The following is a 141487-nucleotide window of genomic DNA, read 5'->3' as shown; positions in this document are numbered from 1 at the left end:
AACAGTGTGTGCATGGGACCTGCTTGCAGGGACATGAGGCTGGGTGCAGTGCAAAGAGTTTGGACCTAGGGTACAAGGGACTGACTCTCACCTTATAACATCTCTGAGGGCCTTGGCTGGGTAGCTCAATTGGTTAGAGCATTGTCCAGACACCCCAAGGTAGCACGTTTGATTCCCAGTCAGGGCACATACAAAGAATCAATCAATGAATACATAAATAAGTGGAACAATAATTGTCTCTCTCTCTCAAATCAATCAATAAATTAGAAAAAAACACATCTCTGAGGACTACTCAAACATGCCAGGAAAGAAAGCTGCTTCTACTGAACCTCTAAGACCTTAGGCCTGGCTGAGGAAACCCACGGCCTCTGGCCCCAGGCTCATTGGTCAGCCCCAGCTGTTGAGGTAAAGGTTTCCAGGCAGCCTCTGCCACCCACCTTCACCAATATGAATCACAGAGTTTCAGACCATGAGAGCTGTGGGACGACGTCTACCAGACTCCCACCCATCACACAGATGGGGCTAGTGACATCCAAAGAGGGGAAGGGATCTTCATCTGCAAGTCAGGTGGCAAGAACTTGATCTTCTAAACTCTCTTTGCCTTGGCTTCTCCTTGGGAGACCTTAAACTGAATTGTAATCACTGCAGAGGAAACTACCACATACACTGGAGCCTTTAGCTGAGCTGGCCAATACCATCTTCAGACTGGTTATCTTTTACTTTATAAAAATGATGCATTCCAGTCAAGATGACTTCAAATAAATCTTTTGAATGAAATCTATGCTGTTCTCTTCAGAACTGTACTTCTACAATTTTAAGGTACAGAAGTTTCTAATAGAATAAATCCTTGAGCCAGTCACAAAACAGGTTTAGTAGGGGAAAGTGTAGATAGAATCTCTAAGTTCAGCTCTGCTTCTGAGATTCTCCCAGCCTCAGATTCTACATCTGTAAAATGGGAATAATTAAATCAACCTCACAGAGTCATGTAGAGTACCTGGTACTCAATAGCTGATCAATGAAGTGTATTGTAAATGATGATGATGATGATGATGATGATGATGATGATGATGTATTGGTTAATGATGAGAATGATGATGATGGAAGTGATGCTGGCCTGAAGACAGTCGGACATAGTATGGACATCGTGTGGTCCTAGAAAGAACATGCTGGGGAGCTTTGGGGCGCCGGGGGGATGTGTCTGATTTTGAAGATTAGGAAAGAGATTTATTTTGAGATGCATCTTTCATTCATTTGTTCACTCACTCACTTATCCATTCATCCATCAAATATTTGTTAAGTGCTGACTCTGCCAGACTCCACTTAGGGATGGCAATTCTGGGCTTTGGGAGAGTATTCTAAGAGGAGGGACCAGAATAAGCTGGCTGAGGAGAAGGAAAGGTTTTGACTGGCAGCAGGAGAAAGAGCTGAAGTTGAAACCGAAAGTTTACAGGGAAAGATGGCCGGCTCTCCTTCGGTACCTGTCTCCCAGCAGTGCACTGATCTGGGGCTGAAGGGAAGCCCAGGGCGGTGTGCTGAGCTGAGCTGGGAGAGGGACGGTTGGGGGGAGACAGTGGCAGGAGAGCAAGGTGGCCATTCAGTTCAGGGGTCAGCGGGGAAAGACGGGTCTGAACTGTGGTTTAGACAGAGTGGCTGGCAACATGCACCAGGAGAACCGGAAGGACAGGTCAAGGCCCAGGGCCCAGCTTCTCTTGCCCACATGTCACCCTGGTCCTGTATGCTATTCTGTTTCCTCAGACTACAAGCGCTCTGACTTCAGGTCTTGTCCACGTTTGTCACAGGACTAGATATGCAGAGCTCAGAGAGAAGCATGCCTGGCCACCGGAAGCCAGAGCCTCATGGACAGTGCTTTGCAGGCTGCAGTTCTGAATGCGTGTGTGTGTGGGGGGGGGGACTGCTTTGGGGAAGGGGGCTGAGAGATGGCTGAGCCAACTTGGCAGCTCTCATTTCTGTCATTTAATGCCATCATCTCCCTGCCATTCTCCCTCTTAAAGTGTCAGATGTCTGCTGCTAGCAAGACAAGAAAATGGCTTTAAAGGAGAGGAAAATCGCTTCCCTCCTGGGCAGGAGAGGGGCGAAGGGAGGAGGTGTCAGCAATCACAACTCTGACAGACGATGGGAAGGGGCCTTCAGAGAATAGAGGAGATGCTGCTTTCAGCTCAGCCGTTCCCCCTGAAGAAGGTGGGCACTTCCCTGGGGTCTCCACTTGGAGACTCAAAGACACAGCTGGAAGGACAGCAGCAAGACCAAGGCAGGGCTCTCAGTGAGGTATGGGGCCACAGGTTGCCCTGGCATGTGGCCAGCTCTCTGGGAAAGTAGATGTGGCCTGGAACCACAAGGACCCTTAAAACCACCCTCCCCTCTTTGTAGATGGGAAAAAGAGGCCCAGGAGGAAAGGACTTAGCCTAGACCTCTTTACTAGTAGCTCTCAGCTCATGAGGAAAGAGGCCCTGGCTGGGTAGATCAGTTGATTAGAGCATCATCGTCCCAATACACCAAGGTTGCAGATTTGATCCCCCTCCCTCTTAAAGTGTCAGAATCAACCAAGTAATGCATAAATAGGTGGAACAACAAATCTGTCTCTCTCTCCCCCCCCCCCCCCCGCCTCTCCAAAATCAATCAATTGGAAAAATAAAATAAAAATAAAGAGGAGGAGAAAGGGAGCTGAAAGGGGGGTTGTTGAGGAGAGGAGCCAACTTCAGCCATATTTAATTCAAGGCCAGGGGCAGACTTCTGGGTTCCAGATGCAAATGACAGGCTCAAGGCCACCTCCTCCAGGACGCTGTCTCTGCACTGATACTTGTCCCTTCCAAAGTACCCTGTTCTGTCTGTTATCAGGTATTTCAACTAGTGAATCTATTTGGTGTAGAACTTTATCGAAAGTTCACAAGTTCTTCAACTTGCGTCATTTTTAAAAACCAGAACCGCCGGTGGTAATGGAATGGGGGATGGGATGAGAGTGGAGCAGGGGGGCTGAGGACATGGGGATTAGGAATGCAATGATCCAAAATGAGTAGGAAGCAGGAGGCAGGGTTCAGTGTGAGTTTCAGTGACTGGCTTAGAACCTGAATCAATTACTTTGCTTTTGAGCCATGGCCCACAGGTTACATAGGCCTAAATGGCCACACCAATGCTGGTCACAGCATTCTCTAAATCCTGGCGATTCCACTGGTACAATCAATTCATCCGAGCTAACATTATATGGACAGTGAACACCTACCCATCTCCAGTCTCCAAGTTTCCGTGTGTGTGTGTGTGTGTGTGTGTGTGTGTGTGTTGGGAGGTCATCCCAGACCCACGGAGGGTACTGGGCATGCAGGGAGGAGCTGAAGGGGGAAGCTTACCCTGCAAAGGAGGGAATCAGCATCAGCTCCAGGTTTGCTGCCAGCTGCACAGGGGGCAGAGCGCCCCCAGATTAATCCAGTTCCCTGACGCTGCCTCCTTCACCTCTTGGCAGGTTTTAAACACGTGGCTGACCCACCCCAGCACCCCGAGGCTCTCCTTCCCAGAAGGAGGGTGGCCTGTCCCTGAGGACTCTTTTAAGAGTGAATGAGGCAGCCTGGGAAATTGGGCCACAATAACCTTGGGCAGAGCTGCAGGGTCCCAGGGCCACATTCCTCCTGGCACCTCACTCGCCTCTCTAAGATATCCTGAAAGTTTAAGGACAACCTCCCACAAGCAGAGCTGCTTCAAAGGGAATCCTTGTGCTGGAAATTCGCAGTGATGGAATTTCTGGAAACATGGACTTAAAATTCCTTGCTTTAACTCTGGGGTTTGCATCTTGGAGGCTCTTTCACTGGGCGGAGCTCCCTCCCACTCAGAGAGGAGCAGGAGGAGGGGGAGGAGGGGGAGGAGGGGGAGAAAGGAGTGTGGTGAGCTCCTCCCCCATTCCCTCTGGCATTTACCACTTCCAAACAATCACACTTTTGTTTCACTGAAATGATTATGTTCCCCAGGAGCCTTTTAAATGGCGCTTTCAAGGGTCTTTTTTATTCTTTCCATTTAAAACGCCCTTTTTCCCCCTGGAGGGGGTGTGTGGAGAAAAAGAGAAGAAAAGCTTATAAAGCAATCACCGAACGCTGAGCACCGGACTCTAAGCCTGTGGATTCCAAACGTGGCTCTGGCACCAACAGGCTGGGGACTTTCCCGACGGAGAGGTGGAGGAGAACGGAGCCGTCAGTGGCTTGCCTAGCGTCCCTCTGCCCTGTCCCTACACCTCCGTGTCTGAGGCTCTCTCCCTTTGTTCCCTCATCCCCCACTCCCTCTTCCACCCTTCTCTCAGATTCTCTCTTGCCCCAATTCTGGCTGGAGCCCCGGGTCTGCACTCTCCCAGTCCCAGGCATCCTGCTTCCTTGGGGCCAACCCATTCCAGGTCGCCCTCCTCACCCTTCTCACCTGGGCTTTTAAATTCATTATGCCTTTCCTTGTTTCCTATTGCATACACAATTTCTATTGCCCTGGAGACTAGACTGGTGCAAGCAGGGAAAGGCATATAATGTGGATTTCGTTAACTCGACTTCCCAGTTCACTCCGGTGGTGGTGGGGAGCTGGGCACCTCCTTGCTCAGGCCCCTTCACCTCAGTGCCTGACCTTTTTTGTGGGTATTTGCTTCCAGTTTTGTGTCGCATCCTCTTCTGCAGCTCCCCTCCTCTCCTGTGGAGGGGATGCCCAGCCCATGTCCCAGGTAGAGGGAGGGAGGGTAAAAGGCTGCAGAAGGCGGTGCTCGGACTGCTACCAGCAAAGTGGTGAGAGGTGGGACAGGTTAGACAAGGTCTGCTAGCCCCCTCCCAGGCTGATGCACCACCAGTCTCTCTGCTTTGGGGCCCCAGTGTACACCCCCCCCTCCCCTTTCGCTGTGCTTCATCAAACGCAGCAGAGACTATGAATGGGTCAGCACCTCCTTGCCAATGAGGCAGTTTTATGGGCTTTAGAAAAACACTCCAATTGTTCCCTCAATTACTGAGCAGATTGAATATATTAATCTCTCTCCTAACTGAATGAAAATGTCGGCTGCCGCCCCTCCCCCAGCCACCAGTGCCCCTCTGGTAGCACGTGCGGGAGCAACTCCCAGCTCCTCCCTCCTCCTTCCCTCCCTCCCCCCTCCGCCCCCCCTTTCCCTCACCCCAACCCTCTTGGCCTCCAGCCCAGGCAGGTTAGCCTGGGTCCAGACGGCATGCTTTTGCTGTGCAAAACAACACATACACACACACACACACACACACACACACACACACACACACACACTGACACACACCACAGCGGGTGGACAGCTGCTTTACATTTTTCTATCAATTTTCATTGATTTTTCTCCTTTGCTGCTATTTGGAAGAGCCCTTTCTTTGAGTAAACTCAATCATGGGGGCAAAGGGGGGCAGGAGTGGTACTGTGGGTGGCTCCCCCTTCTGCTCCTGTGACAACTGCCTGCAGCTTGAACACACTCTGCCCCAGGCAGCTGAGCCTTGTTAAAAGCTACCTGAGGCTTCTCTTTGAAGCTCGATTTTCTTTTATTTCAGGGGAACAAAGGCACTGTCACCCACTCAGGAAGGGGTGCAGACCTGTCATCATGGAGGAGGGCTGAGGCTGGCTGGAGAGGCAGGGCCCGCTAGCGAGGGACAAGGCCAGCCCCCTCAGGAAGAGAAAAGCCATCCGTAAATGCATCACAATGACCCTGCAGGCCTCCTGCTGTCCCCCTCTTCCTCCTCGGAGGCACTGAAAGGCTTTCTGCCCCCTCGGGCCTCTGAAGGAGACCTCAGACTGAGTCCCTAGGCATAGTGGATAAGACCTGAATATATGTACGTGTGGGGTCCCCTAGTTCTGTCCTTGCCCAAGCCTATTCTTTCACCCCATCCTGCCTGATTTCCAATCTACATATATGCCTTTGGAGTCATTTTAGGGTCTGTGCCTGGTGGAGGATAGGAGAGCTTTGGGGTCTAGCCAGCTTACAAGGAGAGGCAGGTGCATTGAAGTCAGGTAGATCTGGGTTCAGATCAGTCTCTGGCACTTAGTAGCTGTGTGATCTGGTGCAGGTTAGGTAACGTTCCTCAGCCTCCATTTCCCACTGTTGGGCGGGGGGTGGGGAGGGGGCGTCCCCGTGTCCTCTATTGCCAGGAGGGTGAGATGAGCCCCTTTAGAGTAGCCCTGCCCTTCAGGAGATGTTTCATAATGCTTGCCACTCTAGTAATGAGTTGGGATGTCTACACTGGGCAAAGCAGATGGGTCTGTGCTTCAGTTTCTGCATCTAGAAAATATGTTGGTCCTTATTGCTTAGCTGGCCTCTCAGGGCCCATTGTCTCTGGTGCTGGGGGTGGGAGGCAGTTTGGGGGGCTCGGGAAGACTGGCCCAGCCTGGATGCTAGTCTGGGAAGAGGCTCTGTTAGCAGATTGTTATAACTGAGCACACAGATGGCCCTGCTGCTCCTCCTGGGCTGCCTTCCCCACCCTACTCAGGATTCTCAGAGGCCCTGTGAGTGTGGATGTGTGATGTGTGTGGTGAGGGAGATGGGGAAGAGGGGGATGCCTGTATCTGCCGTCCTCCTAGCCAGCCAGGCCCAGCACCAAAGAGCACCTGATGGACTCCAAGGGAATGAAAGGAGGGAGAAGAGGCAGAAAGGTCCAGTTTTCATAGCCTTTTAGGTCATCTCCCTCTCTTCTTCCTCATTTATAACCCTGGAAGGCAGATGTAGCCCAACAGACACTCCAAAACATAGATGCGCAGACACACAGGATGCAAACGTGTTGTTATACACATACTCACCACATCCTGCACATGCGAGAGCACCCATCACAAAGATAGACTCACTGATGGATACACATGGGGCATACACCCTCCCACAAACAGGTCCCCACTCCTTAGGACCATCCTGGCCTCCTGGCTTCATTCCTGTATAAACCCCCAAGTGCAGCTTCTACTAGAAGAGGCTTTGGGGACTTGGCATGTGTGATATATGAGGTGAAATTAAAACCCAAGCAAAATCTATCTTTAATCATTGATCTTTAATAAAACTCTAAGAGCAGATGGAATAGGCAGCAGGGAAGGAAGGCTGACAGTGCCCAGCACCCGCCCTGGCCCTAATGCAGGGTTGGCCTGTTAGAAGTCAGCTCAAACACCCAATCCTGGATCCTGGACTGCTTCTGCAGAGTGCCTGGGCTCAGGACAGATGGAGGATAAGTGGGGGTATCCCTCCATCTGGATCAGACATCCTGTCCTGGGGTCCCAAGGTCCATCCTCCATCAGCTCAGGGTGGTCATCCATCCATCCATCCATCCATCCACTCTCTCAGCACTAAACCAGGTAGCTGTATCTCCCAGCATTTATGAGGCTGCCAGGTTGGGTTGGGAGAGGAAGTAGGAGGAGTTAGAAGACAATTACTTTTCAAGCTGACTATGAGGGCTGGGGAGACAAGATAGGCTGGGTGGTCATCAAGGACTCAGTTGGCTGTAGAAAAAAAAACCAAAAATAAACCCAGTTCAAAAGATCCTGGTTTAGGATAAACCAAGATGGCTGCATAGGTAAACACCTGAAATTGCTGCCTCACACAACCACTTCAAAAATACAACTAAAAGACAAAACGGACATCATCCAGAACCACAGGAAGGCTGGCTGAGTGGAAATTCTACAACTAGAAGGAAAGAGAAAAGCACACTGAGACTCAGAGGAGGTGCGGAAGTAAAGTGCAGAGGTACGGAGGCGCAGGGGAAAGGGCTGGCAACTGAGGACACGGTTGTCTTTTTCAATCGGGAGGGAGACTCAAGTCCCGACTACTCTGAACTCCAGTTCCAGGCGAGTCTCTGGGGACCTAGACTCATATGGGGAGAAACTGGACTGTCTGGCATCGGGCAGAACTCGAGGGCGGCTTTCTCTCAGAGGTGCTTGCAGCGATTACCATGGGGCACTGAGACCCGGAGCCTCTTAGGGTAGGACTGAGGATCAACCATAGCTGTTTGCTCCGCCCTATTGACTCCCTGAGACCCCGCCCCACCCAAGCTGTGTGCAGAGGCTTTTGCATATGAATGGCCTGGCCCTTTGCAATCTAAAATTACCTAACAAATTGCAGCTGGGTCAGACAGACCCAGAACATCCAAAAGAAGACCCAAGGCCCCACAGCAGCTTGCACTGCTTCACAGCTGGGCCTCATCTGGGCACCTCTGAACCCCAAACAAAGAAGAGGAATCTGCAGATCTCTCCGTAGCTCCTGCTGGGTAGCCTCAGGCAGAGGCTAAATTAGCACCTCCTTAGAGATCCAAGAGCCAGTGTACCCAGTGGTCAGAGTGGGACCATCCAGATTACAACTCCTCAGATCCATAAGGGACACACTCAGGGGGCAAACTCAGTGAGCATCAAAAGCCCCACTGAAGCAAGTCTTGCCCCAGAAGGGTGTCTCCAGCACAGATGTTCTCCCACCGTAGACACAGCTGATTCTCACAGCTAATTGGCCTGGAGGTCAATTCCTCCCAGTGATACCAACAACAATCAAGGCTTAACTACAACAAGACTGTGCACAAAGCCCACAAAGGGGGTGCACCAAGAGTGTTCACCTCAGGTAATTGGGAAGGCTGAGCCACTGGGCCCTATAGGACACCTAGCACAGAAAGCCACTCTATTGACACAGGGAAGCAGCCAAAATGTGGACACAAAGAAACAGGTCACAAATGACAGAAATGGAGGAAAGCAAACTATTGGATATAGAGTTCAAAACCACAGTTATAAGGTTTTTCAAGAATTTTCTAGAAACTGCAGATAAATTCAGTGAGACCCTTGATAAATCCAGTGAGACCCTTGAGGATATGAAAAAGGACCAACTAGAAATTAAGCACACACTGACTAAAATAAAGAATAATATACAGAGATCCAACAGCAGATGAGAGGATCCCAAGAATCAAGTGAAAGATTTGAAATACGAAGAAGCAAAAAACACCCAACCAGAAAAGCAAAAAGAAAAAAGAATCCAAAAATATGAAGCTAGTGTAAGGAGCCTCTGGGACAGCTTCAAGCGTACCAACATCCGAATTATAGGGGTGCCAGAAGAAGAGAGAGAGCAAGATATTGAAAACCTATTTGAAGAAATAATGACAGAAAACTTCCCCTACCTGGTGAAAGAAATAGACTTATAAGTCCAGGAAGCGCAGAGAACCCCAAACAAAAGGAATCCAAAGAGGACCACACCAAGACCCATCATAATTAAAATGCCAAGAGCAAAAGACAAAGTGAGAATCTTAAAAGCTGCAAGAGAAAAACAATTAGTTACCTACAAGGGAGTACTCATAGGATTATCAGCTGATTCCTGAACAGAAACTATGCAGGCCAGAAGGGAGTGGCAAGAAATATTCAAAGTGATGAATAGCAAGAACCTACAACCTAGATTACTTTACCCAGCAAAGCTATCATTCAGAATTGAAGGTCAGATAAAGAGCTTCACAGATAAGAAAAAGCTAAAGGAGTTCATCACCACCAAACCAGTATTATATGAAATGCTGAAAGGTATCCTTTAAGAAGAGGAAGAAGAAAAAGGTAAAGATAAAAAATTATGAACAACAAATACATATCTATCAACAAGTGAATCTAAAAATCAAGTGAATAAATAATCTGATGAACAGAATAAACTGGTGATTATAATAGAATCAGGGGCATAGAAAGGGAGTGGACTGACAATTCTCGGGGGGAAGGGGTGGGGGGTGCGGGAAGAGACTGGACAAAAATCATGCACCTATGGATGAGAACAGTGGGGCGGGGGGTAAGGGCAGAGGGTGGGGTGGGAACTGGGTGAAAGGGGTGCTATGGGGGGGGAAAGAGGAACAACTGTAATAATCTGAACAATAAAGATTTAATAATAAAAAATAAAAATAAAAAAAGGCCCTGGTTTAGGGTACCATTTCACAGTTGCATACAAGCTGTATGACTTGGAGCAAATCGCTTACCGCCCTGGGCCTCAAGTTCCTGTCTGTATAATGTGCAGAGAGTGTCTGCTGACAAGCAGGTTGAGAGGCTCAGCTAAGCAAGAGGCTGGGAATTGCTCAGTTCATTAAAACCCACCTCACATTTGTCAGGGGACATCTGATCCCTGCCTCAAAGAATCAGTAGGGTTCCAGAAGAGAGGTTTTCAGGTGGAGAGGACAGTGTGACAATGGTATGGAAGCAAGAATTGGGAGATGTGTGAGGGGACAGCATCAGGGAGAAAGAATGACATGTAGAGAGACCGTCTGTGGGATGGAGAGTTGCAGGGGATGCCAAGGGGATGGAGAGTAGGTGCCAGCTCCGCAGCTCTGAGCCCTCTACCATCCCCTATTTGCCCAAACTGCTCTGAGCCAGGCTGGCAAGGGGAAACCTGCAGAGCCCATTGGAGCATCATATGGCTTTTGGCAGGTGGGTGGTTAGGGAAGCCTGGCTGATGTCCATTTTCTGAAGCAGGAAATAAGCCCCTAGAGGAGGTGAACAGCTTCCCCTTGAATCAATCGCAAAGCCAGGCTGGAATTGAGGTCTCCATCATATATTGTGTGTTTTTTCCGATGAGGTTAGTCAGCACAGGTGTAATCGCTTGCAGCAGTCTTTCCCAGGGAGATTCGTGTTTTAATGGCTTTCTGGGCAATGAGACAGGATTGAGGGAAGCAGTTGGGGAAACAGATTTCTGCCTCATGGCCCCATATTACACCAAGTCCAGCCAAGACAGGTCACTCAATGTTAAGCCAACACTAACAACGAGTGCTCATTGTCCTGGGGTTTGGAAGCAGGACTGAGGATGGAGTTTGGGCTGTCAATGGCTCAGACTTCCCAGGCAACCCCGGTGGCCCACTGGAGTTGGCTGATGACACTGAGAAAAAAAAGTTGCATAAATAGTCCCAGAATTAAGCCCTAGCCCACCCTGAGGAGTAAGAGTCAGTTACAGCCAAGAAGGTTCAGTAAATAAACGTGGATTCAGATCCCTGCGCTGGCTCATGCCAAGTGTTTTTGTTGTTGTTGTTTTAAAGAAATCTCATTTCATTTCTTTTTTAAAAAATTTTTCATTTTTATTGATTTCAGAGAGGAAGAGAGAGAGATAGAAACATCAATGATGAGAGGGAATTGGCTGTCTCCTGCACGTTGGACCGAGCCCGCAACCCAGGCATGTGCCCTTGACCAGACTCAAACCTGGGACCCTTCGGTCCGCAGGCCAACACTCTATCCACTGAGCCAAACTGGTTAGGGCCATATCAGGTGTTCTTGAGCAAGTCACTTCTCTTCTCTGGCCCTCTGTTTTCTCCTCTAGAAGATAAGGATAATGATGTCTACTTTGCAGCATGGTTGTGAGGATTAAATAACATGCTAGACCAGTGGTCGGCAAACTCATTAGTCAACAAAGCCAAATATCAACAGTACAACAATTGAAATTTCTTTTGAGAGCCAAATTTTTTAAACTTAAACTATATAGGTAGGCACATTCACTTTAAATTCAACTTTAAATTCACGGTTTTCGTCTTCCGTTTTTCTTTGCTTCTTCTTTGTAGCCATGTCAAACAGGGCACCTAAAAAAATGTTTCATTTTATAATAATAAAGCCACCAACACAAAAGAATTACAATTCTTAAATTGATGACAAAAATACCTGTAGGATTTGCAGCTGGTTGGAAAAATACAGGTAACTTTATGCTTCGAGTAGGTACTTTTGTCACCCGCGCGTGATTTGCGGACGCGACTAGCACTGACCACTGCACAATGAGACTGCTGACTGACTGGCTCACTCAACTCGGGCATGAATCGTGAGCGCCTCCCCCGCACTGCATATCCCGCTCCAGCCTGCGCCGGTCTCTGGTCGCCCGACCGACCGACACCCCCCACTTCTTCTAACGCCACTTCTTCAAAATAGACTCGCCCAGGCCGAAAATCAACTTCTGCGCATGGGCCACGAAGTTTCAATCGCACTGTACGTGCGTGCCCGCACGTGGTATTTTGTGGAAGAGCCACACTCAAGGGGCCAAAGAGCCACATGTGGCTCGCGAGCTGCAGTTTGCCGACCACTGTGCTAGACTGACTGTAGTTCAGGAGCCCTGACTTTCAGAATACAGCCAGCCTGGAGGAGGAATAGGACACACATCCACGCCCATACTTAACTCTGCAGGGGGGGTGTATTGATTTCTGCACAAGAAGTGTTTGTTAAGCCCAGACTCTGCCAGGCCTGGCCTCAGAGTTCTCAGGCAGACTGACAGCACAGTGAGACCATTGCAGTCATTGGATGTAGGAGGGGAAGCAACTGGGCCTGCCCTGGGTGAAAGGGTGACACTCCTGCTCTGTCACCTCCTGGATCAGGAATTTAACCTCACTGTGCCTCCTTTCTTCATCTATAAAATGGGGATGGTGACAAGACCGCCCTGATAGGATTATTGAATTGAATGTGTAGTACATTTAAAGACTATACTAACGCTCACAAAATGTTAGCTATGGTCATTATGCCGGATGGATAGCAGTTTGTCAGATAGACAAGGTTTGGAAGCCTGCATTCTAGGCAGACGTAACAGCTTAGGCAAAGGCCCAGAGGCTTGAGAGAGTGTAGTATTCAGGGGAGGTAAAGGGCGGTGAGTATGGAGACAGCTGGGGGGTCGGCCATGGGGCATACCTGGGAGAGAGAGGGCTGAGCCTGCCCGCAACACTCACCCCAGCAGGAAGCCTGACTCTTGAATCACAGATGGGGAGGGGGGCCAGGAGAGCTGAGGTCCTCGGGGTGGGCATGGAGGGAGGGGTGGATATTATTTTAATCTTCCTCTGAAAGCATAATTGCTTTTTGTCAGCAGGTGTTCTGGGAGCCACCTTCCCAAGAGATTGCTTTTCAGGCTCCTCTCCTCCAGGAGACAGTCAGGACCAGGCCAGCTCAGTGTTGCATTAATATGCTGCAAATGCGATTTCATGGCCTCAAATAAGATTAGGGCCAGGGGCTCTGCTCTCTCTCTGATAGAGACAAGGACAGGCAGTGTGGGCGAGGGGTTTAGCTGAGCAAGGAGTCTGAGGGAGGGGATGGGGATCTAGCCTGAATGAGCAGTTTCCTGTAACTGGAGCTCCTGGGACCTGCTGGCTCCTTCCAGCTGCACAGCCAGCCCTGAGGCCCTGTCTGGGGGGTGGGGTACTCTGGGCTGTCTCCCCCTCCCCTGAACTCCCCACCAGAGCCCTCAGTAAAGGAGAGGGCTGAGATGATAAAGGCCGGCTCTGCAGCCGGATGGCCTGGGTCCAAAGCTTGACTCCTCTGCTCCTGGTCGTGCCTTTCCTTTCTCATTTGTAAAATGGGGACTACAATAGTACCTACCTCATATGTGATTGTGAACTGCGTTAACATGTAAAATGCATATGGCAGTACCTGGCACATAACAAGTGCTTGATCATTGATAGCTGCTATCAGGTAGTGCACACACCAACTAGTGATGCTTTAGAAGTGGGGAGAAGACTCTGGAGGAGGGAAGGTTATTCAGGGAGCAGGCATCACTGTCCCTGGCTGAAGTGGGACATCTGGGGAGCTAGCAAGGAGAAAGGCATCTGATGGGAGTATCATACCTCACTCACTCAATGAGCACCGACATGGCACAGACTCTGTGCCAGTCAACAGCCCTCCCTGGAAGAGACAGACAAACTTTTCTCTCCCACAAAAGTCAGTGATTAGTCATGAGCCATGGTTAGGGGAAGTGCAGGGGCTGGACCCGATGCCCCTGGGTGGGGTGGGACAGTGGGAGAAGGTTTCAGGGGAGATTTGTCATTTGCTCCAGTTGTGTCTTGAAGAAACAATATGGGTTAATCAGCCTGGCAGAGAAAGAACGGTCCAGGCAGATGGAACATATGTGAAGGCCAGAGGCCAGAGCCATCCAAGGGACCACAGGCATGGAGCATGGCTGGTGAGTGGGTGTGAGGCAGGGATTGGCTGCGAAAAGGCTGCAGGGACTGTGTGAGCAGATCATGACGCCTACAGGAGTCTCCTGAAAGCAGGGGGTCTATCATCGTGTTTACTGAGGCTGGGGAGTGACATGGTCAGATTTTGTGGGTTTGAATAGTGGAGGTGAGGGAACTGGTTGAGCCTACTGTCCACCCAAACCTCTCTGCCCTGAGTGGAGGAAGAGTGCTGCTTCTACCGCCACCACTGTCCCCCACGGAGGAAAGAGGAGGTGGGTTTCATTACTTACCCTTTTAGCCAGTCCCTTGTTAATGTTATCAATTTTGCAAAAAAAAAAACTCTCAAAAGTCATATTGTATCTTTAGCAAAGTGATTCCTGACATAACAATGGGACCTGGGCTGCTGCAAACAAGAACTCTGGTTACCTAATGCTGAGAGGACTCCTCCAACATGAATGTACCTGCCGAGCAAATAAATGGGCATGCTGTTAGCCAAAAAGGAGAAGATTGTGTCCATTAATAGTCACCCCAAGTTTCCCATAGCAAGGCTGGGCCATAGGGGCTCCAGAGTGGCATAAAGGAGGGGAGCTCATTTCAGTGCCGCCTGCCTCGTGTCAAGTACCTATTCTCTCACTTGATCCCCATGCCCCTGCCAGGTAGGATTAGCCCTGCTGCTTTGCAGATGAGGAATTGAGGCCCAAGGGGTCAAGGGACTTGCCCAGATACTCTCTGAGAGGCCTGGCAGAGTGAGGGTTAAAGCCCAGCCTGGCAGATTTCAAGGGGTCATACATTTTTGTTAACATAGTGGTGCTGTGCCAGACTGATCATTCCCAGGGAACCACAAGAACTAGGTGCAGGCACATGGTCAGGACTATCAAGTACAAATGACAAAACATAAAGGCACATGCATGTAGCCCAGGACCTGATCAGATTACCTCTGCACAATAAGGGACCAAAGGAGGGGCAGAGGGGCAGTCCCCCACCCTCAAGTGCCTCCAGGACCTCGCCTTGTCCAGTCAGCCTGCAGGCAGCTTGCATCCAAGGGGCTTAGTGCAACTGGAAGCAAGCTCCCATTCTGGAATCTCAGTCATAGCTCCAGGGCACCGTTACTCCACCAAACAACTCACCACCCATTTGTTCAGAATAGAATGACTTCTAGACACCCTGGCTTCTGCCCTGGCTTAAAGGGGCCTAGCCCAGTAGTGCCAGCTGCACCTCCAGGTGCTCCACTTCCCTCTCCATTGACACTAGTGTCTGAGGGCTGCACTGTCACAGAGCCTCATTCAAAAGGCCAGGGGTCTTCATCTCTGCACTTGACCTTTTCCATGTTGCCCCAGTTTCAGGAGTGAAGAAGGAGAGATGTGACCCCTTCCCCTGGAATTAAAGAAAAAGGCAGGTAGCTTTGGTGGTGGTGATCACAGGCTCTGGAGCCAGGAGACCTGGATTCAAATCCCAACTCTGCTGCTTCAAAGCTTGGGCAAGTCCCTTCATAAGAAACAACTGTAACTCCTGGGGAGCAGGAAGGTGAGAATTAAATGAGACTCCAGGTAAAACTGTGGGTGCAGAGCTTGGCACATGGTAAGTGATCACTGAGTGCTAGTGAGGTGTGAAGGTGCTGGTAGCAATGATGATGGTGGTCTACCAGGACATCAAGTGACATCTCAGGCCGCAGAGAGTGGCTCATGCAGCAGGTGCAGCAGTCAGGGGCCTGGTAGGAAAAGGGAGGCATTCCAATTTGGTCGTTTGAAGGAAGCTTAATAGAGGGAAGCTTTGCAAAGCTGACTGTGTGCATGAGGTTTAGGAAAAACAAGAGGAAGACTGCAGTACCCTGGGGGCTATGAGAGAAACCTTCATTACCCCTAAGCATGGATAGGCATGAGGAGAAACAGTGACCACAAGCTGAGGGGGCGCTGCATGGAGAGTGCTGCCTGCCAGGCAGGCTAGCCTTGGGTCATAGATGGACCAGCCAACCTTAAGAACCAGCTAGAAGGGAGCCTCCTAGATCCCTGTGTGCCCTCCCTTAAACCCAGCCCAACCAGAACCCACTGATGTCAGCCTCCAGGGGCCCAGAGCAGGGTGGAAAAGAGGGAGAATGGTCTGATATAGTACAAATGGGAGACACCCAGCCCCAGGTGAGAGGAGAGGAGACCGCTGTAATTTGCAGTCACACTCACTGCTTTCCAATTTGAACTCACTCAGGGGAAGCAGACAGGCAGTCCTTGGCTGCTGTTTTGGCGTGGAAGGGACTCAGGACAGGAAGGAAGACAGGTGGGAGGGGCAGAACCACAATGATAGGGTGCCCCCCAGAGCCCCAAGGAGAGCTCTGTCAACAGTGACTCCAGCTCAAACTCAGACTAGCCTTAAGGAGTAGGGTATGAACTGGGGGGGCCCAGTGAGAACCATAATTGAAGCAAAGACAAAGCCAGCTCCCCAGATCTCTCTAGAAACTTCCAGGTGGAGCCTCGTAGCTGATGTGAGGTCAAAACAGCTCCAAAGGTCCTGACCAAGCAGACTGTGTACTCACTGTGGTCATCCGATTTGGGACTTTCCTGGAGTCTGCCATCCTTTAGCTCACAAGTGATACCTGCTGTATACACTGGGGCTGAGGGGAAATGGCATTGGGAGCATAGAGGCCCCCCAAGACAACTGCCTCAGACAACTGTCAAAAATCAGGAGAGGGGCAAGGACTTGGCCAGGTCCCGCCCCCTGCCTCAGGCTTGTCACTTATTCGGAATGAGCTCAGTGGCATAGGACAGGCTGGTGCCACCATGGAAGAAGAGGATTGCCCAGTGCAGGAGATAAGCGGGTCAGGAAGGCTTCTGGATGAGGTGTCTGGAGCTGGATCCTAAGGACAAATGGGATGTAGGTAGGAAAGAAGACACTCATGGCAAGGCAGCTAAGTGGAGAAAGGTGTGGCTGTGGGAATGAGCCTGGAAGCCCGAACAGAGTGGGTCTAGAGAAGAGGCAGAGAGGAGCTGGCATACCTGGTGTGGCTGAGCTGGGTGAAGATGTACAGACGGACTCTGCAGATGTTGTTTGGCCCATTTCTGCTGAGGAGAACCTGCCAAGTCCAAGGTTGCTTAGCAGGACAAAGCAAGCATTTTTGGAGCACTCAGCTGAATGTCAGTGCTAAGTGCTTTGCCTACCTTTTCTCATTCAGTCCTCAGAGCAGCACTCATTTCCCAACTGTATGCCGTGGTCGGCAAACTGCGACTCGCGAGCCACTTGTGGCTCTTTGGCCCCTTGAGTGTGGCTCTTCCTAAGCCTTAGGAGTACCCTAATTAAGTAATAACAATGTACCTACCTATATAGTTTAAGTTTAAAAAATTTGGCTCTCAAAAGAAATTTTAATCGTTGTACTGTTGATATTTGGCTCTGTTGACTAATGAGTTTGCCGACCGCTGGAAGGGAACCAAAGCTCAGAGAGGGTTAGTATTTTGAACCAAGACCACACAGCTGTGAACTGCCATTTGCTACAGAATCACACTGTTTCCTACCTCGTTCATCCCTTCCCTTTCCCAGTTCGGCTGCTCAAAAGAAATGGAGAGAAAGTAATGGGGAAGGGTGTGTGTGTGTGTGTGTGTGTGTGTGTGTGTGTGTGTGTGTGTGTAAGAGTGGGGGAGGGAGGGATAATGGGGGGCAGTGTCATTGTTATAGGGCACGGGACAGGACTAAGGGAAAAGAGTTTGTGGGCTCTGGGAGACACATTTCCCTGTAACTTGCTTCGTGCAATGAGGCCAAAGGGCTGCCTCCCCAGAAGCCAGGCCCCACAGGTCTGCCCAGCCCAGCGCAAAGCCAGAGAGGAGCAGGACCCCTCCTTCCCAAGAGCCAGCCTCAGATCCAGGCAGCTTGCTGCACTCCCCTCAGCTGTGGGCTGCATAATGGCTGTGTTTAACCCCTGGCCCCACCAAATGATGTGGCTCCAAGTGCTTTCTCCTGAGGGAGGGGCTGGAGGAGAGGCAGGGTTACCTATTAGCTGCCAGACCAATCATTCTCTGCTTCCCCTCAACACTGGAATCTCCCTGTCATCAAAGCTTGGGGCCGGCCCCTGGGCAGGGGAGCAGAAGTATCCTCTGGACTTTTGGGCAGCAGGCTCATTTCCCTTGTTTGGGGGAGGCGGAGCTCCACTCCTGGGGAAGGAGAATGAGGCAGGTAGAGTAGCTGGGTTCCCAGTATTGTTGAGCGGGAAAGCCACACTCAGCCCCCAGACTGCCAGCCCTCTCACTGGTGAGGAGGAAGCAATTCCAGGGGAAGGTTATTATAGCACAGGAGTGAGTGTCCTAGGGAGGGGTCCATGGTCCAGAAAGCTGGGCAGCCAGTGAGTGAGGCGGTAGGAAGGCCCCCTTCCCATGACTGCTGAGTGTGCAGGGCTCACTGGTGCTCTGGAGCCAGACGGCCTGGAACCAGCCCCTGCATTATCTTCTTAGGCAGGAAGGCCACGCTGGGGGCTGCAATAGCAGAAATCTCAGATGCTAGGTAGGGCAGCTGGGTGAGAGCCCAGAACCCAAGGGTGGCCCTAGGGAAGCTGCTTAGGTGCTGGGAGAGCGGCGTGGCATGGCAGGAGCCACAGTGAGGCAGGAAAGATGGCCAGGGAACAGAACTTAAGGTGTGGTAGCATAGCCCTGAGAGCCAGTGCCTTCTTAAAGTATGCTCCCTAAGTGCCCTGCTGCCTGTCCTGGTCCTGCTGCACTGGCCCTGAGCTGGGCATGAATGGCTCCTGCAGGCGCTGGGGCAGCACAGGTCCCCACCTGCTGCTGCAGCCTTCAACACTGAAAGGAAGGGGGCCCGCTAGGAAGACTGGCGAAGGACCCACGGAGACCTCTTTGTGCATGCTGGATTGTGACAGTATTGCCCAGGAGCCAGGGGCATCACCCTTTGCAGGCCTGGAAGGAGGAAAACTGGGAGTGAGCCTCCCAGCTTCTATCCCCAAATGTCTGGGTGACTTCAGCAGGTCCTTCTGTTCTAACAAAGGTGAGGCCTCAGTTTTTTTTGTCTCTAAATTGGGAAGAACCACTTCCTCCCTGCCTGTCTCGCTGGGGTAGAGGGGTAGAGGCAGAAGCTGGAGGCCTCCTCCCTCTGGCTGCCAGGGTGGGCCTACTCTTGGTCTCCAAACCAAAGAAGATAGGAAGAACCTTCAACGTGAGTCTAAAACAGCTGACAGAAGGAGGAGGCAGGCGACAGGGATCTCCCAGATACCTCTCAATCTCACCCAGTACCCACAAATCTCACTGTTGCCAGCCCAGGATTCTGGATCATCTTTTGAGGTCCAGTTTAGACCTCACCCCCATGGGACAGACCCCACCCACCCACTCCAGGCCAAAGGCCAGTCATCCTCATTCTGCCATCCCACCACACAGAAAAGCATGTGGTAGTGCCAAAGATAAAAAGGGTTATCTTTGTAATAATTTCTTACGGAGCTCAGAATTGGATAAGTCATAAACCTTGGTCCATATCCTAGATCCACTGCTGACCCATACATGGTCCTCTTTATAATTTATTTTCAATAATATAATGAACAGCCATTAACTGACCACCCAATCTAAGAGACATGACAACAACAGATCTACTTATTCCCAATTCTCTCCCCTGCTTTCCCACCCACACTCCAAGTGGAAACCATTCTCTTGAACTTTGTGTTTTTTATTATTACTAGTAAACAAATGAAAAGCTATGGACACCCAAAGAGGCAGGATGGCTGCAGATTTCTTAAAAGAAATAGCTGTTTCACCAACCAAGTTGCAAGTTCCTTGGGGGCAGCTTCTCCTCTCCTGCAGTGTGACCAGCCGGGGCTGGGCACTCAGGGTGGTTGGTGAATGTGGACTGAGGTCTGCTTGGGGTATCCACGCCAGGAAGACTGGATCCCAGAGAGCAGGCAGGACACAGCTCCAGGATTAGGGAAAAGGGCTCTTGATTCCACCACTGTACCTGGACTTCTGTGTGACTTCCGCCTTGCCCTATGACATCACACAGCGTTGCCCAGGTGACCAAGCTGTGTGGAAAAGCTTTCTGCTTTCCCAGGTCTGAGCAGACAGAGGGCCACCCCTGGCTTTATCTTCCTGGGGGTGCCAGGAGCCAGTTACCCAGCTGTTGACCCCTGGCCAGCTGGCCATGCCCCAGACTCCCCACAGCATCTCCACTCACACTATGTCTGGCTGCTGAGGAAGCTCCATACTCCTGTCCCCACCACCTTGACTCCCTCTTTCCTTTCCCCATTGAGGTCTCAGGACCAATATATAGCACCCTAAGACCACACTGATGCTCCACACTGTTCACCACCCGAAAGACTCTTAAGGTGCCAGAGAGGACTGATGCCTGATCCCCCACCACCAGATCCTGGTCGCTGAGATTGTTAAACAAGACCAAACACTGCTGCCCCCAAGAGGATGGACCTGGAAAAGGAGAAGGTGAGGCCTGGGGGCATGGGCCATGCACCACATGAATTCATCTTCTCTTCCAAGTCCCTTGTGTGTTTTTTCCCAAATCATAACAGATACTTTCCTTCTCTGCCTCAGTCTTCGCAGCTGTGAAATGGGGAATGAGGTGATCTCAGTGGCTCTTCCAGATTAGGTGTCCTATACTCGGGCCAGGTGGATCTGAAAGGTGGCGTGCTCAGTGTTATCAAGCCCTACTACACTTACCTGGTGATTTCTGCCTGTCTCCCCATGACCCAGAGTGAGATGTAGCTTGAACTGCCTGTCTCACCCTCCACAATCTGGAAAGGAGTTTCTGCCTTCTCGTTGCTGGGGTCACAGAGGCTCAGGGAGCCCAAGGAGATGGCTCACCATCACCCTTCAAGCTCTGTCAGGGGTTTCCCAGGCTGCTCCCCTTTCAGTGCTCATGCCCCACTACCACACCCTCCCAGCCCTGGCCCAGCCCCTGCCCCAGGTCACAGGGACTCCAATTCCTGGAAAGAAGGAATTTTTGTCTATTTCTGTCACTGCTCTATCCCCAGTACTCAGAATAGTGCCTTATACATTGTAGGTGCTTAATAAATAGCTGTGAGAGAGCAGCACGACCCTGCCTAGACTAGAATCTCAGTGAGAAGAACGGCAAATAGTTCCATGTCAGGGCTCCCCTACCTTCTGCTAACTGGTAAGGTTAAGCCCATGCCTTTGACGTGTCACTTACCAACAGGGTTGACAGAAAGAACTAAGGCCAAGGCACACAGGTATTTGCTAACTTGGAAACATCCTCTTCACAGCTACACTCTTAGGTCAAATGAACCAAATAGCTAGGAGTGCCCAGGCCCCAATGTGGTTTATACTCTACTAGAGGCCCAGTGCACCAATTCGTGCACAAGTGGGGTCTGGCCAGGCCTATCAGGAGGAGGAGATGGTGGGAAGTTGGCCTGCCCTGACTGGGGCCTGATCAGGGTTGGGCTGGCTGGGGGGAGGGGCTGTGAGCCGATCAGGGTTGGGGAGCTGATCAGAGGCCAGCAGCCTGGGGGAGAGGCCATGGGTGGTTGGCCAGCCAGCCCTGCCCCTGATGGAAGTGGGGGGGGGGACAATCAGGGGCGGGGCAGGCTGGGGGGAGGAGCTTCAGGTGGTTGGCCAGCCCCACCCCCTATTGGGGTGAGGGGGTGATCAGGGGCAGGGCTGTCCAATCAGGGGCGGGGCCAGCCAGGGGGGATGGGCCACAGGGGGGGGATTGGCTGTGGAGGGGTTGGCTGGCTGGCCCCGGCCCCAATTGGGCCAGTTCGCTGGCCACAGTGGGCATCATAGCAACTGGTCTTTATGGTGTTCTGGTCGCTGGTTTTTTATATATATAGACTAGAGGCCTGGTGCACAAAATTCACACATGGGTAGGACTTCTTGGCCTGGCTAGCACTCAGGGCTGATCAGGGCCTTTGGCTGCCAGCTAAGGCCTTCCTTTGTTCTGCGCCACCCCCTGGTGTTCAACACACATCATAGCAAGCAATCGGTGTCCTGGTTGAACTCCCATGGGGACAATTTGCATATTAGGCTTTATATATGTAGGTTACCCTTGACTTCAATGTCTGTGGTTCCTGGTGCCCTGTACCCACAGCTGGCTCCTCTCTTTGACCACACCCTCCCCTTTAAGCCTCCTTCTGGTAAGTCACACACTAGGCACCAGGCACCAGGCACCAGGCACCAGGCTGGCCTGACCTGGGGTCCCTGAGCTGCCAACTGGTTCCTGAAGCTCATTGCCACCTGCCCACCTGAGCTGAATGAGGGAGGAAGGGGAGATTCAGGAAATGTGGGTGGAAGGAAGAATGCCCTGAGGAAGAGCTGGATTTAGGAAACAGAATCCCCTGTAAGGATGTTCATAATGCATATATAATATTACATATTCATATTTCTTCTTTGGTGAATCCTCCACTCAAGGCAGAGATGCTTATAGGTTTCAGAGTTCTTTGTGTATTAGGGATATTCATACATTTATATAAATTGCAAGTATTTTCTCCTGTTTGTCCTTTCTTTGTATTATGGTGAAATTTGGACCATTGTAGAAGTTGGTATAATTTTTTTTTTTAGTTACCGAATCTATTAATCCTTCTCTTTATTTCTGACTTTTGTGTCATCTTTTAAAAAGGCTCTCCTGCTCCAAACACCACAGCTTCTTGCTAGTGCCAATGAGTACTGGTTACTGGGGTTATGAGCCTGAAGGTGTATGGGTACATTGTGGCCCAGTGAGAGCAGGTTATAGGAAGGCTGGCAGCGCAGAGCAGGGACAGCAGAGAGTGCAGGCGGACAGACCCCGTTCCCATTCCAGCTCTGCCCCTGAGCTCCGCTGTGCGCCTTGGTGCAAGTGCAAGAGCTTTCTGTCCCAAGGCCCGGTGCCTGCTTCCTCAACTATGAAAGAGCCTTCGTGGCCACTATGACTCCCAGGCGAGTTTAGAGGCTGCAACTAGAAGGAACATGAGGAACCACTTTCAACTCAAAGCCCTTGTGATACAACTGGAGAAACTGAGGCTCCTGGAGTCTAATAATTTGTCCAAATTACTGATCAGAGGCAGTCAGACCTCATGTCTCCCAGGCCAGCGATCCCTCCTCTGGCCCCTGGCTTTCAGATGCAGGGCCCTTCTGGAGGTGTAACTGAGCTTCCTGCCGCCCAGATTGCTGGGGCAGAGGGGTGGCAGCGGGCAGGATCTGGAGGAACAGAGGGATCTGTCTCCTCATCAGGGCCAATTTAAGCCCCAGCCCTGGAAGCTAAAGTAACCAGCCATGAATTCCTTCACTGATGGTGCAGCCTTCCTACTCCCACCCTTGTCTCCTCCCCACAGCACATACATCCCCAATAGGCAGCCCCTGGTCCCTCGGGACACTTGCAGGCCGATCCTGGCTTACTAGGTATTGGCATTAGAACCTTCTGAGCTAGCTGCATGCCAGGCCCTGATAGAGGAGCTGAGAGGGCTGCTTTGTATGCTGACCAAGACCCTATCTGCACCCCAGCCATGTTGGGGGGCTAACCAATGGAGAGTAAGCTAATGGCAGTACCCAGCTCTGCCATCAGCCTATAGGAAGTATATTCAGGAAGTGAACTCCCTCCCCAGGGTTCATTCATCTCACACCCATGATGGGTCTGTGGGACCTGAGACTGAGAGAGAGTTCATCATTACCCAGTTTACTTTGCTCCCTGACACGTAACTCAGCACGTGCACTTTCTTTTCCCTGATCATTTCTTCAGTGTATGCCAGGGAGGATGGGGGTAGAGAGAGGACATTGGTCCTGAAGCAGGGAAGGCAGAAAGGTTGGCCCACCAGCACCCTTCGTGGCCTCCCACCTGGCCTCAGGGCTCCCTGGCCCTGGGCTCAGACTGCCCAGTGGGCATGTGCCCGCAGGCCTCAGCACCAGGCACCACCTGGTAGTTGGCCTCATGCCCAGAGTGAAGCACAAGCAGTTCTCTCCCAAACCCCTGCAAGCTTTACTTCCCCACAGCAGAGGCAGAGGAAGGAGAGGACAGGGAGGGGGCACAACTTAAGGTCTGGTCTGCAAAATGCCTGGCTGGGCTCTGGGGTTGCCAGGTAGTCAGTGAGAGCTCTTAGGCAACTGCCATTCAGCTGGGCCCTCATTTCTGGGGCTATGGGGAACTTTTGACAGGCCCTGTACCCCCACAGCAACAAGGGTGCTGGGACCACCGTCATAGGCTGCTCTTAGGAATCTGGGAGTGGGAGAGATATTAGTTGGCTCTCCTGACCTCATTGCAGGAACCTTAGGCTAATTACTGGGAAGACTGCATTACAAGCCATTCCAGATTTACCCATTGACCAGGTGGGAAAATTAAGGCTCAGAGAGGTGGTGCAGAGAGCTGGGGGCAGAGCCAAGCTAAAATGTAGGTCTCTGGACCCCCAAGCTAGTATATTGCTTCTACACCACCAAACCAGAACAGCAAACCTGCTGGGGAGTGTGTGTGTGTGGGGGGGGGGGAGGAGCTATGGGGTAGCAGTGAGGGTGGAACCTTGGATAGGCAGCATCTCAGACTATGGTGGCTCTGTGGCTGTTCCCACTCCTCTCCCCTCCATGCGGCAGGGGTCCCTTCTGCTGACCTCCCTCCCTCTCTTCCAATCCTGGCCTGGAAGAGGAATAGTGGGGAGGAGGAGAGGTAGCTCAACAACCCTTCAGACAGTGATGGGGCCTGCTGGGGCCTGAGGTGGGAGTTGCCTCAGTCAGAAGAAGGGGCGAGATCTCTTGGTAGGGCTGGCACTTCGGGGGCTGGGGATGGGATTCTCACCTCCTAATTAGGCATCGTGTTAGGCCAGGATCCAGCCTGTACCAGGAAGGCCTTTTGGATAAGTAAGTCAGACCTGCAGGAAGTAGGGGAGCAAGCCAAAGGGATGGGCATATAGGGAAGAGCATGCCTGGGAGGGACGGCCAGGGAAAAGGCGGTGAGGCAGGAGTCACCTGGGTGTGTGCGAGAGACCTCCAGGAGGCTAGTGTGGCCAAGGGCCTCGGGATGCGGTGAGGTCAGTTTCCCCTGCCCGAGCCCCCAGGTCCTTACAGTACTGTGAGGCCCCGAGTGAAGTGAGGAGCTGCTGCAGGATTTGAGCAGAGGAGTGATGTGGTCGGTTCGAAATCTGTAAAGATTTATTCTGGCTGCTCTGTGAGGTGGGCAGGGCAGAAGACAGTCAGAGGGGAACAAGAAAGCTATTAAGAATCAAATACAGAAATCCATTGCTTTGGGCCTCAGTGCTGGAAGTGCAGACCGTGAGAAGGGGTCCGATTCTAGACATAGCTTGAAGGTAGGGCTGGCAGGACATGCTGACAGATTGGAGTACCTCAGGGCTCATGTATGTGGTCACCCCACACCACCGTTGTGAGAACTGAATGCAGTAACAGCTCTTCCTGTTCCCTAGTCTAGAGGCTTCCAGAAACCAGGAGTCACTGCACCTGGGACCCCAGGCTCAGGGTGGAAACAGTGTGTGGGCACTTGGGCCATCACATAGGAAGCCGGGTGGGTTCCAGGCAGACTGGTTCCAGCCCTCATTGTCAAGTTGGGGAAAATGGCTCTCAGAAATGACTGATTTGGGGTTTAAACCCAGCTCTCCTGACACGTATCAGGACAGAGCCAGAGTACCCACCCTGCCGGGGCTGCTACAGCACAAAGCCCACCCAGGACCAGACCCTCAGCCTCCCCTCTATGTAATAGATCATTGTTCTCAATGGTCTCCACAGACCCCCCCCCCTTTCTGAAGACTCCCCCACCTTACCAGGCTGCCCAGAAATGCAGGCTTTGATAAGCTGAGTTTTCCAGATAAGAGGGTCAGCTCCCAGTGGCCCCCTAGTGCCCCATCTCCAACCTGAAGAGGTCCACTGTTCCTCTCTCCCAGACAGAAGGCCCCTCACATCAGCTGGTGCCAATCAATAAGCAAGAGAGAGGAAGGGTGGGGTGGCCTCCTGCCAGGTTAATCTGGGTCAACTGTGTCAATGTCAGTTCCAGGCACTGGGAGAGCGTCAGTGGTTCAGTGCAGGGAGAGGACCCAGATACCCAAGTCACATCAGCCCCATGTCCACACCCTCTCCACCCCAGTGTTTCACTTGATTCTTAAATGCTCTCTTATTTACCCATAAATGCCCGGCTCTGCCACATCCTGTGACTCCCTGAAGCCTCCAGAGACACACTGAGCCTGCCCTGGGTCTCAGAATGCTCTGCCCCCTCCCACTCAGCTGCCTCAGCTCCACTGTTCTGCTTTCCCTCTTGTCCTCCCTGCTTCACCCACACGTATTCCCCAACCCTTTAAGGCCGCTTCTTCCAGCTGCCTTCCCTGACTGCCCCAATCTGTGGCTTTTGTCTCCTCTCAGCAGCTCTCAGCACCATGATCATTTGGGCCATGAATCCACAAACTATTGAGTTATTGAACCCTTGCATATGAGTTGCTTGGGGCAACCAGTCCAGGAGGCCACAGGAGGGTAGGCACCTCTCTCCTCCTTCCTGGTCCACGGGGTTCTCTGGGCTAAGATAGACCAGGCATCTGGGACAGACAAATCATTCATCTTCATTAAGGCATTGGGTGGCTCCATGGATAAGCTTTGTAAACTGTACAGTGCAGTGCACAGGGGGACCTGAGGTGGACTGGGTGGGGTTATAGGAGAGACAGAAGAAGGTCAACTGCTAGGACCTCAAAAGCAGGAGGAGTATGACAGGCAGGTACCTGCAGAAGTCAGGGCTTAGAGGTGGGACTGGACTTGAAAGGTGGGGTGGCCTCTCTCATTCTGCAAGAAATGATGGATCCAGGACCTGGGGAGAGGCAGGAGGGAAACTGGGAGAGATGTGGGCTGTGGGGCAGAGGTAGGGAGAAAATGGGGTCAAAGACGACTGCCCCTTTGGGAGCCATAGTTACAGACTGGATAGGAGAGTGATAGAGGGAAATGGCTACTTGGAGAGGAGATATGAAAGGACAAGAGTACCAGGAGGCAGTAAGAAGAGGCCACTCAGCCCTGGCTCTCTCCACAGGTCGCCGAGGGCCCAGAAGACTTCCCAAACACCACCCAGACTGTGGAATCTGTCACCAGCCACCTGTCTCCTTCTAATAAGGAGACTATCACGGTCACTCTCCATGGGGCCACCAACCTCCCTGCCTGCAAAGATGGCTCTGAGCCGTGGCCCTACGTAGTAGTGTAAGTAGCTGCTGAGAGTGGGTCGGGGCCTGGTGTCCACTGGAGCAGAAACCAGAGTGTGGTTATTTAGAATATGAGCACCCAAAGGTTTGGGGCTTGGACTGTGATACCCAGAGGGAACGCCAAGTGTGCATCACACAGGGGCTGGGTGACTCTGCAAATGTGAGGCCTGGCATCTTCCTGCTGCATGGAAGGTGCTTGCCAGGGCTAGGGAAGAAAGAGCAGGCCACTCCTTGATCCCATAATTCACTGGGCTGGGCTTGGACACCACCTGACCTAAGGGGCAAGGCCCCTGGATGCAGAGCCCTGGGCTAGGCTCAGGGAGGGGTGAGGGTGGTCAAAGGAAGGAGAAGTCCCGAGCCTTACCTCTCCCAGACTCTCGCTGCCCCATCCTACCATCCTCCTCCTTGGCCCTCCTACTCTCTGGTCATTTCAATCACGGGGACTTCTCTAGTTCTTGTCGTTTAATGCACTGCCATATCCCCTCCAGCTAGCTGCAGTCAGGGTACACACTTCTCATAGCTTGATATCCGAGCGAGGCCTGCCATGCCATGTCCGCTGCCAAGCTCATGGACCTCACTTCTCTCAGAATGGCATCAAAGGGCTACAGAGTCTCCATCCAGCCAACCTTCCATATGGATGTTGGACATCTGCTCAATCTTAATTATAAAGCACTCTGCCTGCTTCCCCCGCCCCCGCCCCCATGTTTGCCATCCCTTAGCCCAGCGGTTCTCAGGGGTCGCCTAAGACCATCCTGCATATCAGATATTTACATTACGATTCACAGCAGTAGCAACATTACAGTTATGAAGTAGCAACAAAAATAATTTTATGGTTGGGTCACAACATGAGGAACTGTATTTAAAGGGCCAGAAGGTTGAGAACCACTGCCTTAGCTCCTTCTGTAGAAACTAAGAGCCACCGGGGCCTCCTGCTATACCTCCCTCCACCTCCCCTCCTCCACCAGTAACAGCATCATTCAGTGCCTGCCTATTGGCTTTTCTGCACATTTTCTTTTGGAGAGTGCCTGCCCAGCCTTCTCCCCAACACCTGCTGAGATCCCACCTTCAAAGCCTCGCTCAAGATGGCTCCTCAACTCTGGCAGCTGCCAAAGTAGAGCTCTCCCTTCTCTGGAGGCCACAGCAGTATCAAACCAGTCAGATGCACTTTATGTAAAAAAGTGCTGCTCCTCTGTTTCCCAAACTAGGGTTCCCCAGGACAGGGAACATTTCTCTGACAATGCACCTAGCATAAGCCTGAGCACAGACTTAAGAGGCCAAAGAGCAACTAAAGCAAACACCAGGCCACTATAACAACAACTACTGCACCCCATAGAGTGAAAGAAGGCATGACGGTGGGCTGGAGACCAACAGGTGAAACACTTGCTTGTCTCAAAAGCCCCATCCCCACCTGCCAGCTCCCAGGCCCTCTCCTCCCCCAGCTCCACTTCTGTGGAGAGGAAGGACAGGTGGCAGAGAGAGGGCTTGGCGGGGAGCTTTCGAGCTTTCGGTCTCTGCTCAGCTATTTCCATAAACCAATTATCGCCCATCATCTAGGGAGATTGAGGCCCTGCCTATCACCAATCCAGCCCGGCGGCAGGGGGCGGGGGGGGGGGGGGGAGGGGGCGGGGGGGGAAGGGGGCGGGGGGGGAGGGGGGAAGCTGGGCGGCCGCTGCTCCTCCACAGGCATCACGACCTGCGCCTTCACCCGGTTGCCATGGGAACGCTCAGTTGGAGCTGTGCTGGGCTGGAGCTCGGGTGGGGGGTGTGGGGGCGGGAGGAGCGCCTCGCTGCACCCTTCAGCACCCAGGGAGGGGGCAGGGAGCAGCGTTCCAGGCCTCCTGGCGGCTAGGCTACGCCTGCCCAAGGTGCTAATGAGATGCAAATGAAGCAAAGGGAGGGCTTCGGAGAAGGAAGGCCCAGCTGGTGGGACATGAAAAGGGCTTCAGTTCGAGCCCCCAGCTCCAGAAGCCCTAAGCCCTGAAAAGAACATGGTATCCCCGTATGTCTGATTCCAAACAATACAACGCATACCTGCAATGAGCATTACTTAGTCCACTAGTGTTTTTATTTTTCTCATGATGAGTATTTTGATGCTTAAAATATATATTACATATATTTTATATATTGACTAATAGTAAATACTATATTAATATATATTAAACATAATTTCATATTCTTTCAAAATATTTTTTCTTATCTTTCTGTTGCCTGTGTTTTCTGCTGCCTTCAGCTTGGTCTTCTGGCTTAGTTTCCGCTCTCTGCCATCCCACCTGTCTCATCTCAGATTGGAGGTGGGACACGGGATTCCTGTGTCTGCCAGTTCTGCCCTCCGCTCTGGGTTTGCTGCATCCCAGCAGGCAGGCCCATGGTGATAGGGGGTGGAGTTGGGAAGCACAGGGCCCAAGCTACTCATTCATTAGCCCACTAAACGAGAGTTGGTGAGGGTTCAGGTCCTAAGAAGGAACCTCCCTAGTTTGGCATGTGGCCTCTTTACCACTATGCAGGCTCCAGCCTTGAGCCATCCTATCTAATAAAGAGGTAATATGCAAATTGACCATCACACTCTCACACAAGTTGGCCGCCCCCATGTGGTCACAAGATGGCCACCACAAGATGGCTGGCAGGGGAGGGCAGTTGTCAGGGACTAGGCCAGCAGGGGAGGGCAGTTGTCAGGGTCTAGGCCCGCAGGGGAGGGCAGTTGGGGGGGACCAGGCCTGCAGGGGAGGGCAGTTGGGAGAGACCAGGCCTGCAAGGGAAGGCAGATGGGGGGAACCAGGCCTGCAGGGGAGGGCAGTTGGAGGGGACCAGACCTGCAGGGGAGGGCAGTTGGGGGTGACCAGGCCTGCAGGGGAGGGCAGTTGGGGGTGACCAGGCCTGCAGGGGAGGGCAGTTGGAGGGGACCAGACCTGCAGGGGAGGGCAGTTGGGGGTGACCAGGCCTGCAGGGGAGGGCAGTTGGGGGGACCAGGCCAGCAGGAGAGGGGAATTGGGGGGGGACCAGGCCTGCAGGGGAGGATAGTTAGGGGCAACCAGGCCAGCAGGGGAGGGGAGTGGGGGGGGGTACCAGGCCTGCAAGGGAGGGCAATTTGGGGTGACCAGGCTGGCAGGGGAGGGCAGTTGGGGGCAATTGGGCCTGCAGGGGAGCAGTTAGGCATTGATCAGGCTGGCAGGGGAGTGGTTAGGGGGTGATCAATCTGGCAGGCAAAAGCGGTTAGGGGCAATCAGGCAGGCAGGCAGGCAAGTGGTTGAGAGCCAGCAGTCCTGGATTGTGAGAGGGATGTCCAACTGCCTGTTTAGGCTGGGATCGGGCCTAAACTGCAGTCAGACATCCCCCAAGGGGTCCCAGATTGGAGAGGGTGCAGGCTGGGCTGAGGGACACTCCCCCCCACCCCCCAGTGCATGAATTTCATGCACCAGGCCTCTAGTCCTATATAATAAAAGCCTAATATGCAAATTGTCCCCTCGCCACTCGCTATGACATGCGCTGATCACCAGGGGGCGGTGCAGAACATGACGGGCATCCACAACGCAGTGCTGGCAGTGGATGGCAGTGGAGGAGCTGCCAGCCCCAATGGGCCCCCAAGAGCAGGACTGTGGCAGGATGGTGGAGCAGGTGAGCAGGCGGCACCAAGCTAAGGCGAGTGCAAGTGGGGGCCCCAATTGCCCTGCCAATCACCCTGCAGATGGTGACCAGTGGGGGGGGAGCCACCCAGCTCCCAGGCACTGAGGGAGCCAGGTGGCCCCCCTCCCACCCCGATTGATTACCCCGCAGGTGGGATGGTGGAGCAGGTGAGGGGGCAGCGCCAGGCCATGGTGGGGTGCCAGGCAGGGCTGCAGGGCTGTGAGGCTGGGGGCACAAGCTGGGGCTGCAAGCCTGGGGGCACAAGCTGGGGTCCGATCCCCACAGCCACCCCGAGGGACCCTACCCATGCACGAATTTGTGCACCAGGCCTCTAGTCTAGTAATAAGATGCATCTTCCAGGCCAATAGGTCCACTTGGCTCATCTTGAGGTTCTGCCTCTTTCCATCTGAGCCATTGGCCTGCTTCCAATCTGACCCTACTTCTCCACTGAAACAGCTTTCTCTAAAGTCACCAGTGACCGTCATGCCTAACCCTATATCCAACAGTCATCTTATCTTTTGTGATCTCTCTGGGGCATTAGCCCCTCATGACCACTAATTCTACTTGAAGCCCTTTATTTTCCTGGTTTCCAAAATGCCCCCTCTCATATTTTCCTCTCTGTGCACCACCCCTTTATCTCTTCTTCCTGGCACTAAATGTTGACCTGCCCCAGGGTTCAACCCTCACTTGCTCTTCTTTCTCTATACTCTCCACATGATCTCATCCTCACCCTGGTATCAAATCACATTCTCTCACCCCATCCAATCCATCACCCAGCGGTGTCATTTCTCTCCTACCTTGACTTTGCTGCTTCTCTCCATCAGCTCCACCACCTTAGGCTGCTAGATTATTCTTCTGCTCTTGGTACTTGCCCCTCTTCAAACCCCCTTCAAAGGCAGGTTGCTATTGGATACCATGGGACCACACGACTGAAGGAACTCATTCTTCGAACCCTCCAATGACTTCTCATTGCTCCCAGAATAAAGAGGATTCTAGGCCCAGCATGCATGTGTCTTTGCTGGCCCCTTAATATGACCTCCCCCCCCCCCCCCCCGCCCACACACACACACACACTCTCTACTCCAGCCACTCCAGACATCTCTCTGTTCTCTGAGCAGACACTGTTTCCTCCCACTCCAGGCCTTTGCATACTCCCTCCCTCAGAACATTCTTCCTTTCCCTCTTCCCCTCATTGGATCTCAGCTTAGTCGTCATCTCCTCAAGAAAGCCCTCCCAAACTTCCCAGGCCAGGCTAAATCCTCCCCACTTATTATAGTTTCGTGTTTTGTGTGCTTTTATGTGATTATTGGCTTACTCTTCCTCAGTGCCTCCCACATTGTGCCCCACTAGTTCCATAAGCAACCACCAGGTCTGTTTTGTTCACCATCCAATCCCTACTATTCAACACAGTATCTGGAACATAGGAAGCTGTCAACAAATATTGAATGAATGAGTAAGCAAGTGAATGAGTGAATCTGGCCCCATTTCTAGCTTTCTCTGTGACTTTGGGAAGTTATTTCACCTCTCAGTCCTGTATACCTCACCTGGGAGCCTGCTTCAAAGGAATGTGGAGATGGCAGAGCCAAATGGGGAGATGCTGATGGTAAAGAGTGACGCGGAGGTGAGGGGTATCCTGGGGGTGAGGGGTATCCTGGGGGTGAGGGGTATTCTGGGGGTGAGGGGTATCCTGGAGGGGAGGGGTATCCTGGGGGTGAGGGGTATCCTGGAGGGGAGGGGTATCCTGGGGGTGAGGGGTATCCTGGGGGTGAGGGGTATCCTGGAGGGGAGGGGTATCCTGGAGGGGAGGGGTATCCTGGGGGTGAGGGGTATCCTGGAGGGGAGGGGTATCCTGGAGGTGAGGGGTATCCTGGAGGGGAGGGGTATCCTGGAGGTGAGGGGTATCCTGGAGGGGAGGGGTATCCTGGAGGTGAGGGGTATCCTGGAGGGGAGGGGTATCCTGGAGGTGAGGGGTATCCTGGAGGGGAGGGGTATCCTGGAGGGGAGGGGTATCCTGGAGGTGAGGGGTATCCTGGAGGGGAGGGGTATCCTGGAGGGGAGGGGTATCCTGGAGGTGAGGGGTATCCTTGGAAGCATCACCGGGGCATGTAAGACCTAGCAGAAAAAAGCCTCAGGGCAAAGAAGAAAAATCAGAAAGGGATCAGGAAAACCCAGAGTCTGGCCCACTGCCCCTGACTCCATGTGAAACTCAGGCTAGTCCCTGCTCTGAGTTTCAATCTTGCCATGGTCAGGATGTGAGGGCTGGCCTCCATGCTGCTTCAGGCTGTGCTCTGGCCTGGGAAAGAGCCTTAGTTTCTTGGGAATAGGAGTCACAACTCTACTATCCAAGACAAATTCCACACCCGGGTCTGCTGGGTCAGTGCTCAGGCCTGGGGTCTCCCTTAACTGGTCTGGGCCTGGCCCAAGCTCCTGGTTCCTGAGCATTGCCGAGAACCTGCCTCCCATCCTGGCACAGAGAGACCTGCCAGTCAGAACACAGCAGGGGCCAGGAAGGCAGTGACCTTGACAGGTGGGGTGCCTAGGAGGTCAGGGTGTGGGAAAGGGGCCAGCCTCTGGGATTCTGACCATTGGCCGAAGGTTGGATGGCTGAGTTGACAGTTGGTAGCTACTTCTCTGACTGCCAACTGCCCAGAGCAAATGAGCAGGGACAGAGCCAGTACTGAGATGAGAAGAGCTGCTCCCTCTGTCACATGGGGCATGCTTGGCAACTGCCCGGGTGGGAGGGGCAGGGCACAGATCAGGGCCAGTTAGTCATACTCAAAGGATCATTGGTTTTCGTGGATGAGCCTGAGAGCCCTGACCCTGGTCCCAGACTGAGACTGACCTTGATCACACCCTGGTGACTAACTGAAGAAGGTGTTGAGTGTAGAACAATTGCCTAAGGTCCTGGTAAGAGAGGAAGGAGGAAGGTTAAAAAGGGTTATATTTATCTAGTGCAGCCGTGGGCAAACTACGGCCTGCGGGCCGGATTCGGCCCATTTGAAGTGAATAAAACTATTGAAAAAAAAGACCGTACCCTTTTATGTAATGATGTTTACTTTGAATTTATATTAGTTCACACAAACACTCCATCCATGCTTTTGTTCCGGCCCTCCCTCCAGTCCAGTTTAAGAACCCATTGTGGCCCTCGAGTCAAAAAGTTTGCCCACCCCTGATCTAGTGCCTACGATATACCTGGCAAACATGCTCAGTGTGTCTGTGTGTGTTTTGCATCATTTAATTATTGCTTAGTCCTGTGAGCTAGGTGAAATACTATCTCCTTTACAGATGAGGTTACTAAGGCTCAGAGCATTTCTGTGACTTGCCCAAAGTCACAGAACTAGTAGGTAACCAAGCCAGGATCCAGGATTCCAGGATCCAAAAGTTCTTTCCACCTCATCCCTGCCTTGATCCTTATGCAGCAGTTGCCCACTTAGAAGGGGACTGTTGCATCAGGGTCCTAAGCCAGATTTCCAGAGAAATCTGAGAACGGCCCCCCCCCCCCCCCCCCGCAGGATCTGGATTGCTCACACTTTCCCCTGTCTGGCCATGGGCCTTAGCCAAAGGGCCTCAGAGGACAGGGATTTGGGTGGAGTGGATGGAGGCCTGGCATGATTCACAGACTTATCTCAGCAGCCAGAGAGTTGGGCTCAGCAAAAGAAATTAATCATTATTCATCATGACAGTGGCAGTGATCATGGCTGCACTCACTCAGAGCCTGGTTCTCCACACGCTGGCTCTAATGCCATAGCCCTGGGAGGCAGGTTGCCTTGGCTCCATGTGATAGCCAAGGAGGCCAAGGCCCCAGGCAATGAATGGACTTGAGGCCACATGGCTGCCAGTGGGAGTGGAGCACATGAAGATGACCATCTAGCCACTGGCCACTTGCTCTGGCAGAGTCCCAGGCTCTTTCCCTCTCCCAGCAGGATGCCTGTCGGAAGAAGCACATGGCGAAGGAGAAGGCCCAGCACAGGGCCTGGGAATCTGGGGTCTTATTCCCCCTTCAGGTTCCCGAGCTGGCAGTGGGTCTGACTTTCCCGTAATGTCAGTCCCTCTACACTCAGAGCTTCAGAATTTTTGTTCAGTGAGAACATTCCTGTATCCCAGAACTATAAACACAGCTGGCATCAGTGGTTAAGGAAAGGTTGGCCTGCGACACCCCCAGCCAGACTGAAGCCATAAGAATTCTTTCCAGTTCTCCCCCTATCATCACTGCCCAAGCCCCTGAGATCTTCTCATGCCAGAAACACTCACTCAGACCCAAAAGGCATGAGCTCTCCCTGGGAAGTGCCAGGATCCTGAAGGAGCAGTCCAAGAGAGCAGTGCTTACCAAGAGAAGTAAGTACTTGTGGGGAGATCTCAGGCAGGGAGGCAGGCCAGGGGGCCTTCCTGGTGTCCTCATGGCATTCTGCCCAGGCTGTTTCTGAGCATGGACATAGCTGCTGGCAGGGCTCCTCCTGACTCCCAGGACACCATGAGTAGCCAGGAGGCTTGATCCTCCCTCCAGGCTTTGTCTGGCTTCTCTCTGCCCTTGTCTGGCCCCATAGGCTTCAAGGTCAGATGTTAGATGGTCCAGCATCTATTGAAAAGTGAGGAAGGTCACTGGGCAGGAATTTGGTGTTTGGGCTCCAATATAGTTCCTCCTGCTTGTGCTCTCCCCATTTCTGTCATCTGTGGTCCTTACACACACAGAGGAATGGTGCCTGGGAAGGCAAAGTCAGTGCCTTCAGGGCTCCAGTCAGCCAGGTGTGTGATGCAATAGAGAGTGGAAGCAACTGTGGCGAACTGGAGAGCACACAGGTTATTTCGAAAAGCAGCCCGAGTCACCCCCGCTGATTTCTGCCTTGGAAGAATGCAGGCAGCTCTCTCAAATTTAAAAGATAAACCTGAAACCCAGGTGGCTGTGTAAAACTGGCCAGTTTTTACGTGCAGACCACTTGCTTCAGCTCAGTTAGGATCTCTAGGCCTCTCCTCATCACCGCCTCCTCCCACTCAGACGCAACCTCCACATCCAGCTTCGCTGCTCCCTCTTCTCTCAGGGGCCAGTGACTTCTCCATAGCTATGTGTCCTCTATATGTGTCTGAGAGGCACCCCTTCTTTTCCTTTGAGCAGCTTCCCAAGAACTCAAAACCTACAAAGACCAACTGCATTAGGGTCTGGGGGAGGGGCAGGCATGGAGTGTGAGTGTTGTTGATGGGCTATTGTCTGGTGAATTGGGAGACCAGACACTCCCTGCCTCCATCTCCACTCCTGCTTTGAGGAGCCTCTGGCCACATCTTCTTGCCCAGCAATCCCAGGGGAGCTTGGCCAAAGCTAGAGAGCACTACACCTGCGCATGGAGAGAAGGGGGCTGGAGAGAGAGAGAACAGGTCAGAGAGGACCACAAGCTTTGCTTTTCTCTCTGACTACCTCACCCCTTGCTCCCAACCCACAGACCTGGATCAGCCAGCCAGCCCCTCCCCAGGCCCTAGACCTTCCCATGAGCCAGCTCATGCCCCCTCCTCTTCATCTATTCAAGCCCTGCCTCTTCCAGGAAACATTCCCTTCCAGGTCCAGCAGATGAAGAGTCAGAAACACAAGAATCCAGCCTTAGCCCACCCTGCTTAGATGACCGTTCCTGCCCAGGACAACTCTCACATCCTGCCCCTATTGGGTTAAGGAGCAGGGATTGGTTTTTTTCTGTGCCTTCCAGGGATCGAGGTAGGCCTGTGGCCTGGGAGTCTGGCTGCTTCTTGGCCTGGAGGATAGAGGAGGCTGGCCTTCCTGACTCAGAGGCCAGCATGAAGGGTATAGGTAGAGGGGAATTACCCTGCCTTCTTAGGGCAGAATGAGGCCTAATCATGACATACAGGTCATGGCTTGGAGCAATCTTTTTTAAAAATCTTTTTATTGATCTTTTTAGAAACAGGGGACAGGAGAGAGAGAGAGAGAGAGAGAGAGAGAGAGAGAGAGACATTGATGTGTAAGAGAAACATCTATCAGTTGCCTCATACCCTGACAGGGGATTGAACCTGCAACCCCAGGCATGTGCCCTGACCATGAATCAAACTAGTGACCTTGTGGTGCACAGTATGATGCTCAATCAACTGAGCCACCCAACCAGGGCTGGAGCAATATTAATCTGAACCTGAATCCCCACCTCCAAGTTCCCCAGGTGAGCAAGCAACAGGGCTATGGTGGACTAGGTCAAAAGGTCACAAGACCTCTCATTTTACCACCATCCATCTAAAGGCTCTGCCTGGCATGCATCCTTCTCAGTCTGCCTAACTATCTCCTTCCCTAGGAGCATCCTTCTGGTCTTTCAAGAATCAGGGGTCTGCCCAGCCAGGAACCCAGCAGCCAGAACAGACCCAAGCTTGGTGTCTGGGATTGGCAGTTAGGAAAAGCCAGGTGGCCTGCATCCTGGGTTTCCAAAACCCTTCCCGGGAAGAGGCCAGACTTTGACAGTTGTTCATGCTCTGAGGCTTTGAGGCGTGTGGAAGACCAAGAGGACAGGCTGGGCAGGTGCTGGAAGTAACCTTAGAGACCTGGGAGGCAGCTCGAGGGCTGGCAGATGGGGATAGGGTCAGAGATCTGGTACATTGTGGCACACAAACCTCTCTGGGGCAGCGTGTGTGTGTGTGTGTGTGTGTGTGTGTGTGTGTGTGTGTGTGTGTAGGCAGGGACAGTGGCACACAGGTTCCATCCTTGAGGTGTGTGCCTTGGAGGGTGGTCAGAGGTCAGTGGAGAGTGAGGGTGGCTCCGGAGCCTGTGCACCATCTATCATTGTCCTGTACTTTTCCACCGCTGACCTCTGCTCACAGCAGCAGCTCCTGGGAGCCAGACCACACATTTGCCTTAGTTATGACCTCACAGAAGTACAGCAAAGTCCTTCGTCTTCCCTCCCACTGACAGCTGGGCTTGGGCCTGGCCCCCACAGGGCCACCTGGCTAGAGTTTGTCAGACACATACATACCCCTCCAGCACCCAGCCAGGTGCGGGGGCTTACATTTCCCAGCAGCTTGGGACCCAGGACTGCTGCACTGTGCCTCTGAACCCTCCCCACCATGGCTGGGTTAAGTGAGCGCCAGGACAGTGGCACGGCCAACAGCAGCTCCCCCAGGCCCAGCTAGAGGCCAGGCCAGAGCTCTAGGGACAGAGAGGGAGGGCATCATCTTGCAGATGCTGTGTGGAAGCAGGTGCTGGAGAGGCAGGCCCCTGGGCTCTGAGACTGAACTGGAGACCTAGTTCCCTCAGGGGCCTGAAGGTCCTAGAACTTGGCCTTCCATGTGCCCAGCTGTAGGCACAGAATAGGGGCTGGGAGCAGGGAATGAGTTGGTCCCCTTCTCTACTTCTGTGTGGAATCAGCGGCCCCTCTAGCTCTTCAGTTTCTAGAATAACATCAAGACCTGGAGGAGTCAGCTGTGCCAGGAAAAGCCATTATCCTGACAGCCTCCCTCCACTTGCTAAAAGCTCTCTCCTTCCCCTGGGGCCTCACCCCTCCAGAGTTATTTCATCTCCACTCACCTAGCCCTGACCCACCTCTCTGGTGTGTGTCTGAGGGAAGGGAGGAGAGCCGCTTGCTTAACTCTTTCTATACCTGAGTGAAGTCAGCACCAAAGTCAGCTCCCTTGGCCTTGCTCACGGTCCTTCCTGTCTTTCCACCTGGTGTTCCTCCTGCCAGACACACAGGAGCTAATGTAGAGAAGGGAAGGGGGACAAGAGGCCAAAGCTAACAGGAGGGTGAAAGACAGGCTGACAATATGGTCATGAGTTCCAACCTGAATCTGTCACTGCACTGCTTGTGACTTAAGGCCTTCACTCACCCTTGGTTCTGTCTTCTTAGTACACTGGGAGGCCCCAGGGGATACAAAAAAGCTGTGCATGGTGCAGGAGCTTTGAGGCTTTGAGTAGTGTTTAGGGTGTAGAAGGGCTGACTTCCTGGGATACCCCCTCCCTTAGTGCTTCCACGGAAGAGTGGAGGCGAGCATCCTGCAGGCAATTCACAGAGCAGGCGGACAAGAGTGGGTAAGAGGCTGCTTTGAGTCCGAGGCCTCTGACTTTGAGGACAGCTGTCGGGGGGAGAGAAGCGGAGCACAGAGTGGCAGCAGGAGGGTTATGGCTGCACCCTTCAGTCAGCAGAGGCCATAGAGCCTCTGCTCTGCCTGAGGGAGGTGCCGGGGGTGGGGCAGGCTGAGCTTCAGGGCCTCCAGCCGTGATGCCTTCTCTTCTCAAGCCCGACAGCCCCCTTGGCAGGGTGAGCCCTGAGTCTGAGGAAGGCTCCAGGTCTCTGGGAGACCCAGCCCTGCTCCCCTCAGCCCTCCATCAGCGCTCCCTCACTCCCCTCCATGTGGCCCTCAGTCAGGTCCCCGTTGAGAAACACCTAGGTTGTTTAGACGGCAAATGAGGGACCATCAGGCCCTGGGCCTTCTGTGTACAGGAGCGTCACACTTTCTCCCCAGCCCTTCCAAGTACCCTTAAGGGCAGCACAACTCAGAGAGCGTGGGCTCAAAACCCAACTCTGTGTGGCTAAAAGCTTGTACTCTTTCTAGGACTTCAGCCAAAGACCCTCGCTTGTAGACAATGGGGAGACATCAGGCCAGAGACAATTAAAATTATTTTTATTAACACTTTATGGTATTTAACAATGTGGCAGGCGCTTTACACATAATATTTCACTTCATGCCCACAACAACCCTGCATTTATCATCCCCATTCACATGAAGGAAGGAAGACACAGCAAGGTTACATACCTTGCCCAAAGTCACCCAACTAGTAGGGTATTAAGCTGGGATTTGGAACCCAGATGGTCTGAATCAGGAACCCTGTTTTGGACTCATACAGCCCCTCAGTCAAAGCAGAAGGGGAGCTTGGAGATGGGGCTCCCACAAGATTGGTCACCCATAGGAGTAGGGTTGTGACATGGAGAGAGCAAGGAGTCAGGCTACTGTGTCGCTCAGTCCAGAGGATGGAGGGAGCAGTGAGGGCCGGGGCAGCGTGCTTTCTGGAGGAAAGGAACAAGCTGGGCTGGGACGGCCCACAGGCTGGTGCTGCTAACACCTGGGCAGATGGACTCCCACGCCCCTCACTCCCTTGGGGAACTTCTGGGAGTGGGGCCAAGACTGGTGAGGACACCATCTCTGCTCTCCGCCCCAGGGTGCTGTTTATGCACCCAAGTGTGTGGTAAGGCCCCCCCCCTGCCACAGACTCTCCAAATGACCCCTTACCTGTGACTGCTGCACCATTACAGCTCCGACATAAAAACCTCCTCAGCAGAACAAGTATTAACTCTCTCGCTGAGCTGTTTGATGGCTCTGGATCTCAGGGACTCATCCCGGAGACCTGTGAGATGCACTGGATGCAGAGGCCCAAGCCCCAGCCCACCTTGGACAGCTTGGCACTGCACCACCTGTGAGTGCTTGAGGGCCAGAAACTCTTCACCCCACCCTGCCCCATGCCCAGCTCCAGGTGCCCAGCCCGGGGCACAGCACACAGTGCATGCTGCAGAAGGCCTGCGTGTGCTCATTGGAAGGTTTCAGAGCTGGGGGAGCTGGGCTAGAAGCTTAGGGAAGTGAAGGGCAGCCAGGCAGTACCACGCAGCCACCCTGCCCAGAGGCCTCCTCCCACCACACAACCTAGAGAAGATGTCAAGACGATAACGAGAGTCTGTGTACACAAGTGCCTGCTGGGAAGTCCTGCACTGGCAGAGGCAGGAAGACAGGCAGGCAAGGTGTCTCCCCGACTCCCACCCCACCCTGAGCTCTGGTGCCTGCGTCCATGTGAAAGCCTCAGAGGTGGCCAGTGAGACAGTGTGGTCACCCGAGCAGGCAGAGCAGCAGAAGACAAACCTGGCTCCCCCTGGGCCTGAGGTGACATGAGTATCTGCCTGGGAGAGAGATCTCCCTGCTCTGTCCACTCCTTGCTCAGATTTATGGACTGTGGAGTCAGGAGGGGTGAGGAGCAAGCAGGAAGCCCTCCCTCTGACTCAGCCTGCCCCTCCCCTCCCAGGAAAACCACGTCTGAGGAAGCAAAGAACCAGGACTCCAAGGCAGTCACATCTGTGACCTCAGAGCCTACCAAAGCCCCCATCTGGGGTGACACAGTCACAGTGGAGATCCAAGCTGAGGATGTGGTGCAAGAAGGTGAGACGGGGGCTGGGGGGGCCTGGTGTGTGTGGGAGGGGGTAGTAGGCTCCCTCTCAACTCAGCTGGAAGCCACCTGAATGCCTCCTTGGGTTCAGTTAAAAGCACTTTAAAGAAAAAAATCATAATACTGTCATTCCTCATCTACCTAGCCTGCTGGAAAAATGAGTTGTCCTACATAAATTAATTTTCTAGATGATGGAAGCTTATCTTCTTTATGACCATTGTTGTTATTTCCACGGTTGTTATTGCTGCATTGCCCACTGACACAGCACATCACAGCTTCCTGGCACACCCCAAGTCTCGCTCAGAGGAGTCGCACCAAAGAGGAACCATGCTGCCCCCACTGCCTAGATGGGCACACTGAGGTTCCGGGGACTTAAGCAACTGGCTCAAGCTCAAGTAACCAGTGAGTGGAGGGCTGAGGGACTCAGCATCCAGGTGCTCACTGTAGGTCCAGGGTTTTAGCTGTTTTCCTACACGGCTTCCTACCCTGCCTGGTCCTGCCCAGCGCTGTCCACAGCAGTGTTCCTGTGCTTCCCAGGGGCGGTCTGCTCTCAGAAATGGCCCGATAATCCTCACTCCTCCCCCCAGAAGCCTTTCCAGTCCCCCTGTCCTGACAAATGGGAACACTGCAGGCACTTTAAGGCACGTGAGCACGCATGCGTGTGCACACTTGTGCTTTCTCCACTGGGGCCTGAGCAGGTGGGAGCTCTGCTCTCTGGTGTTATCTGGTCAGAAGAACTTCAGGCTCCCACCCCTTAGGTGGGCCTTCTCTCAGGTGACAGGCTTTCCTTCCTCCTTGCACCCTCACCACACCCCACAAAGCGCAGAAAGCCCCTGTGAAGACAGTGAATGGGGAGAGAGAAAAAGATTGAAGAGGGACATAAATCAAAGGGAAAGAGGCTAGTCTTGGGTCAAGCCAGAGGACTTTTCCCACCATAAAGGGATCGGTGGGGCTGTTGGGATGATATGAGAAAATGTGAAAGGAGGAAAAAATTGACCTAGGACTTCGTACAAATGCAGGTGTGTACCTGTCTTTGTGCATGTCTGCATGCTGGTTCATGTGTATGTGTGAACACTGTGTGTGTTCAAAAATGTGCTTGTGACTGTGCCTGTAGGCATGCATGTCTGTGTGTGCAGCATGTGCGTGTGTGTGTGTGTGTGTGTGTGTGTGTGTGTGTGTGTGTGTGCCTGCATCTATGTGACTGTGGCAAGTGAATCTGGACTGGGATCCCGCCCTGGGTTCTACACAGCTGGGGTAACACAAGAAAGGATGTGATGAGTGGCCTCAAGCCTATCTGTGTAGCAGAGAGGGAAGCAGGGTTCACTGTAGGAGGGACAGGAGGTGGGGACCCTGCCCCGGCAGGCAGGGAATATTGACAGACACCTCTTTTCAGATTGAAGTAGCTGGATGCTTGTTGGAAATGGTTGCTGTGGTGATGTCTACAGTGGGAGGGTTGGGGAGATGGAGGACCAGCCAAGAGGTGGGGGAAGGGCAGGAGGTAACTCAGTGATGTGTTAATGAAAAGCAAAGGGGGGGGTTTCAGACCCTGTGTCAGGGCAAAGCAGGCTGGCAGTAGAAATAGCTTGCTGGCCTCGCAAAGGACAGTGGGAGGCTGAGGGGCACAGTGCCCAGAGAAGAAGCTGATGAAGCATGTTTGTAGCACAGGGACAGGAACAGGGAGGTATGGCTGTCCATTCACCCCAATCCCAGCTCATCTGCTGGCTGCCCACACAGAGATTGGGGTTGGGGGGAAAGGTAGGGCACTCACCCCTTGTTTGACCTCAGAAAATTCCAACTGTATTTGGGGGCTCAGAGCCCATGGGTAATGGCCATGCGGGGCTGCAGCCTCCACAGCTACTGTTGTAGCTTTGGCTTGGAACACTGCAATCCCCCAGCTGAGTCTTCTCAGTCTGCTCAGGCTGGGTGAGCGTGTGGAGCGCTACAGATGGTTAACGAGAAGGAAAGCAGTGACAGCTATGAGGAGCACTTGCTTAGAATTTTATAGCTTGAAAAACACATTCCGCTCCCTATAACAAGATTAGGAGAGGCACAGAGTTTTTTCTTTTTAAAGTTTTAACATTTTGCAGAGCAGGAACATGAAGCTCAGAGAGGTTAAGTGACTGGCTAAATGTCACAGAGCAAGTTTGTCTGTTGGTAACTAGGGCCCAGATTTGCTGACTTCAACTCCCTGTTTTACTCTAGTTTCTTTTTTTTTTAATATATTTTTTATTGATTAAGATATTACATATGTGTCCTTGTCCCCACGTTACCCTCTACCCACCCCACCCCCCCGCTCATGCCCTCACCCCCCCATTGTCCGTGTCCATTGGTTAGGCTTATATGCTTGCATGTAAGTCCTTTGGTTGATCTTTCCCCCTTACCCCCACCCTCCCCTACCTTCCCTCCAAGGCCCGACAGACCAATCAATGCCTCTCCGTCTCTGGATCAGTCCTTGTTCATCAGTTTATGTTGTTCATTATATTCCACAAATGAGTGAGATCATGTGGTATTTATCTGCTCTCCAGTTCCATCCATGCTGTGGCAAATGGTAAGAGTTCCTTTTTCTTCTTCCTCTTCTTAAAGAATACCTTTCAGCATTTCATATAATGCTGGTTTGGTGGTGATGAACTCCTTTAGCTTTTTCTTATCTGTGAAGCTCTTTATCTGACCTTCTATTCTGAATGATAGCTTTGCTGGATAAAGTAATCTTGGTTGCAGGTTCTTGCTATTCATCACTTTGAATATTTCTTGCCACTCTCTTCTGCCCTGCATGGTTTCTGTTGAGAAATCAGCTGACAGTCATATGGGTACTCCCTTGTAGGTAACTGACTGTCTTTCTCTTGCTGCTTTTAAGATTCTCTCTTTGTCTTTTGCTCTTGGCATTTTAATGATGATGTGTCTTGGTGTGGTCCTCTTTGGATTCCTTTTGTTTGGGGTTCTCTGCGCTTCCCGGACTTGTAAGTCTATTTCTTTCACCAGGTAGGGGAAGTTTTCTGTCATTATTTCTTCAAATAGGTTTTCAATATCTTGCCCTCTCTCTTCTTCTGGTACCCCTATAATTCTGATGTTGGTACGTCTGACGTTGTCCCAGAGGTTCCTTACACTATCTTCATATTTTTGGAATCTCTTTTCTTTTTTCTTTTTTGGTTGGGTATTTTTTGTTTCTTTGTATTTCAAATCTTTGACTTGATTCTTGGGATCCTCTTGTCTGCTGTTGGATCTCTGTAAATTATTCTTTATTTCAGTCAGTGTATGCTTAATTTCTAGTTGGTCCTTTTTCATGTCCTCCAGGGTCTCACTATACTTATTGAGGGACTCACTAAATTTATCGGTGGTTTCCATAAAATTCTTGAAAAACCTTATAAACGTGGCCTTGAACTCTATGTCCAGTCGTTTGCTTTCCTCCATTTCTACCATTTGTGACCTGTTTCTTTGTCTCCGCATTTTGGCTGCTTCCCTGAGTTGATAGAGTGGCTTTGTGTGCTAGGTGTCCTGTAGGGCCCAGTGGCTCAGCCTCCCCAGTTACCTGAGGTGGACACTCTTGGTGCACCCCCTTGTGGGCTTTGTGCACAGTCTTGTTGTAGTTATGCCTTGGTTGTTGTAAGATCACTGGGAGGAATTGACCTCCAGGCCAATTGGCAGTGAGAATCAGCTGTGTCTGCAGTGGGAGAACTTCTGTGCTGGAGACACCCTTCTGGGGCAAGACTTGCTTCAGTGGGGCTTTGGTGCTCACTGAGACTGCACCCTGAGTGTGTCCTTTATGGATCTGAGGAGTTGTGATCTGGATGGTCCCCCTCTGACCACTGGTACAGTGGCTCTTGGATCTAAGGAGGTGCTAATTTAGCCTCTGCCTGAGGTTACACAGCAGGAGCTATGAAGAGAACTGCAGATTCCCCTTCCTTTTTTGGAGTTTGGAGGTGCCCTGATGAGACTCAGCTGTGAAGCAATGCAAGCCGCTGTGGGGCCTTGGGCCTTCTCTTGGAAGTTCTGGGTCTGTCTGGCCCTGCTGCAGTTAGGTAATTATCAGGTTGCAAAGGGCCGGGGCATTCATATGCAAAAGCCTCTGCCTCAGCCTGGGTGGGGCGGGGTCTCAAGGAATCAAAGGGCGGAGCAAGCAGCTATGGCAAATCCTCAGCCCTGCCCCAAGGAGTCGCGTGTCTCAGTGTCCCGGTAATTGCTGCAAGCACCTCTGAGGGAAAGCCGCCCTCAAGTTCGCCCACTGCCAGACAGTCCAGTTTCTCCCCGTATGAGTCCTGGGTCCCCAGAGACTTCCCGGAACCAGAGTTCAGAGCAGTCAGGAGCTTGTGACTCCCTCCTGATTCAAAAAGACAGCCGCGTCCTCAGGTGCCAGCCCCTTTCCACGCGCACGAGCCCCCGTACCTCTGCACTTTACTTCCGCAGCTCCTCTGGCTCTCAGTGTGCTTTTCTTTCCTTCTAGTTGTAGAATTTACACTCAGCCAGCCTTCCTGTAGTTCTGGATGATGTCCGTTTTGTCTTTTTGATGTATTTTTCAATTGTTGTGGGAGGCAGCAATTTCCTGGTGTTTATCTATGCCGCCATCTTAGTTTCTCCTACTCTAGTTTCTTCAAGGCAACCTCAAACCCTTCTGGTGCTCAGTTGCCCCCTTCCCTTCCAGTGTGAATCCCATATGGCTAGCTCTGAGGGAACGTGGCAAGTGTCTTTCCCACTCTATGTGTCCTGGGTTGCTTTGGGGAGAAGAAAGAGCGTAAAAGTAATCAGTAAAGCCCTCAGCTTCCACCTCCACCCCCTAATCCAAAGGACTCACCCAGCTCCAAGTGGCCAGCAGCACTGAGCTTCCAGCCTGCCTAGCCCACAGAGCAGGCAGCCGTACCTGGTTCTGAAATGTCATTGTCTCAGGGAAGAGAGGCAGAGGCCCAGAGGGCTACACAAGAAGAGTACACTTGTCCACCTCAATCCTCTCTCCCATTATTCTCTAGGCCTCTCTTTTACCTCCTTTCCTCCGCCATCCCCCTCAATCCTTCTCACTCCTTCATCCACCCTTCTACTCCTTTCCTCTCTCCACAGCTTCTTTTCCTCTTCAAATCATAGACCTCCAGAATAGAAAATGTCTCAAGAGTCACCATACTCAGCCTCTCCCATCAGCCTTTTACTAGCTGTGTGATGTTGATCAGTTATACAACCTCTCTGAGATCCAGTGACCACATTTAAAAAACAGAGATGGTGATTCCTTCCTACTTAAGGGTGAGTATTTGTTGGACTAGGCTCAGGAGCACCCATCCCCATGCCTGGCACACAGCAGGTGCTCGCTAAGTAGTACTGCCATGACTATTTTCAGGTCATTGGTATTCTCCTTGGATTTCATCCGAAGTTTATGCATTTTTATGGCAAAATATAGCATCTTTAGAGCGAGTTTTCTAAATAGTGCATCATTCTTAGTGTTTAGTTTTCATGTAGTTGGAGTAGACTTTTACTGAGAGTTGTATTGAAGATTTCTTGAGTAGATCTCTTTGCAAAATGTGAGAGATAATCCCTGCCTGGGGAACAGGTGAGAGTGTTTGTGACCAAGGGAAGGAGCCTTATTCCTGGAAAGGGGCACTATTCTTGCTTCCTTGTGTGGCTCTGAGCGTGCACATGTATATCTCTGCCGTGGGGGCTGAGCTCAGTTCTGCATGTGTCCATCCCTGAGCTGGGAGCTTCTAGACCAGCTAAATGAGAATGGCATCTTTGGGTTTAGCAGCATTTAGCATAGAGCCTTATCCTGTGCAGGGGCTCAGGCAGTGCTTGTGAAGTGTGCCTGTGTGTGTCCCACATGTGTGCCTGCATGTAGATTCCTCAGTGTGGCCCCTGCTCCCCTACTCTCAGCAATGTCTCTCACCTCAGAGGGAGGGACAGTGGTCAGCTAAGCCTGACCCTAACTCTGTGCTCCATTTTTCTCTCTCCAGATGTGATCCTTAAGGTGGTGGACAACAACAAAAAAGAGGAGCTGCTGTTCTATCAAATCCCCATCAAGTACTTGCGTGTCTTCCACCCCTACCACTTTGAGCTGGTGAAGGTGAGTCAGCCCTGGGCGCTGGCCCACACTGGCCTGGGACAGGTAGTGGGGAGCCCCCAGCTATCCTCTCAGAGTGGCTCTGGGCATCCATGCCCACCCTGCAGTGTGGCCTGTCTAGGACCTTGTGGGGCTCAGGAAACATAGCTCCTGGCAAATAGACAGGAATGATATCCATAAAAATTTGGAATTCTCCAAATTGATCTTCATAAAACAGCCAAAATGGCATAGAATATCTACCACATTAAATGAATACACCAACTGAAAATGCATTCTGATTTCATATATGTTGAAAGAGTAAGAGTATATCTAAAAATCAATGCCATACAGTATTTGCAAAGTACCTGCTATGTTCCAGGTCCTGGGCTATATGGTATACACACCATCTCTAATTCTCAAGATGAATTCTACTTTGCATACATAGGACTGAGACTCAGGAGAGAAGAATCCTCTCATCCTGGATCACAGAGCAAGTCAGGTGCAGAGTCAAGGGTGAGTCCAGGTGACTCCATCTCCCAACCAGTTCACTCAGTGCTGCCTCCACATGCTACCTTGGCAGGAGAAAGCCTGAAGAGAGCTGGGGAATATAGGAGATAAAGTGTTCCCTGGAATGAACCCATCTAGTGGGCCTCTGGCCACTCATTTTATGGTCTGAACATCCCAGGCCAGCTCCCCTACCTGCCCTCCTCCCCAGAGCTGATTGGTGGAAAGGAGAACTTACACTCTCATTGCTCAAGTACTTATTAAGTACCTACTGTGTGCCAAGCACTGGGCCAAAGAAAAGCAGAAGCATCATTTCTCTCTCCTCCATTGTGCATTCCAGTTCCCTACAGTGGTTCAGAGTAAAGAACAATGCAAAGTTGGATTGTTGGGTTCCTCTCTCAGGTCTTCTGCTTGCTAGCTATAAATCCATAGGAAGCTGCTTAACCCCACGGGCCTCCATTCCTCATCAACAAAATTAAGATAATATACCTCCTAACATGGCCTTTTGGAGGATCAAGTACAATAATGTGCATAAAGCACCTACTATGCTCAGCACATAACAGGTGCTTAGTTCAGGCTAGTTCCCTTCCTGCCTCCCTTCCCCAGGCCCTGATACTGACATCCTTTTCAAGTGACTCCTCAACCATGATCTTAGGGGCCTGAAAGTTCCCTATGCCTCAAGGAGAACCCCACACTCAGGACCTCAGAATGAGGCAAGGAAGCAAAGCCCAGAGAGATTAGTGACTCACGTGGGAGACTCAGTACTTCAGCTGTAGTTCTGGGAGCATCACCCAGGCCTCCTGGCTCTCTGTCCAAGACTAGTTATCACATCTTTACAAAGACAGCTGGCAGGCATGGTCCTTGGGAGGGCAATGAAATATTCAAATAGACAAGGAAAGATTTATTATATTGATCTCCTTGGAAGGGCTCACAGGGAGCCTTTAATTATCAGCTCGGCGCCCCGGTGGAGCAATGCCAATGCTTGTCTGCAGAGGGCTGGATTCATGGCCAGGGTCTGCTTCTTAGTCAAGCTTCTTCTTGTATGTCTTCTTCCCTGACTCTATTCCCAGCCCACCAAGACTGGGAAAGCTAATGAAGACACTGCCAAGACCCACCTGTACGCAACTGTCGTCCGGAAGGGCAGCTTCATCCCCCGCCAAGTTGACGGTAACCACAGAGCTCTGGAGGTGCCAGCCCGGGGCCCTCGGGGTTGGGGCAGGGTGGAAAGGGGTGAAATTTAGATGGTGTGGGGCAGAGGTGTCTGGGGAAGACTGGGACTTTCAAAATAGCAGAAGTGGTTTGTGAAGAATAGCCGTGGGATGGCAGAGATGATAGAGACGGAGAGGAAGATAAATGATGCCTTTCCGGGCAGGCAGCCCTGCCCTAGCCTTGTTTCCCTCACTCTGCTCCTCACACACCACCCTGCAGGGAGCGCTACAGGGAGAGCGGGGCTCCCAGAGTGCAATGTCTGTCTGAATCTCATGGGGGCAGGAAAGCCCACCACCTTGGCTCACATCTGATTATTTCTCTCCTGTTCTGTCCCTCCCAGAGTAGTGACCCCTGACGTAGGGCCTACATCCCCCAAGTGAAAGTTTTAGGGCCACCCTATATTTCCTTGAATCCTGTTTCTGAAGAGCATTGGCTGGTCTTCTAATTAGGTATTCATTCATTCATTCAATAACTATTTATAGAGCCTTCCTAATGGAAGGCCAGGCACAGGCCCTATTTCCACACATACCCACCACCATTATTTTCTATACTAAGCCTTTCACAGCTTCAGGAGGATTAGCGTTGCTCCAGGAAGATATAGTCCAGATACTGAAACTCCTCTCCTTTCCCTCCCAGTCTTCAAACTGCCGAGGAGTGACAGATTCAAATCCAGCCATGACCTGCATCTGATCAGGGTGGAAGCAGGGAGGCCCAAGCTTCAGGCTTCCCCTGCCCCGACATGGGTTCTCTGATCCACCCCATAACACTGTGAGCTGACAGAGCAAGGACCGTTCTTCAGTCCCATTTCACAGCTGGGGCCATGGAGCCCCAAGAACAGTCTGGTATAGGAGTGCAGATCTCCTGACCCACACATCTGCTTCCCCACAGCCACCTCATGGATGCCGGCATGTGTCAGACCTGTAGGCACACGCTGCTCCCCTCACCCCCTCTTCAATCATGCTCTTTCCTGCACACAGAACACCTTGACCTGCAGGGGGCTCACTGTGGGTCAGCCACCCCCTTTAGAGTCTGGGCTCCTCTGCCCTCCAGTACCCTCCCCACTCCCCTACCCCAGCATAGATGTCCTCCCTATAGGCTCCTGAGGGCAGACCAGAGAGGACAGTGGGAGAAGAAATTGCTCCTATTACTCACAGGGTTGTCATGAGCAGGTGTGCTTGGGCAGCTGTCTCATCCGACACCTGACCATTGAGCCCAGAACAGTGATAAATTAGTCCCCCCCTCACCTTTCAGACCCCCCCCTTAGCCCCTACACCTGTTGGAGTCCCTGTAAGCAATAGAGCCTGACAGCATTCCAGTAAAAATACCCCAGGCCCAGACTCCCACCCCCAACCCAAGTTTGAAATGCCATCATCAGAGATTTCATCATTTGAATTTGGTGAAGGGATTCAGTCTTCAGAGGCCCCCACAGCTGAAAGCCACTTAAGCACTATTTTAAATCGTTATCAGCTCACAACTGTGTGGAGTTAGCTGGCAGCCAGCTGAGGTGAGTCAGGGTTGGGTCCCGACCAAGGGGCTTAGGAGAGGGAGCTGACGGTGGAGGGGAGAAAAGGGAAAGGGGTCCAGAATAAGTCCCTACTCCTAGGCACTCTCCTCCCATTGAAGATCAGAACTAAAAGGACCAAGGAGATTATGGTCAACCCCTCAGTGTACAAGTTAGGACATTAAGGCCCAGAGTGGAGCAGGGACTGGCCACAGTGACTTAATGACCCAGACTTAGTAAGTGGCTGAGCTAGATTAGACCTATGGTAAGGATTCCACCCAGCCTCCAAGACTAGCTCAACCCCAGCCCTCTCCCTGAGGCCACTGCTATTCTTCTCCTTCCCCCTCCCAAGTCTCTATGGTTGTTTCTCTCACCCTCATAAACACAGTCAGCTTCTTCCTACCCTTTCTCCCCTTTTCTCTTCATTGATGGCATTCATTTACCCCACAAACACACATGGGGCTTCTACTCTGAGCCAGGTGCTTTGGCTAAAAGCTGGAAATACAGCACTGAATGAGGTAGATAAGTCCCTGCCCCTGTGGTGCCTGGGGGGCTAGAGATGTGGGCCAAGGGGCAGACAGGCCAATTTGTGCAGGCCTTGACTATCATGGTAAAAATTATGGCATGCATTCTAAGGGTAGTGGGGGAAAGGGAGGTCACTGCTGAGTCTCAAGCAGAGGAATTACATAATCTAATTTCTTTTTAAAACAGCAATATTTGCCACCACATATCAAATTGCCTGGGAAAGGGGATGGTTTAGGGACAAGAGCAGAGGCCAGTGAGGGGGTCAGAGAAGTAAAAGGAGCCACAGGAATCTCAGCTGGGGGGACAAGGAGTGAGGACCCAGGTCCAGATCAGGAGCTGCCTGGGATGGCAGTGGAGGTATGTGGGACAGAATCCGTGTCTTCTCTCGCTGCCCATCCAATGCCTGGCACAGGGCCTGAAGGATAGCAGCCTTGAGCAGAGAAAGACCCTAGAGAGGCAGGAGCAGGTGCAGAGGTATAGAGGCAGAAATGAGCCCATCTTTGGAAAGAAAGATGGCAGGCAGGCTAGCTAACCCTGCTCCGGAGAGGGCCAAAGGCCACTTGGGACTCACCTGCCTCCTCTCTTCCCCAGGTCTTTGTTCGGGGAATAAATGAGACCCTAATCAACAACCCCAGCCCCATGGTGGTCATGGCCCGGGTGGTTCCCAACTACATGGAGTTTAAGTGAGTAAGTCCCAAGCGGTGTGAGCAAGAAGGGAGGGGCAGAATGCAGAGGAGAGGGGCGGCTAGAACCCCGCCCTCCCCACGAGGCCCTTCAAGCCTCCCCCCTGGGACTGAGGGCCCAGGAAGCTACCCACAGCCCTGGAGAGGGGCATCTCAGACCTCTCCTGAGAGCAGGCTGAGGGGAGTCAGCATACAGATGAAGAAAGGGGGTCCTCAGCCCTTTCAATCTACCTCTCCATCTCATACCCACCACTCGAGTTCAGGCCAAGGTGGTTCACTATCTGGTGGTTGCTCCCAAAGAAGGCAGCCTAAGGGTCATCTCAGAACTTCACGACCTTTAGGCGTGCCCAAGGGTCCCCTCCCTTGCCCTCCATGAGGTCTCCCTGGCCGCAGCCCCAGCTCCTCCCCCTCCCCCCAGACCTCTTTTTGGGTATGGGCATTCACAGTCCTCAGGAGGGGATTCAGTCTAGATTGGCCCTGGAGACACACAGTGCGGAGAGTTCCCCAGGAAACATGTGCCCTCTGTGACAGCACCATCTCCTGAAGCCATCTGCCTCTGTCACTTCCACTGACTCTGATGGTCCGGGAGGATTCCCTGACTCATCTGCTCCATTGTTGAATTCTGACAAACTATGAGCCCTCCTTGCTGGTTGGAGGAATGAAGATAACCGATGCCCTCACTCCCAGCCCTCCTATGAGCTCAGGGAGTGCCACCCAAGCCTAACCAGAATTCCACCATGGGGGTGGGCCATTCTCACAAGGTCTTCCAAAGGTGAGGCAGGGATGCAAGAACCATGTTAAAGATGGGCAGCGGGGGCATTCAGATGTGGCCAAGGCCACGGTGAGTCATGGGGAAGGAAACGAGCTGCATTCCATCCCCTGACCAGGATGAGCTTTCCCAAGGCCCTGAATAGTGATCAGAAGGACCAGGACCCATTTCCTGTCCTAGTTGGGCCACTGCACTTCCTCTCTCACATCAACCCTGAGTCCACTTGGGGGCCCTTGGCTGCCAGGCTTGGGCACAGCGTCAAGAGTGCTGGACACAGGGCCTGAAGGATGGTAGCCTTGAGCAGTGCTTGACCCCTATCTCCTTGCCTCCCTAGGGTCAGTCAGATGAACCAGGACCCAGCCTCCCTGGGGTTGCCCTTTACCCCCCTCTCCTTCCCTATTCCGTCTGTGATGAACTTCGATGTCGCCCAAGTCAGCCAGAACGGGTGCCCTCAGGTATGGCTCCTTCCCCGCTTCACTCCCTGCAGGTCCAGACCTAGTAACTCCCCCACATTCCTCAATCCCTCCCGCAGCCAGGCAGCTGTTCACTTGCCTGTGGAGCTGTGCGCCTAGGGTGGTGCCGTCTGTGCTGCTGAGAAGCGGCCCACAGGGAGCTCTTAGTCTGGTGAAGGGTAAACATCAACACCAGGTAATGGATAATCTAATAACAAACCAGGAGGGGCTTTCAGAGCTGAAAAATCAGAGGAGAGAAGACAGAAAGAAGACAAATATTGTGATTCCACTTACATGTGGTACCTAGAGAGGCAAATTCAGAGACAGAAAGTAGAATGGTAGTTGCCAGGGACTGGGGCCAGGGAGAACAGGAAAGTTAGTTTTTAATGGTAAAGAGTTTCTGTTTGGGATGTTGGAAAAGTTCTGAAAGTAGATAGTGGCTAAAGTGATAAATTTTTGTTGTATATATTTCACCACAATAAAACATTTTTTTAATCAGAGGTGAGAGGGATGTGAAGCCTGGGCATCCAGCTGTGGGACTTGAGTTTTTAGTAGGGAGTGTTGGTGCAGGGCAAGTGGGAACAAGCGCACAGGTGTGCAGGTGGGGGTGCATGTCAGGGTGGGAGAGGGGCCAGTGTGCCTGAGTATGCTGGGGAGGGAGGTGCAGAGTGTCTGAGTCCAGGCGAATGGCCAGATCCATCTTTTCCCATGGTCTGCACCTCAGCAGGAGCTTGCCCCACATGATGGTCCCAGCATTCCTAGGGGCCTTAAAGAAGACAGGGTGCTTGGGAAGTTCTTCCTGTTGTCTGCCCACCAGTGTTCATGCCTGACATGGCAAATGTAAAATGAGGCACTCTTTCAGACCCACAACCCTCATTTAAAGGCAGACATTTGAAGAAGGTTCGGACGGACATGGACAAGAGTGATGGTGGTGGGAGGGGTGGAACAAAGGGGGACCCTGGGGACAAAGGCTTCAAACTCAAGCCAATCCTTGGCCTGATTTCCCCAGAGTCATCTCACACATGGCCCTGCATTTGCCCAGAAAATTATAAACCAATCAGCAGGCAGTCCCAAGCGGCAGGAGGCATGGCTGCTTTAATGAGTGAACCTCTCCGCACCCCCAGCCCTTCTCTGGCTGCTTTTGCTGCCTGGCTAGTCTGGGTGGCGGAGGGACCCCTGAATACAGAAACTTGCCGCAGTGCCTCTTGCATGTGTGGGACTCAAGGCCAGAGGCCCAGCGATGGCAGAACACTTGTTGAAGGTCACCCAGCACTATGGCAGTTGGACCAGGTTGAGAGCTCACTGGCAGCCAGCACAGAGGTGCCCAGGTGCCAGCAGTGAGAGGCGAGCTTCTGTGGTACAAATGAGAAGAGGGGGTTCGTGGGCAGAGCCCTACCTGGAAGGGACACCAGTCAGCAGCCCTGTGCTCAGAACTCACACAGACCCCTGCCCTGTCCCCACTCTGAGCTTCAGTTCCCTCTTCTCTCTAGTTGGGGCGCTGGGATGATCCTAGGATCTGCCTCTCGGACATGCTGGAGTGATTTCCCACCAGCTGCCCGCCAGGCCAAAGCACTATGGGCAGGGGTTTGAGGCTGGACCCACCTCTGTGACTTGCTGAGTGGCCTTTGGCAGCTGCCCAATTTCTCTAGACCTGCTGACTACTACCTTATTGGACTGTTAGGAAAACGTGGAGGGCTAACCTGTGCAAAGTGCCCAAGCCTGGGTTGGAGGCGAAATGGGCTCCATCCTTTTCACAGATGCCCCTCCCTTGATGCCAAGTGCCCCCTTTGAGGCCAGCCTGGACATTGCCCTTGTCATGTCTGGCTATAAGTAACAGGAACCCCAACTCACATGGACTTAAGTTCTAAGATTTATTGTCATACATCACAAGGGTCCCCCATGTAGGATGCTGCTAGAATTGGTTGATCTACTGGCTCAGCAGTGTCCTCACAGACTCAGAGTCTTTCCAACACCCCTGAAATGCCATCTTCAGCTGGACAACAACTCATGGAGGCAAAATGTTCTCAGCATCCCATCTAGATATGACCAAGACCAGAGGAAAAGGGTCTTAATGAGGAACTTGAAACCTCCCCTGCAGCCCCTGGCAGACCACCCCTCTCGTCTCATTGGCCAGAACTAGGTCACATGCATTTCTCTCAGCCATTCCTGAGGAGTATGACATCACCTGCAGTAGCTAATGCAGGAGAAGGGGGCCTACTGGCCCAAAGTGGGTTCTGTTGGCTAGGAGGGAGGAGGGGAATGGTTGAGAGGTAGATGGCCCTCAGTGTCTGCTCACCTCTCTCAGAGCCTGGGAATGATGGCAAAATCTGAGCTCTGATGAGTCTGCTGGACCCAGCACAAGTCTGAGACTTAGGACTTACTCCTCCCCTCCTCCCAGAACCTTTGAGGGGGGACATTGCCCAACAGGCTGCTCCTGTTGGCCTGGCTTCCTACAGAGCTGAGGCAGATCCTGGCTAAGAAACAAAAGCAGTGGTGAGAGCAGCTGTCTGCGCCCAGCGTCCTCTCCTGCCTCAGCCTCCACAGCCAGTCTGTACCCAACCTCTCATGGGGCCCTTGTCATCCCACAGATCCTGCCCTAGTGCTGGCCACGCCTCCGCTCAGGCCTCTCCCATCCATCTGGTGAGAAGCAGCCACAACGGCCTCCTGCCCAGGGCTAGTCCCTTCCTCTGGACCCCTTGTCCCTGTCACCGATAGGACAAAGCCCTCCCTGTCAGCCAGATACACAGGCCTCATTTCCTCCAGCCTCCTGGCTCACTGCTCCAATTCTCACAGGCATTCTCTAGTCCCACTGGGTAACTGGCTTTCTCCACCCCTGTACTGTCCCTCTCTCACCTCTCAGTCTTCACCTCTACTGTACTCTGAGCCTGGATGGTCTTCCTCCTCATTACCAACTACATGATCTTAGGTCCTCACTTCCCCAGGTCAAAAATCATGGTGTGGCTTTTTCCTCTGACATCCTAGCTTCCACAACCTGCAATTTGCTTAGGCCTCTGCATGGATCATGGGCAGGTGGGGGGCTATCCCCTTGGAAGATGATGAGCTCCAGAGGGGAGCAGGCTCTGGCTCTAGCTCCCCCATATGCCCTTTAACAAAACAGAGGCATCTAGCATGGAGAAGCCCCTAGTCCAGGGGTGGGCAAACTTTTTGACTTGAGGGCCACAATGGGTTCTTAAACTGGACCGGAGGGCCGGAAGAAAAGCATGGATGGAGTGTTTGTGTGAACTAATATAAATTCAAAGTAAACATCATTACATAAAAGGGTACAGTCTTTTTTTTCAATAGTTTTATTCATTTCAAACCGGCCAGCAGGCTGTAGTTTGCCCACGGCTGCCCTAGTCGATGTTTGCTGAGTACAATTGAATTGAACTTTCACCTTCACAGCAAAATATCTGTTGTCTCCTTCAACACTCACAACAGCTCATGGGGCATGGAGCAGAAGACATTGGATGGTGACAAATCTAAGTTACAGAGAGGAGAAGGGACTTCCCAAAGGTCACACAGCAACGATGAGATAGACCCGGGTCTCTTGGCATCCTAGCTCCCTTGAAGCCCTGTGCAGCATCAGCTGTTGGCAGCTAACCTTCCCAGCATGCCTGTCACATGCTTGAGCACAACAGGCAGCAGTGGGTGTGGGGATGGGAGTGGGTGTGGGTGTGGGTGTGGGTGTGGGTGTGGGGGTGGGTGTGGGTGTGGGGGTGGGTGTGGGTATGGGTGTGGGGGTGGGTGTGGGTGTGGGGGTGGGTGTGGGTGTGGGTGTGGGTGTGGGTGTGGGTGTGGGGGTGGGTGTGGGTGTGGGGGTGGGTGTGGGTGTGGGGGTGGGGGTGGGTGTGGGTGTGGGGATGGGAGTGGGTGTGGGTGTGGGTGTGGGTGTGGGGGTGGGTGTGGGTGTGGGGGTGGGTGTGGGTGTGGGTGTGGGGGTGGGTGTGGGTGTGGGGGTGGGGGTGGGGGTGGGTATGGGGGCGGGTGTGGGTGTGGGGGTGGGGGTGGGTGTGGGTGGGTGTGGGTGGGTGTGGGTGTGGGTGGGTGTGGGTGGGTGTGGGTGTGGGTGGGTGGGTGTGGGGGTGGGTGTGGGGGTGGGTGGGGGTGTGGGTGTGGGTGAGTGTGGGTGTGGGTGGGTGTGGGTGTGGGTGGGTGTGGGTGGGTGTGGGTGTGGGGGTGGGTGTGATGGGCCCCAGGAAATGGAAGGAGAGACCACGGCCGTGTAATGAAGATTCTCTCTCCCAGGAAGGCACGTCTGCCTCAGTGGCTGGAGGTTAAAGGCTTTGCTGAAGGTCACAACTGAAGAGTAATCACATTCCTTCATTCCATAGCCCATGGTCTTTCTGGTTAGCAACTGCGGCAACTGGCTTCCCCTTCCCCCTCCCCCACCTCCACCCCCCATCCTCCTGCCTCCCCTACCCAACACATATGCCACCAGCACCTTCACCAGGGCCCTAGCATTAGACTCTGAAGGTGGTCTAACCTTGATACCTTCCTAGATTCCTGCTCCCCCACTCCGTCCCCTGCCCACGACACACACAGGAGAGGCTGACCCACCGCCCACCCTCAATTCTAAGTCTGAAGGGGACTCATTTTCTGGGGACTTATTATGTGAAAACATTCAGGGAAGGAGCTGTCCATACTGGGCAGGCACATACCATTTCTGGCTTTGTAGACTTCATCTGACACAGGAATAGACCACAGAGAGGGCAGCCAGCATCCATTCAATAGCCCTCTCCCAGGGTGGAAGCAAGGGATAGAGCAGCGGGGCACTGAGTCACAGGTCCTTGAGTGCCCAGTGCCTGGCAGATGGTCCAGGCTACGTGGATGCCCCTCTGGAACCCAGGAGAATGGGGGGCTTTGGGATGGCATGGTTTGGCAATCAATCCTAAAAGGTCACTTCCAAGCGCCACCGAACCTAGAAGCAGCTTCCCTACCTGGCCTCATGGCCAAGCGGCTATCTGGGCGCTGCCCCATCACCTGCTCTCAGGAACACTGCCATCACCTCAGCCACTGCCTGTGTTCGGATTCCCAAAGTGACTACAACCCACCTCCCCAGGGGGAGGGGCAGGGGCAGACACAGCTGAACCTCCAGCTGAGCCTCAGAGCTGGAGCAGGCACATTAGTGTGACAGGCATCAGGGTCCTGCCACCGCGGGGGGAGCGACCCGCTGATGTTTTGCGATCCTGCATCAATAGCCCCTGAAGCCGGTGGTGCATCTGCATTGACCTTTCCAGTGATGACTGATTCCAGTGGGGAATGGGCGGCGGGGCCGCTGCCACTGTTGCTGACAGCCCCTGGCTGGGGCAGAGGCAAGACAGCCACTGGGAGAGAGTGCACCAATGACCGCCCTGTGCTGGGATGTGCAGGACGGCCTGCTGGGGTTACAGAGTGACACCCCCAGGTCTCAGTCCCCGCTCCTCACATTCTGGGCCTCCTCTACCTGGAGTCCCCTGTTGTTCCAGGCGTCCTCCACCCAAGCCACCTCCACATTTTTGCTGGGCTGTTTCCCCACCCAGAAGACCTTCCTTTCCCCCTTGCCCTGCCAGTCCCCCTTCAGAGCCTTCCACTGGTCCCTCTTCCTACCGATGGCTTTTCTGACCACCCCCAGACATCCCAGGCCCTTATCTGGGAGCTATAGTTAATGCTGTCTTGTTTCATTGTTTAAGTTGTACTCACATGGTACATGAGCTGCTGCCTTAACGTGTCATCAAATCCCCTGAAAGTCCGTTGAAGAACTGGTGTGGCCTCTGCGAGGAAAACCTGTGTGGACAGGGAGGGGTTGTGACAAGGGTAGAGGTCATGTCTAACTTGGCATCTCTGATACCAGCAGCCATGGGTATGAACGTTGGTGCAACTCTTTAGGAAAACAGTCTACCCATAATGAATTTCTTTAACTCAAATTTCTGTTTTCGCTACTAAAGACACCATTTGAGATATAGAGAGATATGTCAAAGAACGTTCAGTGCATGTTATTGCAGGAAAAATAGGAAGGAAGAAACCAGGGCACTTGGACATGACAGAATAGCCAACTCTGGGTGACAAACGTTACTTCTGACTGTGGATGTGTTTAGGTTTTCATGGTAAATTTTAAAAATGGGATGTTAGAATAGCAATCATATACGAAGGAGGCATAGAAAAAGACTAGAAAAATATACTGTCTTGTGAACAGTTGTCTTTAGTATAGGAACTTAGGGGTTTTTAATCTTTCTACTTTTCTATATTTCCCCAAGTTTATTCATTAAGTGTGTGTTGCTTTTATAATTGAGACAAAGGTTTGTGGCATATATAGACATGCACAGAACCAATATTCGGACCTCCCTTGCTGGGGAAGAAGCTATGGCCGACCATCTGCTCCCACCTTCTCCTTTCAGCTGTCCAAGCCCGGGGGACCCCCAGAGCTGCCCCTGTGGAACCAGTCCTTCCTCTTCCAAGGCCGAGACGGAGCCACCAACTTCTCAGAAGACGCCGCCCTGGTGCTGGAGTACTACGCCTCGACTTCAAGTAAAGGCACATGTGTGACAGGGTTTTCAGGCCATCCTGCCTCTGCCTCCCCAGGGGTGGTTCCAGGGCCGCCTCCCAGTGCACGCGGACAGGCAGGGGAGCACCAGGCCGCCTTTCTTGTCTAAATTGCAGCTCTGGGGTACGGCCCTATTCCCATACTGGGTCCGTGTGGCTTTATTGCACCACCACCCCTCCCCATGCACTTATCAGTGAGGTGGGTGGAGGTGGGGCCCTCAGGACTCACATCCTGAAGAGTGGGGAGGAGGCAGATTCTGAGAATAGCTGATCCACCATCTTCAGTCCACACTATAAGACTGAAGCCCCCAAAAACAGGGACAAGAGAGATACATATCAATACCCAGAGGCAGAAATATGCTTAGAGCTGGCCTTGAACTCAGTAAGCCCTGATGAGCAGAGAAGGAGGAGGGTATTTGCGGGCACATGCCAGGAGGTGGGTGGTGAGGGATGGGAGGGTTGGGTACCAAAGGATGGGGCCCAGGTGGGGCTGGGATCTGAAAAGCCTGAGGGGGGACTTTGTTGGGAGCCTCAGCTTGTCCTCCCCCCACCACAGTGAAAGGCGGTGAGTCGTGGACCTTCAGCAAGCCCCTGGGAGTCTCCGTGTTGCCATTAAAGAGCCATTTGTACCCCGAGATGCTGAGAGGGAAAGGCCTGAATGGGTTGCGAATAGAGAGGCTCCCCATCACCGTGAGTCTGCCACCTGGCAAGTCCACCCGGCCCCACCCTACCCCGCCTTGCTCCTCCATGCCTCACCAACACAGGCGAATCTGGCTTCTCCAGCAGCTTCCAGCAGGCCCCCCACTCTTGACACTGAGGATGTGAGGAGTATCCACAGACACCAGAAGTCTGTCTTGCCCTTGGGCTTGTGATGAAATTGCCCCAGAGCAACTTGGGGAGGAGTACAGGGATGCTCCATGGGATAGCAGCAAGAGCTCAGGCCTCCGTCCAGCCAGACCTGAGTTCAAATCCTGACTTGCCCTGGTCCTCACGGTAGAAGCTGGACCACCTTACTTGACTGCTCTAAATCTCAGAGTGCCCATCTCTAAAATGAGAGCATGTTTGTATACAGTCTCTCTGTTTAATACGAATTGAGAGCTCAAACTCAAGAGCCAGACTAACTGGGTTCAAATTCTGGTCCTACCACTTACTTACCAGCTTACATGACTGTGGGAAAATTACTTAAAGTCTCAGCGCCTCAGTTTCCTTGTCTGTAAAATGGGTTCGTAGTAATAGTACTTTTTTTATAGGTTTGCTGTGAGGGTTTGGGGGAAATGCCCATAAAGCACTTAGAACAGAATAAGTTCTCAATAAGAATTAATACATTATTATCATCATGGTCTACCTCTATGCCACCTTTTTCACTAAAATACTTCTGGTCATATGGTCATAATAGACCTCCACTAACGGGAGCTTCCCTACTCAGCAGGAGGCGAGTCTGAAGGTGCCAGTCGGGTCTCCAGTGGAGTGGGGAAGGGTGTAGGGGGCAGTGAGGCCGAGTAAGGAAGGGGACCTAGCCCTCAGCAGGCACCTTCCTGAGTAATCAGAACAGTGGGCTCAGCAGAGGCAGAGCTGCCCTGGACATCATGGTCTGACTGCTCCCTTTTTCTCTCTAGGACACCAAGCTGAAAACCATAAATGGCGAGGCCCCCACGGTGGATCTCTCCTTTCAGCTGCTTTCCTCTGAGGTAAGGCTGAAGGTCAGATTGAAGTCGGGGGCTGGAAGCCCTGTGCCTCCTCCAGTAGCCCCTCGGTGCGTCCCAGCCTCCTTCACAATCGCTGGCCTTGTTCGGGGCTGGGGTCAGGGCTTCAGGGAGGAGGAAACTGCTGCTTTGGATGGAAACACCTGAGGGTGACTTGAGGCTCCAGAAAACCAGAGAGAACGCTTAGTTAGAAAGAGGAGAGTTGGGGGAGAGAGCCTGGGAGTTAGCCTCTAACCTGTTCTAAGCCAAGCCTGGCTCACTGGGCTTGAGGTTCCACAGGGTGAACTAGGCCATCAGCTTCTGTAGCTTATAACAAACTGCCACAAACCCAGCAGCTTAAAAAGCACCACGGATGAGCTCAGACTCTGCAGTAGGCAGTCCTGCACAGCGCGGCTGAGATCCGAATGCTCGCAGGGTCATGCTCCTTCCTGGAGGCTATGGAGACTGAGCTCCTCGCCTCATTCAGGTCGTCAGCAGAATCCAGTCCTGGCAGTTGTAGGACGGAGGTCCCTGTTTCCTTGCTGGCTGTCAGCCCAGGGCCTCTCTCAGCTCCTGAAGGCTGCCCACATTCTTTCTTACCATGGCCTCCTCCATCTTCAAGCCAGCAGCATGCTAAATCCCCCTCAAACTCCCAAACTCTGGATTCTTCTCCTGTCAGCAGCCAACGAAAATGTTCTGCTTTTCAAGGGGTCATGTGAAAAGGTTATGCCCACTCTGATAACGTTCCCATCTTACGGTGCACTGTGCCGTATAACATAAGCACAAGAGTGACAGCTCAGCATGCTCACAGGTTCCAGGAATTAGGGTGTGGCCTCTTGAGGGCCCATTGTAGGGATGCTGCTACCACAGCTGGGTTGGTCCAAGTGGAAAAATACCAGGGGCTGAGCCCTGCCTGACGGATGAGTCCCTTCCTCTCTAGCCAATGATGCCTGGGCTCTGAGTCCAGATTGGCTCCATCATTTGGCCCCAGTGCACCTTGCAGTCACCTGCTGGAATTTTTCCACTGTCCCTTCTGGGGTATAACCAGGAATGTGCCAGCCTACAGGTGCCTCCCCATAAGGCCTCTGGTGCGTGTCTGAGACCTCCCATCAGCATGCCCTGCTGTGCAATGTTCTGCATTGCCTTCTAGAGCATCCTCTAATTCCTGTGAGAGAGCTTGTTAGGTAACTGACATACCCGCTACCAAACCGGGACCCAGAAGGTACTGAGAGGGGAGAACACAGAAGCAGCAAAAGACACCAAGAAAGGGGAAGGACAGTCCTTGGAGAAAAATGTCACAGATTACCCAAATTAGAGCTCAGCGCTCCATGCCTTCTTCTCAGGGTCTAGAGTCTGCCAAGGGCCACTGCCAGCCCTTTCCTCACCTCCCCCTACCTCCTGCCCTCGCTGGGGCAAGTGTGCTCCGAGGACCCAAAGGAGCATCAAGCAATCAAGGCGCTGGGGGATCCAGACAGGCAACAGGCAGGTGTGTAGGACACTTTCCCAGTTGCCCAGGGGCTGGGCACAAAGATCTTGGTGATGAATTATTCACCGGAGCTGTGCTAACTGCAGAATTAATCCCTTTCCTTCCAGCTGGCGACCTCACTAAATTATCCCTCCAAGTCATGCGGGAAAACGCTGTGAATTCATTGAGCTGCTGAGTGTTTTGATCTGGGCCTTGTGATTTTAGCTTTCCCTGCCCCCACTCCTCCTCCCCCTGAAGGTGGGTAAAACCTTTCAGTAATGGATTTCTGAGAAGAAAGGAGAAGAAAGAGGGTGGAGATCGGGTGTGTACCAGGAAAAATAATACTAGAGGAAATTCAGATTCTACAGCCAAGAATTCATTCACACAGTTCCACACATATACACTCACACAATAGCATTCAAATAACCACACAGTCACATGTGCACAAAGGCACACACACACACCTTTGCCAGGGTGTCCACATTTAATACATATATGCATGCTCATACACACATGCAAACTGACACACATAGGACTGTATGCCTTCATCTCTGCGTTCCAGCCTGTGGGACCAGAACCATTGACTCTTCCACCATTTAAATCAAACACGTTCCAAAGCCATCCCTGCAGGCTGGCAGTCCTAGAGCACATGTGACACTCCAGCTGCAGGGGCTTGTGATAATGGGCTCCTCAGAGCCCCGTGTCCATGTGGCGAACAACTCTGCCTTAGGTGCAGCTCCTCGCTCATGGTCAGATGTGCTGTGGAGAGGAAATAACTCAGGAAAAATAAATATGCCTGCCTTCCTGCGTGAGGACACAGCCTGCTTTCCTGGGAGCCTCCACAGGATAGCACAGACCATCCTGGTTAATTGACATTTTGGTGAACACAGTCCCCCCACCCACTGCTCCCATTCTCAAAGTTCTAGGAACAAGTGCACTGTGGACTATTCCAAGTTAGGCACACTCAGCAGCCTGCCCTGGACAGGCATCTCCTTGACAACATCTACTATGCGTGGCCAGCCCAGCTTCTCCTCTTGCTCTGCCTTGACCAGGAACTCACTACCTCTAGAAGCAACCCATGCCATGGCTCAGTAGCTACAACTGATAAAAACACTCAACCCCCACTGAGCCCACCCTGCCTCCAAGGGCCCTCCCTCTGCCCCAGGCTCCTGACTCTGCCCTCTGGGGCTGCAGAGCAATGCCAGCGAGCCTCATGCACCGGTCGAGAGACACTGGGACGTGGTCAGCCACCCAGCATGCTGGTGGGCAGACTAGCCGACCAAGCCAGCCATTTCAGTGAATGGCAAGAACGGGTGGTCTCCTGGTTTGGGATGTTGTGCCTGAAGCGGGTTGTGTTGGTGATTGATTAAGCTTTTCCCTCCAGTGGGGCTTCTCGAGGGGACCTGCTGCTTCGAGTGATCTGCCTCAAGCCGAACTGTGTATATACATGAGTAGGTGTATAGCTACGCACAGATACAAAGAAAACTTCCCTTATTGCACATTCTGTGGGGGTTGGCCTTGGAGGCCCACTGTGCTCTAAGAACCCCTGAGCTTATGGCTGCTCCCCATATACACACACAAATAAGCCTCTGGTCTCCTCCACTCCCTCGCTGATGTTGGCCTCTTCCCTTTGAAGAGTGGGATCTGCTCCTCCGAGAGTCTATGCTTCTCCAGGCTACGCAGCCTCCTCTTTTAATGAACTGGCTTCAAATTCCCGCAGACTCCTGGGTGCCCGCCAGTTCACAGACATCCTCTTCGGGTGAGGCCCACCCTGACCAGGTTTTCCAGGCCCAGCCGTGTGCACTGGGGCCTGGTGCGCACATTAGTGCTCGCTGTGTGGTCTCAGCCTCCCATGAGGTAGGACAAGTCCATGCAGTCATTGGGTCCCCTCTTAGGGCTGGGGTTTGGGATCCAGAGTCTTGTCCAGGCCGGGTGCCAGGGCACCAGGCAGAGGTAGCCCACAGCCCTGGGAGATGCTGGCAGGACTTGAAACCCACAGGCTCCCATGGATTTGGGTACAGGGGGACACACTTGAGGAAAGGAGGAATCTGCTGCCACCCCTTGGGGGAAGGGGTGGCTCCCACAGTCAGTCTGCCCTCTCCCTCCCTGATCCGCTCACAGAAAGGGGCAGGTGGGGCTTTGATACCATGCTGCCCTGGTGTTATAATTCAAACCACTGATTACAAAACTATCTCTGGAGACCTGCCCAAAGTGGGGGCATAGGCAGGACATAGGCTGCTGGTTTCCATTGGTGAATTTTCATGAATTTCTTTGAAAAGCGCACATGACAGCCACAGGCTAGTTCTCTGAGAAGCCCCAACGCCAGCTTGCCTCCATACCCTCACAAGCACAGCTGCCTGAAGGCCCAGTGTCCGGGATAGCATAGCCTCCTTGGCTGGTCTGTCATCCCAAGATGCCAGCTCTAAAAATACTACCATAAGGACAACAGTGGATCCAGAGAGAGAGACCCTGTCCCCTCCCACAACCTCACAACATCCCTGCCTATCTTTCCTTCTGCCCCAAACCACTGCAACCCCTATCCTCTCCCTGTTCAGATTCTAGGCTCAAAGGGAGCGGCGAATGGTGGGTAATAGGCAAGAGCCTGTGGTTTTCCAGGGTTCACTATGCCTGAACCCATCCCATTAGTGCTCCATGCCTTGGGGACAAATATTGGTCCCCCCACAGCCTCTTGGTTATCATACAACTCCCCACCTGATGCTCTCCACCTCAGGGAGAGAGTTTGACACTCCCTCCAAACCACAGGGTTCTACAGAATCTACTTGCTCACTTCTTGTGACAGGAAGCTCATTACCTCCCAGGAAGCCCTTTCCAGCATCTGTCAACTCCTTTGTAAACCTCTTCCTTCTGTCTCTCTCCAGTTCCTCTCCCTGACCCCACCTTTTCTTTCCTAAGACCAGCCTCACAGAAGTCAGCTCCCAGGCCCACATCAACTCTACTGCTGCCTGCAAACTTGTTATATCATCTCCAGCCTGACCAGCTCTCTTTCCTCTGACTGATCTTTGTCACACTTGGTTTCTGCTTCTCATCCTCCTGGTCGTCTCCTCTTGACAAGACTCCTCTTAAAACTCCCCTCAAAACATGGGGCTGGATCAACACTGACGGATAGAATAGGACCATTACCCCTTTCTCCAGACACACCCTCCCCTTTGGTACAGCCAAAGTCTGTCATTTATTTTATTACTAACCAGCACTACGGGGTCCATTGAAAGCCTGTGGTCTAGTCTGGCATGTGAGCCATTGTCACAGCACATCTTCACCTCTGCTGCTCTATTTTGACCTTGGGCAGGGTCTCTTCCCTGCCGTACTTCACCTTCTTCATCTCAGCCATTGTCTGGGCTTGCGATCATTCTGGACCCTGACTTTATCATGCGTCACATTTACAGTCCCGCCTCCATCCCCACCCCAACCTTCGTATCATCTGTGGATGCGGTCAGGACACTTTGAGTACTAAACAGTGTGCATCCTTCGAACTGGGTTTGAATCCTGGATCTTCCACTTGATCTTAGAGTTTTGCTTTCCTCATCTAAAGAAGGGGGTTGTGACTCCTACCAGCCAGGAATGTAGTAAAAATTGAGAGGAGGAGCGTGTGTGAGTGCCCAGCACAGGGCTTACAGACCCTTGGCGAGGGGAGTGCTTAGCATTCATTGTGCACGCAGGTTGCTGACAAGCACGCTGAGCTCCTCAGGGATGAGGGCAGGGATCCCGAGGGAGGGGAACCGCGAAGCCCTGCTAACCCGCACTTGTTGCCCGCCCCTCATGACAGCCACCCCCCAGATCACATCCACGAGGACATCAGGAAGCCTGTCACGTGCTGAAGATAAATGTCACCAGCACCACATTGGTCTCACAGCAATTTTTCAGGGAAAAGAAATGGAAAACAGATAGACAATCATCTCTCCAGAGACCAGACTTGCTGGAGCTCCCAGTGTGCCCTGCCCTGCGCGGGGAGCTATGGAGGAGATGAAGAAAGTAAAGACCTGCTTCTTGGCCTTGAGAGCAGTGTGAGCCGGGCTGGACCAAGAGTCATACTGCAGGTTTATCCCAAGTGCCTCACCAACCACGGGCCCTGTGATGCTTTGAGAATGTGGGCCTGTGACTCCCAGCCCATAGATGAAGTATATTGATTCAGGATGCAAGGATAGCTAAGGAAGCTGACCTGCTCTGCTCTCCCATGAGCCCCATGCTTAATTAGTGAATTGAAGAAGGGGGAGGGGAGGAAGAGAGACAGAACAAGAGCTAGACCAAACTTCTCAGAAAGTGGAGTATGTGTTTAGGTTTCTTCCCATGTTAAAGTCAGACTACCACAGCCTACACCAGTGATGGCGAACTATGACACACGTGTCAGAGGTGACACGCGAACTCGTTTTTTTGGTTGATTTTTCTTTGTTAAATGGCATTTAAATATATAAAATAAATATCAAAAATATAAGTCTTTGTTTTACTATGGTTGCAAATATCAAAAAACTTCTATATGTGACATGGCACCAGAGTTAAGTTAGGGTTTTTCAAAATGCTGACACGCCGAGCTCAAAAGGTTCACCATCACTGGCCTAGACCTCCCTTCAGCCAAACCAGGTGCACCCCTGGTCCAGCCAGGGCATTCAGGCATGAATTCAGTAAAGCACCCCCATAGATCAGCAACACCCCTCTTGCTAATTGTTCTAGTTGAGATCGGTGCATTGAGCATCCAAAAGTCAGGAGCTCTGCTTCAGAGCATCTTGGAAATGGACTAGGCAAGAGGCTTCAGGGAGAGGGAGCCACAGTGCAAAGCCGTGGGGGCATGGCAGTGTCTAGAGTGCCAGGGACAGAGGGAGGCTGTGTGGGCAGTGATACTGGAGAGTTAGTTGGGGCCAGAATTTTGGAGGGCCTGGAAGCCAGAATACAGGGTTTAGACTTTGATATACAATGATGAGAAACTAAGGAAGGTCTTTGAGCAGTAATAGGATATGATCTTACCTATATATTGGAAAAGTCTCTCTAATTGTAAATAGGAAGAACCCAGGGATAAAGATTAAATGCAGAAAGACCATGTTTCAGGCTTATAAGAATGATCCCAGAGCCTATCAACTGAGCCATAAATAGGGTTTTATTTAATACTAGAGGCCCGGTGCACGAAAATTCTTGCACTTGGCAGGGGGCAGGAGGGGTGTCCCTCAGCCTGGCCTGTATCCTCTCACAATCCAGGACCCCTCAGGTAGGGTCCCTAGGCCTGGCCTGAGATCAGGGCCTATTGGGGCTTTCCTTCCCCCAGCTGCAGGCAGCTGGCCCACCCCTGCTGCTGCCACTGCTTGCCATCTGTGCAGCTCTGGTCCCCCCTCCCCTGCCTTCTTCTGCAGGCAACAGGTATGGGGTGTGATGGCTTGGCTGGCCTGGGCCTCCCTCTGCGGGGCAATTGCTGGCCGGCTGCACACCTGCCACAGGGTCGCTGCTGGTGGCCTGGGCCTCCCTCTTTCTTTGCTGGGGGGCAGGGCCAACCCTGCAAGGGGCTGTCTGCCTACCTGATTGTCCCTAACCACTTGCCTGCCTACCTAATCACCCCTAACTGCTTGTTGGGGGGTGGGGCCAGCCTGTGAGGGGTTGTTTGCCTACCTGATCGCCCTTAATCACTGGCCTGCCTACCTGATTGCCCCTGACCACTTGCCTGCCTACCTGATCACCCCTAACTGCTGGTCTGCCTGCCTGATCACCCCTAACCACTCTGCCTGCCTGCCTGATCACCCCTAACTGCTGGTCTGCCTGCCTGATCACCCCTAACCACTCTGCCTGCCTGCCTGATCACCCCTAACTGCTTGCTTGGGGGTGGGGCCAGCCCAGTGAGGGGCTGTGGTGGTTCTGGTCTCTGATCGTTCCAGTCGTTACGCTTATGGTGCCTGGCCTTTTATTATATAGGACTAGAGGCCTGATGCATGAAATTCGTGCATGAGTAGACCTTCCTTCCCCTGGCTGCTGGCACCGGCTTCCTGCTGGCACCTGGACTGGGCTTACCTCACAGAGAGAGGCCCCACCACCCACTGCAGCCCACCAGTCAGTGGCCTGGGCCTCCCTCTGTGGGGTGATCATGGGGGATGGCTGGGCCCCGACCAATTGCATCGCACCCGCCTTGGCTGGCCTGCCACAAATGGGTGTCATAGCATGGTCCTGGATGGCCATCCGGATGGTTGTTTGGCTTTTTGGCTGTTCGGTTGAGTTGTATATTATGCTTTTATTATATAGGATTAGAATCCTTGCCAGGATTTTTTTTTTAATCCATATCACTGACTCCTCTCCCCTGATCCCACAACTGGCTTTTAGATTAACCCTCTGACATCATTTACTGAAGAATGAATCATGGCTTGGTTGGCTGACAGACTCAGAGCTTCAAACCCCATGGCAGCTGCAAGGCCATGCAGGATGCCATAAATGAGGCTTGCCATATGCAGGGGAGGCAGCAAGCCCTCCTGGAGGGGGCCTGTTGTCTGAGCCTCGCCTTCAGCTGAAGAGATAAGAACCTACAACTTTAGCAACAGGAAATGACAAAGGAGTGACTGATGGGGAGCCGCCGTACAGGCCTCATTATGGCGTTTGCCAGCAGGCGAGACACCCTTATCATGGAGAAAATTGCATCAGGCCCCCTGAATTACTAGCGATTGGAAGTAGATTTCTTGAGACGCACTTTGTTAGATACCTAATGAGGGGGAGGTGAGGGGATACAGGCGGGCAGAACCCAAAGCTGGCGGGGTGGGGGGAAATGTCTTTGTTAAACAGAATTTGTCAGTTTCCGCTCCAGGCTCCCTGGGGAGGATTCAGGACCAGCTAATTGAATTAAGAGCCGTGCACTCCAGCGGGAAGGCTCTGGGCGGGGTGAGAGGCCCCAGTCCGGTAGGGGGACTTTCAGCAGCAAGGACAGCAGCTGCGACCTGGCTAGTCTGTAATTGCCAGGGCAGGCTGGAACTGTTGCATTTTGCATGATCAGGGTCTGGGGGATGGAGTGGGTAGGAGAGAAGCAGAATATGTAAGTGGAGGAGGGGAAAACAGGTGACCCAAAAAACCTTGAGCTGGTGATGCTCTTGGCCTGGTCTGTCTCAACAGACCCGCCTGCAGGCATCAGTGAGGGCTGTGAGGGCTGGGAGGGCTGGGAGGCATAAGGAAGGGTGTCTTCTCCCCACATGGCACTCGTGATGTGGGGCAGCTGCTGTGGCAGCACGAGGAGTGGTGGCTGGGCTCCGAGTCTGAGCCAGTGCGTGGCGATGCATTGCTCTGAGCTTTCAAAGTAAATCTCCAATTACAACCCTAATGAAGCCGGACATGCTGCAGCCATGGAGCCACAGAGTGAGGGGCCACTTGTCAGCCCCAAGCTGCCTCAATAGGCAGGGTATGACCTGCCAAGTAGAAAAACAAGTAAGCAGGCTTGTGGGGTGGACGAGCAGCCCCCACTCCAACCCCCATAGGGAGGAAATGGGGAGAGCCAAGACAGGTGGGGACTGCATAAGGAAGAATTAGCTCCCAGGCTTCACCCTCTCCCCCTTTTCAGCCTTGCCCCTTCCCCTATCCTCCACCCTGACCCACCACTTCCAGCAGCCTGGCCCCTCCCTGTAGTCGTAAACAAGCTCCTTTCCCATGAGAAACAAGGAGGGGAGGGCACAATCCCCTCCCCAAAATAGGGCAGTTAAAGCTGAGGCGGCTGAGGTAAAGGACCGCTAGGGAGAATGTAGGCACTTTGTGAGGCACTGTGGCCTTCCTGGTGCCAGTTACCTCACATGACAAGAGCAACTGCCTCTGGCCTTGCCTGTGGGGCCTATACTATGTGGAAGTCTAAAGACTTTTCCATAAAAACCACCCACCCACCTTGCCCCCAACCCCCAGGCCACAGTAGATCCTGACAAAGTTGATTGAAAATGGGGCAGGAGACCTGCAGAGGTGGGTGGGGTGGGGAGATGCTGGCATGAAACAGCTGTGGGAGCAGATATAGGCCAGGACCAGCCATGGAGAGGGCAGAGCAGTGCAGAACCCCTGAGTCTGACAGGGGCTATGGGTAGAGCAGCTGAAGGTCAGAAGAGAGTGCAATGGGCAGTATAGACTAGAGTCAATAGATGCTATGCTTTTCAGAACACACCCACCCACCAGAGACTGATGGGGTAAAGGCACTGGACGGGACTGGGGTCAGTCTCATTTTTATTTTATCTTTATAATGAAATGAAGTGAATTGTCCATGACAAACTTCAGATACACATAAAAGTACTGGTGAATGCCCAGTTCCGTAAATGTCAGCTTTTGAGTCACTGAGTTGACCCCTCTGGTGCTGGGGCCACACAGGGTGGATGTCGGGGACAGGCTGTGAGGGACAGGACTTTCTCAGCATTGTGTCCCTGCTTTCAGAACTGATAGGGCACCTCTGGAGACCTCTCCCTTGATTTCATTACTTCTACTTCCTCTTATAACTGGATTAGATGGCAGTCTATGAAATCCAGGACATCAAAATTGGCTTGCTGCCTGGAAATGAGAAGAAATGTCATTAAGGGTCCTGAATCAGCATCTCACCCCAGCCCCAGGGGCCACTTTGTCAATGGGGAGTTAGTCTTTAACCTGGGTGGTTACTCTTTCCTTCATTCTCTTACATCCATCCAGCCATCCATCCATCCATCCAATATGCATTCTGTTGTTCTCTGCATCCATCCAATATGCCATTCTGGTGTTCAGCCGCTCTGAACAGGGGAGAGACATGGAACTTTTTCTATATAAAACAGACAACCCAAAATGCCAAAACCATCTGACTCAGATGCTGCCCTGAGGCCCTGAGCATGTTCAGTGAGGAGCCCCTGAGTGTTTCACCCTCCCTGTACCAGAGCTACTGAGAGGAGCAGGTGAGGGAGGCAGCCAGGCCTAATGCCCAGGGACAAAACAGTCCCAGAAGTCTTGATTTTAACAAGCAGTAGGTGCCATAGTCAGCCCAAGGTCACCCAAGCTTCATTCTTCCCATTCCAAGAGTCTTCATTTAGCTGTTTTCTCCTTGGAAGTATTTATCCTTATATCCAGGGATGGAGGTGGAAGGTGGGGGTGAGGGTGAGGCTAGATTGGACAGGATATACCTCTGTACTTGTGTGACTATCCTTTACTCTACCGACACAAGCCTAAAAAGGCTACATGTTAAGGAATTTCTGTGCACGCAACTTTTTTTTAAAGGACATAAAGGATCTCGGTGGTAAAGTGAAGGGTCTTTGTCCTAATTCATCTGATTCATGAGTGGGCTTTCATATAGAGGACCAGGTTCTCACTTTATTCAGGATCAGACAATCAAGCACTTATAACACTGAACACACCAGTCCTGGTTGGCACTATTTCCATTTTTCTATTTACTTCTAGAACAACACTACAGACCAGCGGTCGCCAACCGGTGGTCTGTGGACCACTAGTGGCCCGTGAGGTCCGAAAGGTTGGCGACAGTTGCTCTAGACAATGCCATATTTGTCTGCTTTTGGCCAAGACAGAATTCCATCAGCTGATGTAGGGTGGAAGTGGATCACCTTTGAGGTCCCTACAAACTTAATACTGCATAATTCTTTGAACAATGGGCACTTTTTATGGCTAACTACAGATTTTCAACCGAGCTTTAAAGTAACCTCTCACCAGAGAGTGCATAGGCATGTCCCTGAGTCCAAGGACCTTAAAGTTTTATTAGAAAAATAAAATGGCAAACAAGCCTGGAGTTAGAGAGCAATGTGAGCAGAGAGAGCCAGCAGTTGGGCTGGAAGAACCCAGAAAAGCTTTGAGCACGTGTGGGCAGAGGCCGTTAGGCTTCCTAGAGGGGCTGGTATTTGAGTGGATCAAATTCTAGACAAGCAGAGAGTGAAAATCATACCAAGAGAGGAGGGGGAGCATAGGAAACAAGACATTAAAGGAGAAAGGGGGGGGGAGAGAGAGAGAGAGAGAGAGAGAGAGACTGTTTAACGGGTGATAAGGGGGAAGAATGACAGAGGAGATGGGATGGAAAACAAGTCTACAGCAAAGGGTGTCACCGAGTGTGGAGATTTTAGAAGCTGTTGTTACTACACTGAGTATGGAAGTCCTAGATGGCATCATTTATTCTTTCAAAAGTGTTTGTTAAGCATCTACAATGAGGCAGACAAGGAATAAACAAGGTCCCTGCTTACATATAACTTACATTCTAGTGTGGAGATTGGAGAAGGGAGGTAGGCAGTAAACAACTAAGCACATTTTTTGAAATTTAATTTTCTGGTAAAGTATATGAACACAGTAAAATGGTGTATAATGTGAAGAGAGAATATATTGGAGGAGGAGTTACTTTTAATAGGATGGGCCTCCACCTCAAAGAGCAGAACTCTCTAAGAGAATCACATTTGGGCTGAGACCTGAGTGAAGAGAAGGGAACAGCCATGTAAAGACCCAGGAGGCTTTCCAGGTAGAGAAAACAGCAGATGCAAAGGCCTAGAGGCAGGAAAGAGCTGGGCTTGTTAGAGAAACATCAAGGACAGTGTGATTAGGGCCCAGTGAGCAAGAGGGCAGGAGGTAGACAGGGGCCAGACATGCAGGGCCTCCTGAGCCATGAGGAGAGGCTTGGGGTGTGGAAAGTGCACTCATGGTAGAGAGGCACAAAGGAATTTCTTTGCACTTTCTCTTCCCAGAGGCCAGAAAACTTCTTAACACCAAACAACAGCAAGGTTCTGCCCACCCTGGACCCTAAGATCTTAGATGAGAAGCTGGGTTCCATCCATGAGTCCTGGTCTAAGGCCACAGTGAGCTCCACCATGAACTCCAGCACATCCATCTGTCAGGAAGCAGAGGGAGAGCCTCAGAGGCCCCAAATGTCCCATGAAATGGTGAGTGTCCCCACACCCCCAGGTCTGGGAGGGCTAGAGCCATGATAGGGGGGATTTGGAAGAGGTTTGACTGCCCCTGTGGCCTGGTTCACTCCTCAGGTGACAAGTAGACCTCCCCTTGGGAGCACTCTGTGAGTGACCCCAAATCTAAACTGTGGAAGGTGTGCATTCTTCATTTTACAGAGTTTCTTTATCTTTTGAATCAAATACCCACATGATTTCTTTTAAAGCAAGCCTTGCAGCACTGTATGAGCTGGTTCCATTTACTCAACTAGTCACCAACTCAGAACATCCTTAGGAGCACGTCACTGGTGGTGGGAAGCCCCTGCGAGATTCGTTTTAGCTTCTAAAATAATGACAGAGGATGGGATGGAAAATAAGTCTACAGCAAAGGGTGTCACCGGCGTGTGGAGATTTTAGAAGCTGTTGTTACTACACTGAGTATGGAAGTCCTAGATGGCATCGTTTGTGCTTTTAAAAGTGTTCATTGAGCATCTAAATGAGGCAGACGAGGGATAAACAAGGTCCCTGCTTACATGTAACTTACATTCTAGCGTGGAGACAGTAAACAACTAAGCACATTTTTTGAAATTTAATTTTCTGGTAAAGTACTATGAACACAGTAAAATGGTATAATGTGAAGAGCGAGTGTATTGGAGGAAGAGTACATCAGAGGCGCCTCAAAGAAAGGAGGACACCATCTTTGATGGTGAGAGCTGGCATGGCTTCCTGTTGCCAGTTGGCCAGATGCTGGGAAAGGGTTGGTGAAGGTGGCCAAGCTGGTGTCTTAATTTGTTGAGGGGTCAGTGCTGGGTGCTAGCCTTTGCTACAGAGAGTTGAAGTCCAGGCTACCAAAAAAACAGTCCACAGTCCCTGAGGGTCCAAGCCAGTGACCATGGATGAATTCAAGTGTGGCTTCCTCCCTTCCTTCACAATGGATCCCAGGGTGAACACTGCTCCAGAAGAGCCTGAGAAAAGGCCCGAGCCAAGGCCACTGGCCAATAGGGAAGCCTTGGGTTTTCTCTTCCAGGCTCTCCCCTCCCTCGGACAGCCTCCGCATCTCCCCCGGGCACTCTGCGCCTTCTGAAAGACTTCCCATTGATGAATAGGGAGGGTTGCTGTCCGCAGGGTCTGTCCCAGGTGCTCCCACATGAAGTGCCCCTGGCACCCCAGTGCAGGCCCCTCCCTGGCAGATGCCAGGGCACTTAGGCTACTTTCTACACTCCTTCCTCTCACCTCTGCCCCTCGGGTAAGCAGTTATCTAACCTGACCTTCCATTTTAGGCATTAGTTGGGTTGTAAATAAAGATTCAAACCTTGTCTTTGGAGACTTTAGACTTGCGGTCACCAATCTTTCAGACCTCATGGACCACGAGTGGTCCACGGACCACCGGTTGGCGACCGCTGCTTAGACGGTATTAATAAATCAATGCCTGCAGTTGGTCTTGATCGTCCCTTAAGAGTTAAACTATAAGAGATGGGACGAGATTGCAGACTGAAAAGTCAAGGTTGGTCATGAGGAAGAACCATTTTTAAGCAAGAGGTTGAGTAACCATTGTGAGTGACAGCAGGGCGGAGGAGAAATAAGTGACCCAAGGGCACTACAATGGATTCTGTGAGGCTCTGAGTGCAAACAAGAGGTTCAGGGATGCCCCATATCCACAGACTGTCAGAGATGTTGTGAGTGGGTCTGGATGGAGAACTAAAGCATGTCTTCTCTGAACACCATGCTAGCACACCCATCAGTCAGTTGGTCTCCCCTTGCTGGGCACCTGGCAAGGCCACAAGCACTGCTGCTGTGGGGTTAGGACCACTCAGCCATCACCATTCAGCCTTTGAACTAAGAGCATACCAGCTCCAGGACCCAGTCCAGGCCTGGCTCCACACAAATGTAGGTAAATGCTTACTGGGCCATGAGCTAGAACCCCTGGCTAGACAGGAAGTACATCAGAAAGAACCTTAGAAAGCCTCTAGTCGGAGCTCCTGGTTTTACGAAGGATGGCGATGAGGACGAGGTGGGACAACCCTGTCAAGGCTCCTGACTCTGTTGCCCAGCATATAGCCAAGTGAATACCAGATGGCTATAGAGGCCCGGATGCCCAGCCCTGGACCCTCAGCCACCTGACACCACTGGGTGCCCCAGACACATAGTATGCAAGGCAATGGGCCTGCCCCTCTCCCTTGCCCATCCCAGCCTATCCCAGGCCCCTATCCTGTTCCCTCCTGTTCCTGACTCAGCTCCATTTCATTTACCCCTGCCTTTCCTCTCTCCTCTCTCCCTTCTTCCCTCTCCCCTCTCTCTTTTCTTCTCCCTTCTTCTTCTTCTTCTTCTTCTTCTTCTTCTTCTTCTTCTTCTTCTTCTTCTTCTTCTTTCTCTCTCTCTCTCTCTCTCTCTCTCTCTCTCTCTCTCTCTCTCTCTCTCTCTCTCCCTTTGTTCTCATTGGGTCCTGAAGACCCAGCCCCCAGCTCCAGCTCTTAATAACTAGCCAGAACCTGGAAGGACCACAGTAGCACCCAGACAAACATTCACAAGGCCAGTACAGCACAGTACAAGCAATAGAACTTGGGTGGGTAGCAATGGAGTACAGGTCCATGAATAATTATGTAGCAATGGGTCACTGTTTCATAGCAACAAAACAAAGTCACACAGTAGTGGGTGCGCTCATACAACCAAGAAGCATAGTGACAAGCAAGAGAACACAATCAGGGAGCAGCGAAGTGCAGCTGCATAGCAACCCAGTGCTTTCACACAGCACTGTGTTACAGGAAGACACAACCACAGGACACAGCAATGAGCAAAGAACATGGCATGTAAGCCACAGAGCTACAGATATCTGACTCTTCCTTAAGTGGAATGAAGAGTCAGATATCTGATTAGCACTCAAACACATCTGGTAGCAATGGCATGGCCACAAGGTATGTGACTCCTGAATGTGTGGTCAGGGAGTAGTCACCAGCAGCAGAGCCTCAGGATGTAGCATTGGGCCCCAGTGACGTGGCAGTGTGGGGAGCTAAGGACTAAACTGCCTCCCTGAGCTCTCAGCCACTTTATCTGGGCTGTGAGCCTCCCAGCATCACCTGACTCCCAGAGTGCATTGGTCTATGTCTAGTCTTATAGCACACTCCCCGCAGCACAAGAAATAATTCCACCTCTGATTCCCTTCAGAGCCTATTGTGGCTAAATGGGAAATTGAATATTTTCTGGAGAAAGAGGCACCTTGGGGGTGGAGAGGGGAGTGCAGGAGACGCAGGCTGTACTCTCTCTCTAGGGAGGAGGCTGTGGATGCTCTCTGCTGCCCCAGGCCTGCCAGTCCTAACCCTGCAGCCCCACCACGCCCTATTGGGGTGCCCTCCCGCTAGTATGCCTTGGATCATCTTCCTTCCAGGACTGCAATACAGGCAATTCTTTCATCTCGAGCTCCCTTCATCCAGGACACTTGGTTTTGAAACAGGTCTTTCATGTACCATTTTGTCAATGTGGCGCAAAGCTCCTGTCCTGACTGGACCATTGGGGTCAGGGTCACATGGTTGTGATCTTGAGTCAAGTGCAGGGCCCAGGCAGAGCTAGAGGAAGCCTTCACTACCCTTCTGAGCAGCCAGGAAGTCTTTTGAAAGAGGTGGGCCTTAAGTGGAATGACGAGTCAGAGTTATCCTGAACATGACAGCTCTCCAAACAGCAACAATTTGCAAGCATCCGCCTTCACCCCTAGACGCCCCCCACCCCCAGCCAACCAGACACTAGGGGAGAGCAGGTAAGATGCGGGACTCCATGCTGTGTGCACAGGCCTGGTTCTGTTCACACAGGGCTTAAAAACACCTGCCCTGTGCCTGATTCCCCAGTCCTCAGCAAGCCTCCCACCAGCCAGAAAGCTCCCATCCCCTGCCAGGTGCCCAGCTGTGTCCAGTTGTGCAGGGAGCAAGGACAGGGGAAGGCAGAGGCAAAGAAGAGGCCGAGGCCCTGAGCCCCGGACGTTCTCCAGCCAGCAGGAGTTGAGCCTGCCCTGAAAGACGGGAGGCAAGACAGTGGCCCAGAGCAGGCGCCCAGTAAATATTTGGTGAGGGACAAATGACAAAGGGGCATGACTGAGACCATGTATCCTCCGGGTGTCACACCTTCCCAGTGTTGTTGGGCACACCTGGCGAGCCCTCAGCACAGAGAGAGGAACAAGCAGGATGCCCTGGAAGAGGTGGGCAGAGTGCTTGGTGCTAGTCAGGAAGTGTGTGTTCCGTGTTGCTGCTAGTGTGGTCCCAGCATGGTCTTTCCCACCTCTCTCTGGCTCCCTCCCTCCTTTCTTCCCCACCCCCTCTCTATTTCTGTCTCTCCCTGCTCTGTCTTTCTCTACTTATCTCTATTTCTTTCTGGTTTTCTGATTTTCTCTCCCTCTCCCTGACCCCTCATTTTCCCTCCCTCTTTTCCTCCGCTACTCAGAGATCTGTGGCCCTCATACCAGCAGATGGAACATTGACAAGGGTTGTTTAAAGACTCAGTAGAATTTCTGCAACCACAGACACTGGAACGACTCATTTCTTTCTTTCTTTCTTTGAAAGCCTTTCCCCCTCCCTTCATCTCTCCCATCCACTCCCCACATGCCACTCCCTCTGAGTAGAACGCTTTTGTTTCTCTTCCTTTCCGGAGTCTGCTAGACTCCAGAATGACCCCTGATCCCTCGGTTTCATGTCCACTTCTCCAGCTGCCCCACCCTATTTAACCTGCTCCTAAGTAAGTTGATTTCAGCTCCTCTGGACACCATTTCCCCAAGAAAGAGGACCTCACTGCTTGGGTGAAGAGAGGAAGGAAAGCCAGAGGAGCTGTGGGTCCTCCCAAGTCACACAGCAGGGAGGTGGGGGCTGGGGCGCAGGAGGCAGCCTCTAGCCCAGGGACCGCTTCCCGCTTCCCTCCCGCAGGCAGAGGTGCTGGCTCTGCCACCCCTTCCAAGGGTGGCTTGAAGCACTTTGTGTCCCTGAGCCTTGGTTTTTCCATCTGTAACACAGGGTGTTTCCCCCCTACCTGCCCCTCAGGGTCAAATGGCGGGGCCTTCAGACAGGGCTAGCAGTGTCGCAGGGACACCTAGGAGCCTGGTCCTGCGTGTCTGTCTGGCATGGCTCCAGGGCGACCAACCATCATTGTTTGCTCAGGACTGAGGGGTTCCGCAGGGCTAAAACCAAGACAGGCCCAGGTAAGTCAGGACGCGACTCACCCTCCATAGCATGGGCTCTCCCCTGCCCAGCCCTCCTCCATTTGAGGTTGCCGAACTCTCGCCCCCCTCAGCACCCAGAGCCACAGGATACACACTCTCTGCTCACTGTCCAGCCCAGCTCCACACTGCCCCTTGTACTCATCAACTCTTTGAAGTGACCTTGAACTCTCTTCCTCTTTCTGGGTCCCAGTTCCTCTGTCAGCAGAGGTTGAGCAGATGTTCCCCAGTCCCAGGGGCTCCTGCACCATGACTGGGGCCTTGGTCCTGGCCCAGTCCCCTGCCCAGATGAGGTCGGCAGGCGGGTGAGGCTGGGCTCAGACCCAGTCTCGGATCCCGTGGCACCACCTGGTGGCAGGTGATGAGTTTGAGCAGGAGCCTCCTGCAGCACCAGCAGCGGTTATTTAACCCTGGACACTACCCACATCAGCGGCCACTAGTAGCAGGAACATCAGCCCAGGGTAACAGCATCACAAGGCCCAGGAGCCTGGGGCTGGCTCCCACCAGCCTTGGAGACACAAAGCCCAACCTGGGAGGCAGCTCATCTGGGTCCTGAGAGTCCAAGGCCTTTGGAGGCAGAGAAAATACAACAGAAATGGAGCGTGAGCCAGAGACAAAGAAAGCACAGTCATCTGGTGTCCACCTCAACAGCCTCCAGTCAGACACCCTGACTCAGTGCCCCCTGCAGGTCACCCACACAAACCACCAGATGCATTCCCGAAACACCTCGGTCACACCCCCCTCCCTTCCACACCCCAGTTTCTGTCCCCCTGACTCCGCTGCCCAGGGCTCGTGGTCCTACTTTGCCAGGTCAGTCTCCCGCCCCGGTCACCTCTACCATCTCCCCTGCCTGTCCATGTGCTGCGAGGCCCACCTACTAGTAAGGCTGTGTTCCTCACGCAGGAGCACCGCGTCGTGCCCCTGGGGAGTCTGAAAATCAGTCTTGTGAGGTTTCAACAGTCATAGCTCCTGGGCACTGCTCAGAACCTTCATGAGGGGAACTCCCTCCTCTTCCTCTTCTGACTTCCTTCTCTTCTACCTCCTCCAGTTCCTGGGGTGGGGGGACACTTAGCATCTGAGAAAGAAAGGGAAGGCGGAAGGGTAGAAAGAAAGAAATAGGATTCATCCTGCCTGTGTGCCTGTCATCTCCTGCAGACCCTCCTGCCCGCTCCTCTCGTCCATGTGGCTCTAGCAGGTTTGAGCCCATATCCAACACTCAAGAGCTATGTGATCTTGGATACATTGCTCCACCTCTCTAGACCTGTCTTCTCACTGTGAAGTGGTGGGAGTACTGCCCTTCTGAGGCTGGGGGAAGATTAACAAGAGTGGCTGGCAGCACCTTGGAAACTGCAAAGAGCTGGCCACTTAGCACAGTGGTTCTCAACCTTCTGGCCCTTTAAATATAGTTCCTCATGTTGTGACCCAACCATAAAATTATTTTCGTTGCTACTTCATAACTGTAATGTTGCTACTGTTATGAATCGTAATGTAAATATCTGATATGCAGGATAGTCTCAGGCGACCCCTGTGAAAGGGTCGTTCGGCCGCCAAAGGGGTCGCGACCCACAGGTTGAGAACCGCTGATAGCAGGAGGCTTATTAATAGTCGCTATATTCATGGGGCCCTTCCAGACAGAATAAAAGGGAGGAAGCACAAATCCCTAAGCCTCCCCTCTTTGACCCCTTCTCCACAAGGGCTCTTCCCAGAGCCCTGACCCACTTCCACCTCCCTCCTTCCCCCCAACCCAGAGTCTCCCTGGTGGGTCGTTCTCCTCCTCATCCATCACCTGGGACTAAAGAAATTAATAAGCAAGACTCATAACTCAGCTGCTGGGGTGCAGCAGATATGCACAGCTCCTTTTCAATTTGCAGAGAGATTAAGTGTTCATGGATTTATTGTCTCTTGGTGTGTTTGTGAGTGGTTGGGCAAGGCCCCCTGCAGGCCAGCCTCCATACCCCCTCCCCCACTCCACACACTCTGTCTGGTGGGCTCACCACCCCCACACCATCCCCACCCCCACCTGGTCCCAGGAGCCTAGTGGAGGGCCACTGGCCACTGGAGTGGGCATGTCTTCCTGACCAACTTGCCCAGAGGGGCAGTGGCCCAGGAAAGAGCCCCAGGGCCCATGGGACCAGGTGTTAGGCAGGGTGGGAGGGAGGCCATCCTTCGATGATGGAGAGGGCGCGTTCTGGGCCTCCTCAGCCTCAGCGCTCCCCACAGAGCAAAGGTGCACAGGGCCAGGTAAATGTGGCCCAGAGCCCCAACTCCACAATTCTAGGCCACTGTCTGGGTAGCCAGGATTCTGGGGTCCAAATGGACCTGAGTCTGCTTGTGAGGACTATGCAAGCCTCCTCCTGAAGCCCATTCTCCCAAGGGTTGAATAGTTTCGAGGGATTGTGCCTCTAGGCCCAGGGAATGGCTGTTGGGAGCCTCCCTCTATGCTCTGGTCCTGCGCCACAGACATTAGGGCTGGACCTGAGAGGAGGAGGCAGGCTTCCATGGAGGAAGCCCCAACCTCACTGGGAGGAGTCTGCAAAGGCCAAGGGAAGTGAGACAGCCTGGGAGCAAGGGGCACCACCCCAGGGGCTGATAAGGTAAAAGAGCTCTGCCCCGACGAGCGGTGCTTGAGGAGCCAGAAGGGGGCGCTGGGAACAAAACGGTCAAGTGTCCCCCACCCCACGGACCCTGGGCTGCCTCTTCCGTTCTTATTGACGCCACAGCCTGCCACGTGCACTCACTCGCTCATCTGACCAGCTTTTACAGCATCTGCTACGTGCCGTCCTGCGGTCTCCCCCACAGACACCTCTACTCATCTGTGCAGCTGTAGCAGGTTGAGTCCCATGTCCACCACTCAAGAGCTGTGTGACCTTGAGTAAATTACCCCACCTGTGTGGGCCTACCTCATCTGTTACGTGGAGGGAATACTCTCTCCTACCCGAATCTCTAGAGAGGATTAAAGAGAGTGGATGGTAGCACCTTGGAAACTGCAAAGGACTGTCCACTGTGCAGGAAGCTTATAGTCACTGTATCCATGGGGCCCTTCCAGACTGTGGGGGAGCGGGGAAGCAGCACAGCTCACCAGGCCTTCCCTCCTGACCCCTCTCCAGAAGCTCTTCTCCGAGCTAAGCGACAATAACATAAAGATAACCTCCTGCAAAAGGCCCTGTCCTCCGGAGGATGCGTTCAGCAGAAAGACTCCGGAATCAGTGGAGAAGGACTGTGTCCAGGACTGGGGTGCAGTCTGCTCAGGGGCTGATGGAAGCACAGAGGGAAGTGTACTTAATCCTAACCCTCACCTACCCCACCAGGCGGGGCACACTTCATACAGAATGTCAGGGGGCGGTCCCCAGATGTCACTGTCATCAATGGTGTTGGTATAAAACCATGACAGATCTTTGATTTGCTGGTAGCTGTGAACTCGTTTCTGAAAGCGGAGTCAGGGAGTGGAGATGTGTTTCCATATCTCTTTCCCACCCAGAGGCACTGTGGAGCCCCTGTCCCTCTCTGGCCCTCAGTCTCTTTATCGGTAAAATGGGGGGCGTGCCCCCCTCCAGTGAGGGATGAGGAAGTCTTAGGTGTGTGGAAGAGAGAACTGAGGAGGTAAGTGTGACAGCGGATTGACCAAATCAGGGCCTAGCTCCAAGCACCCAAAGGATCCGGGGAGATATGGATGAGCAGGTCACTGGGGCAAGGAAAGAAAACAGCTCAGAAAGCCTGGTATGGGAGGGGCCCCCCACTGCCCTCCCTGGGCCCCAGTCTCCCACTCTGTGCAGTGAGGGGCCTGGTCTTGATGATTTCTTCTTTTATCCTGGCATTCAAGGCAGGTGGAGTAGGACAGCCTCCTGGCTCTGCTCCTCAGCAAAATGTCTGCTGCTGCCCCATCACTGTCCATCTCAGTTCCTCAATTAAGCGGCAGTGGGTGAGCAGGAGCGCAGCTCTCTCAGTAAATAAAGCCAAGACGATGAGGCCATGAATTGCTGAGGGCTGGAATCATCCATTGGTGAGGGCAGGAGGGACAACAGAACCAGGGGTGACTGGGAGAGATCTGCTAACCTGGGAAATAGGACCCACCTCTTCTGCAAACTTAGCGCTCCTTTTAATAACACTAATTCCATCCACCAATCTTTATTGAGCTCTTACTCTGCTCCCAGGGCTTTAATCAAACTCTTATTTCATCCCTGCACCAATCCGATGAAGCACACACTATTATCCCATCTACAGGCAGAGAAACTGCTGGCTGCTCGGGGCGGTGCCACAGGAGAGCGCTGGTCCAGCACAGGTCTGGGCTCACCAGCCCAGTGCCCGCTCCTGCGGCTGCCCTGGCCACACCTCCTTACTCAGAAGTCAAGAGCCTGGCTCAGCCTCTTCCCCATTTGTCTGGTGGCAGTCTGCCTCAGTTTCCGAGTAAACACCAAAACAGAGTTCTGCACTGCGGCTCCCTGCCAGGCATGCCCAAACCTTTGAGCAGCCTACACACCATATGGCTAAACTCCAAATAACGAAAAGTGACAAACCAAGCTGTAGCTAACAAACTATTACATAGGTTTATTCTTCCACCTTAACAACATCTCCTTGCTAACACCTCCAGAGTCCCCAGCCCCTAGCCTCCCTCTGTGCCCTTCTCACCTGGCTCAGATTTAGTTCCACACGCTAATGACCCAATGACCATGTGAGACCTTTCACATAAGGTGCATAAGGCTACACTGTCACCTTCAGGAGGACAGGCCCAGGAAATAGAAGGGTGTTCCAGGGTCCCAGGTAGCCGGGCTGTGGCTCAGAGGGTGCTCAAGCTCTAGCTGTGCATCCCCCCCCACCCCCCCGCCCACCAGTTCCTCACCCCATGGGGAGAGTTGTAGCCCTAGGAGGCCAGAGCAGGACACTAACACACAGGGCTAGGGCCAGGGCTCTGCTTGTCCAGGGCTAAGAGTAGAATTGCCCCGCCCCCAATTTAGTAACTCTATTAGGGTGGACTCCTGAGCTCAGATTAAATGCTTTCAGTACAATCCAATTTCCGCTGACATGGACTAGAAAAACCCACTCTGGGCGCGCGCGCGTGCGCACACACACACACACACACACACACACACACACACACACTACATTTGGTGTTAAATATCCAATCAGGTCCAAAGATAACAGAGAAAGGCCAGTTCATTCCCAGTTTAATCAGATAAAATGCCCATTCATCGGCTCCTGCCATAGGCTGCCAGGACAGAGGACGGGGGAGGGGGCTGCAGGAGAGGGGTTAGAAAATAGAGGGAACCATGGGGGCCGAGGAGCTAGAAGCAGATTGAATAGGTGGGCTGTGCTTTTAAATCTTCAAGGAGGTGGGCAGCAGTTGCCCTTGGGGGACTAATTATCCTTCAGCCGTTGGCCAGCTCTTACGCAGACAGACAAAAGGGGGCTTTGCAGCCCTGATGGCGCTAAGCTTCTATGAAGAATTGTTTTTACTGTCAGATATGCAAATATCTCGCGGCATGGTGGACTCCGGGGAGGGCTGAACAGTGGCTCAGGGATTTGGAAGGGCAGGGGCAAGGGCCTGGCAGCTAGACCCACTCTGCGTGTGGGAAACTGGAGGCATCTGCCTCCCCCTCCCGCCTCTGGCTGCATGGGGAGCCCGCTCAGAGCCCCGCTTCATCAGCTGGGAGAGTCTTGTGGAGGCCAAGGTGAAGACCCCTGCCTCCCACCTTCTCCTTTATGTGGGTGGAAGGCCTGGTGGAGGGCCTGAGGGGCTCCCTCAGGAAGCTGGCTCAGGTTCCAGGAGCTGATAGTCCAGATGGGGCCCTCCTGCCCATTTGACCCCCCACCCCCACCCTAGGGCACAGTCACCAGGTGACCTATCCAAAGCACAAAATGTGTTGCCCCTGCTTGCAACCCTTCCATGACTCCCTCACCTGTACCAGGAGCCCCTCAGCCTGGGGGCCCCTGTGACTTCTGAAGCCTGTGCCCAACCCAGAATATTCTACCCACACTTAACCCAGCTCCAGGCCTTTTCTCCTCGACTCTCTCTGCCTTATAGCTCCTTCTCCATCCCACCCCAGGTGCCCAGCACAGAGTAGGTGCTCAGTAAATGAGCCCAATGCATGCATAAAATGCCCCTTCCTAAGCAGCCACATAGTCCGGAGAAATAACAGATCTTCATCAGAGAGAGGATGTTTGCCTCCCACTCAGCTCCCAGCCAGCACCTACAGGAACCTCAGTCTTTTCAGCTGTGAAATGGGGATAATGATACTCCTTACCCCAGGCTGGCTGCAAAAATCCTGCTGTGCCTGAGCTGTGCCAGCCTCGGGTGCCTAATAGGCGGCGTAGGAGAGCTGGGGGCAGGGGTTAGAGACCAGACTCCATCTCTCTCAGCCCCTCCCCGGCCCTCCTATCAGACAACCATCAGCCAGTCCCTTGGGGAGTCCATTCCCCCACTATATATGGGTCTCTGCCCTACCCATCCCCAATCCCCAAGTCCTCTACCCAGCCAGGACTTCACAGGCATCTCAGCAGGAGGCCTGGGGCCTGGACCTCAAAGTGCGAGGGGAGCTCAGAAGCCTCAGAAGAGTGTTCCTGAGGCAGGACTGGAGATGGGCTTGGTTCAAACGGTCTTGGTGTCAGGATTTGCGTCCTGAGACAGAGTTGAGGTGGGCAGGGCACAGGCATCCTGAGAAGCTGAGTGGAGAGGATGCCCCAGGCAACAGAGCCCCCCATGAAACCCCTCCCCCTCGTTCCCACTGGATTTGTGAGGGTCTGGGCCCAAAAGGATTGATGGGGGAGAGCTAGTCATGAGGGGGAAATGGCCCCAAAGGCCAGTGACAAGCCAGGTGAGAGGGCGCTGCAGGGACCAACTCCCTGGTGGCCCTGTCCTCCAGAAACAAAGCAGGTCACACGGGTTTCCAGAAGCACCGCCCGAGAGAGAGAGAGAGAGAGAGATAGAGATAGAGAGAGAGAGAGAGAGAGAGAGAGAGAGAGAGAGAGAGACACTGCGCCGCCCGCCCAGGGCGAGCCGGGGCCCTGCGGAAATGGAGGACCCCAGGGCAAGGAGAGCGCGCCGGCCTGGGCTGGAGGCAGGAGGGTGAACCAGCCAGGAAGGGTCTAGCCACTTGCAGGGCAGAGGACACAGCCCCTAAGAAAGAATCTAGAGGGGGCCAGAGAGGCAGAGACAGGTAGGAGCGTGCCGAGGGATGGAGACCCACATGCACATGCCCTGGCCCACGCTCCCTAAGGGAGCAGCCATGCCAGCCTCCCCACAGAACGCCCTGCGGGTCTGCTCCTTCCGGCCCACAGGCCTGGCACTTGGAGCACAGGACCCCGCCCTCTCCACTGGCCCTCCCAGGGCTGCCTTTCCGGAGCTAGATGAGCCTGAAATACAGAGAAGGGAGGCCTCACCTGTGGCTCCCCTTTTAGCCCAGTCCCACCCCCATCTACTGCGCCTCCCTGGGTCCCTCAAGAGGCCCAGACGTCTGGCCTGGGCTCCGTCCCCCTCACCAGAGATTTAGCAGCTGCCCCAGGATCACCCCCTGCAACACACAGCCCTGCTCCAGGGGTCTTTTCTCCTTGCCTGGGGAGGACACAGCAAATAGGAAGCAGCATCCCACACCTTCACAGAAATAATAAACTGGGGGAGGGTGAAACAGAGAGTCTGGAATTCAGGCCTGCAAAGCACACTCAAGAGATGATGCTCTAATAGTAGAATCGCGATTCTCTCCAGCCGAAGGTGACCAGGAACACTCCTGTGATTGGAGCAAGTTGGGTTTATTAACTCACTGCAGCCAGGGGCCACCGACCAGGAAGAGGGTGCTGGAAAGGACAGAAAGGACCCTAAGAATTGTAATCCTTACCCAGAGGGCAGGGGTGTGGAATGAGGCTGAAACTGTCCTTGGTGAACAGCAGCAGACACTCATGTTATCCAGGCTGCTGTCTGGTCATTTTGTGGTTTGGACAACGTTCATGTTTCAACTGTGTGCAGACCTGATTGTCAGAGTGGCCTTGTAGTTCCACAGAACAAGGCCTGGCGGTGCATGCCAGGCCCGCTGCCGGCCACAGGGCTGCTGCTTGCTTTCTCAACAGCTTTGGGCATAATGACAGAGGAGAGAGAAGAGGCACGTGTTACACACGTACCAGTGCCAGGTGCTATGCTCAGCCCTTGACAGACTGCCCACTTCATCTTTACCACAGCTCTCTCCCCGCTGTACGTGATGGAACCGAGGCTCAGAGAGGCCAAGTGCTCTTGGGAGTCACGAGTAACTGGCAAAACTGGAATGTAAACCCTGACTCCCTACTTCCAAAGTCCCCCCACCTCAGCCCTTGTTGGCCTGGAAGCTGAGCCTCCATCCACTCCCACTCGTGTGAAACAGGACCCTGAATTGTATTTCCCACACCCCAGCTAGGCACCTCTTGCTGCAGGGCTCTGCCAAGCTGTCATAGGCCAGCCGCAGTGTCACCGGCCACTCCAGCTCAGGCTGGTCCCCTGTGCCGGGAGGTGTGAGGGGTAATGAGGCCCCATCATTAAGGTTCCTGGAGACGTGGCTGGGAAATTTATAGACAGGTTTGGTCAATAATTGTGCTCCCAGCTGCAGATCCAGCAAGACATTGATAAGTGCTCGTTACAGCTCCTCCCACTCCCACCCTGCCCCCCTTCCTGCCTGTCAGCCGCCTGTTCGCGGCGCCTATGTACACAGGTTTCGCTCAATTAATTTGCACTTGTTGGGACCATCTGTTCTTTTCATGCGTCCTTCTCGAGGGTGTGTGGGGCCCTGCCTCCTCCTCAGATGTGCTCCAGACCAGGGACATGGCACCTCCCCCAAACTGGGACTCCCAGAGCAGAACCATGTGTCCCACCTCAGACTGGGGCTCCTCAAGGTGGGTACCGTCTTCCCTCTCAATCTAGGACTTCTGGAGGTGGGGCCAAGCCTACTTCTTTCATCTCCCTCCTCACCCCTGGCCCCTCACCCTGGGGAGCCATACAGGCCCCCGCAGAGCCTGACCCACCAGGTAGGGCCTTGGTGCCCCCAGAAGAAGCCCCTCAATTCGCCGGAAGGCTGCTGCCCTTGGGCTGAGAAGCAGGTCTCCATTTCTGGTCCCAGCTCTTGCTCCTGCTCCAAGAACAGCGACATCATTGATTTACAGGTCAGAGGGGACTGAGAAGCCACTATCAAGTCTGTTTCTCCCACACAGCAAGGGTGAAGGGCAGCACAGGGATCAAGATCCAGACAGCCCTCGGGCGCAGGGTAGGCATGGCCTGGTGACTCTAGGATGCCAGAGCAGGTAGCCTATCCAAGACCCGAGAAAGGGCAGCATCCTAAGGTCACCTGCCTGTGGCTACCTCTCCAACCAAGGAAAGGAGTAGGGGTGGGATGTTGGCCACCAGGAAGGGGGCCGCTCTTTCCAGCTCTGATAGTCTGTGCTGCCAGACTGGGCATCTTTGTAAGGTGACCAGGCCTTATCCCGGGAGGGCCCTTAGAGTCATGCTTGATGCCAGCATCTAGCTCAGCCCAGCCCATTTCACCTGACTGTAACAGGCTCCTCGTTGGATATTAGCCTGGCATTCAAGACCTTATGACTGCAGCCATGCCAACCTTATCTCCCACCACTTCTCCTCACTGTGCCAGACTGCTTCTCACCTCACACCTTTGCTCCTGCTGTTCCCTCTGCTGAGAATTCACCCCTTCATCACTTCCGCATCACCTGACAAACTCCTACTCACCCTTCAAAACCCCTTCCAGCCCTGACCGGTTTGGCTCAGTGGATAGAGCACCGGCCTGTGGACTGAAGGGTCCCCAGTTTGATTCCGGTCAAGGGCATGTACCTTGGTTGCGGGCGCGTCCCCAGTTGGGGGTGTGCAGGAGGCAGCTGATCAATATTTCTCTCTCATTGATGTTTCTGGCTCTCTGTCCTTCTCCCTTCCTCTCTGTTGAAAATTCAACAAAATATATATTTAAAAAAAAACCCATTCCAGCTCTAAAATGCCCTTCCTTACACCTCTGCCTGTACCCTGGGGTGGCGAGGGGCCTGGCTGAGGGCTGTATTGTGCCTGCCACCACATCCACTGGAGTACAAGCTCCTCAGGGATAGAGACTAAACTTGTTCACATCTGTGTTCCCAGTGACCAGTACAAGGCCTGGGCAAGGGGCTGCTAGAGAGAAAAATGGATGGGCCTAGTGTCCTTAGCCTGGGTTGGGGGAGAGGCAGTGCTCACCATCCTCCATAGATGGAAGGTGGTGCTCCTCCGGCCACCCTGGCCGCCCATTAATAGAGTCATGGAGATTTTACGGGCAATTATTAAGGCCAAAGACAGCACACAACTTGGGAGGCACCCACGTCCCTTCCCACCCTCCCCCAACCACTCCCACCCCGAGTCCCTCCCAGGATACCTGTGTGAGCCTTGTTGTTAGAATCATAGTGAGTCCTCTGCTGTAGAGACCCAGCATGTGTCCTGCATGGGTGCCAGGGTTGGGATTTGGCCAGATGGTGGATGTGGGGGAGGGTGTGACATGGCCTCCATTATGTTTCAGGCCCACTGGTGGCATTTCTGCCAGGAGAGGGTTTTAGAAATGTAGGCCCTCAGGTAATCCTCCATGACAGCCCGTGTACATAGACCCAGAACCCTGGGTACCTATGAGCCCCCACATAAGCTGGAACAGAGAGGCCAACAGCTAGACAGGACCCAAAGAGATCTAGTGACATGGCCAGAATCAATGGTACAAGCTGCCTCAGCCCCAGCCTTCTCTCCCGCTTCAGCCCCCACCATGTGATGGCATTATTTCAAGGGGCATGCAGCAGCCAGACCTGGAGCCTGAGAGGGTGGGAGAGCAGAGAGCCAATGGCTATTAATAGACTGTGTACCCCACCCTGTGTTCCCCTGAGCTGGGGTCAGGGGAGCCTCAGTCCCTGATCCTGGCCCTAGTGAGTGAGGAAGTGGGGAGCATGAGCCCTGCCCTGTGGACTCAGTTGAGGACAGGAGTGCCAGCCCCAGGTCTGAGGAGGTGGTTAAGAGTACGGATTCTGGAAGCAGATTCCCCACTGGGACAAATTCCTTGACCTCTTCCTCTGTCGAATGGACATCTGCCTTGTCCAGTTGCGTAGGGGAATGAAGTTAGATTGATCCACATAAAGTATTTAGAACATTTCCTGCCAAGGTGAGCGCCTGTTTACTACCTCCTGGTTCAAGCTCTGGAAACACAAAAGGACGTCCCTCTGGCCCAGGAGAGTGGGAAAGGCTTTTGCCTGGAGGCGAGCTCTGAAGAACAGATCACAGAGACAGGGCAAGGGCGCCTCTGTCCTGTCGGTGGAGGAACTGTGAAGGCAGATACTGGACAGAACAGAACTGTTCTTCCCGTGAGGGAGGGTTCTGAAGCTGCAGCAAGTGGGTGGATGCTTGGGAAAGGGCGCTGGGCTCCAGGCTGGAAGGTGGTGGGGCTGGATCACAGGGGACCTTGACCGATAGCTGGGTGAATAAAGCCCCCCGATGTCACCAGGCATCGCTGTGCCCACCCTGCTTCCTGGGGCCCCCTGGAAGGAGGACGTCCCCCAGCCCTACAAAGAACCCTGGTATTCACATAGCAGCTCTCCGCTTGTCTATCACGCTTTAGGGGTCAGGGCTCCTTCGCACCCATTTTATAGATGAAGCACCTGAAACTTCTGTAAAGCTTCAAGAGGCAGGTTCAACTCTTCCGATAGCTCCTCCTGCCTCTCAACATCCCACACTTGATCTGTGTTCAGTGAGGACCCCTAGAGGGGTCTTGGTGCTCCTCCAGCCTTCTGCCAGAGCAGGGCCGGAAGGCAGCCATGTCAGGCCTGGCTGAGCACAGCCAATGCCTCCACGTGGTGCATTATTGATGGGGCTTCTAATTATGTGTTTCCCAAAGTCTACAGGCCTTTGATGAAAAATTCATGGCACGCCCGAGGATGGGAGCACATTCAATCGATTGGCAGCCCAGCGGGCACGGGAGCACTGGGCCTCTCTCGGTGAGGGGGCTAAAGGCAGGGCTGGGAGGGAGCACCAGTCTGACTTTGCCTTTACCCTGGGCTTCTAGCCCAGGAACTGGGGCAGGAGGGGCACACACAGCAGAAGGCAGGGCCCATTTTCCCCTGAGGGAGGGGGCGGAGGGGCAAGATGGGGAAGGTCTAGGCCCACATCTGGGATGCCATCTGGGTAGCTGGTGCTGTCCAAAGAGGATGGCTATCTTATCAGCCTACTTTTCATTTCCTAGAGGAATATTAGTCCCTCCAGGGTCCTCACAGGGGAGGGGGTAACATTTTCAGAGCCACTCATGGGCCAGGCAGTCTGCTTGGAGCTCCACACCCACAACCTCACTAAACCCCCAACAGCTCTAGGAGGTGGGTACAGTCATGCTCTCCATGTTACAGAGCAGGAGTCTGAGGCTCAGGCCAGTGACCGCCCTGTCCAAAGTCACACAGACAATGAGCAGGAGCAGGGGCTCGAACGCAGCTCTGAGCAAGCTCGAAGCCCACTGTCCCCTCTGCTCCCGCAGCTGGGTGTGAGCCTCCAGAGCAGTGTGGGCTTGTCCTGTCCAGCCCCCTGCCCCGTCCCTGTTATGCCAAGGAGGACATCCCAGTAAGAAAAAGTGAGCTCGCCAGGGTCTCAAAGTGAATTAAGCAAAACATTAGGGCTGAAATGAGGTGAGTAAGGGTCCCCATTCAACACTGACAGAGGCCAGGGCCTCCCCTGCAGAGTCCTGAGCTAGTGCCCAACAGCCAGGGGTGGGGGTGCCTTAGGGGTGGACCTTGTGAAAAAGGTGGAGCTATCTGTCCTGGCCTGTGCAGTCAGGGATACTATTGTGCCATTAGCGACCTCCATCCATTCATTAAACAGGTGAACAACTATCTATGGAGCCCCAGCTCTGTGCAGGCACTTTGCTCAGTCAGAGGGGGACACCTATCAGGAAAGGCTTTGGAGCCAAGCTTTGCTGGGACAGACAGGCTGGACCCAACTCAGTTGGAAAAAAGACAGACAGACCCTTCCATGCCCTAGGAGCGAGTCTCTGCAAGCTGGGCCCAGGACAGATAAAGCAATGGCCCCGCCTGAGTGACCAGAGCCGTCTCTAGGTGGTGGGCGGCCTTGTTTGGGTTTGTTTTCCCTTTGCTTCCCAGTGAGTTCCTTTAAAAAACATCTACCCATGTCTCCACTGAACTAAAGGGAAAGGAATTTGTCCAGACGCTCAGGAAAGCAGAGATGGGAAGGCTCTGGGCAGGCAGCCCGAGGCCATGCTGTACAGTACGGGAGGAGCCAAGCTGCTGAGGGGGCTTTGCTGAGAGGGCAAGGGGTGATGGAGGAGCAGAGACAGGGGCCGATATAAGGGGTAACAGAGGGAAAGGGGAGCAGGAGGGGGAGCTGTGAGGGAGACTAAAGCTAGCTAGAAGGCAGGCAAGGATGCTGACGGGCTGAGGGACAGAAGGCCACGGCCCTTCAAGCCACAGCCCCTTTCCTGGCCACAGCCCTCCCAGGCCCTCATCTCCCTGTACTTCCCTAGCCAAGGAATGAGTCTAGCAGCCACCCCACCCTGGAGCTGAGGGGAATGGCCCCAGGGGCCTGCCTGCTTCCAGCTCAGGGCTGGGCTCTGTCACCAGGCAGGTACTTGTTGTAGCAACAGTCCCTGGGCACCCATCCTGGGGAGCAGGACTGCTGGCAGGGAAGATGGGGGAGCCAGGCTCTTCATCCCTTCCAGCCCCCAAGGCTGCCCCAGACCTCCCTGACAGCCACTCTGTAAGTCTGCCCCCACACTCACCAGTTCTGGAAGGATGGGTTGGCTAACCTAGCAGACAAGTGTGCTGGGGTGTGTTGCCTGGCAGCCAGTAGAGGCATTCCCAGAGCAAGGTCCGGAGAGAAGATCAGGCCTGCAGACATTCACCCCAAATGCCCATGGTCACGGGAACTTCCTCTGGAGCCTCTAGCTTCTGCCCGGGCCCCCTGAACCCAGAAAACCAGGAGGAAAGAGGGAAGAGCTTCTGGGTAAATCCCTTAATATTTGTCTCCTGCTCATTCAGACCCTGGCTCTGGCCTCTTGGGGTTCAGCTCTACATCCCAGAAAGGGTCTGTGCCTGGGCTAGCCTGGCATGTAGAGCCCAGAAGGCTTGCTAGCTGTGTAGAGCTCACACAGGACTGAGAGGGAGAGAGGTTGAGGCAGATGGGGGCATCCAAGAGGAGGTGCATCTAACCCAGGCCATTGGGGCTGGCGTTGCCTGGCTTAGTGACAACAAACTTCCCATGTGAGCCATAGTTGCCAAAGTATTTGCTTTTTCGTTGTGCAAGAACCCCAGAGTACACCCCAGGAACGGTCATCTCCCCAGCTTGCAGATGAAGAGGCACAGAGTGGGCCAGAGCCTTGCTTAGGGTCATACAGCACATTGGACAGAGCTCTCCTTGCACCCCACATTGGGCATTCAGAGCAGCAAAGCTCTAAGGGGGGTGGGGGGGCGGTGCTCTGGCAGGAGGTGACCAGAAAAGGTTCTTTTTCCCCCCTTTTTGGGGAGGTGGGGGGTTCTTCATGGGAGAGTAAGCAGGGCCTGTGAGGCCAGGGCTAGGATCTGTAACCTCACCAGTACCCTAAGTCCCTGGGCTGAGGGCAAGAGCCAGCTCCAAGGTGAGTCCAGGAGAGGCAGGACCCTGACCCACAAACCTGAGGTGGAGTGACCGATGGCTGGGCTGGAGGTAGCTCAGGAGGTCTTCCTGGAGGAGGAGGGCCTAGAGTGGAGACCTGAAGATGGAGCAGGGTTCCGGAAGGCCTGGGAGGGGAACTGGAAAGAGCATCTTTCAGGAAGCCCCTCCCCCAAGCCAGCCCCAGCCCAGCCCCATTGTCCAGGCACAGACCAATTAGCAGTCCAGCTCCTGCAGGAGCCAATTACCAGGGGCTGGGATCAGTGGCCAAGATCTCACCACCCCTCTGAGCTTCACATTCACCATGCTAAGCACAAAAGGTTTCTAGGCACCATCTCTGCTGCAACAGGAAAGAAAAGAAAACAGAAGAAAGGAAAATTCACTCTCTTTGTTTCTTTGCTGTAACCTTGGGCTGAACAAAGAAGCAACTGCCTCCCCCTCAGGGAGCCTTTGAAACAGCAATCTGCACAGATTTGCTTGTGGCTGGGGGCTCAGTTGACATTCAAGGGGACCTTGGAGCAGAGATCTGGGGTGAGCAGGCGCTGACCCCAGGACTTCTGTGCTCTGGACTGCCTCAGAGCAGAGGCAGAGCTCCTGGGCTTGGCCTGAAGAGCAGTGGCAGGTGGAGAACTGATCCTCCAGGGTCACACTTCCTCCAGGCTCCCATCCCCAGGTCCAAGGCCCACCACAGAGACTGCCTGTCCCCTGCCTGTCCCCTGCCTGTCCCCTGCCTGTCCCCTGCCTGTCCCCTGCCCTCCCCGCCCTCTGTGCTCTGCAGTGAAACCTCTCCTGCTCCACCTCCAGCTGCCTGACCTCGGGGTGGCTGGCCCTGGGCCTCACATCCCCACTGGCAATGGTGCTCACAGGCCTCCCTGGCCTTCTGTGGGAGAGAGAGAGAGAGAGAGAGAGAGAGAGAGAGAGAGAGAGAGAGAGAGAGAGAGAATATGAGAATGAATAGCGAAAAGAAAATGGTTTGTTCTCATGACTGTGGGATCCTGTTGTCAGTGTTCTGGGCAAGACAGAAGGGCCCCAGGCTGGGTGGTCTGTGGCTAAGGGCAGGGGCCACAGATAGAGAGGTGGCGGCCTGGGTGTACCTAGGAGCAAGAGGCTACTTAGCCATGGCAAACCTCGCCCCCCAAAAGTACTGTTCTCCTTCAGCAGATCTTAGACACAGCCTCCATCCTCTCCCACGCCTCCCTGAGACAGCCCACAACTGGAACTCAGCGCCGGAGGCCAGTTCCAATTTGCCCAAGCGGAATGTGTCAGTTTTAAAGAAATGTGCTTAATTCCCCTTGACAGCGTGAGATACCTTAGATTAGCCAAGAGGGGCCTCTGGGATGTTCCGCAGGACCTGCCGGAGATGAGTCAGGTGAAAGCAAATCTAGCAGGAGCAGGTTCTCGGCTCCCAGTCCTGGGGGTCTGCTTGGCCCTATTCCCAACTCAGGACAACCAGAGGCCGCGGAGAGGAGACAAGGCCGCGGAGAGGAGACAAGGCCCTTCCCCGATGTCAGGATCTCCTGGGAGCAAGAGGGAGAATGTGTAGGTGGTCCCTGGTGGAATGGGGAATGCCAGGCTGGAATGCGTCAGTAATGGCTTCTTGGCAGAAGTAGGTGAGGCTTTGAGGATAGGAGGTTCAGGCTGGCTCAGGAGCGGAGTGACCAAGAACTAATTTCTGAAAGGAGATCTGGTGCTGGGACAGACTGCCTTGAAATTCAGAGTTGGAAGTTTATCATGAGGGCATGTGGGAGCCACTGAATGGCTCTGAGAGGCCAGGGAGAATGTGCCGGTTTCCTACTGCAGCATAACAAACCACCCCAAAACTATGTGCCTCAGGGCCATCCTTTCACATTTATTATCCTAGCTCACAGCTCTGTGGGTCAGGGGCTCAGCCAAGGCACAGCTGGAAGGTCTGGTGGGGCCTCAGCTGAGCAGACCTCAGGGCAGGGGCTGGAGCAGCTGGACTCGGTGGACATGGCTGCCTCCCACACTGTCACTTGGCCTTCCTCACAGCATGGCAGCCTCAGGGTAGGGAGACTCCTTTCCCGGGGGAAACAGCTAACATTCCAGGAGGAAAGGCACAGCTGCTGGTGGCCTGGCCTCGGAAATTCCAGAACATCACAACATTGCATCCTGCAAGCCTCTAAGGCCCAGCGGGGCGGGGCGGGGGGCGGGGGGGGGGGGGGCGGATACCACCTCTCAGTGAGAGGAGTAATACAGCATTTTCAGCCATCTTCCATCTACCAGAGAGAAAGACTGTGTTTTGAAGCAGCACAAAGAAAGCCCAACCATAGGGGAAGCAGAGAACTAGGAGGCCTGCTTAAAGGAGAAAGCTACAGAGATCAGACCAGTTAACCAGGAGCAGTGGGAGGGGGCTGCCCTCCCTGCTGCCTGGCACTTCCTTCAACCAAGAGGTGCTCCCTGGGCAGAGGATGTTCATGGGGGAGAGTGGATACATTACATTATTCGTTGGTTTCTCAGGGGCAGAGTTGTATCCTGGGTAGAACTGGCCTTGGGTAGAGTTCCAGGGGCACCAAGAAACAAGCCTGGCCAGGCCCAGGGGGTCAGGAATCTTTCTATCCCTGACTCAGAAAGACAGCCCCTCTAGGCCCTAAGAGCACACCACAGCTGGGAGGGTATTGGATGGGCCTGGGCATCCTCCCCTCCCCCAGCAGACTCCTTGCCCAGGAAAAATAGCCCCAGTCCCTGGTGCAAGGAGAAGGTCAAGGGCAGGATAGCACCTTAGTCCCCTGGGAGACCATAGCTCCGGCACCACCTGCTGGTCTGTGTGGGCTCTCTGATAGCACGTGCCCTTACCTACGGCCAGAGGCCCAAGCAGAACTGCGCCTCTGACCCTGGCGGTGGGGCGGCCTTGAACGAGCGACCCAGCCCTTCCTGCTCTGAGCCTCAGCCTCCTCCTCAGAAAACGAGGAATGAATGAAAAGGCCTCCCTTTCAGACTCATTGCTTGGGTTAGAGATAAAGTGTACTGGGCTGGCCAGTCGTGGGCATTCAACAAAGGCAGCTGCTGCCATTAGACCCAGGACCCTGCAGGCCCTACCTGGGCTCTGCAGAGCCCATACTGTGTCTTCCTAAGTGGATTGAAGAACCTTGTCTGATTTGCAAAGATTTAGGCTTTGGTTGGTGTGCATGTGTTTATGACACTTTCTAAGCTGTATCCCAGTCTTTGTGCACAGGGGTGAGCCTTACATGTCCGCTGCTGTGCAGGGTTCTTTCAGATGAGGTCACTTCAGTGCTTTGAGATGGCTCTTGCCCCAAGCTTTTCCCCTCCCCACTCAGCCCTATCATTTTCCCTGGTGCTGGCTCATGACAGAGGACCCAGCTGAGGTTCAGGATTTGCTGTGTGACTTCAGGCAAGTCACTACACCTCTCTGGACTCCATAAGCGAGTCTCAGCAGGAGCACCCATCAGAACCTCAGAGCTGGAGTTTAGAGACAGGAGGTGTGGAAAGGCAGGCTGGAGCATCTGGAGGGAGGACATATTTTTCTGGGACTGGTCAGCAGGACAGTCCCCCATGCGTACCCCCGATCATGAGCTGTGGGGCCCCTAAGACTGGCCTCATTCCTGCTCCAGGTTGAAGCTGAAGCATTTGTGGGAGGTGGCTGCCCTCTGCCGGCTGTAAAGGCAAACCGCAGGACAGGTAGCCTGAGCCTGCCAGCCTGGAAACCCAGAGGTCGGATGGCTGCACCGGGTAGGGCCAAGAGGGAAAAATGTACGCGGGACCTAGCAAATCCTCTGCCCTGGCTCAGCCTCGGCACCCACCCACTGCATCTACTCCACCCCCTGTAGGGGCCTGACACCCACCCTGCTTCTGATCCAGACGCCTGCCTCCACCTGCCTGGGGCTCAGGCCTCTTTCCTTCCCCCCTAGGACAGCGGTTCTCAACCTGTGGGTCGCGACCTCTTTGGGGGTCGAACGACCCTTTCACAGGGGGTCGCCTAAGACCATCGGAAAACACATATATAATTACATATTGTTTTTGTGATTAATCACTATGCTTTAATTATGTTCAATTTGTAACAATGAAAATGCAACCTGCATATCAGATATTTACATTACGATTCATGACAGTAGCAACATTACAGTTATGAAGTAGCAACAAAAATAATTTTATGCTTGGGGGTCACCACAACATGAGGAACTGTATTAAAGGGTCGCGGCATTAGGAAGGTTGAGAACCACTGCCCTAGGAGAATGAAGCCCCTCTCCCACTACACCCTTTCCTGCTAGTGTCCTCATTCTCCAGAAAATCCTCTCATCCACCCTGTGTCCCCAGCTATCTCTGTCCCTTCACAGTCTCACTGTCCCCCTCAGTCCTCTCTCTCCTGCACCCTGGCATCCAGAGCACTGGCCAAAGTCACCAGGGGCCACTTTCTGGAGATAATACCCAGAGGCTCCCTCCACAGATTTGTAGACTATTAAATGTTCTCTCCTTTTTTCTTTTTATTTCCTCCTCCTCCTCCTCTTCCTCCTCCTCCTCCTCCTTCATTCTCACCTAAGGATCTTTCTCCCCATTGCTTTTCAGAGAGAGTGGAAGGAAGGGAGGGAGAAACATTGATGTGAGAGACACATCAACTGGTTGCCTCCTGCACCCGCAACCCATGTAAGTGCCCTTGACCAGGAATGGAACCTGCAATCCTTTGGTCGTTCTCAACACTCTAACCACTTAGCACACCCACCAGGGCTCTTTTTATTTTCTTAAAAAATTATTTTTTCAATTACAATTGACATACAATATTATATTATGTTGTACAGGTGTACAACAGATTGACTAGACATTTATATAACTTACAAAGTGATCACCCTGATAAACCTAGTCCCCATCCGACACCATACATAGTTATTACAATATTATTGACTATATTCCCTATGCTATACTGTACATCCCCATAACTATTTTTATAACTGGCAATTTGTACTTCTTAATACTTTCACCTTTTCACCCAGCCCCCAAACTCCCCCCACTGAAATCTGGCAACCATCAATTTATTCTCCGTATCTATGAGATTATTTCTGCTTTGCTTGTTCATTTATTTTTAGACTCCACATATGAGTGAAGTCATATGGCCTTTGTCTTCGTCTGACTTATTTCATAATATCCTCTAGGTACACCCATGTCATCACAAATAACAAGATTTCATTCTTTCTGTGTGTATCCGTACCAAATCCTCTTTATCTATTTGTCTATCAGTGGACACTTCTATGTTTCCATGTCTTGGCTATTATAAATAATACTGCAATAAACATAGGGGGGTGCGTATATCTTTTTGAATTAGTGTTTTGGATTTCTTTGGATATATGTCCAGAGATGGAATTGCTGGGTGATAAGGTAGTTCTATTTTTATTTTTTCACTAATGGATTTGGGGGGGGGGCAGGGGGAGAAAGAGAGAGAGAGAGAGAGAGATTGATTTGTTGTTCTACCGATTTTATGCATTCATTGGTTGATTTTTGCATGTGCCCTGACCGGGGATCCAACTCACAACCTTAGTGCATTGTGACAACGCTCCAACCAACTGAGCTACCCAGCCAGGGTTTGGTAGTTCTATTTTTAATTTTTTGAGGAATCTCCATACTATTTTCCATGGTGGCTGCAGCAATTTACATTCCCACTAGCAGTGCACGAAGGCTCCCTTTTCTCCACATCCTCACAACACTGGTTGCTTGTTTATTTATTGGTGATGGTCATTCTGACAGGTGTGAGATGGTATCTCATTGTGGGGTTTTTTAAATATATTTCTTTATTGATTTCAGAGAGGAAGGGAGAATGAGAGATAGAAACTTCAATGAGAGAGAATTATTGATTGGCTGCCTCCTGCATGCCCCCTACTGGAGATCAAGTCTGCAACCCGGACATAAGCCCTTGGCCAGAATCGAACCTGGGACCCTTCAGTCCACAGCCTGACGCTCTATTCACTGAGCCAAACCGGCTAGGGCTCACTGTGGTTTTAATTTACATTTCCCTGATGATAGTGATGTTGAACACCTTTTCATGTCTATTGGCCATCTGTATGTCTTCTTTAAAGAAATGTCTCTTCAGGCCCTCTGCCCCCTTTTTAATCAGATTATTTGGGGGGGGGGCGGGGAAGGGGTTGGTGTTAAGTTGTATAAGTTCTTTATATATTTGGATATTAACCCCTTTATAACAGACTAGGGGCCCGGTGCATGAAATTCGTGCACTGGGTGTGTGGGGGGCGGGGGAGTGTCCCTCAGCCCAGCCTGTCCCCTCTCACATACTGGGAGCCCTCAGGCGTTGACCCCCATCACCCTCCAATCGCAGGATCGGCCCCTTGCCCAGGCCTGACGCCTCTGGCCTAGGCGTCCGGCCCGGGCAGGGGGGACCCGCAGCTGCAGCGGCCCCATGATCATGGGCTTCGCTTTAGGCCCAGACAAGGGACCCCTAGCTCCTGGGACTGCCAGCTTCGACCGTGCCCAGCTCCCATCGCTGGCTCCACCCCTACTTCCTGCTATCACTGGCCAGGGCGGAAAAGGCACCTGATTCTCTGATCATGGCTGGGGGGCAGGGCAAAGGCGGCCCCAGGGCCGCCTTTGTCCTGCCCCCCAGCTCTTAGCTCCCCCCTGGGTTGCCGATCACTGTCAGTGGCAGGGGGCTTCTTCCTGCTTTCCCTTTCGCCTCCCTGCATTGTGCCTACATATGCAAATTAACCGCCATCTTGTTGGCAGTTAACTGCCAATCTTAGTTGGCAGTTAATTTGCATATAGCCCTGATTAGCCAATGAAAAGGGTAGCTCGTACGCCAATTACCATTTTTCTCTTTTATTAGTGTTGATGTGTCATTGGTGCATATCTTTTTTTATTCAGTAAACTGTTTTTCATTTTGTTGCTAGCTCCCTTTACTGTGCACAAACTTTTTAGTTTGGTGAAGGGATTGAGCAAAAAAGAGAAATACCTCATGGACATGGACAACAGTGTGGTGATTGCAGGGGGAAAGGGGCTGGGTGAGGGGGAAGAGGGTAAAAGAGGGATAAATGGTGATGGGAAAATAACTTTTTAGTTTGATGTTGTTCCATTTGCTTATTTTTCTTTTGTTTCCCTTGTCTAAGGAGACATATCCAAAAGGGAGCAATGTCAAAGAATTTACTGCCTGTTTTTTCTGGAAGTTTTATGGTTCCAGGTCTTACATTTAAGTATTTAATCCACTTTGAGTTTAATTTTTGTATATGGTTTAAGAAAGTTTCAATTTTTTTCACATATCTGTCCGGTTTTTCCAACACCATTTATTGAATAGACTGTCTTTACCCCATTGCCTCCTTTATCATATATTAATTGACCATGTAGGCATGTGTTTATTTTTGGGCTCTCAATTCTGTTCCATTGATCTGTGTGTCTGTTTTTATAACAGTAACATGCTGTTTTGATTTCTATAGCCTTATAGTATATAGTTGAATGTCAGGTAGTGTGATACCTCCAACTTTCTCAAGATTGCTTTGGCTATTTGGGGTCTGTGGTTCCATTTATTTATTATTTTATTATTTTATTTTTTATTCATGCCTGAGGATATTTTTCCATTGATTTTTAGAAAGAGTGGAAAAGAGAGGGAAAGACAAAGAGAAATATTGATGTGAGAGCAACACATCGATTGGTTGCCTCCTGCACATGCCCCAAGCAGGACCTGGGCTGGGGAGGAGCCTACAACCAAGGTACATGCCCTTGATTGGAAGTGAACCCAGGACCCTTCGGTCCGCAGGCCAACACTCCAGCCACTGGGCCAAACCGGCTAGGGCTGTGGTTTCATTTAAACTTTAGGATTATTTATTCTAGTTCTGTGAAAAAATGCCATTGGTATTTTGATAGGATTTCACTGAATCTTTACATTGCTTTGGGTATTATGGCCATTTTACTGATGTTAACTCTTCTTAACCATGAGCAGAGTATATGCTTCCATTTATTTGTATCTTTTTAAATTTCTTTCTTCCATGTCTTATAATTTTTCAAGCACAGTCTTTTATCTCTTTGACTAAGTATATTTCTAAGTATTTTATTATTTTTTATGCAATTGTAAATGGGATTTTTTAAACTTATCTTTCTAATAGTTTGTTATTGATATATAAAAATGCAACCAATTTATGAATATTTATTTTGTATCCTGCTACTTTACTAAATTCACTTATTCTAATAGTTTTTTGTGGACTCTTTAGGGTTCTCTATATATAGTATCATGTCATCTGCAAAAAATGCCAGTTTTACTTCTTTTCCATCTGTATGCCTTCTGCCTTCTATTTCTTATCTAATCACTGTGGCTATTACTTCCAATACTGTGTTGAATAAGCCCTAACCAGTTTGGCTCAGTGGATAGAGCATCGGCCTGTGGACTGAAGGGTCCCAGGTTCGATTCCGGTCAAGGGCATGTACCTTGATTGTGGGCACATCCCCAGTAGTGGGTGTGCAGGAGGCAGCTGATTGATGCTTCTCTCTCATCGATGTTTCTGGCTCTCTATCCCTCTCCCTTCCTCTCTGTAAAAAATCAATAAAATATATTTAAAAAAGAAAAGAAAAGGTCTTCTTTTCTTTCTTTGCCAGCCATCTTGTGGCAGCCATCTTTGACCACATAGGGGTGGCCATCTTGTGTGTTTGGAGTGATGGTCAATTTGCATACTACCTCTTTATTATATAGGATAGATTTTAACTTTCATTTTGTTTATGTGGGGTATCACATTGATTGATTTGTGGACATTGGACTAACCTTGCATCCCGGGACTAACTCCCATTTGATCATGGAGAATAACCAGTGTTGCTGAATTCTGTTTGCTAATATTTTATTGAGGATTTTTTGCACCTATTTTTATCAAAGATATTGGCCTATAATTTTATGTTTTATAGTGCCTTTGTCTGGTTTGGGTATTAGGGTAATTTTGGCCTCATAAAATGAATTTCAGACCTTTTCTTCCTTTTCAACTTTTTGAGAATTATTAATTCTTTGAATGTTTGATAAAATTCACCTATAAAACCATCTAGCGCAGGGCTTTTGCTTGTTGGGAGTATTTATTACTGTTCAATTTTATTAACAGTTATCACTTTTGTTCACATTTTTGTTTCTTCTTGATTTAGCCTTGGAAAATTGTATGTTTCTAGAAATTTAGCCATTTTTTTCCAGGTTGTCCAATTTGTTGGCATATGATAGTTCATAGAATGTCCTTATAATCCTTTGTATTTCTGTGGTGTTGGTTGTCACTTCGCCACTTTTATTTTTGATTTTATTTATTTGGATCCTCTCTCTTTTTTTCTTGATGAGTCTGGCTAGTGGTTTATCCATTTTGTTTATCTTTTTAAAAAACTATCTCTTGTTTTCATTGATTTTTTTTTCTAACGTATCTTAGACTCATTTTTTTCCTATATTATATTTCCTCACCCAAGGATATGTTTTTTGTTTGTTTGTTTGTTTGTTTGTTTTAGAGAGAAAGGAAAGGGGAAAGAGAGAGAGAAATGTCAATTTTGAGAGAGACATTGATCAGTTGTCTCCTGTATGTGCCCCAACCAGGGATGAAACCCACAACCTAAGCATGTGCCCTGACCAGGAATCAAACCCATAACCTTTTAGTGTATGGGACAACACTCCAACCAACTGAGCCACCCAGCCAGGGCTAGACTCAATTTTATTTATTTACTAGAGGCCCAATGCACAAAATTCATGCAAAAGTAGGCCTTCCTTCCCCTGGCTGCCAACACTGGCTTCCCTCTGGCACCTGGGATCCAGGCTTCCCTCCAGCCGCCAGCAGGCACCCTGGACGTGGACTTCCCTCACAGCCCAGGCTTTGTCCAGAAGGTGGACCTGAAGGACATTCGGAAGGACGTCTGGTCTAATTAGCATATTGTGCTTTTATTATTATAGATGCTCCGATTTTTATTATTTCCTTTCTTCTCACTTTTGGCTCTTTGTTCTTTTCCTTGTTCCTTTAGGTGTAAGATTAGATTGTTTACTGAGATTTTTCTTGTTTCTTGAGGTAGGCCTGTATTGACCCTCAGGCTGCCTGGCTGGAAGGATTGGCCATGACTACAGCAGACAAGCTGTTTTGTGGGGGCTCATTTAGATGGAGCAGGAGTCTCTTTAGGGGGGCTCTAGTGCTCCCTTTAAGAACTGCTTTACCTTCATCAAATAGAATGGGGGTCATTGTGTTTTCATTTTCATTTGCCTCAAGGATCTTTTTATTTCTTCCTTGATCTCACTGTTAACCCATTCATTATCTAATAACATTTTATTTAGCCTTCATGTATTTGTGTATTTTTCAGTTTTCTTTTTACAATTGATTTCTAGTTTCATACAATTGTGATCAGAGAAGATGCTTGATATGATTTCAATCTTCTTAAATGTATTGAGATTTGTTTTGTGATCTAACATGTGATATATCCTGGAAATATTCCATGTGCACTTGAAATGAATGTATATTCTGCTGATTTGGGGTGAAATGTTCTAAAAATATTTATTAAGTCCATCTGATATAGTGTGTCTTTTAAAGCCACTGTGTCCTTATTGATTTCCTGTCTGAATGATCTATCCATTGATATCAATGGGGTAGTAAAGTCCCCTTCTATGACTATGTAGTGGATCTCTCCCTTTATGTCTATAAATATTTGCTTTACATATTTAGGTGTTCTGATGTTGGGTGCATAGATGTTTACAAGAGTTATATCCTCTTGTTGGATTGATCCCTTTATCATTATTAAATGCCCATCTTTGCCTCTTGTGACAGTCATTGTTTTAGTCTGTTTTGTCTGATATAAGTATTGCTACTCCAGTTTTTTGTTGTTGTTGTTGCCATTTTCATGAAATAACTTTTTCTGTACATTTACTTTCAGTCTTTTGAAAGGAAATTGGTCTCTTATAAGCAGTGTATAGGCATGGGTATTTTTTTTTTTCTTAATCCATTCAACCACTCCAAGTCTTTGGTTTGGAACATTTAGTCCATTTACATTTAAAGTAACTATTGATAGAGAGGCCTGTAGTTGTTGCCATGTGATTCATTGTTTTCTGGTTGTTTTGTAGTTCTTCTCTATTCCTTTCTCATTCTCTTACTCTCTTCCCTTGTATGTTGATGACTTTCTATAGTACTGTGTTTGGATTCCTTTGTCTTTATTCCTCCATGTCTCTTGCAGAGTTTTGATTTATGGTTACCATGTGCATCATATATACCAACCTATGTTTATGTGAGCCTATTTTAAGTTGATGGTCACTTAAATTTGAACAAATTTTTAAATCACTGCAATTTTGACTCACCCCCTCCACATTTATGTTTTTGTCATTATCTCTTACTTGTTTTTTGTGTGTGTGTATTTGTGTAGATTCCTTAATTTGTTGTTGTACTTACATGAGCTCATCCTACTTTTGCATTTTAAACTTTGTGCTAGCTTTGTAGTTGGTGGATCCACTGCTTTTACTAAAATGTCTGCCTTTGTCAATGAAAATTTTTTCTTTCCTATATTTTCTGATTCATATTTTTTATCTTTTTTTTCCTACTTAAGGAAGTCCCTTTAACATTTCTTATAATATTTGCTCAGTAGTAATGAACTACTTTAGTTTTTTCTTGTCTAGGAAACTTTATCTCTCCTTTGATTCTAACTGCTAGCCTTACTGGGTAGAGTAATCTTGGTTGTAGTTCTTTTCTTTTTATCACTTTGAATATTTCATGCCAATCCTTCTGGCCAGCAAAGTTTCTGTTGAGAAATCAGCTGACAGTCTTATGGGAGCTCCCTTGCACATAACTAACTGCTTTCTTTTGCTACTTTTAAGATTCTCTTTGTCTTTAATCTTTGGCACTTTTATTATTATGTGTCTTGGTGTGGTCCTGTTTGGGTTCATCTTGTTTGGGACCTTGTGTGCTTCCTGGACTTGTAAGTCTATTTCCTTCACCAGGTTAGGGATGTTTTCATCATTATTTTTTCAAATAGGTTTTCAATTCCCTGCTCATTCTCTCTTTTCCTTCTGGTACCCCTATGACATGCATTGCTACACTTGATGTGGTCCCAGAGGTCTCTTAAACTGTCCTCATTTTTTTTCTTCTTTCTTTTTTTGCCTGTTCTCATTGGGTGTTTTCTACTACTTGTCTTCCAAATCACTGATTTGATCCTCTGCTTCATGTATTCTGCTGTTGATTCCCTTAATGTGGTTTTCATTTCAGTTATTATATTCTTCATTTATGACTGGTTCTTTTTTATGTTTTCTATCTCTTTATGTAAGTTCTCACTGAGTTCATCTGTATTTTTCCCCCCTCTAAGTTCATTGAGAATCCTTATAACCAGTGTTTTGAACTCTGTAGCTGATAGATTGCTTTTCTCCATTTTGTTTAATTTTTTTTCTGGAGTTTTATCTTGTTCTTTCATTTGGGACATGTTTCTTTGTCTCCTCACTTTGGCTGCCTCCCTGTGCTTGTTTCTATTTATTAGGTAGAGCTGCTATATTTCCCAGTCTTGGCAAAATGGTCTTATCTACTAGGTGTCTTGGGGAACCCAGTAGTGCAGTTTCCCTGTTCACCTGAGCCAGGTGTTCCAGGGGTGTCCCTTGTGTGGATTGTGTATGCCTTCCTGTTGTAGTCAAGCCTTGATTTCTTTTGGCACATCAGTCAGTGGGATTGATCCTCAGGCTGATTGGCTGGGAGGACTGGCTAAGACTACAGCAGAGACACTGTTTTGTGGGGTGCATTTCATAGAGCAGGAGTCTCTTTAGTGGGCTTCTGCTGCCTGCTAAGTCTACCCTTTGTGTGTGTCATGTATGGAGCTGGTTGGGTGGTGCTCTGGTGTGATCTGAAGCTGGACACCAGGAATGTTGGTTCTGGAGGCTGTTGGAAGGGGTTCTGGTGCAAGTCAAAGTCAACCATCATTTGTGCTTGGCTTAGGTCCACCTGGTGAAGCTATAAAGTAATCTGTAGCTACTTGCCACTTGTGCAAGGCTTAGAAATGTTTGGGAGATGCTATGCTGAAAACTTTGGCTGGCTGCCACCAGTGCTGTGCTTGGACCCTTTGGTGGGCACCACGATGTAAACTGAGGCCAGCCATCACTTGTGCTGGGCTTCGTTCCAAGCCAGCACTCCATGTAGCTTACGCCAGGCTTGGGACCACCTGATAGGAGTTATAATGCAAGTTGAGCCCTGTTGCTGCTTGTTCTGGGTTTGGGGGCATTTAGCAAGAAGTACAGGGCATGCTGAAGCCAACCATTGCTTGTTTGGGGATTTGGGGATCTTTGAGAGATTTTAGGAAAGTCTACAGCACATGCTAAGGCAGGCCAATTGTGTGGAAAAGCTTCCGGAAGTGGCTTGGACTGAGCACACGAGTTGAGTGGGACAAGGTCTCAGGAAACCACTAGGGCAGGGTGAACAGTGCTAAGTTAATAGCTCATATTTGGTGCCTGCCTGCACCTGCGGGCTGAGTTGGGGAAGAGTTCAACAAAGGAGCAATGGCAACTGCTAGCACTTCTATCCCTGGAGACAGCTCTCCTGACCCCTGCCCCTCCAGCCCTCACCCTGAGGCTAGTCAATTCAGTTCCTCCCATAGGTCCCTAGCATTTTTCGAGTTGTTTTTCCTGCAAACTTCAAATGAGTGAGTTCGTGAGCCAGTGAGTCCAGGAAGAAGCCCCTCGAGAGGAACACCTGGAACTCCAATAGCCTTCTGTCTTGCTTAGCTGCTATCCCTGCTGATTCTCACAGCCAGGTGTTGCGGGGACTCCTCTTCCTGGCACTGGTGCTTCAGGCAGGGGAGCCCGGTGTGGGGCTGGGGGACCTCTGCACCCAAGATATACCTCCTGATTCTTAATTGCCACACCATGGGTGTGGGACCTTCCTGTTCCACATCTTCTCCCCTCCTATAAGTCTCCAGTGGCTTCTTCATTATATCCTTAGTTATAGAAGTTTTATTTAGCTAGGCATGAGGTGGTTCTCAAGAGTAGTTGTTCTCTAATTTAGGTGTAGTCATAGGAGGATGCAAGCAAAACATTTACCTACTTTGCCATCTTGGCTGGAAGTAAGTCCTTCTCTCCTTTTTTCAAAAACCTTTTTTGCCCACCCTAGCTGGTTTGGCCCAGTGGATAGAGCGTCACATGCAGACTGAAGGGTCCCAGGTTCGATTCTGGCCAAGAGCACTACCTGGGTTGCAGGCTCGATCCCCAGTAGGGGATGTGCAGGAGGCAGCCAATCAATGATTCTCATCATTGATGTTTCTATCTCTCTCTCCCTCTCCCTTCCTCTCTAAAATCAATAAAAATATACATTTTTAAAAACCAAACAAACAAAAAAACATTTTTTGCCTGACCAGTGTGGCTCAATGGTTGAGCATCAACCCATGAACCAGGAGGTCACAGTTCAGTTCCCAGTCAGGACACATACCTGGATTTTGGGCTCAATCCCCAATAGGGCATGTGGGAGGCATCCGATAGATGATTCTCTCTCAGCATTGATGTTTCTATCTCTCTCTCCCCCCCCCCCCTCATCCTCACTCTGAAATCAATAAAAACAGCTCTAGCCAGTTTTGCTCAGTAGATAGAGCATCAGCCCATGGACTGAAAGGTCCAGGGTTCAATTCCAGACAAGGGCATGTACCCATTACAGCTTGATCCCTGGCCCTGGTCAGGGCACATGCAGGAGGCAACCAATTGACGTGTCTGTCTCACATCAATGTTTCTCTCTGTGTATCTCTCCTCCTCCCTTTCACTCTCTAAAAATCAATGGAAAAATATCCTCGGGTGAGGATTAACAAAAAATATTAAATAATAAAATAATAAAAACATATTTTTAAAAAACCTTTTTAGTTATAAAAACATAACCCACATGGAAAAAATTGCATTGACATAAAAATAAAACACAACACAACCAAGTTATTATAAAACAACCAAGTTATTATAAAACAAACTAGGGGCCTGGTGCACGAAATTTGTGCACTGGGTGTGGGGGGGGGGAGTGTCCTTCAGCCCAGCCTGCCCCCTCTCACATACTGGGAGCCCTCAGGCATTGACCCCCATCACCCTCCAATCGCAGGATCGGCCCCTTGCCCAGGCCTGACGCCTCTGGCTGAGGCGTCCGGCCCGGGCAGCGGGGACCTGCAGCTGCAGCGGCCCCACGATCGTGGGCTTCGCTTTAGGCCCAGGCAAGGGACCCCTAGCTCCTGGGACTGCCAGCTTCGACCTCGCCCAGCTCCCATTGGCTCCACCCCTACTTCCTGCTATCACTGGCCAGGGCGGAAAAGGCACCTGATTCTCCGATCATGGCTGGGGGGCAGCTCTTAGCTCCCCCCTGGGTTTCTGATCACTGTCAGTGGCAGGGGGCTTCTTCCTGCTTTCCCTTTCGCCTCCCTGCATTGTGCCTACATATGCAAATTAACCGCCATCTTGTTGGCAGTTAACTGCCAATCTTAGTTGGCAGTTAATTTGCATATAGCCCTGACTAGCCAATGAAAAGGGTAGCTCGTACGCCAATTACCATTTTTCTCTTTTATTAGTGTTGATTCATGCACCAGTGGGGTCCCTTGGCCTGGCCTGTGGGATTGGGCCAAAACCGGCTCTCCGACATCCCCTGAGGGGTCCTGGATTGTGAGAGGGCACAGGCCAGGCCAAGGTACCCCACTGGTGCATGATCAGGGCCCAGGAGGGACTCAGAAGATTGGCCAGCCAGGGAGGGACTGTGGGAGGGTTCCAGGGTGTGTCTGGCCCATCTCACTCAGTCCCAATTGGCCGGACCCCAGCAGCAAGCTAACCTACCAATCGGAGCGTCTTTCCCCTGGTGGTCAGTGCATGTCATAGCAAGCAGTTGAGCAGCCTTAGCATATCATTAGCATATTATGCTTTGATTGGTTGAATGGACAACCAGATACTTAGCATATTAGCTTTTATTATATAGGATATCCATGAAACCACTACCTAGGTCAAGAAATAAAACATCACCAGTGCCTGGAAGCTCCTCACACCCCTTCTTTCCTAGACAAGATCACTGTGTCATCTTACTGTATTGCTTTGCTTCTTTATACTGTCATCACCTAAGTCAGTGGTCGACAAACTGTGGCTTGCAAGCCACATATGGCTCTTTGGCCCCTTGAGTGTAGCTCTTCCACAAAATACTGACTTCTGCGCATGGGCCACGGAAGTTTCAATCACACTGTACATGCGCGCCTACACGTGGTATTTTGTGGAAGAGTCACACTCAAGGGGCCAAAGAGCCGCATGTGGCTCGTGAGCTGCAGTTTGCCGACCACTGAATAAGTGTACTTCCCTAATCACTATGGCCTAATAGTCCCTGTTGTTAACTTTAAAGGACATCATACCATGTGCATTATTTTGTGTATGGTTCTTTTGCTCAACTTTATGTGTGAGATTCATCTGTGTGGTTATTTGGTGCTGTGGTCCCTCCTTTTTATGACTGTGTAGTATTCCACTGTATGGGTCCCCATCTGTCCCTTATCTCTGTCCAATAATTCCTCACTATCTTGCCAGCTCTTTAATATTTTTAAGTGTGTAGTTTTTATTTTGTATCCAGGTTTTAGGTTATCTCTGAGGTTGAGAGTTCTATATTACCCGATGTGCTATTCCCCAACATGGAAGGCCATTGTCCCTCCATTTTGAAGCTCTGCTTTCCAGCCTGATTTAGCCCTTTTTCTCCCATGTCTCTGACAATTGCCCTGATCTTGAAGACTCCTCTCCCACTACCACCCTGACTTTGTCCTTAAGCCCCTCCCCCCGCTGCTCTACATTCCCCTTAACTATGGAAACTCTCCTCCATCCCAAGGCTTCACTCACACCTCCGAGGGCTGCCCTCCCACCCCTCCATCTCCGATCTCCAGCCCGAGAATCTCTTCAAGCTTGACCGCCATCAACTGCCTGTGGCCACCTCCACCTGGAGGCCACACAAGAACCTCACACTCAACATGCTCCTCCCCTCCCCAAGCCAGCACCTTCTCCCCATCACTTCCTGCATGTACTTCCTCGCTCCAAGACCCAAGATTCTTCTCCTCCTCCTCCTCCTCCTCCTCCTCCTCCTCCTCCTCCTTCTCCTCCTTCTCCTCACTCTTCTCCCTCCTGCAGCTCCTGCCCTCGCCTTCGGGCCCACTGCCTTTACCGAAGCAGGTCCCGTGATGTGTCACCTTGCCTGCTGCTCTTGGCCTCCATCCCCCTGTATTCTCTGTGTTAAACAACCAGAGAGGTCTTGTCACATGCACCCCCTGACCCCAGCTTACACCCTTCAATGGTCAGTCCAAGCTCCTGAGACTGACCTTCAAGGCCCTCTTCTGTCTTCCCTGACACCTCTGCAGCCATACTCCTACCCCTCTTCCCTGCATCCTGCTCTCCAGAAATTTGCCTGCTTTGTTCCTCATCACACATTCTCTCACCTCCCTGCCTTTGCCACAGTGTCTTCTCTGCCCAGAGAGCCTTCTCCCTACCCCAGGTAACACCTACTCATCTATAAAGAGTCAGCTCAGATTATGACCTCCTCCAGGAAGCCTTCCTGGACACCAAGATGAGTTTAGAGCCTTCTCTGAACTCTCCTCTGATACAGGTACTTCTTGCCATCTTCTCAGTGTAGAGAGGAGACCACTATAGGCAGAGACCATATGGGCTCCTTTGTGTTTCATGGCCCCAGCATGGCACAGACCTGGCCCACAGTGGTGCTCAGCAAGTGTGCTTGGGTGTTCACTGATCTGCTTCTAGCCTAGGCTTTCTAACTTGTCTTTGTGACCTTGGGCTCACTGCTGAGAGCTGGGTCCTTGTGGGGTATCAGAGAGTGAGGGGATGCAGTGGGCACTCAGGGTCAGGCATAAGTAAAGTCAGTGACCTGAGGATGTGCTAGCCCAAGCAGGCTGGGAACTGGGGAAGGAGGAAGCAGGCAGAGGGGCAAGATCATGACAGGAAATCTGAGACATGGTGTCCTGTGTGTTCTCAAGGCTGGACTGTGACGCAGAATGTGGCCCTGAGTGGGGAGCCCAGCCAGGCTGCGTGCATAGGTCAGGCTGCAGCTTCTCAGCTCAGCTGTGCTGCCCAAGGTTTCCACTCTGCTATGAGGGTGGGCAAAACTGGGGAAGGAGGACAGGCCTGCCAGGCTGCGTCTCTGGGTCCCATGGACAGAGAATACTGGCCGGGGTAGAGACTGAGGAGGATAAACTGGGGCCAGGTCCCTCTCCATCTTCCTGGAAAGACCTCATGCTCAGAGAGCAGCCAGGCTGGGGTGGCACAGGGGCCTGGGAAGGTCTATAGGGTTATTGTCCAAGGAGTGGAGTCCAGAAGAAGCCATGATCCTTCCTCCAGCAGGGCCCATCTGACTGAGGAGAGGACACCCACTTTATCTGGGTCTCAGCTTTCTTCATCTGTGAAGGGGGGATGTTAACAAAAGAGCTTTGCTCACCCCTGGGACTGCTGGGATGAAGAACAATGGGATCCTAGTATAAGATGAACCCTGAATGGGAAGTGGGTGATCAGATTCACAGAGTAGACAGAGGGCCTGGCAACCCCTTCCCCTGGGACTCCCTCCATGCACACACACACTCACACACTATCAGTCCTCGTGTGATTAAAAATACCTGGCCCTGCCAGAAACCGGTTTGGCTCAGTGGATAGAGCGTCGGCCTGCGGACTCAAGGGTCCCGGGTTCGATTCGGGTCAAGGGCATGTACCTTGGTTGCGGGCACATCCCCAGTGGGGGGAGTGCAGGAGGCAGCTGATCGATGTTTCTCTCTCATCAATGTTTCTGGCTCTCTATCCCTCTCCCTTCCTTTCTGTAAAAAATCAATAAAATATATTTAAAAAAAAATATCTGGCGTCGACCTATGAACCAGGAGGTCACGGTTTGATTCCAGGTCAGGGCACATGCCTGGGTTGCAGGCTCAATCACCAGTGTGGGGCGTGCAGGAGACATCCGATCAATGATTCTCTCATCAATGATGTTTCTGTCTCTCTCTCTCTCTCTCCCTCTCCCTGTCCATTTGAAAGCAATAAAAAGATATTTTTTAAAAAATATATTTTATTGATTATTTACAGAGAGGAAGGGAGAGGGATGGAGAGTTAGAAACATCGATGAGAGAGAAACATCGATTCAGCTGCCTCCTGCACACTCCCCACTGGGGATGTGCCTACAACCAAGGAATCTAACCTGGGACCCATGAGTCCATAGGCCGATGCTCTATCCACTGAGCCAAACCGGGTCAGGGCAATAAAAAGATATTTAAAAAATTTTTCTGGATGGAATATAAAAGGACAAATTAGGTTTTAGGAATGCAGAAGTGGAGGTATGAAGGGAGAAATAAGAATGCGGGAAGGGAAGGGCTGGGTCAGTGTGCATGAGGGGGAAGCTTGTACAAGTTTTTATATGCCAGGCTTTGCATCTGATCCAAACCTCAGGAGTTCACTCCGAACCACAGCCGTAGAGATCCCAGCCCTCCACCGGCACACACATAGACTAAGGTGCCCGGACTACAGCGTCCAGCAGGGTTCTTCCTTGCCCAAGCCCCTCTGCCCCCTCCCCTACTGTGGGCAGGCCTCACCTGAAGAAGAAGCTGGTGAGGCAGCCATGGGACAGGCTGGCTTATTCAAATCTGCTGTTTTCACGCTGCGCTGGGCCAGGTGCAGGTGGGGACAGTGAGATGAGCTACACCCACCTCTTCTGACACAGAGAGGCCGGGCACATTTGGGTCCTTGAAGAGCAGACGGGGGACCTCCTTCTTTCACCTTTGCCCCAGGGCAATCTTGGCCTCAGGGACAAAAGGCAGAATGGGGCCTCAGGACATCAGATGGACATTGGTACCTACACTGGCCACCTCCTCCATCAGTGCCCCTTAATTTCTGTAGACAGATTCAGTCAGTCATTCTTCCCTCTGGGTGAGGCCCCAGCCTTCCTCAATCAAGTAGATGCAAAGAGCACAGGTTTTGGAGTGGAGTCTGAGCTCCAGTGCCAGCTCCACATTTGCAGCAGTGTGACCTTACGTCACTGAACCAGCATGCCAGCACCCTCAAAGCTCCCTGGTGCCTCCCAATCACCTCCCCAAATGGTTCTCATACCCTGACTTCTAATTTTATAGCTTAAGTTTGTCTATTTTTGAACCAAATCTACATGGAATCATTGAGTAGGTATTTTGTGTTTGACTTCTTTTGTGTGCTATATTTAAGAGATGTTTCCATGTGGTTTCATGTAGCTGATGTTGGCTCATTGTTACTGCTGTGTAGTATTCCACTGTGTGACTATCTCCCCATTCTACTGTGAGGGGCATTTGTGTCGTGTCCAGTTAAGGGTTATTACAAATAAGGCTGATAGCAATGCTCTTACCTCTGCTTCTAGATGCATTCACACTTGCATGTTTACTGGGCATATACTCAGGAATACAATTGCTACATCATAGGCTTTGCATGTGTTCAACATTAATAGTATCCAGTATCCAAGCAATTCTCCAAAGTGATAAGTTAGGCAGCAGGAAAAAGAGGAAGGGGTCTGACCTGCTGATAAAGCGGCCACAGAACAGAAATGGGGTTGGATGGGAATAGATACCTCCAGGTCCTACCTGCCCTGGCTAGGCCCTGTGCCAGCCGCCCCACACACTCTGACTGAGCCCTGCAGCACCTGTGTTTATCCTGTCTGAGGAATCTGAGGCTCATACAGGAAGGGGCCTGTCTCAGTTCACTCAGTGAGTCAGTGGCCACGCTGGGCTGTGCCCAGGGCCTGACCACAAAGCCCTGTGTGGGCTCTGGGCTGGCTCCTAATTAACGGGCTGTCTGAGGGCACCCTGTGGGCAGATCTGGAGGAGCCAAGACCTGGAACTCGACTGGAGCAGGTGCTGGAGAAATGGGCCCAGCCCTGGCACTGGTTAGAGGGAATCCAGCCAAAAGCCTAGACAGCAGCAGGTGACAAGTGGTGTCTGATGAACCCCTGCTGTCCAGGAGCCCCTCACCAAGAAGCCAGTGGCCCAGCCTGCAGCTGGTGGTTGGCAGTGGTTGGGAGCTGGGCCTCGTCCCCAGTCAGCATGAGGCCTAGGTGGAAACTGGGTGCAGAACTCTGCTTCTGGGAGACTTGGGACCCTGGCCATTTTAGGAGCCCCCCCTCCATGTGCAAGTCCTCAACAGTCACTGGGAGGCCAAGCAATCAGGGCTTAACAAACTCCTGCTGTCTTCACCCGCCCCTCCCCCAGCCGAGCACCCACCTCCGCCCCTTCTATGGACCTTCCTGGCTTCATGTTTCGGGTCCCTGTTATACCTTGTGCTGTTTGGATTTAAGGAACTCCCTTTATAAAACTTTTTCCAAGTAACAAGAGGGACTTTCTAATTATGAAATCAATGCATGTAAATATAGCTTAGTCATTCTATGCACACAGAAGGTCAGACATAAATAATTTCCCCACATTGAGATCACACTGATGATTCTTTTTAGTAGCCTATTGCATCACTTCTCAACATTCTGTTATGTTTCCACGTCGGAGCCTCTTGGCAGGATTGCACAGCACTTAGAACACAGATTCAAGTGCCACTGGAGTCTGTGAGCTGAAGTGTGGGTTTCAGACCTTGGCTCTGCCACTCAGTTTTGCAACTGACCCAGTTAGTTGCCCATCTGGGCCTTGGTTTCCTTGTCGGTAAAATGAGGATAACAGTACCGACCCCCATAGGCTTCTTGTGAGGACAACTGAGGGAAGCCCTCCTCCCAGCCTGGAATGTAGTGAGCTCAATGCGTGCCAGACATTAAGATTTTTGTTACTCTGAAGCTAACAACAGAGCCTGGCATCCTGGCCCCAGATCTTGGAGCTGGATCTCCCAGGCCTACTTTCCTGACCCCTAAGCTGGCTGGGGTGCTGGAGCCTGTGGTCAGTTCCCAAGTGGCAGTCAGTGGAGTTTCTGAGAGGTTCTCCCTGGGTTCTCAGTGACATGAGGAAGGAGAGGAATTAGAAAAGAGGGGAAGGAGCAGGGAGAAGCCAGAGAAGTAGCCCTGGGAACCTGGTTCCAGGACCTGTCGAGTCTCTATCACTCACAATCTTCCCCACCTGGTGTCTGAGCCCTGGGTCCCCCCAGCTGGCCTCACGGGAAGAGGCATGACCCCTGGGAGAGAACCCGAGTGCGACTTCTCTCACATGGTGCAGATCAAATTATAGCCACCCCTCGGAGGAGTTGCTAAGAGTTGAGGGCATGCTGTCCATCGGCCTTGGGGTTGACCCACCGACTCCTAAGTGTGGGTACAGATGTGGGCCGGAGGCTCAACTCTGAGCACTGGGATCCACAGGAGATAAACAGCTACCGACAGGCCATACAGACGATGGCTGAGGACATCCTGTCGCTGCGGAAACACGCCAGGGTCCTGGAGGCAGAGAACCGCATGCTGAGGAAGCACCTGATCCAGGAGGAAATGGAGGAGGAGCAGGACAATGCTGACAAGACCCAGAAGCTGAGTGAGGGCAGAAAGGGTGCCCGCCTGAGCCTCGGCTCTGAATTGTGGGACAGGGCGGTGGGGACCTTTCCCGGGTGTTCATGTTACTGGACACGGGCTGATAGGAGCCAGCTGGGCCCTCTCCATAGTGGGAAACAGGGAATCCAGTCCTGTCTCAAACCTCAGGGCTGAGAGACACCTGCCCTCACCCCCAAACTGTGCTGATTGGAGCTGGAAGATGCTTCCTGCCTGAGCCTCCTCTCCCCATGCCCCCACCACCAGTGTCCATGAGGCGGAAACTGCTGCTGAGTGAGCTGGACATGAAGAAACTGAGGGACACGGTGCAGCATCTGCAGAATGAGCTGATCCGAGTGAGCTGGGGCAGAGAGCATGGGGAGCGAGGGTGGGAATCTGTGGAGAAGTGTCTGGGAGCAGAAGGAAGAAGGGCCTAGAGGGAGGGGAGCCAGCACAGTGGGGAACTCAGCAGAGGGGCCAGGGTGAGCCCTCTAGGCCAAGGGCACTCCTTCTTCCCGCTTGCCCCCGTCCCCCACCACCAGAGGAATGATCGAGAGAAGGAGCTGCTTCTGTACCAGACTCAGCAGCCACAGGCTGCGCTCCTGAAGCGGCCACAGGACAAGCTGCAGAAGATGAAGGCGCTGGAGGAGACCGTGCGGCACCAGGAGAAGGCAGGTGCAGGGGGAAGGCTGCCAGGGGCCAGCACGGAGGGAATGTGTGGAGCCCCCGGCCCAGGCCAGCCTCTGCACTCTGCTCCCCAGGTGATTGAGAAGATGGAGGGGTTGCTGAAGAACAAGCTTCAGGAGAGGAGCGAGCCCCTGCCCAACAGGCTGCAGGGAAAGCCCGGCAGGGGTGAGCTGCTCCCCCGGAGTCATCCAGGCCCTGGAGTTCCTCCCTCCCAGAGCTTCCCAGTTCCAGGAGCTCCTCCCAATTGTGGCCGATGGTGGGACGCCCCTATTCACAGGCCCTTGCACTCTCTCCTCCCAGGAAACCCACAGGACACAGAGTATGAGCCAGGCTAGAAAGGCGTAGGGGAGAACCCTGCAGACCAGAGCAGCAGAGAGGGGCTGCCCGGGAAGTTTTCAATTTCTTAACTCCAGGATCCTTCAAATTATGTCCTCCTCTCCCATGTTTGCAGAATCTGCTTCTATGTAAAACAAACAAAATGCTTTGGTTAAGTCAATGATGTGTTTTTTCCATCGATGTTAACCAAAGCCACCTAGAGCTGCCATTTAGAGGTAGCTCTGGTGAGCAGGAGAGAATCAGGTCACACCTAGCAGGCGAGCCCAAGCAGGTTTCCCTGCACCTGTCTGGGCCGCCTCACCAGAGACCCCTGTGAGCCCAGCCAGCATTCAGCCTTTACTGTGTGGGACTGGGAGTGGGGGGTGCTTCTGAAGGCCTTTAGAAAACAATGAAAGTAGGGCTCCCCTTTCAGGCCCTGAGGTCACCCGGGAGTAGGATGAGAAACAAGAAGGCAGCTTCAGGACCAAGGAAATGGCCATACCAAGAGCAGAGAAGGGAGGAAGGACAGAAGGATGAAGAGCTAGACCTAGGACAAATGGCAGGGAGTGATTAGGGAGAACGGTGGGGACAGATTCTAAAGAGTTGAGAATAATGGTCTGAGGAGTGTGGGCCTGGTCCCACTGGCAGTGGGGAGCCATTAAAGGCTTGGGAGCAGAGGAGGGGCAGAATGGAGCAAAATGCTGGAGCAGAGCAGGCCAGGGATGTGGAGACAGGACAGCCCGCCTCATGAACATCTGTGGCCATTTCTGTCTTCCCCATGCTCTCAGCCTCAGGACTTCCCCAGGATCCTGCAGGAGAGAACCTGCCTGTTGACCTTTACTCAGTGCTGCTGGCAGAAAACTCGAGGCTGCGGGCAGAGCTGGATAAGAGCCGCCAACAGTCGGCCCCCATCATTCTGCAGCAGCAGGCCCTGCCGGTAAGAGCCACCAGCACAGGCTTGGCCTGGGTCTGCCTGTGCAGGTCAGCAGGTGCCCAGCCATCACCTAGTACAATCCAAGTCAAAGACTAAGACCAGCAGCGAGGCTTCCCAGTGTCTCCGATGTGCCTGGCGTCTCCTGGAGTGCCAGCCCTCAAGTCTTGCTCTTTCTCCTTGGGGGACACACATGGGTCTGAAAGCTTCACCTGACCCTTACCTAGCTTCCTGGGAGAAAGCAAGCCCCTAACTGGCCCTAGATCTCTGACTCCTCTTGCCACCTGGCTGGCCTGCTCTTGAACTCCACACAGACCTCTCAGAAACTCCAGTCTGAAGCACTTCCTGGGACTGGTATAGCCTTGGAGAGTCCTTTTCCCCTACCCCCTGGGGAGCTGGGAACAGGAGACCTGGCAGAGAGGCTTTGAGAGACAGATGGCCCAGGCCCCTCCAAGTGCACAGAAACCCTGCCTGCACAGGTGGGTGCCCAGGCTCCAGACATGCCCTGGCCCCACTCCACATTTGAGGCTGCTATGGGGGCCCTGCTTTATGTAAACCCAAAGACAGGCCATTTGAATTACAGGAGGTGAGTTCTGTTTGAAAGCATTCCTGAAGCATGGACATCTAGGGAAAGTGCTGGGGACAGTGGAGCCCTTGTTTCACAGATTCTTCACTTCACAAAAACTCCCAGTTCAAGAGTCCGGTCTATGCACCAATGGGCACTCCCTCATGCATTTTACATTTAAAAATTGATGTGCAGCCCTGGTCAATGTGGCTCAGTTGGTTGGAGTATCATTCCGTGCACTCATTCCCAGTCAGGCCACATTTCTAGGTTGTGGGTTCGATCTCCAGTCAGGGTGTGTAATGGAAGCAACCAATCGATGTCTCTCTCTCTCTCTCTCTCTCTCTCTCTCTCTCTCTCTCTTTCTCTCTCTCTCTCCCCCCCCACTTCCTCTCTCTAAAATTGATAAAAAATATCCTCAGGTGATGATTAAAAATAATAAATAATCTATAATAATAAAAGCATAATATGCTAATTAGGCCAGACAACCAACCTTCCAGACGTCCTTCTGGATGACCTTCCAGAACCACCAGTGGGCAGGGGGTGGGGCCAGCAAGCCTGCGCTGCCAGGCCAGCCATGGCGGTCCTGGCGCCACACCTTCCTCAGACGCAGGGGTGGGGGGAACAAGGGGCAGCACAGTCCCAGAGCCTCCGTAGAGGCCGGATGGGGTGCAACTGCAGCACCTCACCCTGGCCAGCCCAACCCCAGATTGCCCCCTCCACCAGTGGCGGGGGGGGGTGTGAGGGCAGGGTCAGTGCTAAGGAGCAGTGAGCCTAGCTTCTGATGAGTGAGCAGCACTCCCCCCCCCCCCCCCCGTCCCACTTCCCCCAGCCAGAAGCCAGAAGCCAGGCTCAGGGCTGGCATGAGCCTCTCCTACTTCTGGGGGCAGACAGGCAGTAAGGAGCGAGGATTTCTGGACTGCAAGAGCCTAGACTGCAAAAGAGATGTCTGAGTGCCAGTGTAGGCCCGATCCCCAGGGGATCCTGGACTTCGAGAGGCCACAGGCTGGGCTGAGTGACCCCGCCCCCCTTCCCACCAGTGCACAAATTTCATGCACCGGGCCTCTAGTAGTGATGATGATGATGATGATGATGATGATGATGATGATGATGTGCAAAAGCCATATACCCAAAGTCTGTGGGAAGAAGAGCTGTGAAAAAAGCACATGCCATATCAGGTCTGAACTTCAGGAAGAGGCTGTAACCCTTGTCTGAGGCTCTGCATCAGAGAGCTGATTTGGGCCTCCCCTGGGGCCATGTGTGAGTTTCTGCTTTGGCCACAGGATCTTCTTACTAACACTTCGGACAAGCTTAACCTCCTGGCCAAGCTGGAACAAGCTCAGAACCGGATCCTATCCCTGGAAAGCCAGGTAGGTGAGGCAAAGGAGTTGGTCAGACTGGGCAGGCTCACCACTGGGCCCATGACCAGGGTTGTAGCTCAGTATGTGAGCAGGGTCAGGCTCAACCTCTGACCAGAGCCAAGGATCAGTGTGGACTCAGAGTCAGGGTTCAGGATGATGTTGGAACTCAAAGAAGATCCATGTGTCTTAGCCAGACTGACTTGGCCCCTCTGTACCCAGCCCTGCCACCCACGGTCTCTTGGGGAAGCAGCAAGCTCAGATTGCCCAGGGCTTTGCTTTCTGCCCAGAGAATAGGCTCAAGCTCTGGTTGTCTCAGATCTCAGGGATGGGCCCTGCTACCTAGAGGTTCCCCATCTGTCCTTCCCATGGTGGCAGTTAGAGGACTCAGCTCGACGCTGGGGACGAGAGAAGCAGGACTTGGCCACACAGCTGCAAGAGCAAGAGAACGGCTTGGGTCACCCTTCAAACTCCATCATCGCAGACCTGCCTGTGAGTGATCCCTCTGGAAGAGCTCCCTGGGGTTCAGGCAGTAGAGCTGGCAACTTCTACCTGGAGTCACTGGGCCATGAAAAAAACTGTCCAGGGGAGCCAGCTCCCTAGCTGGAACTCAGAGGACCTAGGCTCAGCTTCTACTCTATTACCAACAGAAGAAGCCCTGGCCTTGTCTCAGTTCCTCACCTGTCTAAGGGGAATAGAAACCTTGTCAGAACTACCCCCTTCCCCATGGTGATGGTGAGAATCAAAAGGGAGAGAGCTGTGGATGAAGTATGTACACAAGCACTCCTGGAATGCTCTGGGGCTGGCTATACTTTAGGACTGGATTTACTCATGAGCAAAGCACACATGGCCATCACCCAACTCCATAGTGCCTAAGACTGTCCCATGAGCACACCCTTCTTGGGCAACTGCAATGCTGCAGACCTGCCAGGGATAGGAACATGTTGCCAGAAACATTGCAGTTTCCTAAAAACAAACAGACCTGCTCACGACTGTCCCTCAAGCTCAGCCTGGGCCACCCAGCCCCCAGAGCGAAACCCCTGATTGCTCCTGCTCTTGAGCCATCAGTACTCAGCTCAATTCAAGGCTCCTGGCTAGGTCTGAAGAAGATGGGGGGACTGACAGGGAACATAGGGATTCCTTTGCAAATTCACCTGCTGGGCTCCCGGAGAAATTGGATACAACCTGCTATGGTTAAATGAGTTTGGAAATCTTTGGGAAGTCATGGCCCCCTAAGACATGGCTTGCCAGGCAAGCTGCATTTGAATGGGCCCCATGCTCCTCAAGGCAAGGGCAAACTCACTTCATCTTGCTTTGCACAATGCAGAACTCCTCAACCCATGCCAAGGACTATGGGCGACCCTCAAAACTGGACCCCTTAATGCCCAGCTCAGAGACGAAGTTCATCAAGCCCTCAGACTCCCAGCAGACCTGAGTCCCAACAGACCTGAGAACTGGAGCAGCTCCCTCACTGTGTGCTGGGGTTTTTGACCACATCCTCAAAATGACTTTATTAAATTCTGTAAGTCAGTGAGCATTTGCCTCTTTCCTGGAGCAGGGCAGGCTGGAGGTGCCCAGATTCCTCCTCCCAGACCCCATTCTGGGCCTGGGCCCTCAGCTGCAGTGAAATAGTCTCCTGCCTCCCATCTTTGGAGAGCTGAAGGCTAGAGTGGACCCAGGAGGGTGGGGAGAAAAGTCCTTCCAAAGCAGAAAGGCTCCAACAGTGGAGCCAAGGAAACAAGCTCCTTCCAGGCTTCTGGAAGAAGTGAGACCACCAGAGACCAACTCTGTTAGGAGATGTGAGGGAGGGTGGAATTTCCACCTGCCCCCAAACATCTACCATAACTAAAATCCCTTCAAGTTTAGTTTACCTGTTTCTTGGGAAGGGAGACACTTGAAGTCTGCCTGTGGCAATCAGTTATAATAGTGTGACATGCCCCATCAATGTAGCCAGGGACAGGAAAGCAGATGGGACTAAAGGAAGGAGTCCTCCCCAGAAAGGAGCCCTGGGTTCTCACTACAAGCATGCAATGTGACCTTGGGTCACTCAAGCAACCTCTCTAGGCTTCATTTTCCCCATCCATCCCATGCAGAGCTTGACCTCTCTGATGGTAAGACCCTTTCCAGCTATAACATTTCTGAGTCAAAAAATGACTCAAGCCAGGAGAAGAGAAAGGAAGGAGAGAGACAAGAAAGAGTATTGTGATGGGGAAAAGCAGAAAGGCTCCAACAGTGGACTCAGAACCTACAGATCCTGGTAAAAGGCTTCAAGCTAACTGGGCTGCTATCCCAAGCAGGACTAGCTCCCCTGTCTACTAGCAGGACTTAGACTTGGGTAGTCAAGGACCAGGAAGGATCGGGCACCTGGTTCAGGTCAGAGGTATGGAACTCAGAAGGGGTGAGAGGGCCCAAAATTGGGACCAGTTCAAATAATGGACCAATGATTCTGCTGCAGTCTCCCTGCCTACTGCCCAGAGCTTAGAAAAATGGGCATGTCCCCTTAGAGCAGGAATTTGAGGCCTGGGGAAGCCCAGAGAAGGGTCAGGTGGGGCAGAGGAAGGATACTGGCCTTCCGTCCCCAGGGTCAGTCACCTCATACCAGCCCCTCACTCACAGGCCTCAGCCCTGGTCATGCCCAAGACTCTGGCTGGACCTTGACAAGAAGTCTTCATGACCCACCTGGAACTCCTACCCAAAATCCAGCCAAGCAGAGCACTGCACGAGCCATCAGTACTCAGCTCAATCAGTACTCACCTCTGATAGGTGAGCCTGCCCCGGAAGCCAAGATTGTCCCACACCTCTCAGGATGCCCTGTTCTCTCAGCAGAGCTCCGTCAGGTCCTCTGTCCCTCTGCCTGCTGGCCTGGGCACAGTAGCAATAGCCCTCCATCTGCTCTCAGCCCCAGGCAGCAGGAGGCTTGATCCTGCTGGCTCCTGACCTGTAGGTAGGTGGATCCCAGCAGAAATGGCTTCAGGTGTGGCTGCCCATTTGTGCTCAGATCCAACTGTTGATCCATCAGAGAGCATCTCCACAGGAGTGATACCTTAGTGGCCAGATGGAAATGAAAACACTTCACATAGTTCAGTCCTTTATTGCCTTCATGGAGTGGGGGAAGAGGGGAAGAGGTGGGTGAAAGAGAAGTGCCTCCACTGAGCTGGGGTAGAAAGGAGCAGGGGTGGGGAACCAGGAGCTGAGGATGCAGACACTTCCATGGGCCCCTGCCCCACACTTCGGGCCTTCCTTTCACACCACTCTCTCAGTCAAGCCTTGGGCGGGTCCTGGGTGAAGGGCCGGAAGGTGAAGAAGATGGGCTGGTTGGGCATCAGGATGAGGTTGAATGTTGTGCCCACGTCATTGAGATGCTGGATTTCAACTCTGAAATTCTCCAGAATCTGAGAAAGAGGGGTGATGGGCTTAGTGGACAGGTGGGGAGGGTCCATCTCCCCTGGGCCAGATTCATTCACCTGTAGGCAGTGCCTGTTGAGTGTGATTTGGGGAGCTCCAAGGGGTCCACACCAGCTCCTACTTAACCTGAGAACATACCACTTGTGCTGTCCCCTTGATTTAGGCTTTCACTTTAGTTTCTAAAAAACCTTATCCCACCCCACTCCCATCCCATCACCACCATGGGGGGACAGATGGCCAGGGGCACCAATGGGTGACAAGCGTAAAAGAGGAGGCAGCAGGGAATTGTGGGGGAGGGCTCTGAACAGAGATGGGAGTAGGAGGGTTGGTGCTTTCATTAAGGCCAAAGCCAGCCCAGGGTGCCCAGAGGTCCCCAGGCTAGACTCACGTGGATAAGGAAGAGGGTCATCTCAAGCTCGGCGATCCGACGACCCACACACTGCCGAATACCCCAGCCAAAGCCCAGGTTCCGGAAGTGGATGAGGTCCTTGTTTTCACCCAGCCATCGGGTGGGGTCAAATTTGCCCGGATTGAGGAAGAAGGTGGGGTCTTGACCCATGGCATAGACGGCCACCTGCACCAATGTCTGGGGACAAGGTGAGCAGATGCCTAAGTAGGCCTCACCTCCTCACAGCTGGGAGCATAACCCAGCTTCCCCTCTCCCGCTCCCCAGCCCAGCTGCCCAGCTGTCCAGAAGACACTGCCCACTGGGTGACCTTGAACAAGACCCCACTTCTCCCTGAGCTTCACCCATCAAAGGAGCATGACTGAAGCCAGTAGGCCAGGGATGGCCCAAGGGATTTTCCTGCCCTTTTCTCAGCACCAGAAGGCCCCCTGACACCCAGGTGATCCACGGTGTTGCCCTCCTAACTCTGGGCTCCAGCAACATTCCAGGGATCACCCACTATGCCTACCACCTCTGCCCTTAACACTTTGCTGCTGCCAAGGACCCACCAGCCAGCTCCAGCACCACAGGCAGAAGCCCCCATCTGTAGGCAGTTGCAGTCAGCCCCCAACCTCCTGTCTGACTGGCAGGTCCTGCAGCCCTGCTGTACCTACCTTGGCAGGAATCATGTAATCTTGAAGAACCAAGTCGTTTGGGAGGTATCTCTGCAGAGTCACAGAGATGGGGTGGAGTCTGCAGAGGAAGGCATTCAGAAGCTAATGCCCCGAGGCCAGGACAGAGCCCACACCCAGCATGCATCTCAGGCCCAGTGGCAGCACCCCTGGGGAATCAGGAGGCAAGACCAGGACTCTATTTCCTCCTCCCCATTCCCAGCTGTCTCCCCAGACTTCTCACTTCCTGCTACCGATCTCCACCGGTCCCCGGGCACCATGCTGACCCCACCCAGGATTGGGGTGGAGGCAGGCATGGGTGGGTGTGGGCTTGCCTCAGTGTCTCCTTGATGCTAGCTTTTAGAAGCGGGACCAACTGCAGCATCCTGCTCATGTCTTCCCCGGCCTGGCGCCGGGCAGCCAGAACCTCCTCCCGCAGCATCTCCTGCACTCTCAGGCTGCGTGCCATCTCGTACAAGTGCCACTGCAGTGTCATGGACGTCTGGGAGGGAGTGTCGGGGTGCAGAAGACCAGGAGGGCCTGTCACTCATGAGGCACCTAGACCCGTGCTAAATTTTCATTTCCAAGAACATCTTCCCACCCTTGTCCCAGTATCCAGAGACCATCATCTACAAAAGCAAAATCCAATTCAAAAGGCAAATGTCCCAGAGGCTTTCTCCAGCCCAGGCTGGAATGTTTGGGGTAACACTTGTCCCTACCTTCATCCCTCATGTCACCAGAGCCTACCAGCTCCCCAGCCAGTAGAGGGCACCCACACAACCAATGCCTTCTTCCAAAGGACTCCGGAGCCCTTCCAGGCCAAAGACCCCCTGTAACAGTTCTCCCTTGACTAACTGCCATTCCTTTTGAAACGCCTGTTAAACAAGCAACTGTCTCCCCAGTAGAACTTCCACAGACTTTAGCATTTACCTACAGTAGTGACGTGGGAAAGAAGGTTCAGATCATGAAGCCAGAACCACCACCCTGGTTCCTATCTGTGTTGCAATTAGCATACGGTGTATACTGAGATGAACCTGCTAATCTCATTATTAGAGTCATGACCGTTAGTTGGTCCCTGGAGGTATGAGTGGCCCTCATCAAGCCCCACAGGCCCACATACCTTTGTGTGGGACCCCAGGCTGGTGCAGCCCTCCCTCCTAAGGTTAGGGCATGGGTTGTTGTACATATCTTACCAAGAATCATATTTTTGTCCAAAAAGTCGGAACATTCTCCTTCCTCCCAGCAGAAGCAATCATGAAAGCATGCCATCCAGTCACTTCCCAGTTGGAAATCCTTGTCTGACTCCCCAGATCCCCAGATGAAATACAGGGCCCCCAACACCTGCCTGCTGCTCCCAGCCTCGCCACCACCTCTCTCCAACATGCACCTAATACTCCAGCTTCACTGAGCTACACGCAGCTCCTAAGCCCAGAAATCTTCCTCCAGCTGTTTCCTCTTCCTAGAATTCCCTTCCCAGCCATGGAAGCCAGCCTGTACTCCTTTACGGCTCAAATCAAATCTGTGTATTTGTCTCGCTATTTCCAAAGCTGGACAGGGTGGCTACTCAGGAAATACTTGCTTGTTAAGATAGTCAACTAAGTTAACTGCTCTGTGCTCCAGTTTCCTCAACTGAAAAGGGGGATAATAGTGATATACCTCATAATTTAGTTTGTGAGCGCTAAATGAATTAATACATATGACAAGCTTAGGCCTTGTCTGCCATATACTGCATGCTCAATAGACATTACCTAACAATAATAGCTGCTTTGGTGCAGGTACGCACTTTTTAGAGATCCCTTCTACATAACTGACTAGAACTAGATTTAAAACAGTAGTTCTCAACCTTCCTAATGCCGAGACCCTTTAATACAGTTCCTCATGTTGTGGTGACCCCCAATTTCATTGTTACAAATTGAACATAATTAAAGCATAGTGATTATATAGGTGTTTTCCGATGGTCTTAGGCGACCTCTGTAAAAGGGTCGTTTGACCCCAAAAGGGGTCATGACCCACAGGTTGAGAACCGCTGATTTAAAATAAACTCAGCCCTGGCCAGTTTGACCCAGTGGATAGAGCATCAGCCTGCGGACTGAAGGGCCCCAGGTTTGATTCCAGTCAAGGGCACATGCCCAGGTTGTGGGTTCGATCCCCAGTAGGAGGCCTGCAGGAAGCAGCCCATCAATGATTCTCTCTCATCATTGATGTTTCTATTTCTCCCTCTCCCTTCCTCTCTGAAATCAATAAATATATATATATATTTAAAATAAAATAAACCCAAAGGCTCCATCTGCAGCCTGTCACAGGGACTGAAAGTCTTCCTAAGATGCCTAGAAAATAGTTATTCACCCAGGGGACTTGACACATATTTCTTCCCGAAATGTTATCTTTCCCTCCCTCCTCCTGGCAACAGCCTTCAAGATACAAGTTGAATTTTAGCTCCTCTAAGGGGCCTTCTCCCCATCCTGCAGGGCCTCTTCTCAGCATTGTCAGTACCTGATCCAGGCCTACTCATCCAGCTTTATGACTATGGTATGGTGGTCATCCTTGTCATGGGCTGAATTGTGTTCCCCCACATTCATTCGTTGAAGTCCTAACCCCCAATACCTCACAATGTGACTGTATTTGGAGGCAAAGTGTTTAAAGAGGTAATAAGGTAAAATGAGATCACTGGGGTGGACCCTAATCTAATAGGACTGGTGTCCTTATAAGAAGAGGAGATCAAGACACTGACACACACAGAGGGATGACTGTGTGAAGACATAAGGGAGAAGAGGGGCCTCAGAAGAAACCAACCCTGCTGACACCTTGATCTTGGACTTCGAGTTCTAGAACTGTGAGAAAAGCACATGTCTGTGGTTTAAGCCAGCCTGTGCTGGTACTTTGTGTGGCAGCCCTAACAAGCTAATACGTGAGGGAGCGTGGAAGACAGCAAAAGGGCCCTAGAAGGCAGAGCCCAGGGCTAACTCCACTGGCTCCCAGCTGTTTGAGGTCCTGCCTGCCTTTCTGAATCCAGTGAGCTGTGCCCGCCCCCCCCCCCCCCCCCGTGACTGACGGGCTCACCACCTATGCCTAGTTACTCCTTCTCACAGGTTAAAAAAAAATGTTGGATCAGCCTCAAGGGATGACTTGACCTCAGCCTCCTACGAGGTGATTATTTAGGAAATAGAGTCAAGAGGAGATCCACCCCACATGGGCAGGGGTTTGAATGATGCAAACTGGTGGAGGAGGGACACAGGGACACAGGAAGGGACAGAATGCCCTACGATCACCTCACCGTGTCCACGCCCCCTGCCAACATCTCTGTAATGTTGGCCTTGACGTCCTCGAAGAGCAGCTTGTTATTTCCCAGGAGGCTGTAGAGGACACCCGGGTAATTATTGAAGTCTCTTTTCTGTCTCAAGTCCAAGTAAAAGTTCTGGGTGTATTTTTCAGCTGTGGGTGGGCAAGAGGGGAAAAAAGAGTGAGGCTCTCTACAGGCAGGAGTGAAGGGATGGACCCTTGGTGAGAGGGATGGGCTAAGGGCTTGGAGATTCTGGAGTGCTGCACTTTCTGGCTGCATTTTACTCAGCACATACTATCTGCTAAGCCCTTCCTATCTGTTTCTTTGTTTAATTCTTAACCATAGTCCTATGGAGTGATAGATCACCATTTTACAGGTAAGGAAACAGAAGCCCACAGAGGGTAGTGACTTGCCCAGTGTTAGATGGGTGTCAGGAACAGAGGAGGGATTTGACTCCAGGTCTCCCATCATCACCATACTCCAATCAGCCTTCTCCACCTACTTTATTAATCTCTCTCACCCAAGTCCCAGTCTTTCTCCAAGGGTAGCCGGGTCTAAAACACTGGCCTTAACCCATGTTGGGGATCATGGGCTCCTTAGAAGAACATGATGGACATCTTAGATCTTTTTTCTCCATAAAAGTCTGATCATTCCCAACAGCTGGCCTTCAACTCGCCAATCCCAGGGCTTATAGGACCTCCCTGATACCCATCCCTGCCCACATGGCAAGTCAGTGCCCATTGACATAACTGGGGCAAAGAAGCAGGCCGAGACGTGGGGCTTCCAGCTGTGTGTGTGTGTGTGTGTGTGTCCACGCAAGCCTGGGTTCCCCACCCCCTGAGGTAGACAAGGCTCTCCTGGCTCCCAGACTGAGTTGCGCAGGGTATAGCCACAGGAATCCTCACCTTTACTGAAAATCACGTCCCATGCAGCCACATGGTCACGCCATGTCTTGGTCCTGAACAGGCGAAACAGGCCTGGAGGAAGCATGAGCATGGGGACACTGGTTTGAAACATCTGGTAAACAGCATCAATGAACCGCTGAGCCTCGGGGTCCACAATCTCCTCCAACATCCCCAAACGTTCCCCAAATATGACGTTGGTGATGGCTGCAGGGATAGGCACAAGCTGAGGAGCCCCCGCTCCCAGGAACCCCCACCAACCCGCTCCTGCCAACGCATAGGATCTCCTGACCTGACCTCAGTCTCCTTCAGTAAAGAAACAGAAACCTAAGGCTTATGGGGCTGAAATTTCAGGGCTGAGGAAAACTGCCCTTCTGACAACCGCTCAGGGGAGCAAGCAGAAGACCCTGAAAAGAGATCACTTGGGTGAGAAGCAGTCTCCAGCAGAGCTGGGGGTGGGCCCATGCTGGGATGAAACAGTCCCACCCCCCCCCCCTTCCACCAGCACCCCAAGCAGCCTCTCGGCTTTTCTCTAGGAAGAGAGACTCCTTAGCTGTAATTGACCAAATTGGCGAAATACCTCCTGAAACAGGCCAGATGGAAGACTAGGAGACATAAAGCCCTAGTAATTGGCCATCCAGGACCCACTCTGGCTAGACTTAAGAAGTCACAACAACCCCAAGTTTTTCCCACCTGTGGGGTCAGGAATTTGAATGCTGATTTTATACCAAAGTCTGGGCATCCCAGATCTCCTGCAGTGATCACGTGACCCCCATCATGCCACAGGGCCTTTGTATGCGCTGTTCCCTCTGCCCAGACTGCCCAACCTCTTTACCCCATCTGAATAACTGCTACACCTTCTTGAATAACCAATTCAGATTAACCACCCAGTCCTCCCTTCCCCTCCCAGACCTCAAAGGTCTATGACCCAAGAGAGAGAGATTTGCAGAATGCAGGGCTGAGCCATACTCTGTCTTTTAGGGGATAGTGACAATGGGGACCTACATTTTGAAGACCCTTGCCCCCATAGTATGAATGCTAGGTAAGAGTGTTCAGCACCCCCTGGGTAACTAATGGCAGGGAATGTTTTCAGTATCCCATCCCAAAACCAATCCCACCACTTCTTCAGGGTCTATGCTGGCTGGGTCTCAAGGTGGGACGCTGGGTTCTCCCGCCCCCTTACACTCAAAAGCAAAACGAAACAGGTCATCACTGATGTCCCCTGAGAACTTTCCAGAGCCCTGCTGCTTGATGCGCCTGTGCAGGATGCTGATGAAGTCCTGGGACACCGTGTCCAGCAGGGGGATGAAGTTTTTCATGGCATCTGGAGTCATCACCTCCTGGTTCAGGGCCAGTCGGTCTTTCTTCCAGGCTCCTGACTTCCTGTGGAAACACAGGCCCTTTGGGCCCTCATGGCCACAAACCCCAGGCTTGGCGCACACAGGAGGCCAAGCCACAGCTCAGAGTCCAGCACTCATGTCCGCCAGCCTTCACTCCTCCCAACACCCTCAGCTCCCTGTTTCTGTGGGGCCTTAAGGAAGAGACAGGAAGAGAGTGAATGAAGGAAAACAAAACCTGACCCCCCGCCCCACTGCTGCTGCTGCTGCGAGCCAGGAGCTGGGCATCTTGGAGCCTTTATGTCTCTTTCAGTGCCCTAGTCTTTGCCTCGTCTTTGCCTCAGCTACAGGTATGCCTTTCCCATCACTTCCCCTTCCCCCTGGCTGTTGCTCACCCACCTCCTGCCATTTAAGGGCCCTTGTATGTCATCCTCTCTGACCCCCGCACAGACATAATTGATCAACCTCTCCGCTGCACCCTAGCATGTCCCTTTATTCACGTTGGTGGGGACTGTCACATGCCCAGAATAGGGTTAGTGATAAGCTTTAGCTTATGGCCCACTCTTGAAAATAGATCCACCCAAAGCCCTCTTGCTAGTTTGGAGGCTTTGTTTGTTTATAAGAACGGTTTATAAACTCACCACCCAATCAGAAAACAAGGAACATCACAGTAATTGATATGTGTCCACCTGGTCCTCCCCAACCAAGGGGACCACTAACCTGACTCCCTTGCTTTTGTGTATAGTTTTACCTGATCTACATATAATTCTAAAACATGCTTTCTTGTCATGCCTTGGGGGATTTGCTTTTTTAACAAAATTTTATCTGTCTCAGCATCATCTGTACTGTTGGGGGTCACTGAGTTTGTTCATATGAGTGGCATATGCCACCACTCACTAATGTATACTCCTGTTGGGCATTCAGGTGGTTTCCTGGGTTTTGTGCTTATGAATGACATTGCTGCCAACATCCTGCTACCTTCCCCTCAGGGATGTTCTTCAGAGCATATCCCAGAGAGCAGGACTGCTGCATCACAGGGTTGTGTGTATTCAATTGCAGGTCACGGCCAATCATCTTCTAAGTGCTGGCACCAGTTTTCATCCCACCAGCAATCTGGGAGAGTTCTAGTGCTCCATATCCTCACCAACGTTTGATATGGTCACATTTTAAATCTGTGATGAGGAATTTGGTGGAAAATGGTGCCCACTACACTAAATACACCGGTTTGTCCTGTTTCGCTGCCCTCTTAGACTGTGAGGGACTCACAGTGGCAGAGCCCTGCCTTACATGTCACTGAACGCCCAGAGCCTGGCACAAAGTCTGGCACATAGTAGGTTCTCAATAAGATGGGACTTAATGAATGAACTAATAAATGAGAACTTTGCAAGGTCTTTAATTACTCATTCAGATCTTCAGCCTGACCATTTCCCTGATGGCTGGCACAGCAGTTCAGTATCACTACCATCTGCTTTATGGAGGCAGGAAGATGACAGGGATGTGCCTAGAGTTCCCAGCCAGACAGCGCAGAGCAAGCATGGCCCCTGCCCCTCTCCCCAGCTTCTGTCTCCAGACTCACTTGAACAGGACCCCGATGGGTCTCTGGTAATGCTGGTGATAGGCAACCCAGGGCGGGATGCAATACCGTTCTGGAGTGGAACCCTCAAACTTAAAGAGAAGGGCCACATCTTCAGGGTCAATGATGAACACGGACTCCATGTTGCCAAGCTTCTCCCTGGAGGGAAGGAGAAGGGCTATGGCGTAAGGATTCGAGGAGAGCCTGGAAGACCCTGTGCAATCAGGCAGGAGCTTGGCTCATCTGCAACCACATCATGGCTGAGAGTGCAGAGCAGAGGGCCCTGGAAGTGGATCCCATTTCCACAGGGTTCTCTGTCTCTCATCCCCCTCTGAGTCTCAGTTTCCTCTTTTATAAAATGGAGATGAATACAGTACCTTTCTCACAGGGCTGCGAAAGAGTGAGATGAAGTCTATGACTATGACTCCTGTTAGGCATTCTCTAGGTGACAGTTTTATGCTCCTCATGTTATCCATTGGCTGCTGTCATGCCACAGCATGTCCTCCAGGACCAGTCTCGCCCCCACCCACCTTCCATGGACCATCAAGTCCTCATTTCAAGTTCATTCCATGCTTATTCTTCCTGAGTGTTCAGACCCTCATCACTCTCTCACCGCTGCATAGCTCAGAAACACGGAACCCTCATGTCACCACTGGCGTGACCCTGTACTGGAATGACTCCGTGTAGGGCTAGTCAATCATAGGCTTGGCAACGCACTTTGTCTCTATTAAAACAACACTGGCCCTGGCCAGGTAGCTCAGTTGGTTAGAGCATCATCCTAACACGCAAGGTTACAGGTTTGATTCCCCATCAGGGCACATACAAGAATCAACCAATGAGTGCATAAATAAGTGGAACAACAAATTGATGTTTCTCTCTCTCTCTCTCTCTCTCTCTCTCTCTCTCTCTCTCTCTCCCTTCCTCTCTCTCTCTACAATCAATATAAATCAGCTCAGTGGATAGAGCATCGGCCTGTGGACTGAAAGGTCCTAGGTTCGATTCCGGTCAAGGGCATGTACCTTGGTTGTGGGCACATCCCCAGTAGGAGATGTGCAGGAGACGGCTGATCGATGTTTCTCTCTCACCGATGTTTCTAACTCTCTATCTCTCTCCCTTCCTCTCTGTAAAAAATCAATAAAATATATTAAAAAAACAAAACAAACAAAAACAAACACAGAACACAAACATCCCTAGCTGGTTTGGCTCAGTGAATAGAGCGTCAGCCTGCAAACCAAAGGGTCCTGGGTTCGATTCCTGCCAAGGGCATGTACCTTGGTTGCAGACTTCCTCCCCGGCCTGGCCCCTGTCAGGGCGAGTGTAGGAGGCACCAATCGATGTGTTTCTCACATCGATATTTCTCTCTGTCTTTCCCTCTCTCTTCCACTCTCTCTAAAACCAATAGGAAAATATCCTCAGGTGAGGATTTAAAAAATAAAATAAAAATAAACACTGACACAGGTACAGATTGTTGACATAAGAAATGTCTAAACCCGTGGGAAATTTTATAAGATTTGAGGACAACTGCAGGGAAGCAAGATCTGAAATGCTCTATGTCCACCTGTGTTACCACCTGATTGGTTCCCTCATTGTTCTTGGCCAGCAACAGATCTGAACTTTCTCTGTTGCTGCAGGCCCTCCCTAGTTTCCCATGCCTCCTGCTTTGAGTCCAGAAACATTGTGTTATTCCTGCTTGGTTGGTTCCTGTGGTTAGGCTGCTCAAACTTCATGTCTGCCCCGCCTATGTCCCACCTGCCTTTGTGTCCCACTGAACCCCTGCCCTGCCTGCCTGCTTTTAAAGTTAACTTCTCTCAAAACTGCAGAAAATTACACTGTCACTTGCTTCTGTCTTTTGTGTGTGTGGTATGAGTGTGTCTGCCTTTTGTGGGGGGTGGGGGGGCCGCGGGGGGCAGGGTATCTGCCTTTTGCATAATAAAGTTAATTCAAGATATATTTAAGGCAAAATATTAGAAATACATACTAGTACAGATACAAGCTGAGCTCTCTCTCCCTTCCCACCTCCTCTCTGCCCCTCTTCCTCCCTCCCCCTCTTCCTCCCTGCAGTGATGAAAATAGTGGGAGGAGGACAGGGTGTGGAGGAGAGGGGAGAGGGAGAGAATTCAGCTTTAACCGCTGACCTATAAACCCTGGACCTGCCTTCCCAAGTCTCCCAGAAAATCCCCTCAGTGTTTTTCCAACTACCATTTGTCTTCACACCACTAGCTCCATAGCCCCACCCTGGCTCAGCAAAGTCCTTGAACTGCTAGTATTATTATCAATTCTGCTTCTGGGAATCTAGCCCAAGGCAATGACCTCACAGGGGACAGTGATGCCTAATGGATGAGGAGGTTCATCACGGCATCTGTGTAATAGCAAAAATCCCAGAGTCCACTTTGAAGAACTGGCTAAAAAAATGTGGCTTATTCATACTATGGGCTACAATGCTGTCTTTCTAAACTATATGGAAAAGAGAAAAGAGGAGCGAAGTCTTTGATATATTTCTGTGGGACAACACCAAACAGCGTATATAACGTTTACATTTCTAATGGTACATACATAGTATCAAAATTGAGATTGTATCTGATTTCAATTTTTCATTTGTGCTTGTTTATATTTTCCAAATTGTTCTATAAATATAAACTAGAACAGCCTTTGTATTAAGAAAAAAACCTATGGGGGGGGGCGGATAGAAGAGGGAAAAGGGGTAATAAATGGTGATGGAAGGAGACTTGACTTGGGGTGGTGAACACACAATACAATTGTACCCCTGAAACCTATATAATTTATTAAGCAATGTCACCCCAATAAATTCAATTTAAAAAATAACAAAAAGGAAAAATCTACCAAAGTAGTATTTTAAATTCCTCACATTTATTCAGAAGTTCACTGTGCCAGGCTGTATGTGTGAATAGCAAGGTGGCACTGCCCTGGAATCAGGCAGCGGCAGCTCCAGCACTGGCTTTGCCCTGGTGAGCTCTGTGACTTTGGCAAGACTCTTCTCCCTGGGCCTCAGTTTTCCCAACAGTGAAATGGGAATTATAACGCCAATTTAAAGGAAATGCTTCAAGGCTCAGGGAAAAGTGACTCAGAAAACAGAAAGGGGCTTGGTAAAAAGTTCTACTGGGGCAAGGAAGCAGGGGATAGAGAGGGATCACTCTGAAGGGAGGTTGGGGGAGAGGCACTGACGGGCCTAGGAGAGAGAGAGGCAGGCTCAGGAACAACTTTCTCCCGGCCTCCAACCTGCTGTGAGAAAGGCACTGTAGACTTCAAAATGGATTGTGGGAGAGGGAGGAAGTGGCCCAGTTGGGTGGGCAGCTGGACCCCTACACAAACAAGCCTGCCCTCCCACCCCCACCCAGCCAGCCAGCAGCATGCCCTAGGATGCTCTTCCTCTATCACTCAAAGTAAAAGGCATTGTCCCTCCTGATGTTCCCTCCCTTCCCAACAGTCACCTCCACCACCTCCCATCCTCCTCAACTATGCTCTCAGAAAAGAACCCAGGCTTGGCCTAAAGATGACCCACCTTAGAAACTGCTAAACCAGAATAAGCAAGGCCTGCCCCCAGCGGCAGCCCTCAGATACCTGCTCCCCCTCACCCCCACCCCCTGGGAGTGGCAGTGCTGAGGCCAAAAGACCAAAGTCCCTTCCTCCAGGTAGGAAGCAAGACAGATGCTTGGGGAAGGGGGGCCTAGCCAGGCCAAGTGGAAGGGACAAAATCAGCTGCTCCAGAGATGCACAGGGCTGAGGGGTGAGCCCAGCACCCCAACAGGACAGGGATCCAGCTGGGTGACTAAAAACCCTAACCTCTCTGAGCTTTAGTCCCTTCTGACAATGGGTATGGAAAACGTACCTTCTACAGGGTCCTGGGGATAATGGATGTAGAGGGCAGTTAACCAGTTAACCGGGGCTTGTTCTCTTACCATCCCCCACCCACCCCACAAAGTTTCAAAGGTTGAGTCTGGGAATTGAACCCACTGTCTGGGAGCCTTATCCATTCTCCTGCCACCATCGCCAGGCATGGGAGAAACAAAGTCAGAAGGTAGACAGGAGCCTGCAATTGCAAGCAATTTGGGGAGGAGGAACACAGCAAGGCTGCCCAGGCCCCTCTCCCTGCCTGTCCCACCAGCCCCTCCCTCTACCAGGCTTACCTGTAGATGGGGCCATACTTCTGGAAGTTCTGGACTTGGTGATAGTGTAAATTCTGTGAGCCCTTCTCCCTCCAGAAATGGTATAGGTTTAGCCAGCCATTGTCACCAGGGGAGGGGATCTCACTGAAAGGGCGAGGCATGCGAGTGGAGATCCGGGCTCCCGTTCCAGTGGGCATCCTGGGATTCCCTGGTCCCTCCTGTGGGGCACTCAGAAGGGGCTGGCAGCCTTTGACCAGGACTGAGCGCAGAGGAAGCCCCCTCACCAGCATGCTGTCCCCAGACTGCCACTGCTCCTGCTCCTACTGCAGCAAGGCCTGACAAGGAACTCTGGCCCCGGGGCCCAGCTTATATCCACCAGCTCAAGGTTAAGGGAGAAGCTGACAAAGCAGTGGCCTGCCTTCTTCCTCCTCTGGTTGGCTCCTGCCCGCACACGGCCCCTCCCAGAGTGGGGTACCAAGGCTCAGTCTGGAATTTCTGCAGCCAAAGAGGCTCCCCGAAGCACAAGAAGACCCTCTGTCTCTGTCCTCAGTGCCAGCCACAGCGGGCCCTGGAAAAGGTGCAGGTTTGTGCTTTTCCTCTGCTGGGGCCTCCTGCTGACACTGCAGTGGGCCCAACTACTGGAAGACACCCATCAGGACCTGCCAACAGCTGGGGCTTGGGAACAATAATCAGGGCCTGAGAGGAGGTTGGAGGCACCTGCAGCTTTGGGGCAGCATACATCTTACTGTGACCCCCGTTATATATATATATATATATGATTATAAACTGTTTTTGTATAGTTCCTTGATTTTGCTTTATTTAAATTATTTTTCTACTAGAGGCCTGATGTACAAAATTTGTGCAAGAGTAGGCCTTAGCAGCCCCAGCGCCTGCCGGCTGCCTCGATCCCTCAGCCACAGCAGCTGCAGTCCTGACTGCGCAGAAGGTCGTCTGGAAGGTTGTCCAGACAGTTGATCTGCTGTTCGGTCATTCAATCAATTTACATATTACACTTTTATTATTATAGCTAGTTCCCTGATTTTTAAAGTTCTACTTTCTCTGCTTGCAAAAAGAAAAAAATACTGTTTTCTGAAGATGTTATAATTGGCAGGTATTGCTATTATTATTTTTAAAGATACTAACTACTAACTATAAAAGTAAATTAAATTAGTCTTATTTGTTCATTGCAGAACACTGAGGAAAAGGACAAATTACAATCTCCTGAGTCTTGAATGCTGAGTGAAAGAAGCCAGACACAAAAGAGTAAATACTGGTTGTGAATGAAAAAAGGGGGTTCTATGGAAGTAACCTCACAGGGTGATCTGACCTGAAGTTCTTAACTGGGCAGGTCTTGGTGGCTAATCTCACCCCAAGCCTATAACTTCTTTAAAAAGTTCTAGCTTTGCCTTAAACAAGCACTGTTCTTTGTTTCTGTGCATCTAGGTTAGCACACCTTTGAAATGCCTCTATTCAGAGGACAGCACCCATATATCCAATAATCCAATTCCACCTTGCTTTCTCCCACCTCCATGTAATCTTCCTTACATTCCCTCCTTAATTCCAAATGCATAAAAGAAGCTGTAAACCAGGGGTCCTCAAACTTTTTAAACAGGGGGCCAGTTCACTGTCCCTCAGACCGTTGGAGGGCCGGACTATAGTTTTTAAAAAAAACTATGAACCAATTCCTATGCACACTGCACATATCTTATTTTGAAGTAAAAAACAAAACGGGAACAAATACAATATTTGTATTTGCATGTGGTCCGCGGGCCGTAGTTTGAGGACCCCTGCTGTAAACTGTCATTCTGAGAAGCTTTTTTCTCAGTCTGTGGAGATCTTGCTTCCAGGTATATCCTCTGTTTGGCTCAAATAAATATTTATAAAATTCTCTACAGGTTTGGATGTTTCCATGTTGACATGTTGGACTCCATTCTGACAAAGTTCAAGAATCGGCAAATGGATCTTCGCTTCATGACGGCGGCGGCGGGACCCAGCGCCCAGTTTGTCCACAACCCGCCGCCGTAGCCCGCCCGCCCGCTGCGTGCGGCTCCCTCCGGCCGCGGTGCAGCGCCGCAGCGGGTGGGGTCTCGTGCTCCGCCCACTGTGCGTCAGTGCGTCAGTCCGGCCCGGGAGCTCCGGAACGGCCGGTGAGCTCACAGCCGGCTTCTCTGCAGCTTCAGCCCGCGCGCCGCCATCGCCGTTATGCTGGGTGCCGCGCTCCGCCTCCTGCACCCCGCACCGGCCCCGGCCCCGCCGCGGGTATCCAGTCAGTTCGCTGCTACTCCCATGGGTCACATGAGACAGATGAGGAATTCGATGCTCGCTGGGTGACATACTTCAACAAGCCAGATATTGATGCCTGGGAATTGCGGAAAGGGATGAACACGCTTGTTGGCTATGATCTGGTTCCAGAACCCAAAATCATTGATGCTGCTTTGCGGGCATGCAGACGGTTAAATGATTTTGCTAGTGCTGTTCGCATCCTAGAGGTTGTTAAGGACAAAGCAGGGCCGCATAAGGAAATCTACCCTATGTCATCCAGGAACTTAGACCAACTTTAAATGAACTGGGAATCTCCACTCCAGAGGCACTGGGCCTTGACAAAGTATAAACCCCATCGATAGGATTCCCAAGGATTTACTGATAATACGACTTGAGTGTAAACAATCACCTGGAAATACTGATGATAACATATTACCTTATTTGGACAAGTCTTCCTTTACTGAGTACCAAACCATGTAATGGTAACTTGAATTTTAATAAAAAGGAAATGAGTCTGAACTGAAAAAAAAAAAAAGAGCCAGCAAATGAATTTATGGTGTTAGAAGTGGTTCTCTCCTGAGGGGTTGCCTGGGAGAGGACATGAGAGAACTTCCTGGGGTGCTAGAAATGTTTTCTCTTGGTCTGTATGTTTACATGTGTAAAAATTCACCTGAATATCAACGTGATATTTGCATTTTATGAAATACAAGTTACTGCAGTAAAAATGCAAAAAAGAAAAATCATCTTTTTCTAACAAATACTTTTCAAACTCACTACCCAGAATCCCTTGCAACTGGAAATCAGGCAGATAACTTGGGCTCCCCCAATCAGATACCCTCTAGTGACATTTAGGTTGAGATGAGGAAGCAGGCCCCATGTGAAACCCTGCCTGGAACATGTGCTGGCAAGAGACCTCTAGCCTGGGCCAGCTGCAGCATGTCAGGCCTGTGGGGGCCAGTAAGTGGCCACCAAAGCAGCCCTGGCTGTAATTTGGGCAATATTCCTGACACATGATTTTTTTAAATATATTTTTATTGATTTCAGAGAGGAAGGGAGAGAGGGATACAAACATCAATGATGAGAATCATTGATTGGCTGCCTCTTGCACATCCCATACTGGGGATCAAGTCCAAAACCCAGGCATATGTCCTGACCTAGAATCGAACCGTGATCTCCTGGTTTATAGGCTGACACTCAACCAGTTGAGTGTCATCTGGCTGGGCTGATTTTTTTTTTAGAGAGAGAGAAAGGGAAAGACGAGAGAGAGAGAGAGAGAGAGAGAGAGAGAGAGAGAGAGAGAGAGAGAAGCTGATTGTTTGCCTCTTGTGTGTGCCCCAACCAGGAACTGAACCAACAACCTAGGTATGTGCCCTGACTGGGAATCAAAGTCACGACCTTTTAGTGTACAGGACCACACACCAACCAACTGAGCCACACCAGCCTGGGCCTGACATACATAACTTTAAAATAATCTATTTTTACTTTATGCTCCATAAGCCTGATTATCTTACCCTCCTAGAGATTTTGTGGAACATGCATAATATTCCTTGATAAATCCTTTCCCTGAAAATATTAGCTGAAATTAATTCTGTTCTTGATAACTAAGAACTCTGAATGATACAAAAGTAATGTTAATCTAAAAATAAAAGACCTTTCAGAGTAAGAGATCAATAAGAATAGCTAAGGCCAAACAGTGTTCTGATTAGGAAACAGGTAATGAGTACATTTGAGAAAGGGAGGGGCACAATTACGTCAACAGAAAGAAGGCATTTGTATTGGTGCAGATAACATAGTGATGTTAATTCTAAACAATGTTGTTAATTTTCAGTCCAGTAGTCATCAGTCCAGTGGTCAACTGCTCTCTTATCTTTGCAAACAGTTCTTTGGGACATAATGTCATCCTAGGCCCAGAACAAAGGTTATTTTGCCTTGTTTTTAACATTCCAAGGTTTGATATAGTTCCTCTGGGATGGCAGCTCTGGTTCCATGGCTCCATTTATATTGTTGTGTACAGTAAACAACTAATTATATTGCTAAAAGTCCATCACACTCTTACACTTCAAATATTGTTTGCATCTAAATTAATGCAGCTAAGTTGGATCATTTTATATCAGTCTTTTTAAATTATACCCCATAATCTTTAACTCATTAAAGGTACATTCCAGGAACCAGAGAGAAAATCTCATGACAAGGTGGTTATTTGATGGAAACAGTGGGGCAGAAAGGTTTATTATGGAAACTGCCATTGTCATACCTGTGGCCCCACCACCCTGAGATAAATATTAACCCTGTTAAAAATATTCTCATATATTTTCTTTTAGTCCTTTTCTAATTTATTCTTTTCTGGTTGTTTGTGTTGATTTTTGTTTTTGTTTGTTTGTTTGTTTTCAGAGAGGAAGGGAGAGGGAGAGATAGAAACATTAATGATGAGAATCATTGATCTACTGCCTCCGACGCCCCCCCACTGGGGATGGAAGCCGAAACCCAGGCATGTGCCCTGTCCAGGAATCAAACCATGACTTCCTGGTTCATAGGTTGATGCTCAACCACTTAGCCATGCCAGCCAGACTATTCTTTCCTGTTTTCTTCTTTTTTTTTCTGATTGGTTGAAATTTTATTTATTTTTTAGTACAATGTATAGTTTTGTTGTGGGTGGCAGGAATGGCACCAAGGTGTTAGACCCTTGGGTCAGACCAGACCTGGGTTCAGCAACCTTGGTGCTTGAGTTCTGGCTAAGAAAGAATTCAGAGCCAAGACTCAAACTATAAAAGAACATCTATATTATAAAAAGCCAGTGGCTGTAGCACTGTAATGTTGTCACGACCAAACAATCAGTCACCAGGAGGTGCATTGATGGGTCTCACAGCTCAGCGGGAGTCCAGGTCCCACTGGCGCAGCGGGTCTGGGTCTCTCGTGATTTTGCACGCTGGGCCTCTCGTCCTATCTAATAATAGACAAACATGGTAATTAACCATACCTCAGCTACACTTCCCATTGGCTGATCAGGGTGATATGCAAATTAACTGCCAGCCAAGATGGCAGCCGGCAGCCAGGCAGCTGAAGGGAACATGAGGTTTGGTTGCCCCAGTGATGGAGGAAGCCAAGGTTCCCCACCTGCCCCAGCTGGGCTCTGAGCTGCACTCTAAGCAACAATGTTGCAATTATAGAAGCTAAACAATCCCCAGGTACCTGCTTTCAGCCAGCCATCCTCAGAGCTGGAGCCGCAACAAAGTTTCAATTACAGAAAGTAAATCCCAGAATTAATAAAAAAAAAATAAAAAGGAGAGACTGGGAGCTTCAGTTGCAGGCTTGGCCTGCCTGAAAACAGCCCTCAGCCCCTCATCCAGGCTGGCCAGGCACCCCAGTGGGGACCCCCACCCTGAAGAGGGTGCGGGCAGCCTGAAAACAGCCCTCAGCCCCTCATCCAGGCTGGCCAGGCACCCCAGTGGGGACCCCCACCCTGAAGAGGGAGCGGGCAGCCTGAAAACAGCCATCAGCCCCTCACCCAGGCTGGCCAGGCACCCAACCGGGACCCCCACCCTGATCTGGGACACCATTCAGGGCAAACCAGCTGGCCCCCACCCATGCACCAGGCCTCTATCCTATATAATAAAAGGGTAATATGCAAACTGACCCTAACAGCAGAAAGACTGGGAATGACTGGTCATTATGACACACACTGACCACCAGGGGCAGACACTCAATGCAGGAGCTGCCCTCTGGTGGTCAATGAGTAACACATGGAGGAGCTCTGCTCAGCCACAAACCAGGCTGATGGCTGCCAGTGCAGCAGTGGTGATGGGAGCCTCTCCTGCCTCCTCAGCAGCACTAAGGATATCCAACTGCAGCTTAGGTCTGCTCCCTGCTGGCAAGTGGACATCCCCCAAGGGCTGCCAGGCTGCCAGAGGGATGTCTGATTGCCAGCTTAGGCCCAATCCCCTGGGGAGCAGGCCTCAACCAGCAGATGGTCATCCCCAAAGGGGTCCCAGACTGTGAGAGGGCACAGGGCAGGCTGAGAGATCCCCATCCCAAGTGCACAAATTTTTGTGCACTGGGCCTCTAGTTTATTTATAAAATCACAGAGGTGGAAGAAGTAATTTATAGAAGAAATGGGCTTAGATAACAAGTTATAGAGGTAAAGGAAGGGCCTTTAGAGCTTGGAAGTGAGGAAGGCAATAGTAACACTTGACAGGGGGCGCTCAGGGAGGGGTAAGGGAAAGGGTTGTGCTCCCAAGAGGGGCAAGGCACTGAGTCCTCCATCCTAAGGGTTTTAAGGGTGGAGAGTTTAGGGGAGGTCCCAGGGGAAGATCTCAACAGCTTTCCAGGTGTCCTTTTAGGGTCTAGGTCTCCGCTGATTGATTAGTCGGTGCCAGTGCAGGGGGTCATTATCCAATGCAGCTGGTCCTGAGGTCAGCCATGGGGTCACTTCTCTGGTTTTGCTGCTTTTCTGAGTCCGGAGCTAAAATACAACTGAGACCTAGATGTTGTCTCTAGGGAGGAAAGGCCAGATGGTCCAAACCACACGTGACCAGCGATATGCAAGGGGAAGAAAGGTCACCCTGGGGGCCAGGTGCCACCCTACAATTGTCCTTTGCTAGGAACCCAGGGCTTTCCACCCTGGTGACCCTCTGTACCTGGCATGGTCCTTGCTCTGCTCATGTCTGTCTAACTTCCTATCACAGTTTTATCCAAACACTTTGTATAGATGTTTT

The 141487-nt window shown here is 51.8% G+C and overlaps 2 protein-coding genes, 1 long non-coding RNA gene and 1 pseudogene across 3 annotated transcripts; 3 read left to right on the top strand and 1 right to left on the bottom strand.

Annotated features, from left to right (window-relative positions):
- Window positions 1-40545: 40545 nt before the first annotated feature.
- LOC132226308 (uncharacterized) lies at window positions 40546-48383 on the top strand. The gene is made up of 3 exons (XR_009451033.1): window positions 40546-40674; window positions 46606-46715; window positions 48266-48383. It is a non-coding gene; the product is annotated as an uncharacterized LOC132226308 (long non-coding RNA).
- Window positions 48384-50775: 2392 nt separating this feature from the next.
- CCDC33 (coiled-coil domain containing 33) lies at window positions 50776-120345 on the top strand. The gene is made up of 16 exons (XM_059691703.1): window positions 50776-50787; window positions 51022-51113; window positions 52217-52337; window positions 58709-58838; window positions 59410-59543; window positions 60470-60541; window positions 72641-72835; window positions 109307-109444; window positions 114825-114990; window positions 115251-115339; window positions 115526-115654; window positions 115745-115836; window positions 116757-116922; window positions 118762-118848; window positions 119215-119328; window positions 120164-120345. Exons 1-16 carry the CDS (start codon window positions 50776-50778, stop codon window positions 120269-120271), a joined length of 1845 nt encoding a protein of 614 aa, XP_059547686.1. The 3' UTR covers window positions 120272-120345.
- A 1579-nt stretch (window positions 120346-121924) lies between these two features.
- On the bottom strand, window positions 121925-134843 carry LOC132226288 (cholesterol side-chain cleavage enzyme, mitochondrial). Its single transcript, XM_059681061.1, has 9 exons — window positions 134535-134843; window positions 130393-130548; window positions 128663-128862; window positions 127483-127686; window positions 126572-126729; window positions 123633-123799; window positions 123301-123379; window positions 122630-122827; window positions 121925-122228 (listed from the first exon to the last, which is right to left on the bottom strand). The coding sequence occupies exons 1-9, from the start codon at window positions 134801-134803 to the stop codon at window positions 122097-122099; spliced, it is 1563 nt and encodes a 520-aa protein (XP_059537044.1). The 5' UTR covers window positions 134804-134843; the 3' UTR covers window positions 121925-122096.
- A 1587-nt stretch (window positions 134844-136430) lies between these two features.
- Window positions 136431-137270, top strand: LOC132231992 (cytochrome c oxidase subunit 5A, mitochondrial-like; annotated as a pseudogene).
- The last annotated feature ends 4217 nt before the right edge of the window (window positions 137271-141487 follow it).

This window comes from Myotis daubentonii, chromosome 1 (assembly GCF_963259705.1).
Source record: "Myotis daubentonii chromosome 1, mMyoDau2.1, whole genome shotgun sequence".
In the NCBI taxonomy this organism is placed as follows: domain Eukaryota; kingdom Metazoa; phylum Chordata; class Mammalia; order Chiroptera; family Vespertilionidae; genus Myotis; species Myotis daubentonii.
This window is presented reverse-complemented; position numbering and strand designations above follow the sequence as displayed.

What these genes read in the sequence shown, in the direction of transcription:
- CCDC33 (XM_059691703.1), top strand. An exon ending in CAGGGAAAGCCCGGCAGGGG is followed by an intron (nt 115,837 to 116,756) that starts TGAGCTGCTCCC and finishes GGCCATTTCTGT; the next exon opens with CTTCCCCATGCTCTCAGCCT. An exon ending in TGCAGCAGCAGGCCCTGCCG is followed by an intron (nt 116,923 to 118,761) that starts GTAAGAGCCACC and finishes CTTTGGCCACAG; the next exon opens with GATCTTCTTACTAACACTTC.
- LOC132226288 (XM_059681061.1), bottom strand. Translation starts at nt 134,803, where the DNA reads ATGCTGGTGAGGGGGCTTCCTCTGCGCTCAGTCCTGGTCAAAGGCTGC. An exon ending in AGCATCAAGGAGACACTGAG is followed by an intron (nt 123,380 to 123,632) that starts GCAAGCCCACAC and finishes CTTCCTCTGCAG; the next exon opens with ACTCCACCCCATCTCTGTGA. An exon ending in TGACCCTCTTCCTTATCCAC is followed by an intron (nt 122,229 to 122,629) that starts GTGAGTCTAGCC and finishes CCTCTTTCTCAG; the next exon opens with ATTCTGGAGAATTTCAGAGT.